At 40.6% G+C, this 144,179-nt stretch overlaps 6 protein-coding genes across 11 annotated transcripts in view; 2 read left to right on the forward strand and 4 right to left on the reverse strand.

The window, feature by feature from the left end:
* Positions 1-9,186, forward strand: part of slc25a20 (solute carrier family 25 member 20) — a 15,018-nt gene extending 5,832 nt beyond the window's left edge. For both annotated transcript variants that reach the window (XM_062053107.1, XM_062053114.1), the window contains exons 5-10: positions 2,428-2,518; positions 2,584-2,701; positions 3,874-3,946; positions 4,016-4,125; positions 8,802-8,926; positions 9,038-9,186. In XM_062053107.1, the coding sequence (XP_061909091.1) occupies positions 2,428-2,518; positions 2,584-2,701; positions 3,874-3,946; positions 4,016-4,125; positions 8,802-8,926; positions 9,038-9,100 (580 nt within the window). In that variant the 3' untranslated portion in view covers positions 9,101-9,186. The remainder of the gene's footprint in view (positions 1-2,427; positions 2,519-2,583; positions 2,702-3,873; positions 3,947-4,015; positions 4,126-8,801; positions 8,927-9,037) is intronic.
* Positions 9,187-15,052: 5,866 nt separating this feature from the next.
* On the forward strand, positions 15,053-31,614 carry prkar2ab (protein kinase, cAMP-dependent, regulatory, type II, alpha, B). Of its 4 annotated transcripts, XM_062053084.1 has the most exons (11): positions 15,053-15,190; positions 15,542-15,813; positions 15,881-15,910; positions 15,972-16,111; positions 26,154-26,260; positions 26,340-26,493; positions 26,567-26,668; positions 26,775-26,849; positions 26,915-26,980; positions 29,075-29,213; positions 31,216-31,608. In XM_062053084.1, the coding sequence occupies exons 2-11, from the start codon at positions 15,573-15,575 to the stop codon at positions 31,338-31,340; spliced, it is 1,179 nt and encodes a 392-aa protein (XP_061909068.1). In that variant the 5' UTR covers positions 15,053-15,190; positions 15,542-15,572; the 3' UTR covers positions 31,341-31,608. The 4 variants fall into 4 exon arrangements, with proteins under 4 accessions (XP_061909068.1, XP_061909058.1, XP_061909049.1 ...); XM_062053074.1 differs by having other exon boundaries at positions 26,160-26,260; positions 26,340-26,668; positions 26,775-26,980; positions 31,216-31,613; XM_062053065.1 differs by having other exon boundaries at positions 26,340-26,668; positions 26,775-26,980; positions 31,216-31,611.
* On the reverse strand, positions 31,596-69,408 carry si:ch1073-335m2.2 (msx2-interacting protein). Of its 2 annotated transcripts, none has more exons than XM_062053050.1 (15): positions 69,118-69,408; positions 67,281-67,595; positions 53,874-54,347; positions 53,583-53,737; positions 52,136-52,336; positions 42,694-42,845; positions 42,490-42,615; positions 42,284-42,397; positions 42,086-42,199; positions 41,908-42,008; positions 34,565-41,783; positions 34,271-34,339; positions 34,001-34,195; positions 33,772-33,930; positions 31,596-32,376 (listed from the first exon to the last, which is right to left on the reverse strand). In XM_062053050.1, exons 1-15 carry the CDS (start codon positions 69,198-69,200, stop codon positions 32,245-32,247), a joined length of 9,609 nt encoding a protein of 3,202 aa, XP_061909034.1. In that variant the 5' UTR covers positions 69,201-69,408; the 3' UTR covers positions 31,596-32,244. The 2 variants fall into 2 exon arrangements, with proteins under 2 accessions (XP_061909034.1, XP_061909024.1); XM_062053040.1 differs by having other exon boundaries at positions 53,874-54,350.
* Positions 69,409-72,885: 3,477 nt separating this feature from the next.
* On the reverse strand, positions 72,886-80,990 carry LOC133631711 (zinc finger BED domain-containing protein 4-like). The gene is made up of 4 exons (XM_062024251.1): positions 78,785-80,990; positions 78,328-78,627; positions 73,500-73,636; positions 72,886-73,062 (listed from the first exon to the last, which is right to left on the reverse strand). The coding sequence occupies exons 1-4, from the start codon at positions 79,482-79,484 to the stop codon at positions 72,886-72,888; spliced, it is 1,314 nt and encodes a 437-aa protein (XP_061880235.1). The 5' UTR covers positions 79,485-80,990.
* A 15,914-nt stretch (positions 80,991-96,904) lies between these two features.
* Positions 96,905-108,467, reverse strand: fblim1 (filamin binding LIM protein 1). The gene is made up of 7 exons (XM_062025429.1): positions 108,212-108,467; positions 102,768-102,952; positions 100,066-100,150; positions 99,820-99,989; positions 98,680-98,852; positions 97,259-97,376; positions 96,905-97,179 (listed from the first exon to the last, which is right to left on the reverse strand). The coding sequence occupies exons 1-7, from the start codon at positions 108,465-108,467 to the stop codon at positions 97,078-97,080; spliced, it is 1,089 nt and encodes a 362-aa protein (XP_061881413.1). The 3' UTR covers positions 96,905-97,077.
* An 8,820-nt stretch (positions 108,468-117,287) lies between these two features.
* Positions 117,288-134,629, reverse strand: LOC133630201 (transmembrane protein 82-like). The gene is made up of 6 exons (XM_062021668.1): positions 134,004-134,629; positions 132,015-132,087; positions 121,866-122,043; positions 121,391-121,808; positions 119,194-119,378; positions 117,288-117,424 (listed from the first exon to the last, which is right to left on the reverse strand). Exons 1-6 carry the CDS (start codon positions 134,269-134,271, stop codon positions 117,365-117,367), a joined length of 1,182 nt encoding a protein of 393 aa, XP_061877652.1. The 5' UTR covers positions 134,272-134,629; the 3' UTR covers positions 117,288-117,364.
* Positions 134,630-144,179: the final 9,550 nt, after the last annotated feature.

Consider the following 144,179-nt stretch of genomic DNA (forward strand, 5'->3'; position numbering starts at 1 on the left):
TGAATTAAAAGTATTTTTTTAGCTTTAGAACAATTAGGATAGAAATAGAGAAAAGAAGACAAAAAAAACAATACCAAAAAAGAAGGAAAACCAAGTAAGTATAAAATTAACAGTATCAATAATAATAATAATATAATAATCTAAAAACATATATTTTTTAAATACACTTATTATTTTTTTAATTCTCAAATTAGGGAGCAATTTAGAATCAGAATAAATAATAATCGTAATTTGCATGTGAATCTTTTTTTAGCAGCTCTGGTCATAAGTCTTTCTTTTTTGTTTTAAGCCCCGCTGCACATTGGTCAGACAAAGGCGTACATTGATTGTCAATATATTGGCCAACTTTAATGGGGAACTGTACAGTTTTTCGTTCACAAACATTATAAAAGACATGACGACGGATGTATTTGTGTTTTAAATGCATTCTAAATAGTAAATAAATGCGATCAAAGGTCCGCTCTATTTTGCCTATAAAGACCTTAAAAAAACATCCAAACACCTCCATTAAAGCAGCACTTAGCAACTTTTCAACCTTCATAAAATATTTTGATAACTTTTTGGATGATACATCGACTTAGTTGAATGACACCTCTGTCATGGCCTGAGGGGGTCTGTATCGCTTTCACTGGCACTTAGCAACTTTGAGGAGGGTGGCAGGAACACTGGCACACAAAAAACTATAAATGTGCTGACTTGCTTTACGGCATACGTCACTCTCCCTTTCGTTAAAGAAATGGAAGTTGATACGAACGCCTGCGGGCCGCAAGAAAACTAAAAGAATAAGAAGAACGCCTGTGTGCAATTACCGGTACTCCTATTCATTGCCGAAGCTCCAAAACAACCCAAGGAACAAACATTTTTGTCTAAGGAGACTAAAAAAGGACAACTGCCTTGGCTCTGTTCCTGCTAAACTAGTAGGTACCTTTTAATGTTCAAATCAAAAATGATTACACACTACTTCTTCGAAAGTACTCTCCCGCCGGTCTTTCTTTGCTTTAGACCCGCATCCGCCCTGATACATTGTTGGCATTAGCGTCATGTTTGTAGCTCAATTCAAGATTATTTCTGGATAGTGTCTGCTATTTAACATCAGAATAGCCATTAGAAACGTAATATTTCTGCCAATATTACAGCAGATATCATGTCAGTTTGATGCTATAATCGCTAGTCCTCATGGGAAATGTGGCCCACCTTCTGCCAAACACTACCACTTTGGTCCACTGTAACCGCCAAAATAAACCAAAACTGAAAGTTCTTAAGTAGGCTTAAAAGTTTTGTATACATAATGTAAGGATATATGTAATGTAGTAACGGGCACATTTATAATTACATTTAATTCTTACGTATTTTGCTCACTCGGCGCATTAATTTAAAAAACGCATCACGTTTGCTTTTTTTTTTCCTACAACTTCACTGATTACTCCTCATTGCATGGAGACTTTATGAGAGCCAATGAAACATAAAACATCACTGACTGTGATCTGCTGTCATTAGGATGCAGACTACTAGGATGTTCATATATTTCCATTTAGATGAAGATTGACTCATAATCCTTCTGAAGAAAAGAGGGGTGGACCCAAACGTCTTGTCGCGTCGTTCTCGCCACTTACGGGTCTAAATTGGCTGTCAAAGTGTACCACCATGTCTGAATACATTGTTGTCCTTCTACTATCCAGGTACAAGGCATGATGTATGATGTAGAATAAAGTTTGATAAGCAAGGAAACAAGGAAGTATCTTGTCAATATTGGCACACAAGTTTGTGATCACGGCGCTGCTATAAATAGTTTGTCTGCGTTAACACTTAAAACGATATCACTAATGCTTGGTTAAGATTCAAGTCACTAAATGTAAATGGAGTATTGTTGGTGGTTTTTGGATGGTTATTTGTTTGGTTTTATGGGCATCCCATTGGTTCCGCTGTAAGCAGACTTTTATTTACGTTTATTTACGAGTTAGAATGCAAAAAAATACATCCGTTGTCATGTTTTTTATAATGATTGTGAACGAAAATTCCAAAAAAGTGCAATTCCCCTTTAAGGCCTTATTTATGAGTATTATTTTTTAAACCTGTGATTCCCTTCATTGACTCACATTGTAACCACATATTTTTCACACTAACAAAATATGGCTAGTAAATCTTAGTCAGCCTTTACCTTTTTAAAATACTCGGAAACAGGTTTTCAATGTGTTTTCTTAATGACACAACGAATAAAAAGATCATGATAAATACAAATATTAGGTTAGGTGGTTCAGATGTGTTTGACATGATTTAATGGTGGCGCATGTCTGAACACATATTTATTGGACTTTGAGCCATTTAAGGAGCTAGGGACAATAAGTGTAGTTTTTTATTTTTTTTTAACCAAACACTGTGAGTAATGTATAATATTAAGAGTAATACTTCTATATGTGCTAACTCCAGGTATCCACAACTGTTTGCTGCTGGCATGTTGTCTGGCATCTTCACCACAGCCATCATGACTCCTGGAGAGCGCATTAAATGCCTCCTACAGGTTAGGGGATCTTAACCCACCTCCTCCTTCAGCTCTTTAAGATGATGTGTTTTTTGTGCTGGCAGATCCAGGCATCATCAGGAGAGGTGAAGTATGCCGGGCCAATGGACTGTGTCAAACAGCTGTACAGAGAGTCTGGCATTAGAGGAATCTACAAAGGCACTGCACTCACTCTCATGAGAGGTGCCTCTTTTGACCCCATCCCTCAAATAACATCGCCGCAATGACAAATTACATTAGTGCTGCTTAAAAAGATGTGATAAAAGAAACCGTATACTTGCTAGACACACAGTATTGGGAATGTTTTTTTATTGGTTTCAAACAAACTGAAATCACACATTCACACCTACACAATTAAACATGTCCGAAAAATAGTAAGTTCATTTACGGTGTTTGACAGGTTACAGTTTTGATAATGAGGGGTACTAGAATGTAAAAATAAAGAATGTAACAATAATAAAATAATGCCAGCGAAGGCCATTTATTTATGCTAATGCTAAAATTAACCCAGTGTCAGCCAATTTAAACTAAGCTGTCTGAAAAAATATCCACCTGTTAACTTTGTGTCGTATGTAACAAAGCAAATTAGTGTGCTGTTAATTGGTTCCTGGCCTGAGCATACTAAATGAATTTCCATATATAATTTCATTATAAATAAAATATTTTCATAGCTAGAGCATAGAAAAACTGTTTACGGCCCCATAAATACAGTTTTTAACATTATGAGAGCTCTCTAGACATGTAATAACACCCACATAGGCACCTCTACACTTTTCGAATCCAATGTAGTAATGCCGCCTGAGCCAATCAGTGGCCACAAGACTAAAAATTGCACTTTGATTGGTTTGGTCTCATCTGGTGGCCAATACTACTTTAATGTTGATATTTTAGTCCATTTAGCCATGTATGCTTGGAAATTCTTAATTTATGCCCAAAATACATAGAATATGCTTAATAAAAATACATATGCGTGATGTGGCAAGGGACAACTGTACTATTTATTAATATAACAATGAATAACAAATTATTTTTTGTTTACAAATGTGCAGAGAACCAATAATAATTGAGCCGTGGGCCAAAATTGTCTTCCGGGCTACAATTCCGACACCTGGCTTTTGTTTTGATAAAACATAGGGGGGAAATATTTGTAATAAAAAAGTGTTAAGAATTTTTTTTTATAAATACATATAAATATAATACAATTGGTATTATAAAAAATATGAACAAATCTATGAATTATTTAATTTACACAATTTAAATACAAAATAATTATATATTAATACTTCATAAATATTAAACAAATTGTGCCTTTCCAAAGATGATAATGAGCAGTTGGGTGTTTGTGTGCTGTGCAGATGTTCCAGCAAGCGGCATGTACTTCACGTCATACGAGTGGCTCAAGAACCTTCTCACCCCTGCAGGAAAAAGGTTAGGAACACAAATGTCCCTGTTTGAAATCTATAGAAGCTAAAGAAAAAGCTTTTGTCTCTCTCACAGTCACAATGAACTCAGCGTTCCCAGCGTGCTTTTCGCCGGAGGAATGGCCGGAATCTTCAACTGGGCTGTGGCCATTCCAGCCGACGTGCTTAAGTCTCGCTTTCAAACAGGTATTTAGTTTGTCCATCAATTTAAAAAAAAAATTCTTCAAATCTATCAAGGCGGGTGTTGCTTGGATTTCAATAACGTCACGTCCGGCTCATTGAATATGCGCGGTGGTCAAGCAGCGTCTGTTCCAGGGCTGTAGCACAGAACAATTTTAGTAGCAATACTAAATGTCTCAAATATCACCATTTCATTATCAACACTGAACATATACATGTGCACTCATACATATAACCATATGCCATCATAAGGCCTACTGTCATGCTCAATTAAACACAGAGAACATCCCTAAACTGTGCTCTCATTGTCGCTAACACGAGAGTAAGGCTGGGCGATATGGATCTAAACTCATATTCCAACATAGTTTGGCCCATAAACTAACCCATACATGGAAATATCCGTCGACGTAACTAAATATATCCACCATGCCTTGATTTTAAATTTTCAGGACTGATGGGGATCCCAAATACATAAAAACAGGTACCAACAAGTAAGAAAAGTAGGTTTTGCATAATAGGATCCCAAGGTGTTTTCAGATAATAAAAAAGTAAAAGGCTTGAAAATAATATAAGAAAAGTCTAATATAATCTCCAATCTTCTTTAAAAAAACATGGCTATGCTCAATTCTTCAGCTAACAAAAACACAAAAGTACAAAATGTCAAAAAGTGCTCTGGTTTAGGAGGATATGTTAAACGTCAGCAGCAACATGAAAATAATTTATCTTTAACAACGGTGTTTTTATAGGTAAACATTATTATAGGACATACACACACAGATTTGAGCCAGGAACACCAAACTGCCAACTGTTTCATGATGCTTTGTGACTGTCTGTGTTCTGAAAATTACTTTTAAAATGTCATTAATTATAGTCTCTACAACATCAAGGTCGAGCCGAGGTCAATGGTCAAATCAACACTACTTTTCCCAGCTTTTCAAGGATAGTCATTCTGGGGAAATACTGAATTATAGTGTAGCGGCAAGAACCGTAATAGTTTTAAACATTACTGGGGTAAAATGACAAATGAGTACTTTCCCTCCCAACTCCCTACTGGTCACAGTTTTAACAAAGTTCCAATTGTCTGGCAATATTGCAAAAACCTTTTCGGTTTAAAATGTTCCACACAAAAAAAATACAATTTAACTAAATACAACTTTTTAAAAAATGTCTCCACAACACAGTCAAGTTATTTTTCTTTTCATCTCTGCTGTAACATCTTTTTTTTTCCTGAAAAAATCTTTGTGAAGGTTTGCTGGGAACATCTGGCAGAGTGTCCTGTCAGAGAGAGTTTCAATTCCCACCTCCGGAAGAACTTTGAACATGTCACGAGGGAGGTGCTGGACATTGAGTCCGAATGGACCATGTTCCGCGCCTCTATTGTCCAGGCGGCTGATTGGAGCTGTGGCCGCAAGGTAGTTAGTGCCTGTCGTGGCGGTAATCCTAGAACCCGTTGGTGGACACCGGCGGTGAGGGATGCCGTCGAGCTGAAGAAGGAGTCCTACCGGGTTCTTTTGGCTCATAGGACTCCTGAGGCAGCGGACAGGTACCGACAGGCCAAGCGGTGTGCGGCTTCAGCGGTCGCGGAGGCAAAAACTTGGACATGGGAGGAGTTCGGGGAGGCCATGGAAACCGACTTCCGGACGGCTTCGAAGCGATTCTGGACCACCATCCGCCGCCTCAGGAAGGGGAAGCAGTGCACTATCAACACCGTGTATGGTGAGGATGGTGTTCTGCTGACCTCGACTGCGGATGTTGTGGATCGGTGGAGGGAATACTTCGAAGACCTCCTCAATCCCACCAACACGTCTTCCTATGAGGAAGCAGTGCCTGGGGAATCTGTGGTGGGCTCTCCTATTTCTGGGGCTGAGGTTGCTGAGGTAGTTAAAAAGCTCCTCGGTGGCAAGGCCCCGGGGGTAGATGAGATCCGCCCGGAGTTCCTTAAGGCTCTGGATGCTGTGGGGCTGTCATGGTTGACAAGACTCTGCAGCATCGCGTGGACATCGGGGGCGGTACCTCTGGATTGGCACACCGGGGTGGTGGTTCCTCTCCTTAAGAAGGGGAACCGGAGGGTGTGTACTAACTATCGTGGGATCACACTCCTCAGCCTTCCCGGTAAGGTCTATTCGGGTGTACTGGAGAGGAGGCTACGCCGGATAGTCGAACCTCGGATTCAGGAGGAACAGCGTGGTTTTCGTCCTGGTCGTGGAACTGTGGACCAGCTCTATACTCTCGGCAGGGTCCTTGAGGGTGCATGGGAGTTTGCCCAACCAGTCTACATGTGTTTTGTGGACTTGGAGAAGGCATTTGACCGTGTCCCTCGGGAAGTCCTGTGGGGAGTGCTCAGAGAGTATGGGGTATCGGACTGTCTGATTGTGGCGGTCCGCTCCCTGTATGATCAGTGCCAGAGCTTGGTCCGCATTGCCGGCAGTAAGTCGGACACGTTTCCAGTGAGGGTTGGACTCCGCTGGCTGCCCTTTGTCACCGATTCTGTTTATAACTTTTATGGACAGAATTTCTCGGCGCAGTCAGGGCGTTGAGGGGATCTGGTTTGGTGGCTGCAGGATTAGGTCTCTGCTTTTTGCGGATGATGTGGTCCTGATGGCTTCATCTGGCCAGGATCTTCAGCTCTCACTGGATCGGTTCGCAGCTGAGTGTGAAGCGATTGGCATGAGAATCAGCACCTCCAAGTCCGAGTCCATGGTTCTCGCCCGGAAAAGGGTGGAGTGCCATCTCCAGGTTGCGGAGGAGACCCTGCCCCAGGTGGAGGAGTTCAAGTATCTCGGAGTCTTGTTCACGAGTGAGGGAAGAGTGGATCGTGAGATCGACAGGCGGATCGGTGCGGCGTCTTCAGTAATGCGGACGCTGTATCGATCCGTTGTGGTGAAGAAGGAGCTGAGCCGGAAGGCAAAGCTCTCAATTTACCGGTCGATCTACGTTCCCATCCTCACCTATGGTCATGAGCTTTGAGTTATGACCGAAAGGACAAGATCACGGGTACAAGCGGCCGAAATGAGTTTCCTCCGCCGGGTGGCGGGGCTCTCCCTTAGAGATAGGGTGAGAAGCTCTGTCATCCGGGGAGAGCTCAAAGTAAAGCCGCTGCTCCTCCACATGGAGAGGAGCCAGATGAGGTGGTTCGGGCATCTGGTCAGGATGCCACCCGAACGCCTCCCTAGGGAGGTGTTTAGGGCACGTCCGACCGGTAGGAGGCCACGGGGAAGACCCAGGACACGTTGGGAAGACTATGTCTCCCGCCTGGCCTGGGAACGCCTCGGGATCCCCCGGGAAGAGCTGGACGAAGTGGCTGGGGAGAGGGAAGTCTGGGCTTCCCTGCTTAGGCTGCTGCCCCCGCGACCCGACCTCGGATAAGCGGAAGAAGATGGATGGATGCAATCTTTGGGAAATATATAAAACACTATTGTTTTTTAATGACATCATAGTATCATTATTAATCAATTACCATTCATATAATGACTGATGTAATCCTTACTTGCGGATTTTAAATTATAATTCATAAACAAATGAGTCAGACTCAAACTGGTCCAAAACTCAAACCTACGGCACGCTAGCTCACTATCATACACACTCATGTGTAATAATTTTTTCATGTGACTGTTGGTATCACAAGTAATTAATGACAGCCGCTGCCTTCCATAATAAAAGTAATCAGAACCACACAAAATAGAAAGATTAGAAATATTCCAACAAGAAAAGTAGCACGCACTCAGTCCAAGGGAGCAGAGTCGAAAAATGTATGAATTTGCAGTGATTACTTCGTCAAATGTTTGACATACTTTAAATGTTTATTTCCCATTTAAGTATTATCTTGATATTATTTGTATTTCCTAAAATGCATTTTTGCTACGAGTGTTTCGTAAAGCACCAACTCAGCGAGTCTAAATAAAAGAAAGCAAATGTGAGCAAAACCTAAAAGAGTTAAGCTTTTATCAAAGTTAGCAATCAGAAATGAAGCTTTCAGCACACACAAAATGTTGACATTTATATTTATATTTTGATAAAGACGGGAAAAACATGCATACTCCTAAACGGCCCGTGCAACAAACATGGCTGTAGATGCGAAGTTAAATCACGAAATGCAACTTACCCGAGGAAAAATTACGCATATTTATCTGGGAGAGTCTTGATACCAATTTCCTTGATCCAGTCACACACAATGAAGTTGTAGACGTCCATGTTTCTCCGTGTTTTCATCAGTTTTGTCGTGTAAAATGGTGTCTGCTGTGCCAGATAGTTCCACATGTCTGGGAACTCGACCGACAGATAATCCTTGATATCACTAGACAAATCTTTTTTTGATAAAGTACAGGGCTCTATTCCTTTGCATAGTTAGATTTTTTGCTTGTAATTGCTTTTTGCAGGAAGATCTAGCTCGGCCTCTTGTGTACTCAGATAGTTTGCGCGATGCTTGCTGTACAACAGCCGTCTCGACTTGGTTGACCACCATTGGTTTTCACTTCCGGGAAGAAGTTACGTGTCGGAATACAAGCAATTATCACGTTCATGGACCTAGAGTACGCCCTTAAGTAAAGTCCTCTGCAACATACTGTAGCTGAGGTGTGTCAAAGGTGAACATGTTTCCTTTTCACAAGGCAACAATGAAGTTGCAGTCCAAGATGCAACATTGTAAAAAATGAATCTAATGTCAACTGTTTGTTTGTACACAGCTGCAGAGGGAAAGTATCCTAACGGTTTTCGTGATGTTCTGCGTGAGCTGATCAGAGAGGAGGGCGTGGGCTCTTTGTACAAAGGCTTCACTGCCGTCATGCTCAGAGCTTTTCCTGCAAACGCAGTGAGTGCTACCCTACCCCTCACGCATTTTCATATTTACAACTTCACCCTTTTTTCTTGTTGCGGGTTGTTTTTAAAGCACACAAACCTTTGTGTGTCCACTTGTCTTCAGGCCTGCTTCTTGGGATTCGAACTAGCGATGAAATTCCTCAACTGGCTGGCGCCCAACATGTGATGAAAACTTGATGAAAGAGCATTATTTACAAGATATGTCATTTAAAACATTTCCTCATATACTTGATTGTGTCTTTTGGAGGAAAGATGATTACCGGTACTCGCAAATACTGAATTTCCTCAAATAGTGGCCTTGGTTAATCACTGAATGTGTCGTCTAGGTCAGAGGTTCTTAACGTTTTGACCTTGGGGCCCAAATCTTCCACTCAAATATTACCCTCTGAATCAGTTGTCTTATTTTTGATTAGAATTGAATTCAATATTTATATTCAACCTACTTACAGTTTAACAGGATAAACATTTTCAAATGATATGAAATCAATCACAAAGATTATTATCAAGCCTTAGGTCAGGCTGATTACAAAATCAATACCAATACTAAAGAATGGACTCATGGAAAAAAAACATTATGCAGTGCTAAAATAAATAAATTCTAACTAAATTAATAAAAAATAATAATATATGTTTTTATATAAACTATCCATAAAATTAAAGTGCAAATGAAAATACAGCTTCACCACTTAAATCATATTTTTGGTGCTTAAGAAACTTCTTTATGATTTTAGCTCCAGACTTCTTCTGTTTTTTTTCCGATTGTCATTACTGCTAAGTGGTGGAAAAGAGTTTTACAAATTAGTTTTAAGATGGGACTTTAGAGTTCACATCTTGACAGTAAGGTTTAATTGCTGTTGCTAACCAAAACAGCAGCACTGAACAAACTGTTCAATTTATTTTATACTCTCTATTTACATTACGTCTGAATGCTGTTGTGTGCGTCTGTTTTTTACGTTTTCAGGAAACAATGCGTGTTCATTTTTCGTTCTGCCCAGTCTGCCTCTGCCCAGCTTCTTAGCTCGATTCGATTCACAATCGATTTTTAATTCAACACAATTTTCAATTCAAACCGATTCTGATTCTCGCAACATAGTATTTGGTATTAAAATGATGAAACCTTTTCAAAACATGTTAATTTAAAAAAAAATGTACAACATTTTTTCATTGATTTTTGAAAATTATATATCGGGTTTTTTCACACCTTGTCCCCACCCTCCGCCAATCAAACATCTTTATGGTGTTCAGGGTTGATTAATCATCTCTTACGGCAATTGAGGTGCAATACTTGACTGCAGCCACCAGGGTTGTGAATCATACAACAATTCAATTTGATTCCAATTCTCAGGGGGATGATTTGATTCAGAATGAGTATGTAAATTATAATAAAACTTTTTCAAAACAGGTTAGAAAAGCTTCTCTTGGCTGCTGACAAGTATGCAAGTATGCGCTTAGATGTTCCAAAACACGTTTTTAAAAAAAAAATTGATTCTTGCAAATTTTGAATCGTTTGATAAATAAATGATAAATGGGTTATACTTGTATAGCGCTTTTCTACCTTCAAGGTACTCAAAGCGCTTTGACAGTATTTCCACATTCACCCATTCACACACACATTCACACACTGATGGAGGGAGCTGCCATGCAAGGTGCTACCAGCACCCATCAGGAGCAAGGGTGAAGTGTCTTGCCCAAGGACACAACGGACGTGACTAGGATGGTAGAAGGTGGGGATTGAACCCCAGTAACCAGCAACCCTCCGATTGCTGGAACGGCCACTCTACCAACTTCGCCACGCCGTTTGAGAACTGTAATAAAAAAGAATCGTGGTTCTAATGTGAATCGATTATTTTCCAGTTGCCTTTACAGCCAGCACAGGACACTGTTGTAATCAAAGCTATGTACACACAACTCACATATTTTAACAAGGCCTTTATGGCCTTTTTTCCACATGCTAATGCAGCTTTTTAAAACCAAATAACTTGAACTTAAAAGCTTTTCTCTCGAGACTCAAAGTGCTTAAAGTGAAACCCATTATCTACATCTTTAAGCTACATTTAAGCAAGTGTGGGTGGCACTGGGAGGAGCAGGTGGGTAAAGTGTCTTGCTCAAGGACACAACAGCAGTGACTAGGATGGCGGAAGCGGGGATCGAACCTGCAATCCTAAGGTTGCTGGCACGGCCACTCTACCAACCGAGCCACACCGTGCAAAATTAGAAAATGTTTTCAAACTGGTGACACCATAACACTTATACTGTAGGTCAGAGGTCTTCAACAGGGGGGCCGCCATGTACTGCAGGGTGGCCGTGAAATTTTTAGATTTTTTTTTAATTTTATTTTTTAAATACAAAACCCAAAACCAGTGAAGTTGGGACGTTGTTTAAATCGTAAATAAAAACAGAATACAATGATTTGCAAATCCTTTTCAACTTATATTCAATTGAAAAGACTGCAAAGAAAATATATTTAATGTTTAAACTGAGGAACGTAATTTTTTTTCGTGCAAATAATCATTAACTTAAAATTTAATGGCAGCAACACATTGCAAAAAATTTGTCACAGGGGCATTTTTACCACTGTGTTACATGGCCTTTCCTTTTAACAACACTGTAAACGTTTTGGGAACTGAGAAGACCAATTTTTGAAGCTTTTTAGGTGGAATTATTTCCCATTCTTGTTTGATGTACAGTTTAAGTTCTTCAACAGTCTCAGTTGTCGTATTTATAATATATATTATATATATATATATTTTATATATATATATATAATGCGCCACACATTTTCAATGGGAGACAGGTCTGGACTACAGGCAGGCCAGTCTAGTACCTGCACTCTTTTACTACAAAGCCACGCTATTGTAACACATGCAGAATGTGGCTTGGCATTGTCTTGCTGAAATAAGCAGGAAAAATTCAAAATACCTTGCTTGGATGGCAACATATGTTGCTCCAAAACCTATATGTACCTGTCAGCATTAATGGTGCTTTCACAGATGTGTAAGTTACCCATGCCTTGGACACTACTACACCCCCATACCATCACAGATGCTGGCTTTTGAACTTTGCGCCTATAACGGTCCGGATGGTTCTTTTCCTCTTTGGTCCGGAGGACACGACGTCCACAGTTTGCAAAAACAATTTGAAATGTGAACTCGTCAGACCACAGAACACTTTTGTACTTTGCATCAGTCCATCTTAGATGAGCTCGGGCCCCGCAAAGCCAGCAGCGTTTCTGGGTGGTGTTGATGAATGGCTTTCGCTTTGCATAGTAGAGTTTTAACTTGCACTTACAGATGTAGCGACCAACTGTAGTTACTGACAGTGGTTTTCTGAAGTGTTCCTGAGCCCATGTGGTGATATCCTTTACACCAGGGGTGGGCAATTAATTTTTACCGGGAGCCGCATGAGCAACCCGAGCACTGCTGGAGGGCCACATCGACAATATTTCAATTAAATTTTGCTCAATATTATTTTTGATATACCGTAAGATAAATAAGAATAATAAATAATTAATAATAATAATTTCATTTAACCTAACTTAACTTTATACAAAAGCAGATTGCTTTTGATGGATTTATGTTACACTACACTTCCTGATGTATAATACAATGTAAAAATGTCAATTTCTGCACAGGGTTATTTTAAAGTTTATCCTGCATCCTCTTCAAAAGTCCAACATTTTTCCCCGTCAGATTTGGACAACCATCTGTTGTCACACCTGCCAGCTTGTCCCATTTCAGTCCTAACATGTCCAAACACGCATTTACCTATGTGAACAAGTCATTACCTCTGGTTGTCTCTTTAATTGACTGCATGGCTGCCAGCTCCTCCGTGATTTGAAAGTCTGCAGTTATCCCACGTAAGAAGATGAGTAGCTGGGCGGTGTTACGTACATCGCAGCTCTCATCCAAAGCCAGCAAAAAACAGTCAAAGTCGGCCGTTCTGTTCTTCAGCTGAAGCTCCAAGTTTCCGAGCATATCAGCGCAACAGAGTCCAATAAGCACTCCTTAATAAACCCTCCGTCAGAAAACGCCTTACTTTTTCTGGCGATTTTGTGAGAAATGATGAAACTTGTCCTGACGGCTGCATCTCTGGAGGTGTGAAATATGGCAAAAAGTCCTTGTTGGGTTTGCAGTTTTATCATCAACGCATCAGCCTCCCTTGCGTGCTCTTCATCGGACAGATTCCGGTATTTTTCCTCGTGCTTCGTCGTGTAGTGGCGATTCAAATTATATTCTTTAAAAACAGCAAGCTGTGTACCACAAATTAAGCACACGGCTTTACCTTTAATTTCTGTAAAGAAATGCTTGGCAGTCCATGTCTTGTTGGAAACACGGCATTCGTCATCAACTTTTCTTTTTTAGCGTGAGCTGACATCTCGGTGGTAACTGGGCATCACTTGTCGCTGTGCACCTTCACTCACAGGTTACACACGGACATACGCGCATAAATAACAATTTTCAAAATAAAAGCAGCACAGTTGTATTGCACGCACCACATAGATGTTTTTTAAAATGTATTTTGTAATTTGTGAATGCCGCTGTTCACATTCACTCACAATCACACACGCGCATACGTCCACACGAAAGTAATACAAAAAATGTTTTTAAAAACAAAAGCAGCACCGTTGTATTGCACACATTTGACATAGATACTTTTTAAAATGTATTTTGTAATTTATGATTGGCCCTCACGCGGGCCGGACAGGGACGCAAAAAGGGCCGCAGAATGCCCAGGTCTGCTTTACACACTGATGATTCGACCCCTCGCCTGAGGGGTCGAAGGTCACAGGCTTTCAATGTTGCTTTTCAGCACTGCCGCTTACGTGCAGTGATTTCTCCAGATTCTCTGAACCTTTTGATAATACGGACCATAGATGGTGAAATCCCTAAATTTCTTGTGATAGCTTGGTTAGAAATGTTGTTCTTAAACTGTTCGACAATTTGCTCACGCATTTGTTCACGAAGTGGTGACCCTCGCCCCATCCTTGTTTGTGAATGACTGAGCATTTCATGGAAGCTGCTTTTATACCCAATCATGGCACCCACCTGTTCCCAATTAGCCTGTTCACCTGTGGGATGTTCCAAATAAGTATTTGATGAGCATTCCTCAACTTTCTCAGTCTTTTTTGCCACTTGTGCCAGCTTTTCTGAAAGATGTTGCAGTCATCAAATTCCAAATGAGCTAATATTTGCAAAAAATAGCCAAGTTTACCAGTTCGGACATTAAATATCTTGTCTTTGCAGTGTATTGAATATAGGTTGAAAAGGACAATTTACACAACGTGCCAACTTCACTGGTGTTGGGTTTTGTATTTCCCCCTGCAATTTTTCCCACAAATGTACATTTCTTAAAATACATATGAACATTGATCCAACACACTGTCATGTAGTTGAAAAATATCGCATGAATACATTAGTCTGCTATTATATTCATGTTATCATCTAAGAAAGCTAGCAATTAGCGCTCTAATAGTCAGCAAGCAATTGCTAAGCTTGCTGAAAGCTAGCGATTAGCACACAAGTTGTCAGATTAACACGTTTGTCAGCTGGCGATTTGCCCATTAGTTTCCAGCTATTGATAAGCACTCTAGTTGCTAGTTAACTATTAGCACTGTAGTTGCCAGTTAGGGAGTAGTGCTCTAGTTGTCAGCTAGCGATACGCGCGCCAGTTTTTAGCTAGCGATAGGCGCACTAGTTGTCAGCTAGCGATTTGTGCGGCCGTTTTCAGCTAGCAATTGCCTCGCTTGTTGACAGCTAGCGATTGGCACGCTAGTTGACAGCGAGCGATTTGGGGCGCTAGTTGTCAGCTAGTGATTTGGGGCGCTAGTTGTCAGCTAGTGATTAGCACACTAATTGCCACCTAGAAATTAGTGTGCTAGTTGCCAGCTGGCTATTAGCAGCACAATACTATAATAATATGAATATTATTAATATTGCTCAATAACAAGGTACCAGTTTAATTTAAATTACAATCATAATATATGTAAGTATGGGGCTCCATGGCCTGGAAAATGTTGAAGACCCCTGCTCTACGCAATGCTAGTACATTATACGATTTTAAACACTTTACTATAACCTCTCTGCAGTTGAGGTGTGGCCACTATATGAGGAAAAAAAACAGTAAACTATGTTGACTACTTTTTGGTTTGTAGTTGTTCTGCAGTGTTTTATTTGTTTAGAAGCAGTGAGGGAATTGAACATTTGGTGCCTTACTGTACCTCTACCTTCTTTGAGAAGCTGAACATATCAGGGACAAGGTATATTTCTTTTTATAGTGTGTGTGTGTGTTTTGTGTCCGCAATACAACACTACACACATTGACCACATACACACGCTTCACAACTGTTGACATTGATTCAGCACTCTATGAATGTTAGCGTGTAGGAAAAAAAAGAAGAAAATCTACTAAGACTTTTTAAGGATGTGTAGCCGTCCAATGGCGGTGCATAAAGTGTGAAAACACGTTTTTTTCCAGTGTCCTTCCTTTGCCATTAGGCAGTCATGGGGGTAAAGAGTGGGTCAATACTTTCCAACAGGCTGTGCCAGATAACGCAATCAATGAAGCGGCTGTAAAGTATGCAAAGAGGGGACTCTTAATGTGTTTTTAGCACCGAGTTGGATGAGCTCTGACGGCAAGCAATGAGTACCACCGACATCCCGGCCGGCCTGAGGGAGCTGCTGCAGAAATACACGGTGGAGGTGCTTCGCCACAGGCCCGCAAACTTGGTGGAATTCGCCGTGCAGCATTTCACGCAGATCCTGCAGGGCCAGAGCAACCACAAGCGAGGCAGCAAAACGGCCCGCAAAGGCGTCACTTTTGCAACCTATGACAGCGGTCCAGAGAACAAAGAAGAGGAAAAGAAGGAGGAGGAGCCTGTCAGTGAGTATCATCATCCAAAATTAATATCCTGCACTTTGTACGAGATTATAAGTGAATGTCTTTGCAGACTCCACCAAATACAACCGCAGGGTTTCAGGTGTGTGACCACCATCATCATCAACATTCGTCAAAACTTTGCATTAAATAGCATGATGCAGTTTGTGCAGAGGCCTACGACCCTGACGACGACGAGGAAGGCGACAGCGAGTCTCGGGTGGTGCATCCCAAAACAGACGAACAGCGTCGGCGGCTTCAGGAGGCCTGCAGAGACATTTTACTCTTCAAAACTCTGGAGCAGGTGTGTGGAAGTAGGAGCACAGTAACACTCGCAGGGCACTACAGTACATTATAGTAAAATCGCCATTACCCTGAAAAATAAATGAGGGACACTTTGTTGGCGAGGACGACCTGATTGTCTTCGCTTTAGTTTGTTTCCTCTTTTTTTTTTAATATATATATATATAAAATTATTTTTATAAAATTTAACTCCAATTGAATCAGATTCATGTTTTGCAGTACAGTCATATATATACATCAGTACTACAGTAGTATTGGCTAGGGGTATCCTGATACAACTTTTTCACTTATGATACGATACTGATATTGGAGCCTTATGTATTCATATAGATTCGATACAATATCAGCAGGAATCATACATACTTGATTTTGTAGTGTGGAACGTTAGAAAATGTTTGATCAAGTGAAATAAGCCAAACAGAGAACAATGGTAGGTATGAAAAACAATAACTTATTTATTATTAACCGCCTGAAATTAATGTATGCTGTCTTAAAGGGGAACTGCACTGTTTTTGGAATTTGTTTCAAAAACATGAAAGACATGACGACGGATGTATTATTTTTAATGCATTCTAACTCGAAAATAAAGGTTTGCTTACATTGCAGCCACTTAGAAGTCCTCTATTCCGCCCATAAAACCCAATAAATAACCTTTCAAAAACCAACAACAATACTCCATTTATATTTTGTGACTTGAATATTAACCAAGTATAACTGATACTGTTAAATTAAGCGCTAACGCAGGCAAACAAGCTTTTGTGCCAATGTTTACATCGACTGAGGAGCTGCTTCCTTGTTTCCTTGCTCGTCGAATTTTATTGTAGATCATAATATCGGAATGAAATTGTGATCCGAACGTCTGTGATCGGGTCAGAATATTACGAATGGCGCGTTTACATTAAACATTTTTGTTACGGTAAGGTTTTTAATCCGATTAAATTTGTTCATGTGCACAGAGCTGCTGATTACTACTCACTGCAGACTTCATGAGAGCCAACAATCATAATAAAACATGACTTACTGTACAATGTCGATCACTAGGAGGCTGACTGTTAGGATGTTCATATAATACCGTTTAGATGAAAAAGGACTTATAATCCTCGCGAACAAATAAGAACCAAGCTCAGACAAAGCGTCATTTCGAATCTTTCTCGCCATTTCTGGGTCTTAATTGAATGCCAAAGTTGACCGACTCATCAGATTATGTCGTAATCCTTCTATTATCAAATTGAGAGGCTTTATTTACAGTGTTGGGACTAACTTGTTACAAAGTAACGCGTTACTGTAACGGCGTTAGTTTCGGCGGTAACGAGTAGTCTTAACGCGTTATTTTTTATATTCAGTAACTCAGTTACCGTTACTACATGATGCATTACTGCATTATTTTACGTTATTTTTTATATAGTATCTGCTAGAAACTGAGAAGATCTGAGTGTGTTTTATTGGAGAGTTGCAGTGTCGTCCTTCTGAATGTTCCTGTGTCACAAGAGAAGAGGCACACTGTGTGTGTGTGTGTGGGGGGGGGGGGGGCGTGTCTGTGTTTACTAACAAGACATCATGGCGGGGCTGAAGCCGAGTTTCTTAACATGGAGATATTCTCACTACTTTTCTTTTGTCGAGCACAAAGAAAATAACATTTTAGTTAAATGTAAGTTGTGTCTAGGATCAAAGATCCCATCTACTGCCCAAAACAGCAATTCAAATCTGCTGAAACAGCTACAAAAGCAACATGCTTCGACAAAGCCAGTAAAGAGAGACACACTCCACCTAAGGATTTTAATGGAGGCACTGCTAGCCAGGACAACATTGATAGAGCCATTGCAGTGTATGTGCTAGAAGACATGCAGGCTATTTCTACAGTGGAGTCACCCGCTTTCAGGTAGCTAATTAGCATGATAGCGGGCGTCAAACGGCAAATGGCACGAAAACATTTTCCAAGTTCCTGGACACAGTGGACAGTGAGCACATAAACATGAAAAGCGAGCTAAAGAAAACACTCCAAACTCTGCCTCTGCTCATCATTCAGCACTGAAGGTATACACTCTGTCAATTCTCTTATTCTCTTTCATTCTAGACTTCTAGAGTGTTTGATTATCACATCCCTCTAAATGTATGGACTAGAGATGTCCGATAATGGCTTTTTTGCCGATATTCCGATATTGTCCAACTCTTAATTACCGATTCCGATATCAACCGATATATACAGTCGTGGAATTAACACATTATTATGCCTAATTTTGTTGTGATGCCTCGCTGGATGCATAAAATAAATCAACTCAAGTTATGGAAAAAAAAAATGCCAACATAGCACTGCCATATTTATTATTGAAGTCACAAAGTGCTTTTTTTTTTTTTAACATGCCTCAAAACAGCAGCTTGGAAATTGGGACATGCTCTCCCTGAGAGAGCATGAGGAGGTTGAGGGGGGAGGGGTTGAAGTGGGGGGTTGGGGGGTTAGCGGAGGTGTATATTGAGCGTCCCGGAAGAGTTAGTGCTGCAAAGGGTTCTGGGTATTTGTTCTGTTGTGTTTATGTTGTGTTACGGTGCGGATGTTCTCCCGAAATGTGTTTGTCATTCTTGTTTGGTGTGGGTTCACAGTGTGGCGCATACTTGTAACAGTGTTAAAGTTGTTTGTACGGTACCCTCAGTGTGACCTGTATGGCTGTTGACCAAGTATGCTTGCATTCACTTGTGTGTGTGAAAAGCCGTAGCTATTTTGTGACTGGGCCGGCACGCAAAGGCAGTGCCTTCAAGGTTTATTGGCGCTCTGTACTTCTCCTTACGTCCGTGTACCACTACGTACAGCGGCTTTACTTTTTGAAACGGATACCGATAATTTCCGAACCGATACCGATAATTTCCGATATTACATTTTAAAGCATTTATCGGCCGATAATATCGCCAGCCCGATATTATCGGACATCTCTAGTATAGACTATAAAGTTCACAAACATAAACAGGGATCCTAGTGGGCCAGGCCAATCTTTCCTTTTCTCTAAACTAAAACTGGGGAAATGCGAAGAGTGTTCTGGGCTTCACTGAAGACATGATTTTATTTCACAATTCGTTGAGAGAGAAAAAGGCCTGGTTAGGCGTGTGCTGTATATAGTAGTGACATGACATATAATCATGTCATGTGTGCCTTCCTTGGGTGAAGCCAGGTTTACAGCTATGTTGTGACATGTTGTTATTATGCTGTTTGTTACTTATGTATGTTATGTTGCAGCTATTTAAAATAGTTTTGTCAATTTGTTCTGGCCCAAAATAAATTAGGCCAGAACAAATTATATATATATGTATATATATATATATGTATATATATATATATATATATATATATATATATATATATATATATATATATATATATATATATATATATAATGTGTGTATTAGGGGTGTGAGAAAAAATCTATTCGAATTCGAATCGCGATTCTCACGTTGTGTGATTCAGAATCGATTCTCATTTTTTTTAAATCGATTTTTATTAATTTTTTTAAATTTTTTGTTTTTATTTTATTTTATTTTTTAATTAATCAATCCAACAAAACAATACACAGCAATACCATAACAATACAATACAATTCCAAAACCAAACCCGACCCAGCAACACTCAGAACTGCAATAAACAGAGCAATTGAGAGGAGACACAAACACGACACAGAACAAACCAAAAGTAGTGAAACAAAAATGAATATTATCAACAACAGTATCAATATTAGTTACAATTTCAACATAGCAGTGATTAAAAATCCCTCATTGACATTATCATTAGACATTTATAAAAAATTTCAAAAAAAGAACAATAGTGTCACAGTGGCTTACACTTGCATCGCATCTCATAAGCTTGACAACACAGTGTCCAATATTTTCACAAAGATAAAATAAGTCATATTTTTGGTTCATTTAATAGTTAAAACAAATTTACATTATTGCAATCAGTTGATAAAACATTGCCCTTTACAATTATAAAAGCTTTTTACAAAAATCGACTACTCTGCTTGCATGTCAGCAGACTGGGGTCGATCCTGCTGAAATCTATGTATTGAATGAATAGAGAATCGTTTTGAATCTGGAAATAATTGTTTTTGAATCGAGAATCGTGTTGAATTGAAAAAAAAAATCGATTTTTAATCGAATCGTGACCCCAAGAATCGATATTGAATCGAATCGTGGGACACCCAAAGATTCACAGCCCTATATATATACAAATAGACGTTCACCTAAGTTAATATCCTATATGATTTGTGGCTTTATTATTTTGTAGAAAAAGGACCAAACTTGCCACAAGACCGTTTTACCTTCAATCGCTGTGAGATGACATCATTGGAGTGACCGCTGAGCGCACTTTGCTGCTCGAAGTGAGGAAAAGCTTCACGTCCGTGTTTGGATTACAGTTCAGTGCTTTGAAAACATAACATGTAGATGGATGGAATACAAGATCTGCAGAAACAAAGACGGAGTCTAAAGTCACTTTTATCGAAGATTTTCGTCAATTATTTTTTCATATCAATCACACACGTCCGGTTGGCAGCTTCACAATAATAGTCCTACGCTTCACATCCGGTTTAACCAACAGAACAACAACAAAAATCGTCTTACAATACGATCATGCTATTCTGTTACTCTGTTATTCTATGATATTTCTACCTAAATAAAGGTTTTCTGGAAAATTAAATTAAAGGCTTACTGAAACCCACTACTACCGACCACGCAGTCGGATAGTTTATATATCAATGATGAAATCTTAACATTGCAACACATGCCAATACGGCCGGGTTAACTTATAAAGTGTAATTTTAAATTTCCCGGCAAACTTCCGGCTGAAAACGTTTCGAATATGATGTTTGTGCGTGACGTCAACGGTTGAAGCGGAAGTATTCGGAGCCAATTGAATCCAATACAAAAAGCTCTGTTTTCATCTCAAAATTCCACAGTATTCTGGACATCTGTGTTGGTAAATCTTTTGCAATTTGTTTAATGAACAATGGAGACTGCAAAGAAGAGAGTTGTAGGTGGGATCAGTGTATTAGCGGCGGACTACAGCAACACAACCAGGAGGACTTTGAGATGGATAGCAGACGCGCTAGCCGTCGACCTCATCTTGACTTCCTCCATCTACGGGCCGCCGACCGCATCGGTGATCGGGTGAAGTCCTTCGTCGTACCGTCGATCGCTGGAACGCAGGTAAGCACGGGTCGTGATGAGCAGATGAGAGCTGGCGTAGGTGCAGAGCTAATGTTTTTAGCATAGCTCTGTCGAGGTTCCGTAGCTAAGTAAGCTTCAATGGCGTCGTTAGCAACAGCATTGCTAAGCTTCGCCAAGCTGGAAAGCATTAACCGTGTAGTTACATGTCCAGAGTTTGTTAGTATTGTTGATCTTCTGTCTATCCTTCCAGTCAGGGGCTTATTTGTTTTGTTTCTATATGCAGTTAAGCCCGATGATATCACGTTAGCTCAGTAGCTAAAGTGCTTCACCGATGTATTGTCGTGGAGATAAAAGTCACTGTGAATGTCCATTTCGCGTTCTCGACTCTCATTTTCAAGAGGATATAGTATCCGAGGTGGTTTAAAATACAAATCCGTGATCCACAATAGAAAAAGGAGAGAGTGTGGAATCCAATGAACCCTTGTACCTAAGTTACGGTCAGAGCGAAAAAAGATACGTCCTGCACTGCACGCTAGTCCTTCACTTTCACGTTCCTCATCCACGAATCTTTCATCCTCGCTCAAATTAATGGGGTAATCGTCGCTTTCTCGGTCCGAATCTCTCTCGCTGCATTGAAAACAATAGGAAAATGTGAGCAGCCCTTCCTCCGGTGACGTCACGCTACTTCCGGTAGGGGCAAGGCTTTTTTTTATCAGAGACCAAAAGTTGCGAACTTTATCATCGTTGTTCTATACTAAATCCTTTCAGCAAAAATATGGCAATATCGCGAAATGATCAAGTATGACACATAGAATGGATCTGCTATCCCCGTTTAAATAAAAACATTTCATTTCAGTAGGCCTTTAAGTTTATTGTAATGGAAGCGGCAATATAAACAAGCTCATCTTCTTCTTCGCTCCCCATGAGACTGGGTTTAATACTGCAGGCATGCCTGTCACTGCCCTCTGCAGCCCAAATCGGGTAATTACAGTTTACTACACAATATTACCTAGGGGTGTGGGAACAAATTGATTCGAATTCGAATCGCGATTCTCACGTTGTGCGATTCAGAATCGATTCTCATTTTTAAAAAATCAATTTAAAAAAAAAAAAAAAAAAAAAAAAATGTTTTTAAATTAATCAATCCAACAAAACAATACACAGCAATACCATAACAATACAATCCAATTCCAAAACCAAACCCGACCCAGCAACACTCAGAACTGCAATAAACAGAGCAATTAATAATAATAATAATAATAATACCTGGGATTTATATAGCGCTTTTCTAAGTACCCAAAGTCGCTTTACATGTTAAAAACCCATCATTCATTCACACCTGGTGGTGGTAAGCTACTTTCATAGCCACAGCTGCCCTGGGGTAGACTGACGGAAGATTGAGAGGAGACACAAACACGACACGGAACAAACCAAAAGTAGTGAAACAAAAATGAATATTATTAACAACATTATTAATATTAGTAACAATTTCAACATAGCAGTGATTAAAAATCCCTCATTGACATTATCATTAGACATTTATAAAAAAATTAAAAAAAAAGAACAATAGTGTCACAGTGGCTTACACTTGCATCACATCTCATAAGCTTGACAACACACTGTGTCCAATATTTTCACAAAGATAAAATAAGTCATATTTTTGGTTCATTTAATAGTTAAAGCAAATGTACATTTTTGCAATCAGTTGATAAAACATTGTCCTTTACAATTATAAAAGCTTTTTACAAAAATCTACTACTCTGCTTGCATGTCAGCAGACTGGGGTAGATCCTGCTGAAATCCTATGTATTGAATGGATAGAGAATCGTTTTGAATCGGGAAAATATCGTTTTTGAATGGAGAATCGCGTTGAATAAAAAAAAAAATCTATTTTGAATCGAATCGTGACCCCAAGAATCGATATTGAATCGAATCGTGGGACACCCAACGATTTGCAGCCCTAATATTACCATTACTATGGCAGTGTTTTTCAACCTTTTGTGAGCCGAGGCACATGTTTTTAATTGAAAAGATTCTGAGGCACACCACCAGCAGAAAACATAAAAAAATGAAACTCAGCAGCCGATATTGACAGTAAAAAGTTGTTCTCGCAATTGTTTGATATGAATTTAAACTATAACCAAGCATGCACCACTATAGCTCTTGTCTCAAAGTAGGTGTACTGTTACGACCTGTCACATCACGCTGTGACTTATTTTGAGTTTTTTGCTGTTTTCCTGTGTGTATTGTTTTAGTTCTTGTCTTGCGCTCCTATTTTGGTGTTGATTGTCATGTCATTTATGGATGTTGTAGACGCCGTCTGCTCCACACGCTGTAAGTCTTTGCTGTCGTTCAGCATTCTGTTTTTGTTTACTTTGCAGCGAGTTCCGTTTTAGTTTTGCATAGCCATCCCTAAGCTTCATTGTCTTTTCTTAGCGGCACTCGCCTTTTGTTTAATTTTGGTTTAAGCATTAGATACCTTTTTACCTGCAAATCATCCTCGTCATTCCCCGATATCTACAAAGCAATTATCCTACTGATATGGAAGAGTATTACACGGTTACTATGCTGAGCTCTAGACAGCACAGACACTCAACAACGGCACATTTGCGAAAAATATTTTTAAATTGAAATTACATAAACTCCCACGGCACACCAGACAATATCTCATGGTACACGAGTGTGCCGCGACACAGTGGTTGAGAAACACTGTACTATGGAATATTATTTTATAACCTGTTCTGTTTGGTAGTCCGCAATTGCAAAATGTTTAACAGGCTGAGTATGACATTGCATTACAATATTACATATTAATAAGTAGGTAGAGAAGATTAAAACATTGTCATGCAGATATATGAATTCCATTAACTTGCACTATTGTGCAGAAGTTTGGGCAATGATTACATAAACACACTATATCCACTCATCACCCTGCATAACAAAGCAATAGGGGTCATTTATAAGGCAGGATATAGTGATCACACAAATCAAAACTATTGAAATTTAAAGATCTTTTGGAACTACAAACAGTACAAATTACATACAAAACAAAAAACTATTCCATCCATCCATCCATTTTCTACCGCTTGTCCCTTTTGGGGTCGTGGGGGGTGCTGGAGCCTATCCCATCTGCATTTGGGCGAAAGGCGGTGTACACCCTGGACAAGTCGCCACCTCATCACAGGACCAACACAGATAGACAGACAACATTCACACTCACATTCACACACTAGGGCCCATTTAGTGTTGCCAATCACTGCCTGGAAATGTGCAAAAGTTTTTCACTGAAAGGCAAGGGAGTTATAATTTAAGGGGTAATTTAAATCTTAACATTTACAATGTATGCACAACAGGAAAAAAGTGTTTGTGTTTCAATGTGTGGAGTTAAACTATGGAACAGTTTGAATGCGGAATTAATATAATGCCCAACCTCAATTTTGTTTAAAAAACGGATCAGCCTAGATCAGAGTCTCTTGGTTGCTTTGTGGAGTATGTTTCTGTTGTAGTGGATTGTCCGAAGCTTAAGCAGGCAACAAAAGTAGTTGTTTTGCTTTTCCTATCTGTTCCATAACAACTCGAATCCTTTAGACAGTCAACACATTCTATAGACAGGTTGGCACGACTTAATATTCACTTTTGTCCCACAACTGGTCCATTCAATGGCACAAAAATACAAGAGTATTGAAAATGAGCGGACATTCTTAAAAGACAAGAAATATAGGTCAAACGGTCAGAAATTCTACTACACTGTCTCAGGCTCTTTAATGTTTTCCTCTTCTTTTTACCTTAACTTTTGTGGACTTTTTGTATCTGCACTGCAACCACAACATTTTGACCATTGTGGGATAAATAAAGTCTATCCGAACCGATCCCAAAGACATGATTTTCAATATGCACAAGAATGAGGGTTTCTAAGAATCGCAAAGTGTTTACATTATTATTATTATTCTAATTATTTAGGTAGTTATTTACTTGTTATTGGTTGGTGTACTTGTAGTCATGTGACTATATGCAGTATGTGTATATTGTCCGTATGTACTGTATTTTTGTGCCAAAGAAAAGTGAGTAAAGTGGGTAAAAGATTGATAATATAAAGTTAAAGTACCAATGATAGTCACATAGATAGATAGAAATTACCCTCTGCATTTGACCCATCACCCTTAATCACCCCCTGGGAGGTGAGGGGAGCAGTGAGCAGCAGCAGTGGCCACGCCCGGGAATCATTTTTGGTGATTTAACCCCCAATTCCAACCCTTGATGCTGAGTGCCAAGCAGGGAGGTAATGGGTCCCATTTTTATAGTCTTTGGTATGACTCGGCCGGGGTTTGAACTCACAACCTACCGATCTCAGGGCGGACACTCTAACCACAAGGTCACTAAGTAGTATACTGTAATAAGATCGGTAAATTTATCATTGTACATAATGATAACAATAATAATGATGATAATAAGAAAGCTAGTTATTTGATTAATAAAATAAGGGGTGGGAGTAAATAAGTTTCACTCCTTCCCACTCCTTTTTGGATATGAATAACTTAACCATTATGTATTGTTTTCATTTTTTATGTGTTTTCATTGTGAAATATTTGTTTCTATTTCTGTACCTAATGTTATCAAGACAATTTCCTTTTTTATTATATTTTTTTATGATTGATTATTTTGCTTTTTTTAACATGTCCAATATAAACTACTATTACTGCTTACTTTGTACAACATGTGAAGTACAGAATACCAGAAACATTTATTCACGGAGAAAGAATATCACTCATTATCTTTGACAATCAAAGCATGATCGTAACATGTTGTGGTGTTATTGCGTGAACATACTAATAATCGCACACCTTTTGGAAGTGTTTGTATTCTGTGGGTGTACCTAATGTTTTGTCCTGTGACAGGAGCAGTTCTCTGAGGTTTTGGACGCCATGTTTGAGGTGCAGGTCAAAGCTCAGGAGCACATCATCGACCAAGGAGACGACGGAGACAATTTCTACGTCATCGAGAAGTGAGTCTTTTTTTGTATTTCATAACTTTCCACAAAAAAAAAAAAAGACTAAAAGGCTGTTTGTGTGAATGTTGTGCAGAGGTGAGTATGACATATTGGTGGAGAAGGAGGGCGTGAGCGTGCGTGTGGGAAAGTACGACAACAAGGGCAGTTTTGGAGAGCTGGCACTCATGTACAATACGCCGCGAGCCGCTACCATCGTGGCCACGCAGGCGGGCGCCTTGTGGGGTCTGGTGGGTGATGACCTGCACGTGTGCACAGGCGCCCCTGCAGGAGACGTGAACTACTTCCTGTGTGCTCTTCCAGGACAGAGCCACCTTCCACCGGCTGATGGTGAAGAACAACGCCAAGAAGAGGAGGACGTACGAGGCCTTCGTGGAATGTGTTCCTCTGCTCAAGTCTTTGGAGGTTTGAACGCTATTTCTCCCCTACAACTGAATGGGAAGGCAAATAATCTGTTCCAGGGTCAAACCGTGTCTCTTGTGGGAAATAGCTTTTGGTGTTTTTCCCGCAGCTCTCGGAGAGAATGAAGATCGTGGACGTGTTGGGAGCACAAAGCTTCAAAGATGGCGAGCGCATCATCGCGCAGGTAACACTTCTGTCAGCTCGGAATGGACGCCGTGTGGTCATGTGACGTCTTTGTGGCATTCGCAGGGAGACATGGCGGACTGTTTCTATATTGTGGAGACGGGACAAGTTAGGATAATGATCAAAAGCAAAGTAAGTTTATGTTGACGATTTTCAGCTGTGTGTGTGTGTGTTTTCTTGTATTTCTACCCTTCTTGACAGGCATGTGATTTGACCACAATGAAAAAGACTGAAAACATTTCCGGGGGTCTGGGGGACGAAGGCCCTGGTGGGGGGGAAAAGGGGGGCAACGCCCCCCGAAGCTCCTGGTTTTTCACCAATTTAACATGCTAAAATTAACAAAGACAGCACCATTTGAAGAAAATATTTGTGTTTAAAGACATGAAAACATCATTAATAGAACATGCATAACCCAATTATCCTAATGAATCACTGTATATGGTTCAGTCCCAACAGTATTTAGTCACTATTATTTACATCTTGTGTTCATTTCACATCCACAGGTGTCACATTGATCAGTGTTATTATCTACAGTTTATTTACAGTATTACCACATTACTTCAGTTCATGTAATGTAATGTAAACATTTCATTCTTTTCGCCAAAATAGGATATACATTTATGAAAATAATTAAACATGTTTAGTATTGTTTACTCATATTTGAAAATAGGAAATAATAATAATGTGAGGACACTGACATATTGCATGAAACAAGTGCGACAATATTTACCTTCAAGATTGTTACACCACTGACAATAGTTTCAACAGACTACATAAGAACTTAATATTACAAAATAGTATTATATGCAAATTTATTTCAAATAAATTGTTAACTAGAATCAATAATGCGACTCTTTGAATTTCTGTAATTTCATAATATATTTTCACGTGGCTTTTTATTTTTACAAAAAACCCATTTATATTTCGCAAAGCAATAATTGGTTAATATTTAAAACAAACATGCGTATTTCGCAAGCAAATATTTTTTAGCTTACCTCATTAACAACCCTGTCTGCAACTGAAGTGGGTGGATCTTTCCTCTCGATGTCTACGGCAGTTGTAGATGTAAACAAGATGAAGTCCGTAAGGTTTGCTCACTTTCGGTTGACATCCAAAAGTACCAGCTAGTGAAAAGTTGGTTTTCCTTGCTTCAAGTTGTTTCATGTTTTTGGCGTTTCACATGTACTTCCAAAGCCTTGAGACCTCGTGATCCATAGTCAATATTATCATGACACCGCGTGCACAAAACCTTTCCTGGACGATCGATTTTCCGAATAAAATCACCGAACAAAGTCGTAACTTCCTTCTTCCCAACAGTATCAGTGATTTCCCTTTCCATCCAGTCCCATCGAAACTTATTTTTGACATGTTTATCAATTTCTTTTACTCGTAAAGCGTCCTTTCTCTCGAGAACCGACAATGTTTACATATGGAAAATGGCGCTAATAACCATTATGAATGATGACGTTATTAACGTCATCATTCATAACAGATGTCCTGATTGGTCACAAGGAACATATCGACCAATCAACTACGGCGTAATATAAACTAAATCTCGAATTTTGATTTAGGGTCGGAAAAAAAACCGGAAAAACGGGAGATATTTTTTTTTTTTTCCCGAGATTAAAAAAGACGGAATTCCGATTTTAGACGGAAAAATCACATGCCTGTCTTGAGACATCAACAAGGAAACGTACCTTCCATATGAGGACCGGTGAACAAGTTAGGACTGACATCATGGTCCCAATACGGAAAACCATTGCATCCAATAGAGAATGTCTCATATGCACCCCTGGTGGTGTAATCTATCAAAATGAGGGTGATCCCAAAAAAGAGGGATTTTTCACATTGAATGTGTGTCGGTTTTAAAAGTGCTCCCCCTCTGGTCAACATATGAAATAACAAGTGTGTGTAAGAAATTGAAATGTGCACCCTTTGGCCAAAATTAACTAAAAAAAATGAAAATAAATATTTATAAAGCGACATACTGTCATAACTTGAAGTAAATAATGAAGATTAAAAACCAATTACAAAGAAAAAAATCAAAAAGATAATTAACCAACAGCTTCCATTTTTTACATGTGCATAGTATGTATATATTATTAATGTTGTAAATACAAATCTTTATATATCTAGAAAGGGTGGTCCTAAAGAGGGACGCATTTTTCGGAGGTCTCAAGAACGTAACAAATACAACATTGTGTGTGTGTGTTTTTTTTATAACAGACGAACGCGGGCCAGCAGGACCAAGCGGAGGTGGAGGTGGCTCGTTGCTCTCAAGGACAATATTTTGGAGAGCTGGCTCTGGTGACCAACAAACCTCGTGCAGCTTCTGTCTATGCTGTTGGACACACCAAATGTTTGGGTAGTTTAACAAACACTTTTTAACACAGCTACAAACCAAGGTTACCGTAGGAAGTAACTTAAAGGAAATGTATCTGTTCCAGTGTCAAACTGTCACCATCTTTAAACCATTAAATATTACTTCAAACATGGTGCCAGTACAGTTAACTACAATTCTAACATAAAACAGAAGCAGTGTGACGACACAAGTCAAAGATCATACGTGCACAGGAGCATTCTGTTTTTAAGGACTTTGGCCTATTGCAAAATTACTAGTCAAAGATCCTCTGTGAAAAGAGTGCCCTGGTGTTTTTTTAAACTACTGCAAAAACACTAGTCAAAGATTGTTTATATGACCAGGGTGCTCTGCTCATTTTAAAGGGCCTTTATATACTGGGAGCTCTCTGACTAGCATTTGTTTCACTCATGATCTTTTATGACAGTAGTGCTGCTTTTTAAGGACTTAAGGCAAATTTGTTAGTCAAATATCCTCTTATGTAAGAAGCACTTTTTAATGAGCTAGTCAAATATCCTCTCCTAGACAGGAGTGATCTGCTGTTTTTAAGGGGCTGCTCCAAAAACACAAGTAAAAGATTCTGTACTTGACAAGAGTGATCTGATGTTTTAGGGAGCTACTGAAAAATTACTAGTCAAAGATCTTCTATATGACCAGAGTGCTCTGTTTCTTAAGGACATCATGCAAAATTGCTCGTCAAAAAATAATTTTACTATATTTTAGGAGCTACTGCAAAAACACTAGTTTAAGCTATATGACAAGTGTGATCTGCTCATTTTAAAGCAACTGCAAAAAATATGAGTCTTCTGCAAATATATACCAGGGGCCGTACTTATCAAGCTTCTTAGAGTGCCATTTTACACTTAAGTCCTGAGAATTTGCGAAATGTAGTCCTACTCTCAAACTTAAGAATAAAAGCTTTTTATCAACGTTCTTAAGTCTAAGAATCACTCCTACTCTCCACGATATTTAAGAGACCTTCAGAGGTGTCTTAAGTGGTTAGGAGTTGCCAGCAGGGGATGGCACTGAGGCGAGAGAGACGTGCGCGAACATTCAGGGAGCGGAACAATGTTTTTTTTTTTTTTGATGACGAGCAGCTGATCAAACGGTATCGTTTAGACAGAGCGGATATTATTTTTGTCACAGATTTAATACTTTTCGATTCCTTGTTGATTTCTGCATGTGTCTGCAGTGGGCTAGTATATATAGAGCCACCCACACCACTTTCAAATTAGTTGCCTAATTAATGAATTGGAAAGAAAATGTTATGACAGTAGCGTATGTGTGTGGCCGTGAGGTGAGTGACGTCAGTGAGTGTGTGGGCGATAGAAGAGAGGGAGCGGTAGCGTGAGTGCCGGCGGGGACTAGTTTGTTTTGTATTATTTTGTAGTTTATTGTCAAAATATACACTCCCATTGTCCACTTAAATATTTCCAAGATATTTCTTTATTCTTAGACAACGGATTCCCTTCCGTGATTGGTCATTTCTATGGACACAGAAATGACGTCACCTAAAATTCCGTTTACGGCACATAGTAATGTCGTAATTCAGCACTGAGTGTGACACTAAAGATTCAGTCCTACACTTCGCTGAAAGTGTGAGTAAGACGCTTGATAACTAACTTTTAAGTGCAGCTTTCAGCGAAGAATTTATTTACTCTTAAGTCAACTCTTAGCAGACTTCTTAGGAGTAATTCTAGCGATTGTTCAGTAGTTTAAAAACAGCAAAGATCTTCTGTTCAGTTTTTTTTTATATGGACACAATGCAAAATTGTTAAGTCAAAGTTCCTTTTTTGTAAAAAGCACTTTTTGTTGAGTGACTGCATAAACGCTAGGCAAAGATCTTCTATATGACAAGACTGCTGTTTTTCAGGACATACTGCAAAATTGCCTGTCACAGAAGGACTTTGCTATTTTAAAGGAGCTACTGCAAAAGCACTAGTCAAAGATCCTTTGTGTGTGACTGGGGAAGCATCACGCCAATGATGACATCATCGTTGTGTTGCAGTGATCGACATCCAGGCTTTCGAGCGTCTGCTAGGTCCGTGCAAGGAGATCTTGAAGAGGAACATCTCTCAGTACGAAGAGCAGCTTGTGGCGTTGTTTGGTTCCAGCGTGGATTTGAAACACTAGCACAACTACTACTACATGTAAAATACTAGCTTTGTAGTGTATGTATATATATATATATCTATATAGATATCTATATATATATATATCGATATATATATCTATATCTATATATATAAATATATCTATATCTATATATAGATATAGATATATCTATACATATATATGGATATATATATCTATCTATCTATATCTATCTATATATATATCCCCAATGGAAGATTTAGGCTTGTGTGCCACATCCAGTATTAAAAGCATTCTAGCTAAATATGCCAAGTTTGTTGTAGTTTTTTTAATTTGAGTTACAAAATATGAAGTGCCATCAGCAGACTCCCCAGAGGGGTTTGCTAACCTTCTTGTGTTACAAGTATTTACACCCAGGAACAAAAAAACAAAACTGAAGAACAGCCGTCTGTTTCCACACTTTGTTCTGGCAGAATCTCAGAGTTCAAGTCTCCGGTGAGTGTCACTATTTAAAATATTTACAAAGTCCTGTGTTCCAAAAGTGAAGCATGATGGATGACTGAGTGAGTTCCAGATGTGAGGGGATGAACTAAGCTGGTGGAATTAAAAAGGTGTGGTCCTCTGCAGGGTCTCTGGTTTATTTACATTTTAAAATGGTCTTCTTCCTACCATCCTCTTGTGAAAACAATCAGTAAGACCATTCAGTCAGTCACTCAGACTTGTTTATCAGCAAGCCTGATGTCTTTTTCTTCCAATAAATAGAAATACAGCAGAAATGGTAAAAAAAAAAAAAAGATTGATTCTGGTGTGATCCATCCCAGAGTTCTTTAGAGAAAGGACCAAAACACCAGACAGGAGTGACAAAAGGGAGGCAAAGAAGAAAAAGTGATATTCCTCTGGTTTCCTGAGGCTGGTGTGAGAAGGTGTGTCTCCTGGCAGTGGCTTACACAGACGTGATGACGATCATGAGGTGAGGAGAAATACTGGAGATCCTGTTGAGAAGGTCGGGGGCCAGCTGAGATAAGTGGCTCTCGGAAAATTCACATGGGGGGAAGATCTGGAGCACGTATGCCGGCTAGGAAACCAAAATAAATCAGTCAGTAGATATAAACACCTTATACATTCTGCACAAATATTGATAATGCAACACAATAAACAGAGCTAACAGTATATTTTTACTAGGAATAAACATTTATCTACCTAAACTGCAAAGTGGATGGGATTGGACAAATACTTTTATTTGGGCGTAAAAAAACCAAACAGTTATGGCCGAATTTTGATGAAACATTCAGGAAATGTCAGAAATCTTGGGGGTGATCCAGATCATTTATGTTACAAGTCTGAACTATTGTGTGTGTAAAGACTTTCAGTTGTGTGGTTTAATTAAAATGACAGCGACCCGCCACACCCACAGAGACAAAGAAAGTGGATAACTGACGAGAGGGTTCACTCTATTTAATTCTGCTATAGTACAAATATGCCTAGCTGCTAAACCTGATTAAAAGAATGAACCCAACAAACAAAGATTTTGATGAAACTTTAAGGAAATGGTATAGAATAAGTAGTTGAATTTGGGGGTGATCACCCTCTGAAGTCAGGATTTTTTTTTTGGGGTTGGAGGCGTTCTTTAGAATAGGGAGAAAAGGTCTGGCTGACGTCTGCGCTCTGAGTGTTTTTCTAGTTTTGTGAGATTTGTTCTTCGACCAAAATTTCGGCCCGATTCTCCTACGCTGTATCAGTTATCAAACATTGTGCGTAACAAACTAGTCCATTCCACAGATTCAAGTGCCCAAACAAAGATTACCACACTTTGGTGACTCAATCTGTGTACTTTTTAGTACAACTGCAAATTGCAATTTCCAACACTTTGATAAAAAAGGTGAGAAACATTTGAATTGAAGAAACAACTCCAAGTAAATTATGACGGTGACGTATGTGTGGCTCTCCATAAAAGGTCAAATGTTTTTATCCATTTAACCATTTAAATGTTTTCTGCATGAAAACTTGTATTCTCTATAAAATGTGTTTGTGTGAATACATTTAGTTTTCTTCATCAGACCGTTTGTAACGAATTACTGAACAAAAGAAAAAAGTTACCAGTGTTTAAACATTGCACAATAAAGAAACAACAGAAGCCATGACATAACAGCGGTAAGGTGCAAACAATATCTGTGATGAGTGGCATGTCAACATCACAAGGGTAAGAGAGTAGCAACATTCCAATGTGTAGATAAAGTGATTGGATGCTGGACCACTCATGAAACTTCAAATGCAGCTACCATCATTTCGTGGCGCTAATAAAAGAAAAATATCCAGAGGTTGCCTACAGCCACAGCTATCAATACAAATGTTTTTTGACCTGACGCTAGTAGTTATTTAACTTTGTGGATGACACACACCTGGTGACTACAGAAGAGTCTGCAGCTAACATAATGGAGCATTCAGGGCAATAAATCAAAAGGGGCTTCACCTGATTGGAACCTGGATTGGGGACATTAATAATACCAGCAGCCAACTTTGCCTGCAGGTAGTTGATGAAGGCGGACTTAAGAGCTTGAGTCTGGCTCAGAACATCCTCTTGATCCCGCCCACAAGGCAGTGCGAGCAGAAGGCAAAAGTCACACTCCCCCTGTAGCGACAAAGCCATTGGAAGAATGAGACAAGCGAACAGCAGAGTCAGGTGTGCCACACATACATACCGTCATTCTTCTGGCAACGCTCTCCAGTTGAGAAGCCTCCAGCCTCATTCTTTGGACTATTCTGAGCAAGCCGCCGCCTTCCTGGTGAGGCAGTGACCGATGAGCCAAGGATTTGTTGCCGCACACAAAGTGCAACTGGACTGCTGCGGTGTCATTTTTCAGTGCGAGCAGACCTTGCCACACGATGGGGTATTTCTGCAAGGACAAGCATGCGTTTGTGAAATGTGTAATACCACCACTTGTTCAAAGAGACATTTTGTCATGTCTTACCGTGAGCAACTGCACCATGTTGACAGGCTGTGCAATCTTGCCGTCTGGTTTGGCCTGGAGTTCAGCACCCTGAGGATGCGTGGAAAGCCACACGTTAATTCACAAGAGCACAGAGCTAACATTAGCATCAACAGTTCTAGAACACCAGAGCCACAAAATTAGTAAACTCTCATCTTACAAATAAAATTGAAGGAAAAATGTTAAGGATACAGAAATATACAATTCATAAACATTTTTTTAGCTAGTCCCACTACTATTTGGAAGCAACAAAAAGTGAAACAGCAGCAAACTCACCATGGTTGGAGTGACATTCAGCGGGGGTTGACCATGACCGACATGCGTTGTTTCTGGCATCTGAGAATGGATGCTTCTTGAGTACATCCCAGAATAATCTGGGAAGGTGCCACTTGGTCCTGGTGGCAAAAGAGGAGCTCTCTGAGGAGATGCCATTGCAGGTCCAGGGTGCCGGATGGTCATTAATCCATCTTTAGAAAGAGGGGAGTGGGGCCTTTTTGCCTCCAATGGCTTTGCTAGATCCTTCTCAGACACAACTTTGGGTAAGACATGTGGCCTTGGAGACAAAGACATGGGCAAGCTGGAAGGCGCAGAGGTGGGGGGATGAGTCTCCTGAAGGTGTGCAGAATGAGGGTCTGTGGACCCTTGTTGGTGCAAGAGTACGCACATCTCCCTCTGTGCTATATATGCTTCCATTGACACATTGCTCCGAAAACCTCCTCGAGCATCTGACTGCATGGTCTCTGGTTTTAACTGTGTGGCAGCTTGTCGTCCCTGCTGATGGAAGCGTCTTGATTCTTCCTGATCTACATCATGAGGCCTCAAAGAACCCGGGTTGACCTTGAGGACCTTCTCTCTGCCAACAGTTTGGGGTGATGGTGGGCGTTGCTGCATGGAACCCGACCAGGGAGATGCGAGAGAATCACTATGCATCCCATAGCTCACCACAGAGAGTGGCGGAGTATTGACTCTTACATCTCCCTGGACAAGATGTCCCACTGGTATGGACTGTGTAGCACGGTGAGGAGACATACGGCCTAAGCCTCCAGGCACACTGTGAGGTGGCATGATGACAGATTGCTCTGAATGGTGCACACCCGTGATAAACTGTTGCATGGCGGGATGGCCAGTGGGTAACATTACTGAAATGCCCTTAGGCGATGACGAGCCAATAGGTGAGGACACCTTGGTAAATGGAGAGTGTGGATGACCTGACTTGCGCGGGGACCGTGGTTCCTGTTTAATCCCACTAAGATGCGAAGATCTGTCACCAGCAGTGGTAACAAAGCCTACATGGTTTCCAGGGGGAGAGGGTAAATGGGGGCTTATTGCTGGACTTATGGCAGAGGTCCACGGTGCCTTCGAGCTGTCTGCACTATGTGGCTCTCCACAGTCCATTTTCTTCTGATGTTTTGTAGACAGGTATTCTTGATGGTACATTGGGCTGATGACTTGATTACCCACCCCCTGTGTAAGACGCTTCACTACTCCCTGAGGTCCAGAGTGATAGGTAGATTCCATTTTGTCCAAACTAATGCCCTCTTGTTTAAGAGCAGACTGTGGTTTACCAGGATGCCCGTGATCCGTCTGCATTGACGACTTCTGAAGCCCCGACTGAGCATGACCATACATGTCCTGTTTAATTTGCGGCATAGATACCAGCTGCTGAGATTCCATGTCACCTGGTGTTGCTTGTGGAATCTGACTTATTTTGGCACTTATTCGTTGCGGTCCCTCAGTTTTTTGTCCTGAGTGGGTCAGTACCACTACTCCTTCAGACGTATTTACCCGAAGGCCTGGGCAAGATCCTGTACCATGAGTGGTGCTCTCAATAAAGCGTGTTGTACTTCCCCCTTCATCACTAATAATAGGCCCATGGTATGAACCAATATCATCTTTGCCAGTCCTATAATTGGGTTTGGGTAGACCGATGTCTGCACCTTGATTCACAATGTTGAGATTCACTTTGTCTTCATGATCAGGAGTGTTGCATACACGACTAATGACAGAGGTTGCAGTGGAAGCAATGACTGAGATCACAGACTTGGTCTCAGGGGATGGCAGTAAAGCTGGTGGTCGAACAGACTGGGACATTCTTCCATCGGGTAAGGGTGACTTAATATGCACTACTGCTACAGGAACATTACGTTCAGAAAGGTTTTGATCTTGAACCATGGGCAGATTTGTGAGAAGGCTACTTCCTGGCAGAGGAATATTTTTATGTTTCAAAAGGATTTGCCTTAGATCACTTGTGCCACGATCGATATCTAAGTTTTCAGAGTCAGTTGAAGGTTGATGATCTTTGGGTGCTGAAGGCAAAACTGGTGAAGTGAGAACCCCCGCATCTTTAGATTGGTGGAACCAATCTGGTGGGGAAACAGGTGGTTTACTGTTTTGAATGGGTCTTATATTTGGTCTGTTCGCCAATGGTGACTGAGAGGGGGCTTGACAGTCGGGTGGCATCTGTTGAGGCTTTGCACATGCTGAACTCTCAGACTGGGGGTGAATAGATTTGAGATTTTGAACTTTCTCTTCAGTTGATGATTTGGACTCAATTTTGGCATCAGCTGACTTGAAATCTAAAAGGTCTTGTTCAGGCTTCCATGTAGTGGTGGTAATAACAGCAGCAGCTGATGATGATGGAATAACCTCAGGGACAATCTTTACAACAGACATACTTTGAGCTGTAACAGTTGGCATCTCTTCACATATTGGAGGACTTTCTTTGGAATCTTTCCGCACTTGCTTTTGGCCTTTAGGACGTTTGGGTGTTTTCGGTCTTCCTTTGTTGCCCTTTTTAGGTGTGGCGTGTAAGAGAGGCTTCTCCTGGATGGTAACAGTATTAACTTCAGGTTCTTCTTTCTTGGCTGGCTGTACAGAGTCTTGTATCTCTGGTTCTGAACCTACAGCAACACCTATAGGTGTTGCTTGGGATAAGGTGACAGCTGCATCCTCGGGAGTGATTGAGTCAATATCAGCGATGGAGTCAATAGCAGCAATTAGTTCTGTCTCACTGGCCGAATTAGGTTTTTCTTCCTCTGAGAAACCTTTTAAATCTGTGAGTGGGCCAGTTGGCGTTGGAGGTTCTGTTGGAAAAGCTGGATCTGTGAGCTTGGCAATGTTCTCCACCGCCTGCTCCAACTCCATTTCTTGTGAAATCAAACTGTTTGATGTTACTAGCTGTTCCTTTTTTTCCAAAGAAGAATTGTCATTTTCATCATTGTTCCCTCCTCTGCTGGTGCACTTTGAAACATGATCTTTCACCTCTTTGACATTTAGCCTTATTTTAAGGTTTTTCAGAACAGGAGACTTTGGAGTCCTGGGTAACCTCCCTTTCCCTTTACCAATCGTATCTTTTTCTGAGGTGTTCTTTTCTTCAAACACAGGGGAATCTTCCTCTTTTCCATTTGATTTACCTTCAAATAGGTTTTCATTCATTTCTTTGTCTTTTACCGCTTCTTTAATATGTTTGTCTTTCTCCTCTTTCCTTTGATCAACTTTAAGTGATGGCTCTCCTTTAAATGTATCTGAGTCTAGCAAAGCCAAAGTATGATATTCTGTGCTATCCGTTTCCTGATCAATGCCCTCGGTCAACGTTGATTTTTCCCCTTTCTTTGTTGAACATACTTGCGCAGTAGACAGCTGACTTGATGGACCTTTTGTGGCACTGGGGGATGATTTCCCCTTGAATATTTTAGATATCTTCTCACAACTCTCAGATTCATTTAATTCTATGTCTTTGGTTTCCATTTTTAATTTTTCTGTTTTGACTTTTGACAAATCTTCACCCTGCTTTCGATTCTTGGGAGGTCGGCCCCGTTTAGCTGCAGGAGCTGGAGCAGGAGAGTCTTGTTCAATATTCTGTTGCTGTGTTTGCTCTTTGTCTGTGACACGTTTCCTTGCAGAGCGTGGGGACTCTTGGATATCTTTTACAGAGCGACACGGCACTTCTTCTTCAACTTGGGTTGCGTACTTAGATACCACATTCTGACGTCTTGCCCTGCCTGATGATATGCTTTGCTCTGAGACATCGGCATCTGATGCATGTACAGGAGATTTGCTTGTGGACTTAGATTCCGCTCTTGGAGAGGATCCACGTTTCAGCTTTTCTTTATCTATGCGTTCACTCTTACGTGTTGCTTGTTTTTCAGGAGCCGATGCACACACAACAACAGCTGAAGTTACTTCAGACGGAGATTGTTTGCACTTTTTATTTTTAATTTCCTTTGTTTTATACTCTTTGTGCGCAGATGGATCTGACTCACTGTTTGCCTCATCAGCAGGCGTTTTACAAACAGGAAGCGTTTTTTCTTCCTCAGGCTCTGAAACGGTATAATATATCTCTTTGTTGACAGAATCCAAGTCTACTTCTTGACTGGGTAGTGTTGAGGTTGTGGCTTGAGGCACTTCTGGCTTTATTGCTTCAGGTTTAAGCTCTGGTTCGGAACTACTGACAACCTCATGAGCATTGCTATTTCCTTTAGCTTCAGGGTTGATGTACTCCAGTTTAATTTCAGATGTAGAAAGTTCACAGCTATCCTTTAAATGACTGGATTCTTGTTTGACAGGTGGCTCTTCCAAATGAGGGATAACAGGTGATGCTTCTAAATGAGGGGTCTCTTTTGGTGGATAATGCACAGGTTCAAGTTTTATTTCTTTTTCCTGTTTAATATAATGTTGAATGGGAAGTAGCTCAGTGGGTAACTGACTTGTCTGTTCTGTAGGAGGAAAGTAATTCAACACAGCCTGGGAGATGGGGGATGTTACCCGGGCTTCAGTTACTATGTCTTCGGCTGGACTAATGGGCTTAATTTCTGGCTCTATGATAGATTCTTTCGCTTCAGGTGATTGCAATGCTTGTGGCTCTTTAGGAGGTCCTTTTTCAAATTTAATTTCAATTGCTGGCAAATTTTCTTTTGTTTGTTTGTTTGTCACCTGTGTTTTATGTTTTTGCTGTTGTAGTCTCATGAGTTCCAAAAACCGACTTTGGAAAAGAACCACGGGACCAGAGTCAATTTCACCACCTACAGTTGCTTGTTGGCTACTGTGTTGGTTTTGAACAGGCTCAGATTCTTCGTATTTTCGTTCCAGATGCTGAAGACGTCTAGAGTCCAACTCAAAAACCGGGCTGTGAAAAAAGCGGGACGCAAATAGCTCTCTTCGTTCTTGTTCTTCTGGTTTTGGCTCCTCTTTTCTATCATCAAGTTTGTCCTCAGACCCACTACGGATCTTTTTCTTTTTCATGTACCAGGATGGTGTCGGGCGTGGTGTTGATTCTATCTTCTCAGTATCTTTCCGGTTGCGAAAACTTGCAAAGTCTGAGTCATAATCTAAGAAAGACCAGTTATCTTCTCTGGAAGATGAAAGGGATTTTGCACGTTCAAGCAGAGCCTTAGTATCAGGTGTGATAGTATGGTCAAGCGCAAAGGAGTAAAATTTATTTCTTTCCAGATGCGCTGTTTTCGGGTCTGAAAATCTCTCACCCCTTGGCCTCTCTGTTAAAGAATTTGATGTTGATGCCACTGGAGAACGGGGTTTGGCTTCTCGATCCTCTTCAGAGTCTGATCTTACCTCTCCTGGCTCTATATCGTGCCAAAGGCCGTACTCCAAACGTTTGCGATTGTGGACGTTTTTATTTAGACTTCTTGAGAAGTTTAGGTCAGGTGGAAAATCTTGCTTCACTCTGTTGTCCCATCGCTTCTGTTGCTCCTCTTCTGTACTAAGTAAATTAGTGTTGGATTTGTCTGTGTGAGTACTTTGTGTCCTTTTGATAAGCAAGTCCAACTCTGGGTTATGTTTTTCATTTCTGGCTGGATCTTTCTGAGAATGACCAAATCCAGCCTCTGTGTGGTGAGATAACTGGTGTACTGGAGAGGAAATGTTGTTCCATTCCGGATCTTCACTTTTTTGTCTAAAGCTCCTATAAACACGCTCCCTCTTAATTCCTGAATCTGTTTCAAATGGGTCTAGTTTCTTAAGTTTATGTGATGGAAAGTTATCTGTGACATCCTCAGGTGGTTTGCCAACCTCATGTACAAGACTACGGTGTTCCAAATCCTCACTTTCAATTTCTTGTGGACTGCCTGGTTTGTCAGGTTTACCTGGTTTGTCAGACTCTCGATGCTGCTGCTGGTGCAACCGTCTATTTTGCTCCATTTGTTTGCGGTAACTCTGTGACAGATCAATATCAACAGGCTCTTCTTTAATTTTAGCACTTTTAGTGGTTTCAGCAGCCTGGCTACTGAATTTGAAAACTGCACTGTGTTCGCGTTCTCTCGTAGCACCTTGTTCTGCATTTCCGTCATGGGAAATCCTACGGGATGAAGTGGGACCTGGAAACCGCTTTAGCACTAAAGGGTCCAACAATCCCTCTGATTTCTCTCTGGGTCCTCTAATGTCCTCTTGAACATCTTGCGGAGTTCCACTTTTATCCATTTTGAATCTTGAATCTCTGCGTTGGGCGTCTTTAGGTTTATCAGAGTCTATTTCTTTATCATATGCTGCAACAGCACTAAGGTCTTGGGATTGAATACATTCCTCCTCTTCAAGTTTAATTCGCTTTTGATGAATAGCCCTTCCACTTGAATCAGCGAAGCGCCTTTTTCTTGCAGCTAGGCGATCTGAATCGACTGGCTCTTTCCCGTCATTCCCAGGCTCCGACTTGATATGTTTCTTTAGTCGACTTTTTCCATCTATATCAAGATTATCAACTTTGGCTGTTTCAGATCTTTCAGTTTTTATTGAGTCATGATGAGCAGTTGAAAACTGAGAGTCATTATCTCCCTGATATTTCTGCCGCTCGTGGGAATCCGGTTCAGATCCCTTTCCTCTTCCAGTGCCTTCGCCTAGGGCGGGATCAAGCTCTGTGTCTGGTAATGGATTTGAAGGAGATTGCCCCTTTGCTTTCCTTGATTTGACCTTTTCGGCTTTGTCTTTCTCACCTTTCTCTTTTCGTTTTGTCCGTTTGGTTTTCTCTGTGCCCACTGCTCTTTCAAGTTGACTAATCTTTTCACCCTTGTCACTCTTTGAGGGATGTTCTAGCAAGTTAGATTTTTCAGACTTTTCAAAGTGTGGTGGTGAGAGTGAGCTTACACTACCACTTCTCTCAGATGACTGGCTATAAACCCTTCGCTCTGATTCTCTGGGAGCACGTTCAGACGACGGTGATGGGGATACTGCAGGGGTAATAGGCCGCCGTGGATGAGAGGGGCTCCATCTGTTACGGTCAGCTTCAAAACGTTCTCGCTCTCTTTGAATATATGTATATTTTCGAATGTCTTGCTCAAAAGGATCTCTGTAGTCCCTGTAATCCCGTGGGTCCTCATGGTAACGTGGGTCAAAATGATCCCCCTGAAAATGGTCCAATTCAGGGAAACGTTCCCTACTGCGGGCAGCATACTCTCTTCGGGCATCGTCTGTATATAGGGCTGGTGTGCGTAAATTTTCAAAATAAGCCCTCTCTGCTGTAAATTCATGATACGGGGGCCTTCGATCCTCCCTGTTGCATGGATATGGAATAAAAAGAAAAGTAGTTCACACCCTTAACGAAGTACTTTTGAAGCCATTAAAAGGAGACAATATTAGTTTAACTTATTAAAGTATGAAAAATTTTGGAAATTTACCGTCGTTCAGGGGGAATTTCATAAAAGTCTCTGATGTCTTGACCAGATGCCTGCATAGATCTGTAAAATGCCACCTGACTCTCTTGACTTGCAAAGTCCACCTATTAAAAAAAACAAAAGCAGGTTATGTATTTTACATAAACATTGTTATTTGTCAAGGCCAAAAAAAAAAATTCACCTTAATTTTACTGCCTCCTATCTTCCAGCCTTTGGTTTCTCTCACAGCTGTCTGAGCAAAATCGGTATTGTTGTAAAAAACGAGGGCCATTCCTTTCATTCGGTCGAATAAAACCTATAACAAAAATAATCATAACAGCTTCAGCTCATTTGTTAAGAACAACATTTTACCGGATAAAACAATTTAGTAATGGCTTACCTTAACAACATGCCCATAGCGACAGAAATGGCGCGTAAGGTATTGTTCTGTTATATTGGCTGCCAATCCATCAAGCCAAACGCAAGTTGTGGGCATACTTTTTCCGAAACCAAGCTTTGAAGAAAATAAGATTGGAAATTACTAAGAGAAGAAGGCATTTAACTAAAAAACACAAACTATACAACTACTTTGTTGCTACGCATTACCTTTAGTCTGTTACTGCCAAGATACTCGCCGTCCATCTTCTTAATGGCCTTGCACACACTGGCAATATCAGAATACTGCACAAAGGCATACTGAGGAACTCCATTTACTTTTTTGATGTCAATGTCCTTTTTTAGAATAGAGAAAACATTCACACACCAGACACAAATTTAAAAGTGAATAAATGCTCAGTCAGATGTTCTCACCACAATTTCGCCGAAGCGCTGAAAGATGTCAAGAAGTTGCTGATAACTGGTCGTCTTCTCGAGGTTGCCTATAAACAACGTTCTAGTGGCTTTTGGGTGGAATTCATCTATTCTGCCATCCAAGGGCCTGAACTCGTTTTCACTCTCCGTTTCTAAGAGCAGAATTATAGTTAGTAAGCAAGAAAATCTCTAGCTTGTATTCTTCACTATCAGCACAGAAAATGAATGTTATTGCTGACTTATGAGAACTTTAACTACTTTTACATTTAGAGTTTTTAAAACCGTTGTACATCAAATAGGCAATATTAATAATTCATATTAAAAATGCATTTGTTTTGGTATTGTCATATTGTGTCTTCCTTTTGGGTGGAAGTTGAAAAAAATGTGTTTAAAGATTGGTTTGTTTATGAAGCTTGATGTGGTTTCTGTTATTTTAGGAGAGTTCATTGACAGTCATGATTTAGTCAATTTAATTATAGTACTCAGTAAAAGGTTTATCTTTTAGGCCAAAAACAGATATTCACTTAGTATTACTTTCTTTAAAACATTTATTCAGTATTTTTTAACTTTAGAAAGTTATATGGTTGAAAACGATAATGATGCCAAAAAACATAAAAAAAGATGGGAAGTCCTCAAAGGCTTATTTTGAAAATGTAATTTTGTTTATATATGATATGCAATCTGTTGTTATGTTCCCTAATTTGAGCGTACATACATGAAGGTGTGTGTTGCTGAGTCCGACTTGGACGTGATCTGAACTGTACATGGGTGCTTATTTTGAAAATGTAATTTTGTTTGTGTTCCCTGGTTTTCAGTGTACATGGGTGAAGGTGTGTGTTGCTGAGCCCGACCTGGACATCATCTGGACTTGACCTGGTTTTAAGAACCCTTTAAACAATCTCATTTTATTGACAACCTGGTCTGGTGAAGATAAGGTCCTTTTTAAAAAATAAATAAATAAAGATAAATAAATAAATAAAAACTTTTTCTTGAATAAAAAAGAAAGTAAAACAATATAAAAACAATTACATAAAAAACAGTAATTAATGAAAATGTTAGTGGACCAGCAGCACATACAATCAAGTGTGCTTCAAGGACTGTATTGTTCTATATTGTAGGAACAAGAAGTTTAATAACGGAAAGAGACAGCCCCTTTTGTGTGAATGAGTGTGGATGGGGGAGGGAGGTTTTTTGGTTTGTTGCACTGGTTGTAAGTGTATCTTGTGTTTTTTTATGTTGAATTAATTAAAAAATTTAAAAAAAATTTAAAAAAATGCATTGCCACTCTTGAAGGTGCAATTTGCAACGGATAGTTGGCCACCTTGTGGACGCTGGTGTCCGAACGAGCTGCAATCATTATAACCCAGCCTCTTCCTGGTTCAACAATACACACTAATACACACTCACAGAGCAACATGACTATGCCTTGTTACAGTCTGGAAGTAAACTACATCTCCCTAAATTCCCTGCATAGTGCAAGTGTGCGAGGTTCGTGTGTGGACAGTGGGGAGGTCATAAAGAGGAGAGAAAGGATTGTTTTTTATAAACATTTCTTGAAGTTTTCATCAAAATCTATTTATAACTTTGAGTTACGTTGCGAACAGAGACAAACAAACCCTGGCAAAAACACAGTCTCTTTGACCTGTGTACTGCAAGGCAAAGCCACTAACTTCGTCTGGAGCGTTTTCAGGACGACACAAAGCCGGTCAGGGCTTATGTTTTAACCCACATTTTATTTTCAACAACATAGAATCAACTCATGGTTTAAATTGATTTGTTATCCATGTTTTAGGTAGGAAATGTACCAGGCGGCAAGTTATTTACATTAACAAACATTAAAATGCCGGTTAACTTTTCTGAGAATCTGCATTTTCCAAAGTGATATAAAATTTCCACTACAGAGGACACTTTTTCTCTGAAGTTAAAAGTTGAAAGACATTAACGTGAACACATTTTACATTTGTTACACTGGATGTTTATATTGTCAGTTTAAAGACACTTAACTGAAAATATATATGTTTGTAACAATGAATATGATTACAACATTTGAGCAATATGTTTGTGTTCAATTACAGAAAGTGTGATTATCCTAAACAATCTTGCCACCTCATTTTACACACTAACATTTGTAAGTATTTTTTTTTGTGACATATACCACAATAATATCGTACCGTGGCCTTAATACCTTGATAATCTCATATTGTGAGATTTTGATACGGTTGCATTCCTATAGAAAATGCTCGCAAAATGCGTCTAACGGTAGTCATCATTATAACCTTCAGCCCTCTTAAGACAGGGGTATCCTGTATCCTGCCAGCGTATGTGGGCTCTGTACCGAGGATGTCGTTGTGGCTTGTGCAGCCCTTTGAGACACTTGTGATTTAGGGCTATATAAATAAACATTGATTGATTGATTGATAAACTTTGGTCGAGGGCCTGAAAGCCAACTGGATGTAAAGTAGCATATGTGTATATATATATATATATATATATATATATATATATATATATATATATATATATATATATATATATATATATATATATATATATATATATACACACATATACATATATATACATATATATACATATACATATATATATATATACTGTGTATATATATATATATATATATATATATATATATATACACATACATATATATATACTGTGTATATATATATATATATATATATATACACATACATACGTATATATATATATATACATATATATACATATACATATATATACATATACATATACATATATATATACACACACACACATACATACATACATATAAATATATATACACTACCGTTCAAAAGTTTGGGGTCACATTGAAATGTCCTTATTTTTGAAGGAAAAGCACTGTACTTTTCAATGAAGATAACTTTAAACTAGTCTTAACTTTAAAGAAATACACTCTATACATTGCTAATGTGGTAAACGACTATTCTAGCTGCAAATGTCTGGTTTTTGGTGCAATATCTACATAGGTGTATAGAGGCCCATTTCCAGCAACTATCACTCCAGTGTTCTAATGGTACAATGTGTTTGCTCATTGGCTCAGAAGGCTAATTGATGATTAGAAAACCCTTGTGCAATCATGTTCACACATCTGAAAACAGTTTAGCTTGTTACAGAAACTACAAAACTGACCTTCCTTTGAGCAGATTGAGTTTCTGGAGCATCACATTTGTGGGGTCAATTAAACGCTCAAAATGGCCAGAAAAAGAGAACTTTCATCTCAAACGCGACAGTCTATTCTTGTTCTTAGAAATGAAGGCTATTCCACAAAATTGTTTGGGTGACCCCAAACTTTTGAACGGTAGTGTATGTATTAGGGCTGCAACAACTAATCGATTACCAAAATAGTTGGCGATTAATTTAGTCATCGATTCGTTGGAACTATGCTATGCGCGGAGGCTTTTTTTTTGTGGTTATTTTTTTGTTTTTTTTGTTTTATAAACCTTTATTTATAAACTGCAACATTTACAAACAGCTGAGAAACAATAATCAAAATAAGTACAAAAACAGTACAAAACAGCGCCAGGGCGGCGCTGAGGCTACGTCTCATGAGGTGGCGTAAGCTAGCCAATGATGTGTCATGTGCAGCTCACGTGCTGGAAAAATTCAAAAAATGGCGCAGGAAAACACTACCGATAGTTTAGCGGAGAAACATCTTGAGGTTATTGCTTCAATGGAGAAAAGTGTACGACCTAAGTCGTCAAAAGTGTGGGGACACTTCACTTTAAAGACTTCAAAGAAGACCGTTTCCTGCAAAATGGCACGGAAGTACAACATTGCTTCAGGAGCACCTGAAGAAGAAATATGTTGGCGCCATGGATGAAGGGAAGAACTCACAGTACGTAACTTTCTAAGTCCATAGTGGCAACAAGCATTCATGAGTTCAGCTTTTTTGTGAGTAACGTTAAAGTTATGCCTTTGTTGTAACGCAGGGCTGATAATGTGTCTCCGGCACATTTGACTCCGTTTTGAGAGAGAAAACGCATGGTTACCAATTTCGAAATAAACGTAACGGACAGAAATATCTCAGGTTGGTTTCATGATGGATCAATGTAGCCGGGCTGATAAAGCTATATAAATATATTTAGATTTGAGTGACGCTTTAGTATAACTAAACGTTATGAAGGTGCTGGAATATTTCATGCTATTATTCAGAGGCAGCCTAAAATGAATCCTTTATTATTCACAACAGAAACGTGTACAATATCTGATTCAGTTCTGATGAGTTACATTTCTGTGTTATTGTTGGTGTATGCTGCACCCCCAATGTCCAGAACATGGTGCCAGTATGCTGGGTTTTTTCAATAAAATACTGGAAAGGATAGAAATGTAGTTTGTCTCTTTTATCCGATTATTAATCGATTAATCAAAGTAATAATCGACAGATTAATCGATTATCAAATTAATCGTTAGTTGCAGCCCTAGTATGTATGTATATATATACACATACATACATATATATATACACACACACACACATATATATATGTATGTATATATATAAATATATATATATATATACACACACACAAACCCCGTTTCCATATGAGTTGAGAAATTGTGTTAGATGTAAATATAAACGGAATACAATGATTTGCAAATCCTTTTCAACCCATATTGAGTTGAATATGCTACAAAGACAACATACTTGATGTTCAAACTGATAAACTTTTTTTTTTTTGCAAATAATAATTAACTTTAGAATTTGATGCCAGCAACACGTGACAAAGAAGTTGGGAAAGGTGGCAATAAATACTGATAAAGTTGAGGAATGCTCATCAAACGCTTAATTGGAACATCCCACAGGTGAACAAGCAAATTGGGAACAGGTGGGTGCCATGATTGGGTATAAAAGTAGATTCCATGAAATGCTCAGTCATTCATAAACAAGGATGGGGCGAGGGTCACCACTTTGTCAACAAATGCGTGAGCAAATTGTTGAACAGTTTAAGAAAAACCTTTCTCAACCAGCTATTGCAAGGAATTTAGGGATTTCACCATCTACGGTCCGTAATATCATCAAAGGGTTCAGAGAATCTGGAGAAATCACTGCACGTAAGCAGCTAAACCCGTGACCTTTGATCCCTCAGGCTGTACTGCATCAACAAGCGACATCAGTGTGTAAAGGATATCACCACATGGGCTCAGGAACACTTCAGAAACCCACTGTCAGTAACTACAGTTGGTCGCTACAAAAACTCTCCTATGCAAGGCAAAAACCGTTTATCAACAACACCCAGAAACACCGTCGGCTTCGCTGGGCTTGAGCTCATCTAAGATGGACTGATACAAAGTGGAAAAATGTTCTGTGGTCTGACGAGTCCACATTTCAAATTGACTGGCCTGCCTGTAGTCCAGACCTGTCTCCCATTGAAAATGTGTGGCGCATTATGAAGCCTAAAATACCACAACGGAGACCCCTGGACTGCTGAACAACTTAAGCTGTACATCTAGCAAGAATGGGAAAGAATTCCACCTGAGAAGCTTAAAAAATGTGTCTCCTCAGTTCCCAAACGTTTACTGAGTGTTGTTAAAAGGAAAGGCCATGTAACACAGTGGTGAACATGCCCTTTCCCAACTACTTTGGCAAGTGTTGCAGCCATGAAATTCTAAGTTAATTATTATTTGCAAAAAAAATAACGTTTTTGAGTTTGAACATCAAATATCTTGTCTTTGTAGTGCATTCAATTGAATATGGGTTGAAAAGGATTTGCAAATCATTGTATTCCGTTTATATTTACATCTAACACAATTCCCCAACTCATATGGAAACGGGGTTTGTAGTAATCTAACGCTTTATTTTTTATATTCAGTAACTCAGTTACCGTTACTACATGATGCGTTACTGCGTTATTTTACATTATTTTTTATGTAGTATCGGCTAGAAACAGAAGATCTGAGTGTGTTTTATTGGAACGCTGCGGTGTCGTCCTTCTGTGTCACAAGGAAAAGAAGAGGCGTGCTTTGTGTGGATGGGGGCAGGGGAGGGGCTCCCAGACTTTAGTCGAGGTCACGTAGGGGAGACGTTCCTCCAGAGCCTATGTACTTCGGGGCTAACAACCTTCACTTTACCCGGCAGTGGGTCTTTACAGCTCCGGACTCGAGGGTGAATGACGAGGCCGGCGGTTTGTTGCAACTTTGTGACTTTATTGGTGTATTGCACACAGCCATCCACCAAGCTAGAGCCTCTGCACGCACTCACTGTTGCCACCCCCTCACCTCTCTCGCCCACTCACTCATTGACGTCACTCACCTCACATGCTGTCATATCTTAAAGGGCCACACACACACACACACACACACACACACACACACACACACATACGCTACTCTCATAACAACGAACAAGACATCATGGCGAAGCCAGAAGTCGAGTTTCTTAACATTCTCACTACTTTTCTATTGTCGAGCACAAAGAAAAGAACATTTTAGTTAAATGTAAGTTGTGTCTAGGATCAAAGATCCCATCTACTTAAATTAAAGTGCCAATGATTGTCACACACACACTAGGTGTGGCGAAATTATTCTCTGCATTTGACCCATCACCCTTGATCACCCCCTGGGAGGTGAGGGGAGCAGTGAGCACCAGCAGTGACCGCGCCCAGGAATACTGCCCAAAAAAGCTATTCAAATCTGCCGAAACAGCTACAAAAGCAACATGCTTGGACGAAGCTAGCAAAGAAAGACACAGACTCCGATGCCACTTCCGCTCCACTTAAGGATTTTAACGGAGGGACTGCTAGCCAGGACAACATTGATAGAGCCATTGCAGCGTATGTGCTAGAAGACATGCAGGCTATTTCTACAGTGGAGTCACCCGCTTTCAGGCAGCTAATTAGCATGATACCGGCGTCAAACAGGAAATGGCACGGAAAACATGTTCCAAGTACTTGGACAGTGAGTACATAAACATGGAAAGCGAGCTAAAGAAAACACTCCAAACTCTGCCTCTGCTCATCATTCAACATTGAAGGTACACACTCTGTCAATTCTCTTATATACTCTTTCATTCTAGACTTGTAGAGTGTTTGATTATCACATCACTCTAAATGTATAGACTATAAAATTCACAAACATAAAAAGGGATCCTAGTGGGCCAGGGCAATCTTTCCTTATCTCTAAACTAAAACTGGGGAAATGTGTAGAGTGTTCTCGGCTTCAGTACAGTGTTGATCTCCTGAATACATGATTTTATTTCCGAATTCCTTGAGAGAGAAAAAATGCCTGGTTAGGCTTTGTGTATGTCATGTGTGCCTTCCTTGGGTGACGCCAGGTTTACAGCTATGTTGTGACATGTTGTTATTATGCTGTTTGTTACTTATGTATGTTATGTTGCAGCTATTTAAAATAGTGTTGTCAATTTGTTCTGGCCTGAAATACATTGGCCCTTTGACACATATCTTTGTGTGTTGTATGTAGACCACATTGCTTTCTGAGTTCAGTGATGCAAATGCATGTTAAGTTGATCAACAGATTGTATTATTCTCCAGTGCAATAACAGTACTGAAATGAAGGCTAAAAGGGCATTAATGGGAGCTTTAAAAAAAAAGAAAAAACAAGTAGAAGTAACTAAATAGTTACTTTTCACAGTAACGCATTACTTTTTGGTGTAAGTAACTGAGTTAGTAACTGAGTTACTTTTGAAATAAAGTAACTAATAACTGTAACTAGTTACTGGTTTTCAGTAACTAACCCAACACTGGTTATTACACAGGTTACGGAACTTAAATGAAGAATTGTTGGTGAATTTTGGATGCATTTTCAAAGTGTTTTCAAGGCAGAATGGATTGATCCCATTAGCTGTATTGCTAGCCACCTGGAAGAAACCCATTATTACAAACTAGAATGCAAAAAAAAATTTGTGTCTTCTTGTCTCTCATAAGGATTGTGAACGATAGGCAAAATTCCCCCCAAAAAGTGCAGTTCCTCTTTGTTTGGTAAAAATTAAATAACAGAGTTAACTAAATAACAAAGCCACTTTGACACCACATGTGTGTATGATTGAGGCCCCACCTGCCCCAAACATACAAAGATGGATTAGATTAGATTTATTGGTCCCTGTGGGGAAATTAATTTTCACTGAGTTCTTAACCTTTTTGACCTCAGGGCCCAACTTTTCCAGTACAGATAGGGCCCACTCAAAGATTAACATTGAATTAGTAATCTTACTCTTGATTTTAATCACATTTGATAATTATATCTAACCTACTTGTAGTTTAACAGGATAAATCTTGTCAAATGATATGAAACCATGTGTTAATCAAATATTTTTATCAAGGTTTAGGTCAGGCTAATTACAAAAGGTAAATACTAATCAAATATACTGCAAAAGAAGGGACTCATAAAAACTGATGAAAAATCATTTTACAATTTACAATTATGCAGTGCTAAAAAATACATGCTAAACAAAATAAATAATATACGTTTTTTAAACTGTCAATAAAATTTAAATGCAAATGAAAATACTGCTTCGCCACTGAAGTCATAATTTTTGCGCTTTAGAAATGTATTTGACTTCAGCGCCAGATTTTTTTTTGATGATGACATTACTGCTACAAGTGATGGAAAAGTGTATTACAACGGAGTACCGCTCTGGCCCATATGTACCACAGTTGACGAACAAATATTTTTTGGCCCAATGGTTAAGAAACACTGTAGTAAATGAAAAGAGTGCTCACTTCATTCATTTTATTCCCACTATGGCACAAACGTGGCAAGGTGCTAAACCTGACACACAGAGTGAACTATCTTGCTTTCTGTGTGTAGGTGAGACATGGAAAAAAAAGGATGAGGCCGAAAGTTTGTGTAGTGAGTTGTGCTGGTTGAGACAATAACAGGCCATTTTCGGTCTTTGTCGTTTGGACTACAAATACTCGAATGATAAATAAAATGGCGTATTCACACAATTACCTTGTGGGTAATCCTTTACTATATATAGAGATATCCGCAGATGTGATGTGGCAAAACATCACAAAATGAGCAAATTCCAAATAGGTCATTTGGCAGAAGTTAGGAAGGAAGGTTAGATTGTTTTATAAATATCTCTGCGATGCCTTAACGGTTTGATTTCAAATTTTCAGGACTAAATCCCAAATACACAAAAACTGGTACCAATAGATAAGAAAAGTTGGTTTTGCATGATAGTTTCCCTTTAAACTACTATTAGTAACATATGCCAGCCATTTATGGTGTTCTATTTTTTATTTAAAAATGTTTATTTGGAACCCACTGCAGACTGCACCTCTTAGGTTCCTATTGGTAATAAAACAACACCACTAGTATATTCATTAAAACAGTAATAACTGTGAAAAGTAAGTTAATTGCTCCTGTTGTCTTTGGAGAGTGATAATATGCATTGAAGCAATGCGGTAAGTTACTACAAGGTTTGCCTAAACTTATCACTTACCAGGACCATTCCACGCTGTGACTTCAATCATCATGCCAAAGAACAGTTTTCCTTTAGAGACGGTAAGAGCTTTCTCTTGATCCTCTTGTTGTCTGAAGAACACTAAACCATAGCGGTCTTCTGACGCTCCATGGATCTGGACTGAGGTCACTTTCCCATGTTTCTTAAATTCATGGAAGAGTCCATCTTTTAAGCTTGTGTCTAAAAAGAAAGAGGCAGTTTAGTTTCATAACACCAAAAACTAGTCTCTTTCTAATCATACCAGTAAGATATAGGGCTGGACGATTATAGCAAAAATAATAATCACGATTAATTACATGATTATTCATTATTTTAAAACATTAAATATAGTTTTAAAAAAGCGGATAGAAATTAGTAACGAATAAACCACACCAAGTAAAATACTAATAGTACCGGTAATACCAGTACATTTAAATAATAGCAATATAAAAAATAATAATCAGTTCATCCAGGTTTTTTTGTTTTTAATTCCATTTTTTTTTACCTTTTACGCTTGTTTTACCACCATAGAATGTGCTTTTTGTTTCAAATACTAAATGTGTGTTAATTAAATGCAAAAACCCTAACATTTATTGGTGATATACATCTTTGAACAATTTTAGGTCAAAGCATTATAAATCTGAAAATGTATCAGTAAGTGCTTTAAGTACATTATGCTTGTGTAAGGTACTTTTTCGAAACCTTTATTTTGTTAGCGCAGTCAGACCGCATGTGGCGCACCGCGCTATCATTGTGAAGGGAGGAAGTGTGCTTTGCTGTTGTTCTCAACTTGACGAGTAGAGACAACTCGAGCGCTAATAAAGCCTCTCAAGCTACATTGTTGTTACATCCATGAATGATGTTCACAACAAAACATGCAGATGAGATGGGTTGTAGGTGTATGGATTGTTCTTGCTAGCTTTAGCTTCGTAGTTTAGTCGCTGTTTTAAGTGCCACGTTATTTAGTTCAGGACGGGGCGGTTGAGTGTGTCGGGGATTAATGAGTGGTATCGGACACAAACAAATGTTTCTTCTCACAATGACAGCATTTCACTATATTTATGTCAAGTTCCCTGATATTCTATGATCAACAGCGGATTCCGTTTTATTGGCCAATTGTCTGAACGCGGAAATCATATGCTTTACTTCTTTTATTGAGTTTAGTGATTATTGACTAGGTATACTTTCGCTGTGTCAAATAAAAAGTAGCAACCATGGTGACATCCCAAATTTTCGAGTAGACGTGCTTTTTTTTCCCCCACTCATTCGCTCCACATCCGTTTCACCGTTACAAGCTCCGGAGTTTGCATGCATGTAAGTTGCGCGGCCCAATAATCGTTTTTTCTTCTATTAATATATTTACATGATTGCGGGATGCCCTAATCGAAATCCGATTAATTGTCCAGCCTTAGTATGATAACTACATTATTTTCAGATAAAGACTTACCTGTCGACCGCACTGGTAAATTTTGCACTTTAATTCCGAAGCTTCTACGTGGTTCATCTGAGTCAAGCACCATTGAAGACTGAGGTGGTGCATGCGCAGCTGACGACTGAACAGAACGTGCTCGCGACCCATCACTGGAACTGCTGTTGGAATCACTGCGGTCAAGAGTAAATGATCACACATTTGTAAGCAAAAAAAAAGACAATTATTTTACAAACGTGTTAATGGGCTCATCAGAGACAGCAATGTAATGAGGAAAACCAAAATATAAGCACAAACAAAATGTCTCACCTGCCGCTGCCTGTACTGCTAGCACTGCTCACGGAATCAGAGCTTGACGACCTGCTTCGGGATTGAGATCGTGGGCCTCCCCCAGGGGACATGAGAGTTCTTTTGGGGGAATGAGCATTTTTAGAAGTCTGTCCTGCTGACCGTTGGGGAGAAGGGTGTCGTGACTGAGAGGAATGGGATGATCGGCTCCGGCGATGATGGTACGTCCTGTCAACACGCCGTCCTCTGTCATCTCTGTAGATGTCTCGGCGTGTAGCACTCACGAGAGAGAAGGGGTCTCGAATTCTAGAGTCAAAATGGGGGTCCGCCGCCTCAAAGCTTCCTGCAATGGCACTGGTCCCTGGACCGGCAGCAGTAAACAAAGAGCGCTCCCTGTAATAGTCTGCGTTGTAGTGGCGTTGCCTGTCGAAAGTGCCACTGCGCTCATGATGTCCAAATGGGCTGTGGTCGTATGCACGCTCACGGCTTTCTGAGCTACTGTGAAATGAAAAGGGGATACAGAAGGGGTCGCACATTAGCTGGATTTATGTGCAGTATTGCTTTGTACAAAGTCGATCTTCAGTGAAAATGAGAGTCGCAAATGTATTTATTTTTTAATCTGCATAAAGGAAATAGAGTTCCCTTTGTTTCAGATGGGAATACTTTTTTGGACAATTATATTACATAATTAAACAAGAACATGACTGGTAGTGTCTAGACTACACATGGCATTTGCCAACTATTACAGTTAATAATTTCTTATGTTTATGTTATGAGTCAGTTCCAACGGAACAGGCTGTGGCTGACACATTTGTGACATGGCACACTTCAAACAGAAAGGTTGGTGTAAAGGTTTGTTTTATTCAGTATCCTTATTTCTTTCTTTGGAAAAAATATAAATATTTGGTCAGCCCAGATATTGCATGCAGATATCAATGTAGTCTATACAAAACCTACTTTAAATGAAATGTAAAAAAAAACTTAAATCAAATTATTTTAGTATCTATAATATACAAGGTGTCCATACAATCCCTTACAATTTAACAAATGCATTACAAAAGAAAACAAATCTCTGGGAATCATTCAAAAATTAAGTGGTATTAAAGTTTTTTTGTTGCTTCATTTAATATAACTATCTGGGTACCATTAGTTGCACAAAGCTCACCAATGGTGGCATCAGTGATGTTTTCCTTCAGGTCCTTGTTCGATGCACAATATCTTTAAAGTACCGTATTTTCCGCACTATAAGGCGCACCTAAAACCCTCCAATTTTGTCAAAAGCTGACAGTGCGCCTTATAATCCGGTGCGCCTTATATGTGGACCAATATTGAGCCACAACAAACCTAAACTTCATTTTCATAAAGTTTAGGTCTCGCAACTACGGTAAGCAGCCGCCAACATCATTTCCCCCGTAGAAGAAGAACTTCTTCTATGGTATGCAGCCGCCCCCGTAGAAGAAGAAGCACGCGGTGTATGCTGGGATATATGACGTTTCATTTCCATTTGTGTGTTTATGTAAAGACCCCAAAATGGCTCCTATTAAGAGACACACTTACGACGCAGAGTTTAAACTCAAAGCGATCAGTCACGCAGTAGAACACGGATGACAGAAGGCGAACACGGTTTTGGCTGTTCACCAAGACAGGGAGACCGCACCGGACGACATACGCCACTATCTGCCAGTGGATCGTAAATGCCTGGGCTGATATATCAGTCTCCACTGTGGCCCGAGCTTTCAGGAAGGCAGGAATTGTCACTGAACTGCTGGACAACAGCAGCTACTCGGACTCGATTAATAACGACTTCGACAAGACGGACCCGGGCATTTTGGATGCCGTATTCGCCAAACTGTTTAATTCGGACACTGAAGAAGAAGAATTTGAGCGATTCGTGGATGAGGAATAACTTCATAAAGTGAGCTTTACATGTTTATTTTGTGTGTTGTGTTGTGTGACATTAACGTTTGAGCAACGTTGAGTTATTGATATATTGTTATTGCTCTGCACTATTTCGAGTGTTACTATATTGTGATTGCACTAACGTTTGATTTACCGTAACAACAAATCAGCTGTATCTGGCTGTTTTGTTGACATCACCTTTAGCGCCGCTCCATCTAATGGATGCATAGGTGCGCCTTATATATGAACAAAGTTTTGAAATATGCCATTCATTGAAGGTGCGCCTTATAATCCGGTGCGCCTTATAGTGTGGAAAATGCGGTACAGGGGAGTGAAAGTGGGGACCAAATTTGGGCCATCTCTTCCAATCCATTGGTCTTTAAAATGTAATGTAGTTAGTAACGTTGGTAGCCACTGAGTACATAGAACACGTCCGATTACCATATAGTGGCAAGACAAAAATATGCAAACCTTTAGGAGTTCCATGGTTTTCTAAATACATTTTGTATAAAATGTGATCCGAGCCCCATCTAAGTCAAAAGTATTGACAAATATGTGCCGAAAATGACAATGTATTGCTTTGAGCTTTAATATCTTCATTAGGAAAAAACTATTATTGTTAAGCTTGTGGACAATTGCTTGTAAAAAAAATAAAAAGTATGTGAACCCTTGGAATTGATGACTGGTCAAACCCCTATTGACTGCAATAGCCTCATCAAGGCACCTCATTCAGGTTGTGGATCAGACCTACACAACCGTAATTTTATGACACCCTTCATGACTACGCTCCAGACAACAGTGCGTGTCTTGTTTAAATCCGGTTTTGGCAGCGCTGTTTCGGTGGTCAAAAACTTTTTCCGGTGGCCGAGTTATCGATGCATCACTAATCAATAGTGCAGACACAATAGGCTATATATATCCATTAATACTGTAACGATCTGCTGGTGATAATGTTTTATGTTTGTGTGGTTTTGATTTGATCAAATACACTGTACATGCCTGAAAGCGGATTGGCGAAGAATGAGGATATGTTGTTGTGGGTCCGGGGAAGCACGGAGACCAATTCCAACACGGGAGGTAAAAACTTTTGGAATTGGGTCGGTTGTAATCATACAATTGGCAATAAAAGTCAAAAAATAGTGTCAGACTTTGTGTGACTTTTTCTTGGGTCTACAATACATTATATTACTTTAATTTATTTTCACGTAAAAAACTCAATTTACTGTGGTGGTGCACCACATTCAGTTACATTAAAGGGAAACCTTGCAAAGTCAATAAAGCTTTCTATTTTATTCTAACCTAATACTAGATTATGGCAGGCTTTATGTAATATGTAAAATTATAAATTGTTTTTTAAATGCAATATGAAAAGGTCAGTTGTTTAATGTCTTTTCATTTCAATTTCAATCTTCTAAAATGGTTCTTTAAGTGCAATAAGAAACATGTTTATTGTAGCATAAGTTTTTCTGTAATAAAACAAACTGACATTTTTTTGTGGTCCCCTTTATTTTGAATAGTATTTTTTGGTATCGGTATGACCAAAAGTTGGTATCGGGACAACACTATCCTCCCGCATAGCTCAGACCTACTTCCTATACTCGTTTATGTCGCTAAGCCCTCTGGATAATGAAGCATATAAACATTTAGCAACACACCGGCATCCTAACTTCCTAGTTTACATGTATTTAAAACTTGTGTATAACAGAGCAGACAGCAGACGTTTCTTTCTATATTTATTACTACTATTTAGAACTTGCGTATGACAGAGCAGACAGCAGACATTTCTTTATATATTTATAATTATTACTACTATCAATCATAATTAATTGAAACCGTACAGTCATTTGACAGTGGCAGTGGGGGCGTGGTCAATATGACATACATATACATACATACATATACGACATACATATATATATGACATACATACCGTATTTTTCGGATTATAAAATTCAGTTTTTTTTCATAGTTTGGCCGGGGGTGCGACATATACTCCGGAGCGATTTGTGTGAAATTATTAACACATTACCGTAAAATATCAAATAATATTATTTATCTAATTCGCGTAAGAGACTAAGCAAATGTCAGCAATCGTCACACACACGTCAGCAATCGTCACACACACGTCAACCAATAAGAATTTGGCAGGGGCGGGTCATGGCAGAAGTGCATTGTGGGTCATGTGATGCTAACTGCTAGTATGTCCGTAGCTATTATGGATCATTTCAACATTGGCGGTAACTTATAAAAACTGAGAAGAGCTAAACAAAAATGGCACCGAAAAGGAAATCATATACTGCAGATTAAAAACTGGACGTAGTGAAATATGCAGCAGAAAACAGCGATCGAGCAGCAGAAAGAAAGCGGCGCATACCAGGAGCGACAACGAGGAAGAAGATTTCATCGGATTTAGCGATCAGGAGTGACAGATTGTTTGGTAAACGTATAGCATGTTCTATATGTTATAGTTATTTGAATGACTCTTACCATAATATGTTACGTTAACATACCAGGCACGTTCTCAGTTGGTTATTTATGAGTCATATAACGTACACTTATTCAGCCTGTTGTCCACTATTCTTTATTTATTTTAAATTGCCTTTCAAATGTTTATTATTGGTGTTGGATTTTATCAAATAAATTTCCCCCAAAAATGCGACTAATTCTAGAGTGCGACGTATATGTTTTTTTTCATCTTTATTATGCATTTTCGGCCGGTGCAACGTATTCTCCGGAGCGATTTATAATCCGAAAAATAGGGTACATACATACATACATACAACATGCTAATTTTGATATGTGATGCATATATTTTCTTTAAAAGGGCTAAACAAATGTTTTATATATATTCAAAATCATTAGTGTTATTAGTTAATAATACCATTAATAATATTAAAATTATTTTCTTATATCAGAATCAAAATCACAATCAGCTTAAACACAAAGTTTGAATTGTTAGACTGTGCTCTCTTTGTTCAATGTTGCTGCTTATTGTAAAAGGTTACTTACTACACAGGCTACACTTTAATGTTGCAATTTAGTTTGCCAAATACAAATTTCCCCTAAATTGCCAAAATATCTGTGGCGGTGGGGAGGTGGTTAGGGGGCATGGTCAACATGACATGATTTGCTGTGATGCATATATTCTTTAAAAAGGCAAATAAATGTTTGTATACATTCAAAACAAATATGTTATTAAGTATAGTATTAACATACATATCTTGTAACATAATATTGTTTTGTTCTATTTCAAAATTGTTACTGCTTATTGCTTTGAGAATTTTTTGGGGAAATTTCTCCAATCCTTTTCGTCACTCTTTCTTTAATAACAACTGGCAACAAATCTAGCATTTATTTTTGGTGTTATTGAAGACTGTACTTGTGTTTAGAGACCCTTTACTTCTGTTGCTCCAATAAACTAAATATAGCCATTCATACTGTAACTACCTGCTGGTGTTAATGTGCGTGTTATGATGGTCATTTTTCCTATGGTCTGTGAAACACTGTCGGCGGAGAATGAAGAAGTGTTGTGTGTCTAGGAGTGAAGGTGTGCACAGAGGAAATACTTGTTGGAATCGGGCCCTTTGTTAGAATAAAATTGACCTGCTCAGTGGCCTTGTGGTTAGAGTGTCCGCCCTGAGATCGGTAGGTCGTAAGTTCAAACCCTTGCCGAGTCATACCAAAGACTATAAAAATGGGACCCATTACCTCCCTGCTTGGCACACAGCATCAAGGGTTGGAATTTGCTTTCTGAGCGCAGCCACCACAGCTGCTCACTGCTCCCCTCACCTCCCAGGGGGTTAATAAGGGAATGGGTCAAACGCAGAGGACAAATTTCACCACACCTAGTGTGTGTGACAATCATTGGTACTTTTACTTTAAATTGGCAATAAAACTTTTTTTAAAAAGTGTCATATTTTGTTTTCTTCTTTACGCTACAATACATTACATTACTTTTATTTTTTTAGGTGTGGCGGCTAATATGAAGCTGTGGTGCACCGCCACAATCAAACACATTAATGGGAAACCCTGAATGAGCTAGTATCTGCTTTCACCGTCATCTAGTATCTACTTTTAAGGCAGTATGGTATAAAAGGAGAAAATATAGGCTCCAACCCCTCTGCGACCCCAAAAGGGACAAGCAGTAGAAAATGTAATTTGAAATTAATACAGTACATGGTTCCCCAGCTTGACAACATACTTGAGCTATTGAAATTATTAAAGTGAACTAAAATGTAACTATTTTTTTCAATTATTATGTTTATCTTAAAACAAAACGTGCATAGTGCTTAAGGTTGCCTAAGTGTTTTATGGCTAGATAATTAGTGTTGAGAGTACTCAGATTACTTTTTGTTGTAAGTAGTAACAAAAGTTGTTGCCTATTCTTATAAAGTAATTAGTTAGCCAGCACTGTGACAAAGCAGTTTTGCTCAATTTTGTTAATTAAAACTACGTTTAGCCTCATGCTTCTGCGCGAGGATAGGTGGAGCTTCTACTCGTTCGCTGCAGTGAAGGCCGCTGGCTGTTCAGTTTGAAACTACTCTTCAGCCACCCAGCCGCTGAGCTAAGTCAGTCCACACGGGCTATGGGGAGAGGCACTTTCAAGCCGGGGAGTACCTAAACATTTTTTGACACACCGAGCAGCAAAGAAGAGCTATCGCTAACTACTGCGCTAAGTCACTAACATAACTAAACAACATAAACCGATGAGATTAGTGATAAAGTTGCTCCAAGGAGAAATATAAATTCTTAAGCAAATTGGTGTATGTGTAAATAAAACTGGAGTCACTCACCAATAACTCAATGTAGTCGGTGACATAAGCATTGCACCACTCGGCGCCGTAGCCGCCTTATTCTTTTGAAAAATGTGTTGTGTTGCGTCATCGAACAACAGAGAAGCCGACACGTGTCAATAGACTTTCAGCTTCAACACTGTTCAATGCACCGTGACGCCACTAGGGTTGTCCCGATACCAATATTTTGGTACCAGTACCGAAATGTATTTCGATATTTTGATATTATTCAAAATAAAAGGGACCACAAAAAATAGCATTATTGGCTTTATTTTAACAAAAAATCTTACGGTGCATTAAATATATGTTTCTTATTGCAATCGAAGAACCATTTTCGCCTTAAATAAAATAGTGAACATACTAGACAACTTGTCTTTTAGTAGTAAGCAAGCAAGCAAACAAAGGCCCCTAATTTTTCTGCTGACGTATACAGTAACGTATTGTGTCATTTCTCATTCTATTATTTTGTCAAAATTATGAGGGACATGCTGTAAAAATGGGTTATTAATCTACCTGTTCATTTACTGTTAATATCTGGTTATTTTCTGTTTTAACATGTTCTATCTACACTAATAATCCCTTATTCTTCTGTTGTTTGATACTTTACATAAGTTTTAGATGATACCACAAATTTAGGTATGGATCCGATACCAAGTAGTTACAGGATCTTAAATTGGTCATATTCAAAGTCCTCATGTGTCCAGGGACATATTTCCTGACTTTAAAAACATAATATGAATTATAAAAAAAGATTTTGTGACAATAAAAAATATTGATGTAATCATAGTAGTATCGACTAGATACACTTTTGTACTTGGTAGCATTACAGTGGATGTCAGGTGTAGATCCACCTATGGCATTTGTTTACATTCAGGACCGCTATCTTTTGTCAGCGGTGAGGCCGGTGAGCTATTGTATCCTCTTACGGTGTGTAGTGAAACATGTTTAGCTATTTCTCATCCTGCAGGGATGATACTTGTCAGAAACGAATTGTATATGTCGCCATGGAGGCGATGATTAGTGATTTAGAAGTAGCTAAAACCCTGCCGACGGCGGATGGACGTTAGCTGCTTGCTAGCTCGCCATGTCTTAAAGCACCCCTTCCTGAGGGCGTTTCAGTGTTATAGCTTCACCTTTATCTTTACTTTTTAGGCCAAAATGCGTCCGTTCTCCCTTTTCTGTCTACACACTGTCTGCTTGTAAGTACGCCGTGATTGTGCGCTGCCGAACATGCTCATCTGCTCGTAAAACCAGCAATGTTATGACGCGAGGTCATGCCCATTGAAAAAGAATGGGGAACCGGTACTTTTCAAATGGAGTATAGTACCGTTTTTGATGCATTAGTACCGCGATACTATACTAGTACAGGTATACCGTACAACCCTCGACGCTACCAGAAGAAAGTTGTGTCAACTATCACGAAACTAGTGGATTCTGAACAAAATTTGAACGCCTTGTAAAGCATATTTAGTCAATGAAATGTCAACACAAAAGTACACATTTACCGTAATTTCCGGACTATAAGCCGCACCTGACTATAAGCCGCACCAGCTTAATTTAGGGGAAAATACAGATTGCTCCATATATAAGCCGCACCCGACTATAAGCCGCAGGCGTTTTGATGTGTAATTACCGTAGTATATAGGGGTTCCTGCTACCACGGAGGGGATTGTCGGGACAGAGATGACTGTTTGGGAACGCAAAGCGTCCCATTTATTAACAATAAATCTTTCAATCATTCAATCAAACTTTCACATCTTTGACATGGCGAACAGCATTCGTGCAGAGTACAAATAATACAACGGTAGTCAGTCTTTAATCATTGTGTCATCGTCTTCCTCCTGCTGGACCTACTCTATATTTTATGCTGCTGCTGTCATATATACTGTATATACTGTAATATTGTACATGGTCATTGGTTTATATTGTATATATATATGTTAGACATTATATAATATATCTGTATATAAATTATTCTGTACACATATGTATATATTCGTATATATGTTAGATTTTTTTTATAGCTTTTTTAGTCTATTTATACCTGCATTGTCCTTTCCATCCTTACACTTTCCATCATTGTAACTGAGCTACTGTGTTGAAAAATTTCCCTTGTGGATCATTAAAGTTTGTCTAAGTCTAAGTACTAAAACCACCGAAATCCTCTTCGTCGGTGTCGGAGAAGAACAGGTCCATAATGGCGTCGTCAGCCACTCTCTCTCCTTTGTTCTCGCTCTCAAAACCTTCCTCTTCGTCAGTGGAATCAACGGCTTCGGCTATCTGCTTTTATTACCTCTGAAGGATTTTTTTGTCTTTTTGCATTGAATCAGTTCTTCATGCTGCTGTCTCCAACGTCTCACCATTGATGTCAAGGGTACGTGCAGCAGCTCTATTTCCTTCTTTCACAGCCAGATCGATTGCCTTTAACTTAATGGCAGCATCATATGCACTTCTCTGTTTGTTTTCCATATTGAGGGTGTTTGCATGAACACTTCCTTCGCGCAAACTGTCGCTGACGCTCTCCTACTCTTTGTTTTGCTCTCGTTACCTGGCGCCAGATGTCTGCCTCGGTCTCGCGCATCCTCGGTAGTGCGCGCCCCTGATTACCGTAAGCCGTAAAAAAAGCCGCACTGTCGCAAAAGCCGCAAGGACCAAAACGAGGGGAAAAAGTAGCGGCTTATAGTCCGGAAATTACGGTAATATTTTAGGAGAAGCTGAGCTTCCCTTTGCAGTCTTAATGCAATACCCACTTCCGTATAATGTACTTATATCCCCAGCAGGTCTTCAAAGTTAACAGCTTCTGGCATGTTAGAACAAAGCAGGTAAGGGAAGTCGGCAAGCCCGATCTGTAACAAGGGTTGGCTTTAAGGGCAGGGTCGGTCCGGCAGGTCCAGCAGGGCTGTGCGCATGTCGCAGCTGGACGAGCCCCCGCCCTAGTGCCGAAGCCAAGGTGCAGGTGACGTGGCCGGCTCCCCACACAATTTCTCTCCTTGAAAGAGCGCCACTGTTCTTATATTTGCACATACCAGGGCTGAGCAATATGGCAAAAAAAAAGATCACAATTAATTTTTTCATATCAGTCAATCTTGAATAATATCACAATATTTTATTTTTTAATTAAAGTCAGATTGGCCCGTGCAAGATTATACTAAGTGTACTGTTGCGACCCTACTCTCTATTACTGCTGTATCTTGTAACAGCCATTTCCACCATGTTTGATCGAAGTAATATATGCCAACAACTTTAATTTTGTTCATATCTATGTTTGTGTTTACTAGAGTTGTAAAGGTACATACAGGTAACCCACGCTACGGTCCGTACCTCGGTTTTAGATACACGGTTCTCTTCTATTATGGTATGTTTTGGGGAGTAAAGAAAACTTTTACTCTCAAAAGTTATTTTCTTATTTTGCTTGTCAGTAAACCAGTGGTGTACAGCACATACAAAATGTTTAATGATTATTTCAGGAATACAATTTTTTTATCCACTAACTCAAAAACTAATTGAACAAAGTGTCTGCAGTTTTTCCAAAATGTTCAGTACATTATTTCTGATGAGTTGAATCAGAGCGAACACAAACGAGTCTGATTAAAAAATTTTTTAGATGTTAAATGTCTTATTTTCCTCAATAAATTTGTAGGTCTGTTTATTCTCCCAGTCAGGACCAATAGACAAAATTCTGTGCCTGCCTGCTAGTCCACATTCAGGGCAGGATTACCGAACAAACCACAAAGTGAGCTCATCGTATGTCACTGAAGTTTCTGCTCCTTCTAAATGTTGTGTTTCAACTTCTATGTTAGTATTAGCCGTATTTCTTTATTTTGTTCTTCTGAGCTGCACAAGGGGGAAGCGATACAACACTGTTTGAACTTTAATTACATCGTGACAAGCCCGACTTTCGCGACGGTGGAAGGGGATTGTCACGCACACACACTGACACAACACATGATTCACACAAATACACATACACAAAAACACACACGCACAGGACAACGGTCAATAAAGGCGGAATGTCCTGTGCAGGATTATACCTAGCACCAATGCTTCCCTACAGTTTACTACTGCGGTATCTTCTAACAGACATTTTCACCATGTTTGATTGAGGTAATTATGGTAACAGCTGATCACCGTGATCGACCTGAAGTTAATCGCGATCATCAATCACAATCATATAATCGCCCAGCCCTAGTGTAAATCGGTGTCTGCGGGTATATCTCGGATACGTTAAAGTACATCCACATCGCCAATGTTACTGAAAAAAAGCCTCAAAACATCACATTTCCAGCAACTTTCTGAAAAAGCTGTTGCGAATTCAGGGATTTTAGGCCAGAAAAAAGCCTGCAAAATCATGGAGGGTCGGACCTTCCTGAGCGTTTTTGGTTGTTCTCTATATAGACATTAAAAGATCAAAACAATACAATGTTGTTTTCCAACCAATATTTGCCAATACCCTTGCCTTAGATAAAGCTCAGATCACATTTTGTACCAAGTTTATTTAGAAAAACATGAAATTCCAAAAAAGTTCATAATTTTTCTTTCCACTGAATCTCATCAGTTGCATTTTAATACATATTTTAAATGAATGATTCTGAATATTTTTTTCAAGCCGATACAGATAACTTCCTGCTTCTTAAGATAAAACTTATATTTTTTTTTAAATTAAATGTATCTATTTTTTGCACACCTTTTCTTGTGGCTGGGTTTGGGGAAGCTTCTTGAGCAGCGCAGGTGTCTTAGCAATCCTTGCATTTAAGGTGGCTGATAATGTTTGATGTGCTCAATTGCAATGTTTCTTTCCCTCCTCGCGGAATGTTTGCAGAACATTTGGTGCAAATAGCACGCAAAATATATTCCTCTTGAACTTTAATAAGTCCCACGCACCATGGTTGTTTACAGTGAGCTCAGGGAAAGTTTACAACAGGCTGTTGACACTTAGAAGAAAAGGTGGGCTTGATTTGCTCACTAACACATCTACAGCACGGTACAGGTAATCTTGCCTCATTGGAGTGTTTTTTGTTTTAGCAGAGTTATTTTTTAATGTTAGTGGATTTATCGGTAAAATGTCATTGTTCCTCAATCCCACACGATAATTCCGCCCAAAACATATTGTGCACGCCATTTTAAATTGAAGAGACTTTGTGGACACCCTGTATTCAGAATATACATACATACTTATTAGGTGTAACACTAATGTTTATCTAAAAATGCTGCAATGTAAGAAACACTAGGGAATATAAATATGCAGACAGGGGACAGAGTAATACTAACCTTTTTGAAAGAAGTTACTGAAACTAATCCAAATAAAATCTAGGTGGTCGGAATGAGAGAGTCAGAATGAAAAAGCACTCAGGAAAAATCTGTTATTCTAAATGTGCAAAAAAAAAAAAAAAAAACTTTTCTCTTCCATCATCTACTCTTCGATTATTGAGAAGTACCAGGCCATCAGATAATCCACTGTTAGGCTACTGAATTCTCTTCATTGGGTGAGGAGCGGGGGAAGAAAACAATTACAGAAATGAACTGCTTAATGGATTTCTGGAGATGTAGAGCAGAAAAACAAAAGAAACAAACTAAAAAAAAAAAAAGGATGATGAACCTTAGGATGATTCGGTCTAGTCCTGGGCAGCTAAATACTAACAGATTGCGAAAAAATATACATATCCCAATGCAATCCAAGCAAAAGGCGTTTTTCAAAATATCCACTTTAAAAAGGCTTCAAAAATGTATTCCTAGGATCATGTCATAGTTTGGATATATAAACCACGTTGTAGAAAATTTACAATCCCAGTTCCTGGATTTGACATACATCCACGCTCCATTGATTGTATCCGATCTTGATTGTGTGTTATTACTTTGGAAAAGTTGTCTTTGGATCTCAGAAGATTATTTTAGGGGGGGCTCCAGCAACCTGACACAGCTACATCCGCACATAAGTAATCCAAATGAATGGCAGCTACACCTATCCATATTCGGATTCAAATGAGTACATCCAACATACATCCAGAAGGGTATCTCCCAATGATGCACGTCTTGTTCGGTCTTCATGGCATTCACTCCAAAACAGGAATCGCTCCATAAACTTTCCAGCCAGGTTGTTGGGATCCTTTGTGCTCCTGTCAAGTCTTCTTTGTAGAGCTTCCAGATTATTTTATTACGCTACGTGACCTCAATTTAAAAAAAGGCACTACATATGATGGTGTCGACTTGTGTAACAATTAAGTTCCAGATCCAGAACAGCCTGTATCCAAGGTTGCAAAAATGGCAGGAAAAATGTAATCCTGCTATCAACAGATGCCAAGTTGGACAAAAGGATAACCAGACGTTGGTAGTCCTGAAAAGATTACAATAGAATACCCAATACCTGTGAATCCGTAACGGTGGAGATTTACTTCCAGTTTTGAAAGTCAAAATAAAAAAGGTTAGATTCCATGTTCTGGAGAAAAAATGTTTTTGAGATCCAATAGCTTCCAAGTGGTAATTTCCAACAAAATAAATCCAAAACGTACCAGGATATTCCTCTCTCGGGTGTAATATCCGTATAAAGACCTTGAATTAATGTAACGTTAAGAAATCATAATGTGTGGTTAATTTGTTTAATCCCATGGCCATGATAAGTCAATTATGATGACAAGTGGAACGATCCCTAATTTACCTTTATGTGACCCATATGATGTATATGTACACCCCTCCGGAATAAACCCAACTATGTGATGAGTTGGAGACCATGTCCACTTACCCATCTATTCTCCGTTCATAACGTCCCTCTCTGGTGTGAAGGGACACAGGTGGGCCAAACACAGTTCCAACCGTTCCCCGAGAGAATCCTGCAACTTCTCGACTGCTCGAGGGAGAGCTGTCGTCAAGTGCCCGAACAGCACTTGGGACTGACCCGGGTTCATTGTAGTCAGTCCGAAGGTCCCTGTCACCCATCTTATTGACGGCATTGTGAGCCTTCTGAGCACTTTTGATATCCACAAAATCCACAAAGGCTGCCACGCCACCCTCGGACCCCCGTTTCCGCAGGACTTTAACGCTTTCCACACGTCCATACCTTCGAATGGAAGAAATCAAACATTATAATAAATATAACACTTATATTTTCATCATGCAAGAAAAACAGTACAGTAGATAATGTATTGATTAGAATATAAATGGGTATTTTTTCGCCCAGAGAAAACTGTCTAAAAAACGTAACCCTCTGAGTCTAGAGGTGTACACCAACAAACCTATGGGTGCTTACGTTTTCTCCTATACATTTGTAATTTATACATTCTGTTTACTGTAATTTTACTGCTGGTTCTATGTTTTAATCCCTTTTAGCGTTAACATCTCTTCAATGATGTGCTTTAAACATACATTTTAGTATGCATTTGATCAAATCTGAACTGGAAAATAACAGCAGGATATTTAAATAAAAGTATTGAACCCAGATGACATTTTATTTTGGAATATTTGAATGTCACGTAGTAAGCACAACATTTCCTTAAATATTTTACTGCCTTTGGTCCAATATGTGTGAACGATTTGCAAATAGCATCAAAATGTGCAACAAATATATACTTTTTTTTTGTGTCCGGACCAACCATTGGGTTAAATTTTATGGATGACACAGTCATCAAAAATATGATTACTTGACATACAATTTCATATAACGAGTACTATTGTCATCGAACGCATCTTGGAAAAGGGGGTTGTCATATTTTACGTTTGTCTTATTTTCCTACTATAGTGCCTATTAAAATTTTATGTAAAATAATCTTGCATGTTACATCAACTATTTATAGATTTAGAGGGAACACATGGCCTGTGAATAGAGCTTATACATGCTGTAATACTACCACTAGTCATGTAAAACAACTATGAAAAGTCGCATTTTGCAGAGTCTTCTACGACATGCTGATCATGTTTGTTACAGACGATGTTTATTGAGTTCCTCAAGTGGCCACTGACTTCCCCGAGACATAAAACATGTCCAGTAATACAACAATATTGTTTAAACTCTCCCCATTTAGTGCATACAGACTTAGGCTAAGCAGAGGCAAGATGGAGAACTTTGATAAAAGCGGGGTTAAACACGAGCTAATATTTGACGACGGGCCCAGTTTGCTCGCTATTCTGACCAAGATAAGAACGTTTCTCGCACTAGACGGCAATAATTGTCGACTAACGCGACGACTTAGTGAATTACTTTGTACTGCAACATCGAGTTATATTAATTGTTGTGTGTTCAAGGCGTGCTGAGGTTTGTGTTGGCGGTGACGATTAAAACGTTCCGACTTCCACAAAATGGTTGGTCAGGTGCTAGCTTCGGCGTCTCTTGGCATTAGCAAAAAAAAAAAAGTTGTCCAATTCGGTAAATATCGTTAACAGTCGCGTTGGGTGAGACTTTTTATGTGCGACGCCGTGATTAAACGGCGATGTTGTGCAGTCGAACAAAGACACGCTTGGGGAAAATCTCCACTCCCTCGCTCGGTTGAAACTTTACACATGCTAACGTTAGCAGCTGGCATGCTAACCGTGTTATATATGGCGGGCTGCTCCGCCAACACGGGAGCCCCTCTTGCGTAACCTACCGTTTAAAATGCTCCACAATTTTATCCTCTCGGACGTGTTCGGGTAAATTCCCCACCCAAAGGTGTCTGGTTTCCCGAACCATCTTGCGCTAGTCTTTCCCCCTTCACATACATATGCCCCGGCACGTTGTCTAATCCCAGCCGGTCGGAGGTCCGTCGGAACAAAATGAACGACGATACACTCTGAGGAGAAGCGGGCCTGCTCGCCTGATGCTAGCCGAGCTAAAGTGTAGCTAGCGTGCTGCTGTAGTGTAGCTTTATTAGCCGCAGCGTCCTCCACACAGCAACGGGAGCGCGCGTCGGGGAGGCGGGGGAGCAAGTTGCGTGTTCACGAAGTGCGCGCGCCTCTTGGGGGCGGGAGTACGCGGTTCTATAGAAGTAGAATTGTCTCACATCAATTTATATATATCAATATGATATTAATAAATATGCATATATTAATAAATATACAAATACAATTGTGATATACAAATAAATAAATCATTTGTATAAATAAACGCGTATTTGTAAATATATTTTTGAGATTTGAAAATGTGAGTGTGAATGTTGTCTGTCTATCTGTGTTGGCCCTGCGATGAGGTGGCGACTTGTCCAGGGTGTACCCCGCCTTCCGCTCGAAGGCAGCTGAGATAGGCTCCAGCACCCCCCGCGACCCCAAAAAGGGACAAGCGGTAGAAAATGGATGGATGGATGAAAATATACACAAATAAAATTAAGTTAAAGTTAAAGTACCAATGATTGTCACACACACACTAGGTGTGGTGAAATTTGTCCTCTGCATTTGACCCATCCCCTTGTTCACCCCCTGGGAGGTGAGGGGAGCAGTGGGCAGCAGCGGTGCCGCGCCCGGGAATCATTTTGGTGATTTAACCCCCAATTCCAACCCTTGATGCTGAGTGCCAAGCAGGGAGGTAATGGGTCCCATTTTTTTATAGTCTTTGGTATGACTCGGCCGGGGTTTGAACTCACAACCTACCGATCTCAGGGCGGACACTCTATCCACTAGGCCACTGAGTAGGACTCATCCATCCATCCATTTTCTACCGCTTGTCCCTTTCGGGGTGGCGGGGGGTTCTGGAGCCTATCTCAGCTGCATTCGGGCGGTAGGCGGGGTACACCCTGGACAAGTCGCCACCTCATCGCAGGGCCAATTCATTTCTGTCAATTTCATGGCTGGCTCAAAGCGTGAACACTCTGTGATCACATACGACCGACAGACAATTCTGGATGTGGATGGATCGGGTCGTTATAGACTGAAAGATGCATGTACGGTGGACCTCCTCGCTAGCATGGGAATACTTTGCGGGCTACATCGAGCGGCCTTTGTAGCAGCGGAGTCAAGTGCTAGCGGTGACCGCCAATGGAGACGACGTAAGCGGTGCGAGCGGAAGCAGAAGCGGGGATGCCGAGCGGGGCTAACAACAAAGAGAAAAGCTAACCAAAGACGCGTGGAGTCTCCGGGTAAGAAGCCATTTAAACTAGAACTAGCCGGCATCAGGCTGGATAATCCCTGCACACATAGCAATTATTTTAGAATAAAACACAACTCACATAATGTTTTTTCTTTTGTGACCGTGTCAGAGGCAGACATACATTGTACTGAGGTAGCTAACTATGATGCGTTCAGTTTATCGCAACATCAAGTAAACAATCTGAATATCCCTGTCGTATCAATTCCAAGATATGGTCGAAACTATTTAAAGTGCACTACGCATAATAAACACAACATTATTAATATTGCTACTTCGGATCATTTCAACAAACAATCCTCAAAACAGCCCACTACCTATAATATGGGCTTTTTAAACATAAGATCATTATCTTCCAAAACGTTATTAGTTAATGAAGTCATTAGAGACAACAAACTTGACGTCGTTGGTCTCGCCGAGACCTGGCTCAAACCAGACGATTTTTTTGCGCTAAATGAGGCATCTCCTCCTAACTATACCAATACACATGTTGCCCGACCTCTTAAAAGGGGAGGGGGTGTCGCACTAATATACAATGAAAACTATAATCTTACACCTAACCTAAATAATAAATATAACTCGTTTGAGGTGCTCACTCTGAGGTTTGTCACACCACTGCCTCTCCACCTGGCTGTTATCTACCGCCCCCCTGGACCCTATTCGGACTTCATCAGTGAATTCTCAGAGTTTGTTGCTGATCTAGTGACGCACGCCGACAATATAATCATAATGGGGGACTTTAATATCCATATGAATACCCCATCGGACCCTCCGTGCGTGGCGCTCCAGACTATAATTGATAGCTATGGTCTTACACAAATAATACATGAACCCACGCATCGCAACGGTAATATGATAGATCTAGTGCTTGTCAGGGGTGTCACCACCTCCAAAGTTACGATACTCCCGTGTACTAAGGTAATGTCCGATCATTACCTTATAAAATTCGAAGTTCTGACTCATTGTCAACAAACTTATAATAATAATAACTACTATAGCAGCCGCAACATTAATGCTGCCACAACGACGACTCTTGCTGGCCTACTGCCTTCGGTAATGGCACCATTCCCAAATTATGTCGGCTCTATTGATAACCTCACTAACAACTTTAACGACGCCCTGCGCAACACCATTGATAGTGTAGCACCGCTAAAGCTAAAAAGGGCCCCTAAAAGGCGCACCCCATGGTTTACAGAATAAACTAGAGCTCATAAATTATCATGTAGAAAGCTGGAACATAAATGGCGCGCGACTAAACTTGGTTTTCCATCAAGCATGGAGTGATAGTTTAATAACTTATAAACGCATGCTTACCTTAGCTAAAGCTAAATATTACTCAAATCTCATCCACCTCAACAAAAACGATCCTAAATTTTTGTTTAGTACAGTAGCATCGCGAACCCAACAAGGGACTCCTCCCAGTAGCTCCACCCACTCGGCAGATGACTTTATGAATTTTTTTAATAAGAAAATTGAAGTCATTAGAAAGGAGATTAAAGACAACGCATCCCAGCTACAACTGTGTTCTATTAACACAAATACGACTGTATATACGACGGATACCGCCCTCCAAAATAGTTTCTCTCTCTTTGATGAAATAACATTAGAGGAATTGTTAAGATGTGTAAATGGGACAAAACAAACAACATGTTTACTTGACCCATTTCCTGGGAAACTTATCAAGGAGCTTTTTGTATTATTAGGTCCATCAGTGCTAAATATTATAAAGTTATCACTTTCCTCTGGCACTGTTCCCCTCGCATTCAAAAAAGCGGTTATTCATCCTCTACTCAAAAGACCTAACCTCGATCCTGACCTCATGGTAAACTACCGACCGGTGTCCCACCTTCCGTTTATCTCGAAAATCCTCGAAAAAATTGTTGCACAGCAGCTAAATGAACACTTAGCGTCTAACAATCTCTGTGAACCTTTTCAATCCGGTTTCAGGGCAGATCACTCTACGGAGACAGCCCTCGCAAAAATGACTAATGATCTATTGCTAACGATGGATTCTGATGCGTCATCTATGTTGCTGCTTCTTGATCTTAGCGCTGCTTTCGATACCGTCTGTTATGGTTGGACTAAGGGGAGGTGACGGCTCAGACACCAGGGGGCAGTATATACAAAGATTTATTATATATCAAGTATATATATAATAATAAGACAATAATAATATTAACCAAAAGGAAATGGAGTGTGACAAAATCCAAGAGTGTGTATGGTGTAAGACTATGTGTAGTATTTATCTGGAACGTTTTACCGTAAATGTTGGAGGTGCGTGTTGGGAGGAGCGGTGCTGTCAAACAAGGGGCAAGGCAGGCAGGGATGTCCAAGGGCGGAAGCGTGGTCGAGAGGCAGGAGCGAGTCGTCGTAGTCCGGGGGCGAGCGAGGAGTCGAGAACCAGGAAGCGTGGGGGAAGCAGGGAAGATCCGGGAGCACAAGACGCACAGCTTGACTCGGGGATGCACACAGGGAACTGTGGGGATGAGGGAGGACACAACAATCAACGCAGGGAAAGCACAGAGAGGACAGATAGAGCAGAAAACGAGAGTTGCGTCAAGCATCAGATCCGCATTCCAATGCGCCCAGGCCGTGACAGTATCCCCCTCCTTATGGACAGCTCCCAGATGTCCTATAGCTGGAACCAACAGAAACACGGAAACAAAAGTCAAGGGAGGGCAGAGGGGCGAATTGGAGGTGGGTCGCCGGCCCAAGTGTCCCCGAATCCACCGGGGATGAGTCTGGTGGCGGCGGCGAGAAGAACGCCGCTGAGGCGGACGACCAAGGAACGGCCACACTCTTGGCCGTCGGGAAGGCGGATGCAAGTGGTGCCATGATGCGTCTCGCCGGAGACGAGGAGGTGACATCGGAGGCAAAGAGGATGACGTCATCGGCATCTTGGAAGCGACAGACATCGGCGGCGAGGAAGCGGCAGATGTCATTGGTGACGTGGAAGCGGCAGATGTCATTGGTGACGTGGAAGCGGCAGACGTCATCAGCAATGCAGGCGTGGATGCAGCAGGCGTTGTCGGCGCCGGAGACGAGGATGGCTGAGGATCAGGCCGAGGTGCTGAGGTCGACGCTGCAGGCCGAGGGGCAGAGGTCGAGGCCAGCCTGGAAGCTGGCGGAGACGCAGGAGTCAGCCTGGAAGCTGGTGCTAGCTCGGAGGCTAGTTCGGGGACAGGTGCTAGCTCGGAGGCTAGTTCGGGGACAGGTGCTAGCTCGGAGGCTAGTTCGGGGACAGGTGCTAGCTCGGAGGCTAGCTCGGGGTCAGGTGCTAGCTCGGACGCTAGCTCGGGGTCAGGTGCTAGCTCGGACGCTAGCTCGGGGTCAGGTGCCAGCTCGGACGCCAGCTCGGGGCCAGGTGCTAGCTCGGACGCCAGCTCGGGGTCAGGTGCTAGCTCAGACGCTAGCTCGGGGTCAGGTGCTAGCTCGGACGCTAGCTCGGGGTCAGGTGCTAGCTCGGACGCTAGCTCTGGGTCAGGTGCTAGCTCGGACGCTAGCTCGGAGATGAGTGCCAGCTCGGACGCTAGCTCGGGGCCAGGTGCTAGCTCGGACGCCAGCTCGGGGTCAGGTGCTAGCTCGGACGCTAGCTCGGGGTCAGGTGCTAGCTCGGACGCTAGCTCGGGGTCAGGTGCTAGCTCGGACGCTAGCTCTGGGTCAGGTGCTAGCTCGGACGCTAGCTCGGGGATGAGTGCTAGCTCGGACACTAGCTCAGGGACGAGTGCTAACTCGGATGCTAGCCAGGGGACCGGTGGCTGCGGCTGGGAAAAGCAGAAAACTGGTGGTATTTCTCTGGCAGGGGGTAGAATGTCTGGGTGCAGCTGTGCTACCACATCAGCACAGCCACCAGTGCTAAAATGAAAGAGTGATGGTATTGGTCTGGTAGGGGGTAGCCTGGCTGGATGCAGCACCACATCAGCACAGCCACCAGTACTATCCCCCCCTCTGAACACGGATGCCAGACGCTTCCAGCTGACTGAGGAACAGTCACTAAGGGTGGGAGGTGGGTGGCCAGGCGGCGGGTAAATTCCTCCATCCCCATATTGGAGTTAAACAGTCCCTTGAAGGAGTGTTGAGGAGGGCTAGAAAAATTTTCCTGGGTGGAGGTAAAAGAAAAAGACATCCTGAGAGGGGCAGCAAAAAAAAAAAAATGGAGAGAAAGAAAAAAAAAAATGTCACTGGGGGAGGGGTTAAAGTCACTGGGGACGGGGCTAAGGAACTGTGCCGTCAGGTCCCTAATCAATTGGCCGGAATATACTGTTATGGTTGGACTAAGGCAGCGTTTCTCAAAGTGTGGGGCGCGCCCCACTGGTGGGGAATAGAGACATGACAGGTGGGGCGCGAGGAACGGGAGGAAATTTCACTTTTATTTTTTTAATTTTTTTATTATTATATTCTTTGATTTTTTTTTTACTATGCTTTCATTTTCTATACACACTGGAAATCACTTTGTGATTCTGTCTGTGAAATCCGCTATATAGATAAATGTAAATTACTTATTTTTCCTGTATGCTTTACATTTCTAGGTAGGAGCGAAAGTTTGACAGACAGCAACAGTAACTAATGGGGGCGGGGCTAAGCGTAAGCTTTGTGAATGGTGAGTCACTGTGCGAGGATTTGCTGTTTTGCAAATACATAAAAAATAGAGCCACTGCTGATGAGCTGTTCAAGATAATGGACAGTTTCCTCAAAGAACACGACCTTAAATGGGAAAACTGTGTGGGCTTTTGCTCTGATGGCGCGCATGGCAAAGTCAAGAAACGGGCTGCAGGCTCTAATAAAGAGGGTTGCGCCAAATGCGCATTGGACACAATGTGTCATTCACCGGGAAACACTCGCGTCAAGGCAGCTCAGCCCCGAATTCAATGAGGTTTTAGCAGTGGCAGTGTCAAGCCTGCAACCCCGATTTGAAAAGCTGTGCAGTGCAAAACAGGCTCATTGCAGCCACTAATGCTGGAGTACTGTAAAACTCATGTTCACTTGCCCTGTCCTCCTTTTTTTGGCAAAGATTGCAAAGTGGCACTTTTATTTTCATTTATTATTGAACTTGATGCAAGTTATTTGATTTATTATTGAACTTGATGCAAGTTATAAAACTTTTATTTGATTTATTATTGAACTTGATGCAAGTTATAACACTTTTTTTGATTTATTATTGAACTTGATGCAAGTTATAACACTTTTGTTTTATTTATTATTGAACTTGATGCAAGTTATAACACTTTTATTTGATTTATTATTGAACTTGATGCAAGTTATAACACTTTTGTTTTATTTATTATTGAACTTGATGCAAGTTATAACACTTTTGTTTTATTTATTATTGAACTTGATGCAAGTTATTTGATTTATTATTGAACTTGATGCAAGTTATAACACTTTTATTTGATTTATTATTGAACTTGATGCAAGTTATAACACTTTTTTTGATTTATTATTGAACTTGATGCAAGTTATAACACTTTTTTTGATTTATTATTGAACTTGATGCAAGTTATAACACTTTTGTTTGATTTATTATTGAATTGATGCAAGTTATTTTATTTGATATTGAACTTGATGCAAGTTATACCACAGCTGCACAGTTATTTTATTTATTATTGAACTTGATTTTATTTTATGTTATTGAGTTTGAATGTATAAAACTTGATGTTACTTGATGTTCGATAAATTTGAAAATGTTCAGCTTGGCATTAGCGTTCTGTTGGGGCGATGGGGGCAGGTGGGGCTTGAAAACTCCCCCTTGTCCAAAGTGGGGGATGACAAAAAAAGTTTGAGAACCACTGGACTAAGGGGAGGTGACGGCTCAGACACCAGGGGGCAGTATATACAAAGATTTATTATATATCAAGTATATATATAATAATAAGACAATAATAATATTAACCAAAAGGAAATGGAGTGTGACAAAATCCAAGAGTGTGTATGGTGTAAGACTATGTGTAGTATTTATCTGGAACGTTTTACCGTAAATGTTGGAGGTGCGTGTTGGGAGGAGCGGTGCTGTCAAACAAGGGGCAAGGCAGGCAGGGATGTCCAAGGGCGGAAGCGTGGTCGAGAGGCAGGAGCGAGTCGTCGTAGTCCGGGGGCGAGCGAGGAGTCGAGAACCAGGAAGCGCGGGGGAAGCAGGGAAGATCCGGGAGCACAAGACGCACAGCTTGACTCGGGGATGCACACAGGGAACTGTGGGGATGAGGGAGGACACGACAATCAACGCAGGGAAAGCACAGAGAGGACAGATAGAGCAGAAAACGAGAGTTGCGTCAAGCATCAGATCATAGCTTACTGAACACCAACAGGAGATTATATTCCGGCGCCGGCATGCCAAATTGTCCAGGCTTAAGTAGACAGCTTCTTCATTACAGGCAGGTGTGCCGATTGCCGGTAATTGATTGCAGCTGGCGGAAGCTGCAGGGCGGAGACGCGCGCACCGCATCCCTGGATGTGCGCCGTGGCCGTGGGCGTGTCCCGAGGTGCTTGCAGTGCGCAAGGATGAGGGCGCATTCCAATGCGCCCAGGCCGTGACACCGTCGATCATAATATTTTATTAGAGCGTATCAAAACACGTATTGGTATGTCAGACTTAGCCTTGTCTTGGTTTAACTCTTATCTTACTGACAGGATGCAGTGTGTCTCCCATAACAATGTGACATCGGACTATGTTAAGGTAACGTGCGGAGTTCCCCAGGGTTCGGTTCTTGGCCCTGCACTCTTTAGTATTTACATGCTGCCGCTAGGTGACATCATACGCAAATACGGTGTTAGCTTTCACTGTTATGCTGATGACACCCAACTTACATGCCCCTAAAGCTGACCAACACGCCGGATTGTAGTCAGCTGGAGGCGTGTCTTAATGACATTAAACAATGGATGTCCGCTAACTTTTTGCAACTCAACGCTAAGAAAACGGAAATGCGGATTATCGGTCCTGCTAGACACCGACATCTATTTAATAATACCACCTTAACATTTGACAACCAAACAATTACACAAGGCGACTCGGTAAAGAATCTGGGTATTATCTTCGACCCAACTCTCTCGTTTGAGTCACACATTAAGAGTGTTACTAAAACGGCCTTCTTTCATCTCCGTAATATCGCAAAAATTTGTTCCATTTTGTCCACTAGCGACGCTGAGATCATTATTCATGCGTTCGTTACGTCTCGTCTCGATTACTGTAACGCAGAGGTGGGACCAAGTCATTGTTTTGCAAGTCACAAGTAAGTCTCAAGTCTTTGCCCTCAAGTCCGAGTCAAGTCTCGAGTCAAGACAGGCAAGTCCCGAGTCAAGTCCAAAGTCAAGACTGGAAAGTCTCAAGTCAAGTCCCAAGTCCTGCATTTTGAGTTTCGAGTCCTTTCAAGTCCTTTTAACCACAGACTAATATATTAACACAGATTGTGTATGCTTTTCAAACGCTGTATTTATTTATTAAAACAAGTGCATTTTAAATTGCAGGAAAGAAAATTGTGCTGACATTGCACTTTATAATAGCACTATTAACCAGTCATTTTAAACATTTGACTCATTCCTTTACAGAATAAACACATTTGAAAAATAAAGTGCAACTGTACTTATTTGTACAAAAGTGTTAACATTGAAAAAACATGGCATATAACATAACAAAAAGGTTGTACTTTTTATATGTCAGGGCCATATGCTGCATTGCATTTGCAAAAGACCAAATTGGCCAAGAGTCTGTCAGTCATTTGTGCACGATGGGGGCGTAGTATGATGCCACCATGGCTGAAAACTCGCTCCACTGGAGCACTGGAGGCAGGCACTGCCAAGACTCTCATGGCCACTCGGAACAGTGAAGGAAGAGTCTTCATGTTCAATGCCCAGAACAAAAGGGCATTCTTTCCTTCAGCTATGTCAAGGTAGTGACTTAGCTGTAGTGCTGGAGTAGTCCCAACATCCTTCTTCTGTCTCTTGTGGTAAGCAGCAAACAGCCCTTCTCCTTCTCCAAGGTCCCCTTGCTCTTTTTCATCAACAAGAGGCGCAGGTTGCTCAGTCTCTGCAGCATCTTGCAGGATCAATTCTGGTAAACATGTAAAAACAATAGCAGAAACAAGAGACCTTATCATTACCATTTGTGTTGGTGATGCAGTGTGCTAGACTGAAATACTTAGTTATTGCTGCAGTCAGTTAGATCAGATTATGAGGGAAAAAGTTACATTAGACTCAGTTACATTTACCTTTAACCTGTTGTGCCACCTCTGCCTTGACATCACGACTGACCAGCACATGGGGCTCCACCCACAACAGAGAAAAGGCTGGATCCAAGACAGCTGCTTTGAGGTAGACTGGATCTGAAAAGGGAGCAGTGATCCCATCTTGTGTCCTGGCCATTTTCACATTGATGAAGATTCCAAGAAATCTTTTGTTCAGGGATGTCTGGAGACTTCTGACCAGGCCGCTCAGAAAACAGACCTGAGGCTTCAGTTTCTCAAGGTGGTGATTGAGGGACAAGATGGATGGAACAACAGCACTGATTGTGATGACCTTCTCCCCCTGTGTCAAATCAGTTGCTTCTCCAAATGGCTTCAAGATGTCCACCAAATCTTTCAACAGATTCCACTCCCGTGCTGTGAATGACAACTCCCTGTGCCTAGCCTTTTCTAGAACAGCACAGAGCCTTACATGATTGCACTGGAGAACAGCCTTCGCTTGCCTCAGTGTTGAGTTCCATCTTGTGTTGACTGCAGCAGGGATGCCTTTCTGTTCCCCAAATTCAGCATCAAACACATCTTTGAATGTTGTGCTTGTGTGCAGCAGTGAGCTGAGTTTAGATAACTTCGAAAGAGAAGGAGATACCACTTTTGTTTCTTTCAAACCATCTCCCACCACCAGCTCAAGAGTGTGTGCAAAACACTGCAAGCGCTTTTTCTTTGCCATAGCAACATCTACCGTTTGCTGATCTTCCACGGTTAAATCACACCAGAGCTCAGGGTCATCCAGATGATCTCCATCATCGTCATCCTCTTGTTCACTGGGGAAGCACACAGTGAATGCTTTTCACATGTTAGCAGCATTGTCACTAATAATGTAGTCCAGTTTAGCTTTAATGTTGTATTCATCACATATAGCCTCAAATTTGTCACAGATTCGTTCAGCTGTATGTGAGCCTTTGAAGCGCTCACAAGCCAAGAGATTGGACTTGAGCTGTATCCTCTCTGCCTCTTTGTCCATCCAGTGCACAGTGACACAGAGGAATCCCCTCATCTTTCGGTCAGACCAAATGTCGACAGTCACTGAAACATGGTCAGTGTGGCTCAATTGAGTTTTTAATTTTGATCGTCTTTCTTCAGTGAGGTTCTCTGTTTTTGATGTCAGTGTTCTGCGACACACTGGGGTGTACTTGCTGTCAAGTACTGTCAGAAAGTGGTGAAAACTCTTGTTTTCCACAATAGACAGGGGCAAGTTGCAATCAATAATCAAGTCAGACAGTATTGCATTGGTGATAGCTTTCTGCTGTGGATGAGTCATACTGTAATGCCCGACACGATTGTCCAGGAACTGCGAGATTGAAGGCTGTTGTGGTCCATTTGTGATGCTTTTGTTCATCAGGTATTCTTGAAATCTGTAAGCATATTAAACAGATGTCAGAAAATCCCTTATAGCCACATATGAAAAGTACTGAAACTACTCTTCATTACTCATATTATTAATATCAATCTTAACAGTGTGTGTGTGTGGTAAACATTAGGTTACAGTTGCTGCACTAGTCATGTATTTTAAAACTTATTTCGAGTTGAAGGGATAGTTCGGGATTTGTGAAGTGGGGTTGTATGAGGGACTACACGGAAAATGGCGGGCAACCCACTCACAATAGAGAGAAGTAGACAGGCTACCAGCACACGACTTAGGCTTTACATTGCTGTGGATGGGGTCAGCAGCTATTGATTGATTGAAACTTTTATTAGTAGATTGCACAGTACAGTACATATTCCGTACAATTGACCACTAAATGGTAACACCCGAATACGTTTTTCAACTGGTTAAGTCGGGGTCCACGTTAATCAATTCATGGTACAAATATATACTATCAGCATAATACAGTCATCACACAAGTTAATAATTGGAGTATATACATTGAATTATTTACATTATGTAAATTTGTATTTTATTTTTATTTTTTTGTCATTAAAAAATACAATCATGTGTGCTTACGGACTGTATCCCTGCAGACTGTATTGATCTATATTGATGTAAAATGTAGGAACCAGAAATATTAAAAACAGAAATAAACAACCCTTTTGTGCGAATGAGTGTGAATGATTGTGCCAATTAGTGTAAATGGGGGAGGGAGGTTTTTTGGGTTGGTGCACTAATTGTAAGTGTATCTTGTGTTTTTTTATGTTGATTTGATTTTTTTTTTTTTTTTAACTTTTTTTTTTCTTTTTTTTTTTCTTGTGCGGCCCGGTACCAATCGATCCACGGACCGGTACCGGGCCGCGGCCCGGTGGTTGGGGACCACTGAGGTAAACAACCAGCAGTATGTCGGAAAGCTAGCTAAAACGGTACACATATTCATAATATAGTATACATTTTAACTGACCTTTATTTGACTATTTTTGACTTTTTTTAGGTGGCTAAAATACGCGGTGCTGCTGACCGCCGTCTAACGTTACGTTACTTTGTGTGATATATTGACTAACGTAACCCTGCTTAAAAAAATCACTGAACAAAAAGTATGAATAAGGTAGTGAACTACAACAGATTCCCGTGTTTGCAATAACGTTATAACGTTAGCAGTGAGTTTACAGCCTCACTGATTTAACTACACAGCAAATAAAAGTCACGTTACTTAGCCAATGAACGTTAGCTTACATTCAAAACTTACCGTTCTTTGTGCAACTTCAAATGTCGGACGAAGTTGGAAGTTGTTGCCTCTCCATCAGTAATTTTCGAACCGCATGTGTTGCATACTGCACACCGTTTTGTGTTGACCACCTCGTAATTTTTATACCCAAACGAAATTATTTTAGGTATCATTTTTTGTTCACTGGCGTGTGGTTTGGACATTTCTTCTTCATCGGTTTTCCTGCAATTTGATTGGATGAATGCTGTGGGACGAAAACAACGTAGATCAAATTTGATTGGCTATTGTACTGAGAGCACACACGCTTGACACGCAGCACACACGCTGACACACGCAACGCTGATAGACAAGTACACAATGAAAAATACGAAGCGCTCCCGAATAACTTTTTAATCTTTGGGTTTTGGGGAAAGTAGCAAGTCATGTCAAGTCATGTCTGTTGTGTGTCAATCTTACCACTGAATTGAATACACAAAGCTTAGTATCCTTTAGAATGTTTATTATTAACTACAGACCGACAGGAACATCACACTGCCGGCCGGCTCTGTCACATGTGTGTGGTGTTACATAACAACTGGTACCTTCAACAAATCCGTTTCCTGTTCCGGGTTATGTGACCGGATGGATAACCAATACATGACATCCCTCTTTTCCTTGGAAATAAACTTGTACCGTAAACAACCTCTGTACTGACCCTTAAAACCACAAAACGTTTTCTCCAAACAAACCTGTGAAACCATTGCACAGTAACATGTGAAACACTTTTTTTTCCAATGCACAATAACTCTCTTTTCTTTTTTTTTTCCAATGTAAGTCAACCTAGGTCAAGACAAAAATCACTGAACCTTCCAGGCGGTTTTGTAACCCTTTGGGGTCTGGCCTTTGGCACCTCTGACATCCGGGTGTGGTGTGGAGTGTGATTGTCATTAGTCTGTCCCTCTGTGTCCACTCCAAGTGCAATGTCCTCCGTCCACTGCGTCTCCTCTTGTGTGTCGTGTCTCTCTGTTGGTCGGTTTGTCACATATCTCTTTACATGTGTGGTGTTTCTCTGATATCTCGCTCCTGTTGGTGATTCAACCACAACCTGATTCCCTGTTTTGCTCACCACTTTATGTGGTGTCGCGTTGAAGGGTGTGGTGAACTTGTCCACCTTGTCCTGCTGTACGAGCACTGTGTCTCCAACGTTTACTTGTGAGTACTGAGCTCCCCGTCGTTCATCAGCATAGAGCTTTGCTTTTCCCTTTTGCTCTGCATCTCTATCACGTACTTCCAGCGACGCTGTGTGTGATCCACAGAGATCTGGCAATTTTCCCCTCATCCTCCGATTGAAGAGTAGCTCAGCAGGGCTCTTCCCAGTAGTAGCATGTTCTATGCTCCGGTACACAGTCACATACTTCCTTAGTTCACGTTTCCAGTCCAGTCCTTCTGCATGGGCGATCCTTATCCTTTTCATTAGTGATGAGTTCTGACGCTCAACTTCTCCATTTGCTTGAGCCCACTTTGGAGTCGTCTTCACGTGTGTGATTCCATTTGTCTCGCAATACTCCTTGAACACGTCAGACTTGAACTGTGGCCCCTGGTCTGACCTGCAGGTAACTGGCAGTCCGTGTCTGCTGAAAATAGACTCCAGACTGTCCACAACCTTCTCTGCAGTTGTGGAGGTCATAATGTCATACTCATAATAGCGACTGTAGTAGTCCACCACCACAAGTATGGAGTGGTTAGTTGGCAGCGGTCCTAGCAGATCTATGGCCACATCTTGCCAGGGCCCGTCCGGTAGACTTGTGGATCTCAGTGGTTCTGGTGGGTCATGTCTGGCTACAATCTGGCATCCATGGCAGGCCTTACAGTACTTCTCGGCTGCCTTCTCCATGCCAGGCCACCAAACCTTGGTTCTGAGGTGCTGTTTGGTCCCCACTATTCCCAAATGTCCCTCATGGGCTAGTGTAAGTGCTCGTGCTTGCAGTCTCTGAGGCAGCACTATGCGTGTCCCCCGTAACACAATGTATCCAATAGTACATAGCTCGTTAACAATTGGTGCATACTGTTTACAATTATCAAAACATCCACTTGTTATTGCATTGCGTACCTCAATTAATTCTGGGTCAGTAGCAGAGGCTTCCTCTATCTCTCGTGTAGTAAGTGCTTTGGGTGTGGCACTCATTGCTACAAATCTAACATACTCTTCTGAATCATGTTTGTGTACCTCTTTCTGTGCTGTGTTGCCCAGCAGCCGTGACAATGGGTCTGCTATGTTTTGTTTCCCAGGTACGTATACAACTCTGAAATCATATGGCTGTAATCTGAGGACCCATCTCTCAATGCGTGCGGATGGTTTGGATCTAGGGCCATATATAACCTCTAATGGCTTATGGTCTGTGACCAAATCAAATCTCTTGCCATACACATAAGGATGTAGTCTCTCACAAGCCCATACTAGAGCTAAAGCTTCGCGCTCTGTCTGAGAGTACCTACGCTCACAGTCTGTCAGGCTGCGACTCACGTAGCACACAGGTACCATCTCCCCCTGTTGTTTTTGCACTAGCACTGCACCTAACCCTACTGGACTAGCATCTGCTATCACCTTGGTTGGTGCGTCTTTGTCAAAGTAGGCTAGTATAACAGCTTTTGCTAATTCCTCCTTCAAAACCTGAAACGCTTTTTTCTGTTCTGGACCGAACTCAAATGGTACGTCTTTTCTGGTCAGGCGTCTTAAAGGTTCTGATATTGTTGCAAAACCTGAGATAAATCTCGAACTGAATCCTACGAGACCCAAGAAGCTCCTGACTTCCGAAGCATCCTCGGGTTCTCTGGCCTCTACTATAGCTCTGACCCTCTCTTCTGTAGGACCAATCCCTTTCTGTGTCAGAAGTATCCCCATGAAAACCAACTTGTCCATGTTGAATTGACATTTATCTGGATTTAGTGTTAAACCACACTGTGAAAGCCTCTTCATCACAGCATGTAACCTCTTGTCGTGTGTTTCCTGATCTTGTGCATGCACTATCACATCATCTGATATGTTCTCGACACCCTCGATGCCGGCTAGTGCATTGGCTATCTCATGCTGGTATTGCTCACTGGCTGATGAGACACCAAAAATCAGCCTTTTGTACCTGTACACTCCATTGTGTACTGCAAAAGTGGTTATATCTCTTGACTCTGGGGTCAGTTCTAACTGATGGTAGCCCCATTTAAGATCTAGCTTGCTAAATATAGCAGAGCCATTCAGGCCTTGTAAAACGTCATCCACGGTTGGAATAGGGTACCGTTCTCTTATGATCGCTTCGTTGGCCCTCCTCATATCTAGACACAACCTGATATCATTGTCAGGTTTTGGGGATATCACCACGGGGTTTAACCAAGGGGTGGGACCTTTGACACACTCTATTATGTCTAGCTCAGTCAGCTCCTTTATTTTATTCTCTACATCCTCTCTGAGGTTGTATGGTATGCGCCTGAGAGGCTGTGCCACTGGCCTGACTTTTGGGTCTATGTATAGGCTGAGCTGTTTGGTTTTTAATTTTCCTACACCCTTAAAAACCTTTGGGTATTGTTGCCTGAGGGTGCCTTTGATGTCTGTAACTACAGATACATTCTCACCTATTTTCAGCACCCCTAGTTTCATGGCTGTCTTTCTCCCCAGTAGTGGTTCACCATTACCCTTGATTACAATGAACTCTGCCTGTTCAGATCTGTCACCGATGGTGATTTCACACTCAAACATCCCCTTAATTGGCAGTGGTTCACTGGATGAGTATGGGTACAAATTCCTCTGCTCTTTTGGCACATAAGAATTACATTTGATATTTTCTGCTTTTAGTTTTTCCCATACATTTGTTCCCATCACATTGCTCTTAGCACCAGAATCAACCAGCATTTCCACCTTAACTCCCCCCACACAAAATGTAAGTTTCTCTGACATGTCATCCTCTTTCACATTGAATGCAAACTCACTGTCATGTTCTACCTCCAGATTGTTCACATTTTGATTTCTTGATCCTCTTGAACGGCACATTTTGGCGTAGTGGTCCTTCCCGTTGCATTTGTGACATGTCTGTCCACGTGCAGGGCATTTGGGATCTTTTGCCATGTGATCAGCGCATCCACATCTGAAGCCATTCCTCTCCGAAGTGGCGCCTTCTTCTTTTTCCGCTGTTTTCCCTCTAGGTGTAGAGTATTTCCCTCCTTTTTGAGCAACGCGATGCACAGCCTCCGTGTCCCTCCCATAGACTGTAGGTTCCCTCTTTTCCTCAGTTAGAGACATGGCTGCCATCTGTTCCTCGATCCTCTCACATTGTGAGGCTAATTCCAATGTGCGGGCAAGAGTCAACGTGTCCCCTTCCTCCAGTAGCTTTCTGCGCACATATGATGATGTACATTTATTCAGGATAGCGTCCCTTATCTGGTTGTCTGTGTCAGCCTGAAAGCCGCAATTCCTCGCAGTCCGTCTCAAACGTGTAGAAAACTGTTGCACCGTCTCACCTGTTTCCTGGCACAACTTGTGAAACGTCTGGCGGGCATATGCTGAGTTGACTTTGGGCACGAAGTAGGTGTTCAGCGCCGTGACTGCCTTCGCATAGTCAGTCACCTCCCCGGTGTCTGGTAGAGTTTGGAACACATCCTGGACGTCTGGTCCCGCCAGGTGTAAAAGTAGAGCTCTTCTCCTCTGCTTCACCACAGCCGTGGCGTCAGCATCAATAATCAGTCCTTTCCCATCAGCATATAATTCAAACGAAGTCAGCCAACGGGTCCATCTCGGCCCGAGCGTGGCTGGGTCCGTGTAACATGCGAACGTTTGAATCCCCGACTTGTCCATGTTGCTTGTTTAACTCCTTTTAACGTCCAACTAAACAGTCTTCAAACGTCCACAATAATCCTCGTCGCCATTGTTGTGTGTCAATCTTACCACTGAATTGAATACACAAAGCTTAGTATCCTTTAGAATGTTTATTATTAACTACAGACCGACAGGAACATCACACTGCCGGCCGGCTCCGTCACATGTGTGTGGTGTTACATAACAACTGGTACCTTCAACAAATCCGTTTCCTGTTCCGGGTTATGTGACCGGATGGATAACCAATACATGACAATGTCAAGTCAAAAAGCTCAAGTCCAAGTGAAGTCACAAGTCAATGATGTTAAAGTCTAAGTCGAGTTGCAAGTCTTTTTACATTTTGTCAAGTCGAGTCTAAAGTCATCAAATTCATGACTCGAGTCTGACTCGAGTCCAAGTCATGTGACTCGAGTCCACACCTCTGCTGTAACGTATTATTTTCGGGTCTCCCTATGTCTAGCAATAAAAGATTACAGTTGGTACAAAATGCGGCTGCTAGACTTTTGACAAAAACAAGAAAGTTTGATCATATTACGCCTATACTGGCTCACCTGCACTGGCTTCCTGTGCACTTAAGATGTGACTTTAAAGTTTTACTACTTACGTATAAAATACTACACGGTCTCTCCAGCCTATCTTGCCGATTGTATTGTACTATATGTCCCAGCAAGAAATCTGCGTTCAAAGAACTCCGGCTTATTAGTGATTCCCAGAGCCCAAAAAAAGTCTGCGGGCTATAGAGCGTTTTCTATTCGGGCTCCAGTACTTTGGAATTACCGGGAGTACTTTCCCGGTAACAGTTAGAGATGCTACCTCAGTAGAAGCATTTAAGTCCCATCTTAAAACTCATTTGTATACTCTAGCCCAGGGGTCGGCAACCCGCGGCTCCGGAGCCGCATGCAGCTCTTTGACCACTCTGTTGCAGCTCAGCTGCATACTTGCCGACCCCCCGATTTTCCCAGGAGACTTGTGGATCTCAATGCCTCTCTAAGAAAACTCCAAGGGTAATTATAGTCCTATTTACACTCTAATTACTAAATAAAGGGCGTGCCCTTAATGCACTGCAGTAATTGTCCACTATGGCATTTACAAACAGCGTGCCAGCCCGGCCACATGTTGTATGTAGCTTTTACTTGCACACGTAGGAGACAGCAAAGCATACTTACTCATCAGCCACACAGTTTACACTGACGGTAGTGTAACACAACACAACCAATACCCAGAATCCCATGCAGCCCTAACTCTTCCGGTCTAGATTATACACCCCAGCTACCACCAACCCCCCCACACATCAACCCTCCCCCCTCCGTGCGTCGGTTGAGCGGAAGAGTTAGGGCTGCATGGGATTCTGGGTATTTGTTGTGTTGTGTTTATGTTGTGTTACAGTGCAGATGTTCTCCAGAAATGTGTTTGTCATTCTTTTTTGGTGTGGGTTCAAAGTGTGGCGCATATTTGTAACGTAACAGTGTTAAAGTTGTTTTTGTACGGCTACCGTCAGTGTAAGATGTGTGGCTGTTGAAGTAGTACGCCTTGCTGTCACTTACGTGATCAAGCTGAAGCTGCATTCTACATGTGGTTGAACAGGTACGCTGTTTGAGCATACTGCAGAGGGCGCCAAAAGCAGTACCATCACGCCTTGATATTCGGGAGTCTCCCAGAATTAGTGAGAGGATTGGCAAGTATGACGCTATCAAGCGCCATTCTTTCAAAACTCGCGGGCCGCACTAACATCAAATTTCCATATTAAAGTGCGTACTGGTGCGTGTGTCTGAGACCCCTGGTTAACATAGCACAAGGCAATTTAAGCTCTGCATGCGGTGTTTTTCATTTTAAATGTAAAAATTTGTTTTGTGGCTCCCATTATTTTCTTTAATTTGTGAAACTTGCCAAAATGGCTCTTTGAGTGGTAAAGGTTGCCGACCCCTGCTCTAGCCTTTAAATAGACCCCCTTTTTAGACCTTTTTTTCTCTCCTCTGCTCCCCTCTCCCTTGGGGAGGGGGAGTTACACAGGTCCGGTGGCCATGGATGAAGTGCTGGCTGTCCAGAGTCGGGACCTCGGGTGGACCGCTAGCCTGTGCATCGGTTGGGGACATCTCTGCGCTGCTGACCCGTCTCCGCTCGGGACGGTTTCCTGCTGGCCCCACTATGGACTGGACTCTCGCTGATGTGTTGGATCCACTGTGGACTGGACTTTCACAATATTATGTCAGACCCACTCGACATTCATTGCTTTCGGTCTCCCCTAGAGGGGGGGGGGGTGGGGGGGGTTACCCACATATGCGGTCCTCTCCAAGGTTTCTCATAGTCATTCTCATCGACGTCCCACTGGGGTGAGTTTTTCCTTGCCCGTATGTGGGCTCTGTACCGAGGATGTCGTTGTGGCTTGTGCAGCCCTTTGAGACACTTGTGATTTAGGGCTATATTAATAAACATTGATTGATTGATTGATTGATTGACAACTCCTCCAACACGAACATTATTGTTTTTGCACTTTTTGGCTTCTTATTAAATAACTTTTTTAAATAGATTCAATCTTGCACGTGGAAAGTTTAAGTGTGGGCTTTAGTTGATATAACACTCCCGTCAGGGGGTGCATTCTACGGCGGGGGTGCATTCTCTACCACCAGGAGGCGGGATTACTGCGAGCCTCAGCCAGTGCGTCTTCGCAGCAGTTTTATGATTGCTCAGCACAAGAAATACTTACACACATACAGTTGTTGACAAAATACACTGTACATCAGTGGTCCCCAACCACCGGGCCGCGGCCCGGTACCGGTCCGCACAAGAAATAAATAAAAATATATATATATATATATTTTTTTAAATTTATTGATATACACATTATATAGCAATATAGATCAATACCGTCTGCAGGGATACAGTCCGTAAGCACACATGATTGTATTTCTTTATGGAAAAAAAATAAATAAAATAAAAACGGTCCGTGGGACAAATTTTCAAGCATTGACCGGTCCGCAGCTACAAAAAGGTTGGGAACCACTGCTGTACATTATATACCAGGGGTGGGCAATTAATTTTTACCGGGGACCGCATGAGCAACCCGAGCACTGCTGGAGGGCCACATCGACAATATTTCAATTAAATTTTGCTCAATATTATTTTTGATATATACCGTAAGATAAATGATAATAATAATAATAATAATTAATAATAATAGTAATACTTCAACATAGTGTGTGTAACAGCATTCCATGACTAATATAAATAAATTAACATTAATAATAAATGACAGTAAAATAAGCACACGTATGACTGAGGAGTCATAGTGTAACTTTGTGTGGTGTTTGAGTTGTCCGACTTTTTGTGTGGCCATAAACGCACCAGTGGTTTAGTGGTATGCGTGTTGGTGACAGATGACAAGTTGGTTTTGGCCTGGTTTGTATGGCAGAAAATGACTAGTTTTTCTAGATAGAAGTGTTTTACTCATGTTTTTGGTGTGGTTATGTCTGAATATAAACAGTTTTGCTCAATAAAGTGATCGATATAATTCCTGTCCTCGAAGCATCTCGATAGACGTTACAATAATTGAACGGTGTTCAATTGAACGGTGTTGACCAACACCGTTAGGGTCGCTTGTTGTCACTGTCACTCAAAGTTGCATTGCAAAATTACATAGAATAAATATGTTTATTTTGTTTAGAATTCAGATGGGATTTGATTTGGTGCGCGGCATATATTTGCTGTGCGCAGCGGACGCTTGAGCAGTGCGCAATTGCGCAGGCACGCACCTTAGAGGGAATGTTGCTTGGCAGTCCATGTCTTGTTGAAAACACGCCATTCGTCATCAACTTTTCTCTTTTTAGCATCTCGGGTGTAAACCGTGCATCACTTGTCGCTGCATGTGCACCTTCACTCGCAGGTTACACACGGACACACGCCCATAAATAATACTTTTCAAAATAAAAGCAGCACAGTTGTATTGCGCACACGACGGTAATACAATAGATCTAGTGCTTGTCAGGGGTGTCACCACCTCCAAAGTTATGATACTTCCATATACTAACGTAATGTCCGATCATTACCTTATAAAATTTGAAGTTTTGACTCATTGTCAACAAGCTAATAATAATAATAACTGCTATAGCGGCCGCAACATTAATGCTGCCACAACGATGACTCTTGCTGACCTACTGCCTTCGGTAATGGCACCATTCCCAAATTATGTCGGCTCTATTGATAACCTCACTAACAACTTTGACGATGCCTTGCGCGAAATTATTGATAGTATAGCACCGCTAAAGCAAAAAAGGGCCCCTAAAAGGCGCACCCCATGGTTTACAGAAGAAATTAGAGCTCATAAATTATCATGTAGAAAACTGGAACGCAAATGGCGCGCGACTAAACTTGAGGTTTTCCATCAAGCATGGAGTGATAGTTTAATAACTTATAAACGCATGCTTACCTTAGCTAAAGCTAAATACTACTCAAATCTCATCCGCCTCAACAAAAACGATCCTAAATTTCTGTTTAGTACAGTAGCATCGCTAACCCAACAAGGGACTCCTCCCAGTAGCTCCACCCACTCGGCAGATGATTTTATGAATTTCTTTAATAAGAAAATTGAACTCATTAGAAAGGAGATTAAAGACAACGCATCCCAGCTACAACTGGGTTCTATTAACACAAATATGACTGTATATACGACGGACACTGCCCTCCAAAATAGTCTCTCTATTTTTGATGAAATAACATTAGAGGAATTATTACAGCGTGTAAGTGGGATAAAACAAACAACACGTTTACTTGACCCACTTCCTGGGAAACTTATCAAGGAACTGTTTGTATTATTAGGTCCATCAGTGTTAAATATTATAAACTTATCACTTTCCTCCGGCACTGTTCCCCTAGCATTCAAAAAAGCGGTTATTCATCCTCTGCTCAAAAGACCTAACCTCGATCCTGACCTCATGGTAAACTACCGACCGGTCTCCCACCTTCCGTTTATTTCCAAAATTCTCGAAAAAATTGTTGCACAGCAGCTAAATGAACACTTAGCGTCTAACAATCTCTGTGAACCTTTTCAATCCGGTTTCAGGGCAAATCACTCTACGGAGACAGCCCTCGCAAAAATGACTAATGATCTATTGCTAACGATGGATTCTGATGCGTCATCTTTGTTGCTGCTTCTTGATCTTAGCGCCGCTTTCGATACCGTCGATCATAATATTTTATTAGAGCGTATCAAAACACGTATTGGTATGTCAGACTTAGCCTTGTCTTGGTTTAACTCTTATCTTACTGACAGGATGCAGTGCGTCTCCCATAACAATGTGACCTCGGACTATGTCAAGGTAACGTGCGGAGTTCCCCAGGGTTCGGTTCTTGGCCCTGCACTCTTTAGTATTTACATGCTGCCGCTGGGTGACATCATACGCAAGTACGGTGTTAGCTTTCACTGTTATGCTGATGACACTCAACTCTACATGCCCCTAAAGCTGACCAACACGCCGGATTGTAGTCAGCTGGAGGCGTGTCTTAATGAAATTAAACAATGGATGTCCGCTAACTTTTTGCAACTCAACGCTAAGAAAACGGAAATGCTGATTATCGGTCCTGCTAGACACCAACATCTATTTAATAATACCACCTTAACATTTGACAACCAAACAATTACACAAGGCGACTCGGTAAAGAATCTGGGTATTATCTTCGACCCAACTCTCTCGTTTGAGTCACACATTAAGAGTGTTACTAAAACGGCCTTCTTTCATCTCCGTAATATCGCTAAAATTCGTTCCATCTTGTCCACTAGCGACGCTGAGATCATTATTCGTGCGTTCGTTACGTCTCGTCTCGATTACTGTAACGTATTATTTTCGGGTCTCCCTATGTCTAGCATTAAAAGATTACAGTTGGTACAAAATGCGGCTGCAAGGCTTTTGACAAAAACAAGAAAGTTTGATCATATTACGCCTATACTGGCTCACCTGCACTGGCTTCCTGTGCACTTAAGATGCGACTTTAAGGTTTTACTACTTACGTATAAAATACTACACGGTTTAGCTCCAGCCTATCTCGCCGATTGTATTGTACCATATGTCCCGACAAGAAATCTGCGTTCAAAGAACTCCGGCTTATTAGTGATTCCCAGAGCCAAAAAAAAGTCTGCGGGCTATAGAGCGTTTTCTATTCGGGCTCCAGTACTCTGGAATGCCCTCCCGGTAACAGTTAGAGATGCTACCTCAGTAGAAGCATTTAAGTCCCATCTTAAAACTCATTTGTATAATCTAGCCTTTAAATAGACCCCCCTTTTTTAGACCAGTTGATCTGCCGTTTCTTTTCTTCTCTCCTCTTCTCCCCTGTCCCCTGCGAGGGGGAGTTGCATAGGTCCGGTGGCCATGGATGAAGTGCTGGCTGTCCAGAGTCGGGACCCCGGGTGGACCACTAGCCTGTGCATCGGTTGGGGACATCTCTGCGCTGCTGACCCGTCTCCGCTCGGGATGGTTTCCTGTTGGCCCCGCTGTGGACTGGACTCCCGCTGATGTGTTGGATCCACTGTGGACTGGACTTTCACAATGTTATGTCAGACCCACTCGACATCCATTGCTTTCGGTCTCCCCTGGAGGGGGGGGGGGGGGGGGGTTACCCACATATGCGGTCCTCTCCAAGGTTTCTCATAGTCATTCACCGACGTCCCACTGGGGTGAGTTTTTCCTTGCCCGTATGTGGGCTCTGTACCGAGGATGTCGTTGTGGCTTGTACAGCCCTTTGAGACACTTGTGATTTAGGGCTATATAAATAAACATTGATTGATTGATTGATTGATGTTTTTTCAACTTTATTTTGTAATTTGTGATTGCAGCTGTTCACATTCACTCACAATCACGCACACGCATACGTCCACACGGAAGTAATACAAATAACGATTTTCAAAACAAAAGCAGCACCGTTGTATTGCACACTCGACATAGATACTTTTTAAAATGTATTTTGTAATTTATAATTGGCCTCACGCAGGCCGGACAGGGACGCACAAAGGGCCGGATGCGGCCCGCGGGCCGCAGAATGCCCAGGTCTGTTATATACTGTACCTCAGCTAACTAAACTATGGAAATGTATAATATAGTTCATATAGCAATACGGTCCCACTGCACAGCCGGCCAGCAGTTAGCCGAGTCCGCAATCCATGTTGAGGCACAACGCAGTGACGTATATATATATATATATATATATATATATATATATATATATATATATATATATATATATATATATATATATATATATATAAAATACTTGAATTTCAGTGAATTCTAGCTATAAATATACTCCTCCCCCCTTAACCCCCCCCCCCCCCCCCCCGGGACCCGCCCACCTCACCCCCCCTAAAAAAATCTCCCGAATTTGGAGGTCTCAAGGTTGGCAAGTATGCCCTCAAGTTACCGACCCACCACGTCTGTACTGTATATGATTGATTTTCATGATGTACAATTTTTTTTCAAAATATAGTTTTTAAGTTTGCTAAAGCCCTCCAAAAAGGGGTTTTAATATATAGATATTTTATACACTTGTGAATTAGGGCTATATAAATAAACATTGATTGATTGATTGATATAGAGAATATATTTTTGTTCATCTTTTTTACATGAAGATATTTTATGGATAATTTATTTTTGTAAACTTTTATTTTATTTAAATAGTGTTCACATTAACACATCACGCTAGCTATTTAGTAAAATCCAAGTAAACTGAACATAATCAAATTGTTTTGATATTCCTCAATTGATTATTGTTAGACTACCTTAAGAAAATCTATTCTTATGAAGAGCGCTACATAATTGAAGCATGTTGGTTTAACAAGTGGTAAGTCATTAAAAAGAAGGACGGTGTGTCAGTTTAAGACATTCTCATCATGTGGGACCGATGTACACAATAGATTGAAGTTTTTCCAAAAGATTTTTTCAGTGCACGTGTATGTGTGCTTATTGTGGCTCTCAAGTTTTTTGTCTGCATCCAGACTGGGCCACCTTTTACCCACCTTTTACGTAAGTGGTGACCAATCAGCGTTCCTGTTCTGTCACCCCGTACAATATATGTCTGCTCTTGAATGGATTTGAGCTGAAAATGACATTTTGTTGTACAAAACCCAAAACCAGTGAAGTTGGCACCTTGTATAAATGGCAAATAAAAACTGAATACAATGATTTGCAAATACTTTTCAACTTATATTCAATTGAATAGACTGCAAAGACAAGATATTTAATGTTCGAACTGAGAAACAGTATTTTTTTTGCATATAATCATTAACTTAGATTGGCAGCAAAACACTGCAAAAAAGTTGGCACAGGGGCATTTTACCACTGTGTTACATGGCCTTTCCTTTTAACAACACTCAGTAAACGTTTGGGAACTGAGGAGACCAATTTTTGTACAGCTTAAGTTGTTCAACAGTCCGAGGTCTCTGTTGTGGTATTTTAGGCTTCATAATGTGCCACACATTTTTAATGGGAGACAGGTCTGGAGTTTAGTACCCGCACTCTTTTACTACGAAGCCACGTGGCTTGGCATTGTCTTGCTGAAATAAGCAGGGGCGTCCATGAAAATAACCTTGCTTGGATGGCAACATATGTTGCTCCAAACCCTGTATGTACCTTTCAGCATTAATAGTGCCTTCACAGATGTGTAAGTTACCCATGCCTTGGGCACTAATACACCCCCATACATCACAGATGCTGGCTTTTGAACTTTGCGCCTAGAGCTTCTTTTCCTCGCCCTGCGATGAGGCGGCGACTTGTCCAGGGTGTACCCCGCCTTCCGCCCGATTGTAGCTGAGATAGGCTCCAGCACCCCCCGCGACCCCAAAGGGAATAAGCGGTAGGAAATGGATGGATGGATGGGGCTTCTTTTCCTCTTTGTTCCGGAGGACACGACGTCCACAGTTTTCCAAAAACAATTTGAAATGTGGACTCTTCAAACGACCGAACACTTTTCCACTTTGCATCAGTCCATCTCAGATGAGCTCGGGCCCAGCGAAGCCGGCAGTGTTTCTGGGTGTTGTTGATAAATGGCTTTGGCTTTGCACAGTAGAGATTTAACTTGCACTTACAGATGTAGCGACCAACTGTAGATACTGACAGTAGGTTTTCTGAAGTGTTCTTGAGCCCATGTGGTTATTTCCTCAAAAGTCACAGGCATTCAATGTTACGTGGAGTGAATTCTCCAGAATCTCTGAACCTTTTGATGATATTACGGACCGTAGATGGTGAAATACCTAAATTCCTTGCAATAGCTGGTTGAGAAATGTTGTTCTTAAACTGTTCGATTATTTGCTCACGCATTTGTTCACAAAGTGGTGACCCTCGCCCCATCCTTGTTTGTGAATGACTGAGCATTTCATGGAAGCTGCTTTTACACCCAATCATGGCACCCACCTGTTCCCAATTAGCCTGTTCACCTGTTGGATGTTCTAAATAAGTGTTTGATGAGCATTCCTCAACTTTCTCAGTCTTTTTTTGCCACTTGCGCCAGCTTTTTTGAAACATGTTGAAGGCATCAAATTCCAAATGAGCTAATATTTGAAAAGAAACATTTTTAGTTTCTCAGTTCCAACATTAAATATCTTGTCTTTGCAGTCTATTAAATTGAATATAGGTTAAAAATGATTTGCAAATCATTGTATTCTGTTTTTATTTACGATTTACACAACGTGCCAACTTCACTGGTTTTGGGTTTTGTACTTGTGCAATGACAATAAAATCCCTCCTACCTTACAAGCCCAGGGAGTTCACATACAGTATTTACTAGAGGTGGGAATCTTTGGGCACCAATTCTGATTTCTGGGGTGACGATTTGATTCAGAATCAACACAATAATCGTAATATATTATTTGGTATGTAAATTATAATAAAACCTTTTGAAAACTGGTCACAGGTTAGAAAATATAGTCCTGGCTGCTGACAAATGACTTATACACACATTGTTGGCCTAAAAAACTATTTTTCAAATTTTATTTACAAAAATCACAGAATATTAATCACTCTAATTAAAGAAAACAACCCCAACTCCAAACCAATCCCAGTTTAACAATACTTAAGATATAAATGTACACACAAGCAATTGAGAAGACATATAAATACTGTACAGTACTAAAAAAAAAGGGGAAAAAACAACAACAACAAAAAACAATATCAATAATAATAATAATAATATAATATTTATTCCCCCCAAAAAAATTCTAAAAAAAAATTATTACAAAAATCAGTTCTCGAAAATTATAAATCGATTTGGAAGCGGAATAGATTAAAAAAAAAATCACAAGTTTGATGTGAATTAATTTTTTTGTGCACCCCTACTATAGATAGCCCATCCCTCCCTGAAATACGTTTTTAAAACATGTTTTTACTCATTAAATATATTACTAAAAAAAAGGAAACCTAAAAATTATCAAAAGCAACAATAGAAAAAAATAACAATAATATTGATAATAGGCATAGTTTTGATACATAATACATAATGTCATTACAAATACAAACTTTATAGTGTAAATGATATCGGTATGATTAATTCATGTTGAAGCAAAAACAATCACGCTGCAACATTACACATGATTGTTTGTGAGAGACAAACATGATCACATTTACATGACTATAGCTTGAGTTTTGTGGCTGACAAAAAATTCGATTTTGTCACGTATTGGATTGTTTTCTGTCATGATAAAGCATTAATCTCACTATCTAATGACAACTTTTTAATGTGAAGTCAAATTGAGAGTTATCTCCTATGTGTATCTCAGCGACATACAAGTTCAGCAAAGTATGATTCTACATTAAGTGCACAAAACAAATTAATTCTCAATCCTTATTGCATTAATTTGAGCAGTTCTGGTTCCTTTTATTACAATTGAGGCAAAGTATTCGTCCATTCAAAGGATAGTAGCTGCTTTCAGGAGAGAACTGAAAGTCACAGTCCTGTAGTGAAAAGAAGAGATGAATAAGAAAGGAAGAAATTACTATTATTTGTATGATGTTCTGTAATGATATACTGTACCTCACATTTGTAGCATTCATTATGGAGGGCACGTCCAGAAAGTTGAACGTATGTTGGAATACTTCCATCACTGGATATGATTAGCTTGTGACAAGCACCGCACGTCTTGGCATGCATCCTTTGATAAATAACAATTTAGAGGACACGTTAGAAAGGGCATCATTATATCATGTTAATTATTATACAGTGCAACAACATTGACCCGAACATAAGACATTTTTTCAGCTAAAAAAAAAGTGTGTAGCAAAGAGATTTATACAAAGCACTACTTCCTCCACGCAAGCCGGAGCTTTTCTACATGTCACTCACCCATACCGGTGACCTGTCATGAGCCGCTTGGAAAAAAGTGTGAGGTAAGTTAACAAACAGATATGATGCTAATTAACCAAACAACAGCTCAGAAATATGAAAAACTATTTCTATATATTTTTTTCCCAAAACACTTTTTGATTCAGGGATGTCTTATACTTGGACCAGTACAGTAATATATTATTATCCCACTTATTTATTAAGCCCTCCGGGGACATTTGATTTTGAAATACCTTCGAAGCCAAACAGAACATGAAAGTCCTTACATTTTGCGACAATTAGGAGACATATAGTCTTGTACTTTTTTTGTGCTTAAATTTCTCAATAAACTTCAGTCTTAAACAAAGCTATCGATATGTTATTGTTTGTTTTTTTCAAATTTTGACCATTTTAAAGGCCTTTCGATCAGATAATGTCACAGGTTTAAATGAGTAAAATACCTCATGTAAACGTGTAGTAATTGACAAACATTACATAATTTGTTTAAAAAAGGCCTCCAAAGGGTTAAAAAAACAACAACCTTATGTGTTTGGGATTTTTGCTTAGGGCATAAGTTGATTGAGAGGAAAATATTTTTTTTACACCTGTTGAAAAATGAAGTACATTTATTTAACTGCCAGTGAATCGTGAAAGAAGTGGGCATTGACATTTTAAAAATTAACATGAATAATCTTGTATAATGGATTAACGCAACAAAAATTCGTAACACTTTAGTATGGGGAACATATTCACCATTAATTAGTTGCTTATTAAAGTAACAAATACTTAATTTAGAGTTACTTGGACACTAGGGGAACATATAAGGGTGAGGCTTAGGGTTACTAATAAGCAATAATTCTGAGGTTATTGAGGGAAGACTCTTAGTTAATGGCTTATTAGTTGTATAATAAGGCCATGCAGAATAAGGAATTAATAAGTCCTTATTAATGACTAATTAAGAGCCAATATGTTACTAATTTGCATGATAATAAGCAACTAATTAATGGTAAATATGTGTTCCCATACTAAAGTGTTACCCAAAAATGATGTCCAAAAATACAACAATGTATGAAAAGGACAAAAAAGTCAGACTTTGTCCCCTGAGGGTTAAGACAAAGAACATCTTGTTGTACCTGTTGTAGTCCAGGGGACAATACACTTTTCCATTATCATCCTGTATATATTCTTTCAGCGGCTGTTTACACGTCACGCAGATGAAACAAGAAACATGGTACGTTCGCTGGAGTGCACGAATTATTCGGGCTCGGATCCTGTGGCCACAAGAGAAGCAAACTTCAAGACTGGCCTGCAACAATGTGGAGACAAGATTTGACGTCAGTTCATTTGTAGATGAATTCAAACCACAGATCTTTACAATTTGGTTACAAACTAAAGTTGCACAGAGAGACATCACACTGCTTAGTGAGCATCTAAAGTGTCCCAGGTGTCCCAGAAGAACATTCCAAAAAAGGTGACACGTCCATGCTAATAACGCAAAGATGTCTCTACCGCTCAAAAGTTTGGAGATGCTTTCTCATACGGTAACACATTGACACCGCCCACCCCCCAATTGTTGTTTCCTTTAATGGTAATACAGTTAAAGTTAAAGTACCACTGAGAGTCACACGGGGCGGTATAGCTCGGTTGGTAGAGTGGCCGTGCCAGCAACTTCAGGGTTCCAGGTTCGATCTTTGTGTTCGGGCTCAAAAATCCAAGGTTCTGGATCATAATTGTTCAAAGTGATCGCTGTTGTCTTCTCACATAGTCTGCTTGATTAGCAGTGTTGTTGATGGGGAAGGGATCTGTGGCTTCCTTATTATCTCTCAAAATGTCTCGTGAATCTGCGTGAGATTGATACTATCTTTATCTTTATTCTGTTAAGTTAAGCAGGAACAATTTATATTTAAGACAAAACATATTTATTATATTTGGTTAATTTAGTTATGTAGCATTATTGAACAATTATTGTTTCCTATGTGCTAGTATTAATCCAAAACCTGCACATCTAATTAAATTCTGCCTGCGGTCAAATAGTATATGTGTGTAGAATGTCAGTTATAAGGTCATATAATCCCCAGAGGTTGAATGGATGCAAGACTGAAACATCTTCAACAAAGAAGAAGAGTCCTGTTGAGTCCTTCAACCTTAGTGGATATTATAAAACTCCTTTCACACAAATAAAAAAAGCCAAACAAAGTTAGGTCGACCAGCCCTGCAAGATGTCCTTAATTTCTTTTTCAGGCAGTTGGCAACCCGAGTCAAAGACGGCCTACCTCGTTGCACTTCTCACATTCAGGGATTTCCGCTTTCTGGTAGAAGGTTTTCCCCGCCAGAGGACACAGACAAGACCCGCACCTGAAGCAGCCTTTATGGTAACACCGATCTAAGGCGTTTAACCACACTTCAGAAAACAGTATAGGCTTCCGACAGAAAGCACACACGCCTGCATTTAGACACAAATAAAAAGCCTTGTTGAGATACACAAAGTACTTGAGAGATGTTAATAGAATTCAGGTTACCTCGAGACTTCTCACTGGAGTTATCTTTCTTGATCTCGTTTGATGTTTTTTTTGGAGTCGGTCCACGAGACGGTGCAGTTTTTCCCTTCAAAGTGGGGAACAGGACACAGCATGAAATACACTTGCACTGTTTATGTCATGTCTGTTTATCATGTTTTGTTTTGGCCATGTGTTTGTTCTTTTGGACTCTTTTTGGTTCCTGGTTGCACTTCCTGGTTTGTTTGTTTCCATAGCAACTCATTAGTTTTCACCTGTCCTGTCACGCACCTGTTTCACGTTTTGAGTCACACACCTGTTTTCACTGATCATGTCACTATTTAAATCTGTCTTTTTCTGTTGGTCTTCCTGGCGACATCACCTTCTCTGCACATTTATTCTCTGCCCTCTTTATGATCGCGTCTTCATGCCATGTTCTATGTCAAGTAAGTTTGTGTTTATTGTTCATAGTTTTTGTGCCCACGTGCATGTCTTTTGTTTCATAGCCAAGTTTGTTACCTCCTCTGTGAGCGCCTTTTGTTTATTCCTTTTTATTGTCCTTATATTAAATTATGTACTCACCTCCAAGCCGTGTCCAGTCAAGTTGCTTTGCACCTCGGAAAAACAATCCACGCCAAGGACAGTTTAATGCGCTGGTCTTTTAATTCCCACGCACTTTTATAGGAGTCAAAACAAGCAAGTTGTGTTTTCAAAAATAGCCTTTAAAAAACATGACATTTCACAGCCCGTCATGAAACTTTGTTATTTACAGCACCACATGTCGTTGTGTGACAGAACAAGCACACACAAATAATCCGTGTGATACACTTTGAACTCAAACATACATGTATGTATGCCCACTAGGGATGGGTACAGAATTCCCTACTTTTATAAGTACAGTACTACCGGGTACGGATTCACGGCAACATACTGTATGTCGATACCTTTGTTGCGTGTGACGTCACGTCCGGTTGCAGATTTGACACCAGCTCAAGCACTTAGAACAGGCTTGGGCAATTTTTTTGACTCGGGGGGCCAAATTTAGAGAAAAAAAATGTGTCTGGGGGCCTGTATATCTGATTTTTAGGAACACTAATACAAAACCTCACAATAATGTCCGATTGAATGCTAAAAACGGAATATAATTTAACATTTTTTTACTGAATGAGACACCCAGAATGTACATGAAAATAAAGAATGTGGGATTTACAATATTAACTATGAAGGATAAAAAACTGAAAATTGACAACATATGAACGTCACACCCCCTCTCCATCAACATATTTTACAATCTAGTGAGCAACAAAAAATGCAACAAACTCAGCGAAATATGAACGCGAAGGGTAAAAACTAAACCCACCTACAATCGGATATATCTGATATATCACTAAGCTTTAGAAATTTGCTGTAAAAATCTCCTTCCGCGTCTGTCCCTGACACCCGCATTTCAGGCTGGCCGCTCTGGAAACACTCTGTGGAAACGCTCCCCACCCACACTGCTTGGTGCCTCGTCTGAGCTGCTGTGACTTAGATTACCATAGTAACTAATTAGATTACCATAGTAACTAATTAGATGACCATAGTAACTAGAATATCATGCAAAAGCGCAGATTCCAACCATTGAAATACTTTGTATAGTTCAAGACTTACAGTCATTTGAATACATCACTGCACATCATAATGGCAGCTACAGTTTCCATCTTAAAGATCTAAAAAAATTATTTGGGAATGTCCGGCGGGCCAGATTGAAAAGCTTAACGGGCCTTAATTTGCCCAGGTGTGATTTAGAGGGCAAACAGGAGTACCGGTATACGTAGTGGATTGCCTCTAGGTAATGTTGCAAAGCAAGCGTGCCTGATAGAAAGACCTTTAAAAGTGAGACTCCACTTTTATGATATGATAATTTACTACATTGGATTTGCCATATTTATGCTCCTGATTAGCATCAGCGATTATACATGGCGATTTTAACACCTTCAAATTTGGTAATGAAAAACCACAACTAAGATGCACGTTACAATCAAACATCCATCCATTTTCTACCGCTTGTCCCTTTCGGGGTCGCGGGGGTGCTGGAGCCTATCAACCAGCTGATGTGTAATAAGTACATTACATTGGGCGCTTTTATGTTCAAGAGGTAGTCACCTGAAATGGTTTTCACTTCATAGGTGTGCTTGAAGCTCATCGAGAGAATGCCAAGAGTGTGCAAAGCAGTAATCAGAGCAAAGGGTGGCTATTTTGAAGAAACTAGAATACAAACATGTTTTCAGTCATTTCACCTTTTTGTGTTAAGTACATAACTCCACATGTGTTCATTCATAGTTTTGAAGCCTTCAGTGACAATCTAAAATGTATCCTGAAAATAAAATAAAACACATTGAATGAGGAGAAGGTGTGTCCAAACTTTTGACCTGTACTGTATGTGTTCGTGTCTTACGTAAGGAATGTGAATGATGGGCAAGGTTCCCCAAAAAAGTGCAGTTCCCCTTTAACTAAGCGCAAATGATTCATACCGACAATTAAAATAAGGTCACCGCAACTTTAGAAACGCCCCTCGTTATGACGCCAAGCATTCCCACTCGCCTGCAAACTAAGCGACTTGGCTGACTGCGCAAAAACTACAAAGAAAGATAACAAAGGACGTAAAACGGAAATAAAGAAGCATTACAAATTACAAAAATGGAATAGTTACAAGTTAGTGGCCTAAAACGGAAGGTTTTGCCTACCTCTTTGTTGGAATGTGGCAGCTGGTGAGAGGTCGGAGGTTGTGGCACACGTTTTTCTACAGGGGGAGGTGGCGGTGGTGGTGTTGTTGGATCTGCAGAGTATGACGGCATCTCAGCAGGAGGAGCAGGAGGAGGAAGAGGGGGAGAAGGAGAGGGAGAAACATTGGAGAAGACATCTGTTTGATCTGAAAAATAAACAAAATCAAGTTTTCAGGTTCGCAGAAAACTACGTTCATGCATTGTTTTTACTTGAGCACGAGTGACTAAAATAGCAGCGTCTTTGGAGGCGTTTTTGGGTTAATTAACCGTCCACCAAGGGAGGGGATCAATTAACCGCAGCTCTCCAGGGCAACACTCATGCAAAGCAAGACACAGTTATTTTGCTACTCATGTGTGTTGCCAGATATTTAGACAGGATTGGGAAGGGTGGATGGTAATATCTATACTGCCATACAAGCAGGAAATTAGGGATGGGTATTGTTTTATCGGCCCTCCCTAAACAAGCTATAGCGCTTTTTCTCACTGCTTTGTGCTCAGTCAAAATAAATACCGGTACTTAAAATAAATTATTATTATTTTTCTTTTAGAAAATTCAAGTTTGTTTGAAGAAAATGATAAAAATCGTTTCACGTGTGAAAAAAAAATGTAGTCAAAGGGGGCTCCAAATAAAATTCTGCTCAGGGCGCCAGTTTAGCTTGGATCTGATCTGTTGATACTAGTACCAAAATCGGTACTTTTAAAAACGGTGCCCGAACCGGTACTTAAAAAGTGTAAATCAGTTTAGTTACAGTTACAGTTGTTTTTATGTAATTTTGTGACATTCAATTATAACAGACTAGTAATTGATGTACTACTTTTCTTGCTTTTTTAAAAAATCACTTATCTTTTCCATAAACCACTAATTATGGTTCTTGGGCGCTTTTGTGTTTTTTCGTTACTTTGCTTTTTCTTTTCGGGCCGTTTTGTGTTTCAATCAATCAATCAATCAATGTTTATTTATATAGCCCTAAATCACAAGTGTCTCAAAGGGCTGTACAAGCCACAACGACATCCTCGGTGTCGAGTGGGTCTGACATAACATTGTGAAAGTCCAACACATCAGCGAAAGTCCAGTCCATGGTGGGGCCAGCGGGAACCATCCCGAGCGGAGACGGGTCAGCAGCGTAGAGATGTCCCCATCTGATGGACAGGCTAGCGGTCCACCCCGGAGCAGAGTAGAAAAGAAAAGAAAAGAAACGGCAGATCAACTGGTCTAAAAAGGGAGTCTATTTAAAGGCTAGAGTATACAAATGAGTTTTAAGATGAGACTTAAATGCTTCTACTGAGGTAGCATCTCTAACTTTTACCGGGAGGGCATTCCATAGTATTGGAGCCCGAATAGAAAACGCTCTATAGCCCGCAGACTTTTTTTGGGCTCTGGGAATCACTAATAAGCCGGAGTTCTTTGAACGCAGATTTCTTGCCGGGACATATGGTACAATACAATCGGCAAGATAGGCTGCAGCTTGACCGTGTAGTATTTTATACGTAAGTAGTAAAACCTTAAAGTCGCATCTTAAGTGCACAGGAAGCCAGTGCAGGTGAGCCAGTATAGGCGTAATATGATCAAACTTTCTTGTTTTTGTCAAAAGTCTAGCAGCCGCATTTTGTACCATCTGTAATCTTTTAATGCTAGACATAGGGAGGCCCGAAAATAAAACGTTACAGTAACCGAGACGAGATGTAACGAACGCATGAATAATGATCTCAGCATCGCTTGTGGACAAAATGGAACGAATTTTAGCGATATTACGGAGATGAAAGAAGGCCGTTTTAGTAACACTCTTAATGTGTGACTCAAACGAGAGAGTTGGGTCGAAGATAATACCCAGATTCTTTACCGAGTCTCCTTGTTTAATTGTTTGGTTGTCAAATGTTAAGGTGGTATTATTAAATAGATGCCGGTGTTGAGCAGGACCGATAATCAGCATTTCCGTTTTCTTAGCGTTGAGTTGCAAAAAGTTAGCGGACATCCATTGTTTAATGTCATTAAGACACGCCTCCAGCTGACTACAATCCGGCGTGTTGGTCAGCTTTAGGGGCATGTAGAGTTGAGTGTCATCAGCATAACAGTGAAAGCTAACACCGTATTTGCGTATAATGTCACCTAGCGGCAGCATGTAAATACTAAAGAGTGCAGGGCCAAGAACCGAACCCTGGGGAACTCCGCACGTTACCTTGACATAGTCCGAGGTCACATTGTTATGGGAGACACACTGCATCCTGTCAGTAAGATAAGAGTTAAACCAAGACAAGGCTAAGTCTGACATACCAATACGTGTTTTGATACGCTCTAATAAAATATTATGATCAACAGTATCGAAAGCGGCGCTAAGATCAAGAAGCAGCAACATTGATGACGCATCAGAATCCATCGTTAGCAATAGATCATTAGTCATTTTTGCGAGGGCTGTCTCCGTAGAGTGATTTGCCCTGAAACCGGATTGAAAAGGTTCACAGAGATTGTTAGACGCTAAGTGTTCATTTAGCTGCTGTGCGACAATTTTTTCGAGAATTTTCGAGATAAACGGTAGGTGGGACACCGGCCGGTAGTTCACCATGAGGTCAGGATCGAGGTTAGGTCTTTTGAGTAGAGGATGAATAACCGCTTTTTTGAATGCTAGAGGAACAGTACCAGAGGAAAGTGATAAGTTTATAATATTTAACACTGATGGACCTAATAAAACAAAAAGCTCCTTGATAAGTTTCCCAGGAATTGGGTCAAGTAGACATGTTGTTTGTTTTGTCCCATTTACACATTTTAACAATTCCTCCAATGTTATTTCATCAAAGAGAGAGAAACTATTTTGGAGGGCAATGTCCGTCGTATATACCGTCGTATTTGTGTTAATAGAACCCAGTTGTAGCTGAGATGCATTGTCTTTAATCTCTTTTCTAATGACTTCAATTTTCTTATTAAAGAAATTCATAAAGTCATCTGCTGAGTGGGTGGAGCTACTGGGAGGAGTCCCTTGTTGGGTTAGCGATGCTACTGTACTAAACAAAAATTTAGGATCATTTTTGTTGAGGTGGATGAGATTTGAGTAATATTTAGCTTTAGCTGAGGTAAGCATGCGTTTATAAGTTATTAAACTATCACTCCATGCTTGATGGAAAACCTCAAGTTTAGTCGCACGCCATTTGCGTTCCAGTTTTCTACATGATAATTTCTGGGCTTTAGTTTCTTCTGTAAACCATGGGGTACGCCTTTTAGGGGCCCTTTTTAGCTTTAGCGGTGCTACACTATCAATGGTGTCGCGCAGGGCGTCGTTAAAGCTGTTAGTGAGGTTATCAATAGAGCCCACATAATTTGGGAAAGGTGCCATTACTGAAGGCAGTAGGTCAGCAAGAGTCGTCGTTGTGGCAGTATTAATGTTGCGGCTGCTATAGTAGTTATTATTATTATTATTAGTTTGTTGACAATGAGTCAGAACTTCGAATTTTATAAGGTAATGATCGGACATTACTTTAGTGTACGGGAGTATCGTAACTTTAGAGGTGGTGACACCCCTGACAAGCACTAGATCTATCGTATTACCGTTGCGATGCGTGGGTTCATTTATTATTTGTGTAAGACCACAGCTATCAATTATAGTCTGGAGCGCCACGCATGGAGGGTCCGATGGGGTATTCATATGGATGTTAAAGTCTCCCATTATGATTATATTGTCGGCGTGCGTCACTAGATCAGCAACGAACTCTGAAAATTCATTGATAAAGTCCGAATAGGGCCCTGGGGGGCGGTAGATGACAGCCAGGTGCAGAGGCAGCGGTGTGACAAACCTCACAGTAAGCACCTCAAACGAGTTATATTTATTATTTAGGTCCGAGGTAAGGCTAAAGTTTTTGTTGTATATTAGTGCAACACCCCCACCCCTTTTAATGGGGCGGGCAATATGCGTTCCCGCATAGCCAGGAGGAGACGCCTCACCCAGCGCAAAAAAATCGTCTGGTTTGAGCCAGGTCTCGGCTAGACCAACGACATCAAGATTGTTGTCTCTGATGACTTCATTAACTAATAACGTTTTGGAAGACAATGACCTTATGTTTAAAAAGCCCATATTATAGGTAGTGGGCTGTTTTGAGGAGTTTTTGTTGAAAGTATCCGTAGTAGCAATATTAATAATGTTACGTTTATTATGCATAGTGCACTTTAAATAATTTCGACCATATCTAGGAATTGATATGACAGGAATTTTTAGATTGTTTGCCACCTCAGTAAAATGCATGTCCACCTCTGACGCAGAAAAAACATTATGTGAGTTGTATATTATTCTAGAAGAATTGCTATGTGTGCAGGGATTATCCAGCCTGGCGCTGGCTAGTTCTAGCTTAACAGACTCCTTATTAGCGCTTCTTTGTGGATTAGCATTTAGCTTTTTCGTTAGCCCCGCTAACAACAACGCATTTAGCTTTGTTGTTAGCCCCGCCCGACACCCCCGCTTCTGCTTCCGAGCGCATCGCTTACGTCTCTTTCGCTGACGGTCTCCGCTGGTAGTCGACGCCGCTGCTTCAAAGGCCACTGCTGGATGTAGCTCGCGAAGAATTCCCAAGCTAGCGAGTAGGTCCATCGTACACGCATCTTTCAGCCCAAAATGGCCCGATCTCTCCACATCCAGAATCGTAAGTCGGTCGTAAGTGATCACGGAGTGAACACGCTGTGAGCCAGCCATGAAATTGACTGAATTGAGGGGTATTTTTGCCAAATCGGTCTACACTTCCAGGAGCGCTCGCACGAAGCCGCTGCTCTGAAGCGCAGCCATCTTGGATTTGGCTTTGATCAGTTGATTGTTGATTGTTTACACACGCGAGGAGCTGTTTGCGCTCTCCTTGCCAGCAGGATGGGGACATTCCTGTGGAACTACAGAAAAAGCGCCGGGGATGCCGTGCCGGCACAAAGATGAAGGAGCGGAGAAGTAAATTTAAGCCTGCAATTCCCTCTGTCCTCATGTCTACTTTATACCTTTTGTTTTCGCTCCCCTTTTTTGTGCCCTTATGTGCATTATCCTTTCCATCCTTACCCTTTCCATCTTTTGTAACTGAGCTACAGTGTGGAGCAATTTCCCTTGTGGATCAATAAAGTTTGTCTAAGTCTAAGTCTGACTGAAATAACTAAGTAATACATTACCAAATAAGAAATAAAGTGTCATAAATATTGCATTAAAACCAGCAGCAATACAGAACGTAGAGAACATGCAATTAATTGTTTGTGTTGTAATGTTTGATGCTCATAAATCCGGGGGCTTGTAAATGCATCTCGCTCCCCGTAACCATCATTGGTGCATAACGAGGAAGTGCTGTGATCTTGTTGTGTCTACCATAGCTACTGGCTAGCACTGTGGTGCTAAGAAAACTGCTGTTGTCTTTGAATCTAAGAGAAAATGTTTAAAAATAGTCAAAAATACCTGCAGCATCTCTTCTGTTTTCTTGCACATTTACTGTGCTGTGTCCCCAATAGAGAGATGCGGGGACCTCCGACCCTGAAGTCCTGTGTGAGGGGCCAGCAGGTTGATGGTTCTCAGACCCTAAAGGCCTCGGGGACGGCCCCGCATGAACCCAACCTTTTTTGTTTTCACTCTGCTGCTTGACGTTGGTTTGGTTAGGACGTGACAGGTTGATGAAGATGGAGGAAACCTTCCTGTTTGATTCTTCCGAGGCCATGGCTGTGGGAAAGTCAGCACATATTTTCTACTGAGCACCTGGAGTTCAATGTGCTGCAGAAGACACCTTTCTAGATCGGTTTTCTGTTTGAAAAGGGAACTTGCTTGAACATGGAGTTAGTTAAAAAAGAGAGAATAATATTGGTTGAAAAATATGTAAACATCGAAACAAATATTGGTACTGACACATAAAACCTGCACATTAAAAATAATCCATCCATCCATTTTCTACCGCTTGTCCCTTTCGGGGTCGCGGGGGGGTGCTGGAGCCTATCTCAGCTGCATTCGGGCGGAAGGCAGGGTACATCCTGGACACGTCGCCACCTCATCACAGGGCCAACACAGATAGACAGACAACATTCACACTCACATTCACACACTAGGGCCAATTTTTTGTGTTGCCAATCAACCTATCCCCAGGTGCATGTCTTTGGAGGTGGGAGAAAGCCGGAGTACCCGGAGGGAACCCACGCAGTCACTGGGAGAACATGCAAACTCCACACAGAAAGACCCCGAACCAGAGGATCGAACCCAGGACCTTCGTATTGTAAGGCACATGCACTAACCCCTGTTCCACCGTGCTGCCCATTAAAAATAATGCAAAATGTAAAAAAATATATTAAAAAAGGAACATTTGATATGACTGTACCTCAATTTGCATCTGCCTTAAAACTCAAGAAACAAATGTTTAAAATAATAAAAAATATATATATATAATGCCCCCGCCACCCCGAAAGGGACAAGCGGTAGAAAATGGATGGATGCAATATATAATGCAATGTGTTGTTAGGATCTTTTTCTGTATTTTTTTAAAAGCCAGCCTTCAAATTTGCACTTTAAGTGAGAGCTCTTTTCTTTATTATAATGTCCTTGTTTTTCAATTTGAACTTTCTGATTTTTTTGCTTAAATTTTTCAATTACAATAACGGGAGAGGGGTTTTTTGGATGAAAATTATAATACAGGAACTTTACGGGAAACTATTGCGACGGGAAAAGAAGGCCATCCATCCATCCATCCATCCATCCATCCATCTTCTTCCGCTTATCCGAGGTCGGGTCGCGGGGGAAGCAGCCTAAGCAGGGAAGCCCAGACTTTCCTCTCCCCAGCCACTTCGTCCAGCTCTTCCTGGGGGATCCCGAGGCCTTCCCAGGCCAGCCGGGAGACATAGTCTTCCCAACGTGTCCTGGGTCTTCCCCGTGGCCTCCTACCGGTCGGACGTGCCCTAAACACCTCCCTAGGGAGGCGATCGGGTGGCATCCTGACCAGATGCCCGAACCACCTCATCTGGCTCCCCTCGATGTGGAGGAGCAGCTGCTTTACTTTGAGCTCCCCCCGGATGGCATGGCTTCTCACCCTATCTCTAAGGGAGAGCCCCGCCACCTGGCGGAGGAAACTAATTTCGGCCGCTTGTACCCGTGATCTTGTCCTTTCGGTCATAACCCAAAGCTCATGACCATAGGTGAGGATGGGAACGTAGATCGACCGGTAAATTGAGAGCTTTGCCTTCCGGCTCAGCTCCTTCTTCACCACAACGGATCGATACAGCGTCCACATTACTGAAGATGCCGCACCGATCCGCCTGTCGATCTCACGATCCAGTCTTCCCTCACTCGTGAACAAGACTCCGAGATACTTGAACTCCTCCACCTGGGGCAGGGTCTCCTCCCCAACCTGGAGATGGCACTCCACCCTTTTCCGGGCGAGAACCATGGACTCGGACTTGGAGGTGCTGATTCTCATCCCATTCGCTTCACACTCGGCTGCGAACCGATCCAGTGAGAGCTGAAGATCCTGGCCAGATGAAGCCATCAGGACCACATAATCTGCAAAAAGCAGAGACCTAATCCTGCAGCCACCAAACCGGATCCCCTCAACGCCCTGAATGCGCCTAGAAATTCTGTCCGTAAAAGTTACGAACAGAATCGGTGACAAGGGGCAGCCTTGGCGGATTACAACCCTCACTGGAAATGTGTCTGACTTACTGCCAGCAATGCGGACCAAGCTCTGACACTGATCGTACAGGGAGCGGACCGCCACAATCAGACAGTCCGGTACCCCATACTCTCTGAGCACTCCCCACAGGACTTCCCGAGGGACACGATCGAATGCCTTCTCCAAGTCTACAAAACACATGTAGACTGGTTGGGCAAACTCCCATGCACCCTCAAGGACCCTGCCGAGAGTATAGAGCTGGTCCACAGTTCCACAACCAGGACGAAAACCAAAAGTACCTACTGTACTGTTTAATTGTTGAAATACCCTTTTTAGAGCAAATATCTACCCAAATGGCCACTTTGTTGCTGCCAAAAATGTATTTCAAGTAATATTTTGATATTGACACATCTTGTCTCTGCATATTTTACTAGAATACCCTTATGGGCATTACATATATATATAAATCAAGTACTTACTGTACTGTTTACTTGTTGAAATATGCTTTACAAAGCTAAAAACTACCAAAACGACCACTGTGCTGCTGCCAAAAATGTATTTCAAGTAATATTTTGATATTGACACATCTCATCTCTGCATATTTTACCAGAATACCCTTATAAGCATTACATACATCAAAATCAAGTACCTACTGCATGGTTTACTTGTTGAAATACCCTTTTTCATTTTGAATAATAAATGAAAACAATAATTGTTTGACAGCACTAATCCAAATAAACTGTTTTTATTGTTTCTTTTATCAGTGTCGAAAAATATTTCACTACAATGCCAACATAACTTAATGGCAGTGTTTGTATACCACTGAGGTACAGTAAGCTACAACACAAGAAAACTACATTATACTCCCTTTTACTGTATGCAGTGCAGACTAAAGAACATATTTGTGCTTTTCTATAAACCCTAAAAGACATTTGACCTCTCTATCTAGCAGTTTAAAGACATAGAAGAATAACATTTCTATGTCATAGAAAGAAAGATAAACAGTGCTAACTATAATTGTTCAAGATGGCATTTGATCCCTCACATCTCAACAGTACTACCTGAGAAATGAAGCGGTTGTCTTCCTGCTCGTCTGCTTTCCTCGACTGTATGTTACTTTGCGATGTTTCTTCTGCCGGAGTGGACTTTACGCTGAATGTCCAGGAGGGGGGTTTTATCTGAAGACAGCCACTCCTTGTGCAACCCCAGCCTGAGCTCTCTGATTGGCGGCAACACCTCTGTTACAACCCATAAAAGGTAAACAGGTAGTACAGTATTACGGGAAAATCCAGCAGATATGACGTATTTGTTGATATCTTTTTTCCGGGCTCACATAGTGTTTATGCCAGCTGGTTTTAGACAGGAGAGGATGACCCCACCCCATGCAGTATCAGTATGTAGCAGTGCAGTATGAAAATAGTACCGTCATGGCTGGATTTAATGATACCAGCAAGGTGTGATAAACTACAATAAAAGTATACAACTTTCGGGAATCAACCCTGCAACTATTTGACTGAAACCAAGTTACCGCTGAAAAAGAAAGTAATGCAATATGTGTGCAATACACACATCCACTTTTATATGATAAGGTTTCCTTCCTGGAGACCTGATAGATTCACAGTCACCACCCAACAAACTATCTCTATGATATTGCAAAGGTGACATCATATCAGCACATGTATGTGTCTACACAACATGTTACAAAGGTAATTCATTACAATTAGATTTTTAGAAGTGTTTATCCCTAAAAACTGATACCTTAACTTACGACCTTAATTGGTTCTATGACGGAACTCTCAACTCAAATGAACGTCTCCCATTCTGAATTTGTGCTTGCCTCCCCAAAACAACACCATTTTAACATGCAACATGCCTTTTAAAAAGAAAAACTAACTTTTAGGCAGGGGTTCCCAAACTTTTTGACTGATATACGTAAACAACATGTCATCAGCATGCGACTGTGAATTGTTCCTGTTTGCGGATGACTCGGCCCTGCTGGTATCAGACAAGGACAAATCACAGGTGGAAAAAATCCTCAGTGCTGAACTCTGTAGAATTTGCACCTGGCTCGCTGACAATAAGCTATCCATACACTTAGGTAAAACGGAATCCATCCTATTTGGGTCCCAAATCAACCTTAAGAAAGTCAGTGACTTCACTATTAAGGTGGGTGACATTGTTATCACCAGGAAAGATGAGGTCACCTACCTAGGTTCCATTCTAGGGGCTAATCTTTCCTGTGATAAAATGGCAACCAAGGTAATCAAAAAGGTCAACCAACGAACGAGATTTCTCTACAGAATCTCTTCTCTGGTCAACAAAAGCATCATGAAGATTCTAGCGGGAACTCTCATTCAACCCTTTTTCGACTACGCATGCACCTCCTGGTACCCCAGCACCTCCAAAACCCTCAAATCAAGACTCCAAACATCCCAGACAAGTTAGTTAGGTTACTTCTAGACCTCCACCCCAGATCACACCTCACTCCTACCCACTTCTCCAAAGTGGGCTGGCTCAGGGTGGAGGACAGAGTAAAACAACTTGCACTGAGCCTTGTCTATAAAATTCGCTACACCTCCCTGATAACGAAGTACATGTCAAACTACTTCCAGAACGTAAATGACCGCAACACCAGGGGGAGCTCCACAAACCACATCAAACACAGGTTCCGATCTAACAAAGGTCTTAACTCATTTTCTAGGCCACATCAATATGGAATGCACTCCCAACAGGTGTAAAAGAAAGTGCATCTCTATGCTCCTTCAAATTCGCACTAAAAGAACACCTCCACGCAGCTACAACCCTAACCTAACCCCCTCCCCCCTCCACATCCCACCTCCCTGGATTGTAAATAATCAAATGTAAATAATCAAATATATATACTTGTTCTTATGCTTTCTGAGCTCACTATGTTCACCGCTCGCTGTACATATCCTACCAAGTCAGACCTACACTGTTACAATGTCCATTTCTCAGATGATATAATTGTTGATGACTGAAGTATGCTGATATCCCCCCCCTGTCCCAACCCCCTCCGCATCCCACCCCCCGGATTGTAAATAATGTAAATAATTCAATGTATATTGTCTGATGATTAACTTGTGTGATGACTGTTTTATGATGATAGTACATATTTGTACTAAGGCTGCAGCTAACGATTATTTTTCTATCGATTAATCTATCGATTATTTTTTCTTCGATTAATCGGTTAATCTATAGATTTTTTCGATTAATCTATAGATTTTTTTTCCTTTTACCGATTATTTTTTTATTCAAAATGAAGATGAAAAAATAAATGTAGGCCCGTTTTTTCAAAAGGCATGGCTTTTATTTACAAAAAAATTTAATGTGCAAATATAAAAGTAAACATCCAGTGCAAATCTTAATATTCTGCAATAGTATAAGCATTACAAAAGTAAAAGTATTGCTTATTTTGCTTTAAAATGTGCAAAAATAAAGATAAACATCCAATACAAAAAAGTGCAAAACGAAATATTCTGTAACAACAGTGTAAACATTTCAACAAAAGTGAAAGTATTGCTTATTTGCTAAAATGTGCAAAAATAAAGATAAACATCCAATACAAAAAAGTGCCAATCTAAATATTCTGGAGCACTGTAAACATTAAGTATTGCTTTTAAAATGTGCAAAATAAACATCCAGTCCAACACAGTACACAATAACCAATTCTACTCATTCCAGTGAGTGACTAACAGTTGTAATGAAGAAAGGTTAGCATGTGTACATGTTTGGTTCTTTTCTTGTTTACAATATTCCCAGCAGCTGAAAATAGGCGCTCAGAAGGGGTCGATGTGGCTGGAACTGAGAGGTAATTAGCCTTCACCTCAAGCCAGGACTGCGAGTGAGCTGAGCTGCAGTTTATATTTTTAGAAGGTCAACGGGCTCATAGTGATGTTACTAGTAGTTGACTGGGAGGTGTTTATTATCATTTGGGGAGAGTCCGCTGCCTGATGCTCACCTGCTAAACACCTATCTGCTCCACGCTGAAGCGCTGACTACATGCGCTCTGAATACACACTGCTGATTGGCTGATAATGCTTCGTGTGTACCAATCAGATGGTTGTGTGGGTGGGACAATGCTGCGTGTGTACCAATCAGATGGTTGTGTGGGTGGGACAATGCTGCGTGCTGAGACAGAGGCAGAGGAGAGAAGCAGCTTGTTAAGACTTTAGCAGCTAAAGTTAGCTTTAGCTTAGAAACTCGTTCGGTACACCCCCGTGCCGAACCGAAAGCCCCGTACCGAAACGGTTCAATACAAAACACGTACCGTTACACCCCTAGCAGATACAAATGACACATTCATGTTTTTGTGTAATGATGACAACGTATGCTCGCGCGGACGATTGACGAGTTGATGGTTTTCTTTTCAAATGTTCGTTCATAGCCGTTGTGCTGCTATGATAGGCCATTTCCGCTCGACACAGTGTGCATACAACAACATTATTAGGCCGTTTATTGAAATACTCCCACACTTTTGGCATGCTTTTCCCCCCTCGCTCGCACCGCTCGCATCGTCTGCTTTAATCGTCTGCTTTGCGGTCCGCCATGACGGTAGTGTGACGTAAATATGCGACGCGCCGACGCACAAAAACGGCGTCGACGTATTTACGTAACCGATGACGTCGACTACGTCGACGTGTCGTTTCAGCCTTAATTTGTACCATGAATTGATTAACGTGGACCCCGACCTAAACAAGTTGAAAAACTTATTCGTGTGTTACCATTTAGTGGTCAATTGTACAATATGTACTGTATCAATCAATCAATCAATCAATCAATCAATCAATGTTTATTTATATAGCCCTAAATAACAAGTGTCTCAAAGGGCTGCACAAGCCACAACGACATCCTCGGTACAGATACCACATACGAGCAAGGAAAAACTCACCCCACTGTGCAATCTACTAATAAAAGTTTCAATCAATCAAAAAAGCAGAAAACATTAAAAAATTAAACTCAGCAGCCGATATTGACAATAAAAAGTCGTTGTCACCATTGTTGGATATGACTTTAAACCATAACCAAGCATGAATCACTATAGCTCTTAATTGTCTCAACGTAGGTGTACTGTCACGACCTGTCACATCACGCCGTGACTTATTTTGAGTTTTTGGTGTTTTCCTGTGTGTAGTGTTTTAGTTCTTGTCTTGCTCTCCTATTTTGGTGGCTTTTCCTGTTTTGTTGGTATTTTCCTGTAGCAGTTTCATGTCTTCCTTGACCGCTATTCCCCACACCTGCTTTGTTTTTAGCAATCAAGACTATTTAAGTTGTTTTTATCCTTCTTTGTGTGGACATTGTTGATTGTCATGTCATGTAAGGATGTACTTTGTGGACGCCGTCTCTGTTCCACACGCTGTAAGTCTTTGCTGTCGTCCAGCATTCTGTTTTTGTTTACTTTGTAGCCAGTTCAGTTTTAGTTTCGTTCTGCATATGTGACACCCACAAAAAGTTGTTATTGTGTATTTTTATAATTGGTTTTGATAATATTCATGTGAATAATATTTAATGGTGACACTAGGATACCAACAGATTGCTAAACAACAGCTAACTACTGACAGTAGGGGGCAGTGTAGGTCTGTTTCACCGTGGGAGTCTCCTATACACTGACGTACTTCCGCCCAAACTTCACAATCCTGTGGAATTTGGGAAAGCGTTTCAATTTGTGATCCTTGTGTCCATACTGCAGGTTAGTAATGACCTTGAAGCAGCTATACTTGAAACACAAATAATTTTGTGATAAAGTGCAATCACTGAGCTTTAGTTTGATGTGAGGATGATGACGTTTGGTGTTAGTTTTGGGACATTGTAATGTAATGTAAAGTGGGCTGCTGCAGTTTATTTTTCTATTAATATTTTTCTATTCACTTCTGTAAAAGTGACAAGTGCAATGAGCCTAAATGGGTACAATATGAGTTCGTTTTTGTATTATAACTTTCTATATTGTTTATTGGTCCAGTTCTGCCAATGTTGTTAGCATTAGCCACTGTCTGCTTTCTGTGTGCACTGTAGTGGTGCAGCTACTCACACGTGGGCTTTGCCAAAGCTATGTAGTGATACTACAATGATGCTGACACTGTAGTAACAGTATTATGATGGAAATGAAAATGAGAGATATTGATGAAGAGAACAAATGATGTAAAAAGAGAATGGTGTTATGTGTTATGTAGTGTGAATTTGAATAATGACAGAATGATTGTTATGTTGATTATTATTGTGATAATACAAAAATATGAACATTGAAAAGACAATGGAGAAAAAACAAAAGAAAGAGACAGAATATATTTTGTGTGGTTCAATAAAAACACAATCCTGTGGAATTTGGGAAAGCGACAACACGTTTCAATTTGTGATCCTTGTGTCCATACTGCAGGATAACTATAAGCTGTAACCAGGTACCCAAGCCGGGACCTGTAACACATAGCCTTCCCTAAGCTTCAATGCCTTTTCTTAGGGGCACTCGCCTTCTGTTTATTTTTGGTTTAAGCATTCGATACCTTTTTACCTGTACACTGCCTCCAGCTGTCGTCTGCATATTGTGATCACGACAAACCATCATCATTGTTCCCGACATCTACAAAGCAATTAACTACCTGCTGCCACCTACTGATATGGAAGAAATTACATAATATCCCACGGCAAACCGGACTGTATCTCACGGTACACGAGTTGAAAAACACTGCTTTAGGGGACCGGCAAGCACGTGTTCAATTTGAGCTAGCAGAATGTCTTTGGCCATAAGTCATTAACCATTTGTCTTATCATTATAAACCTTAAAGTATATCTATTTTAGGTCTATGCAGCATATCTTCCAAAGCATTTTTACCACATTCAAATGTTGTTAGAAATCATTCACATTTTTCAAAAATGCCTATCAAAGTATATTTATTGACGTTTGAGGTAATTGTATTTGAGGTACACTTTATCAGCTGCTTTTTGACCGCATTTTACTTGTGTGCTCTCATTTTCTCTGATAATTTTCTCATGTTGGTGTCCTCTTCTTCTTCCTGTAAGTTGGAGACATGTCCATATTAGCACTAAACGTAGCGATTCATTAATTATTTAATTGCGGGGTTTTTTTTATACATATTTTTAAAGGCCTACTGAAACCCACTACTACCGACCACGCAGTCTGATAGTTTATATATCAATGATTAAATCTTAACATTGCAACACATGCCAATACGGCCGGGTTAACTTATAAAGTGCAATTTTAAATTTCCCGGGAAACTCCCGCTTGAAAACGTCTAGGTACGATGACGTTTGCGCGTGACGTCAACGGTTGAAGCGGAAGTATTCGGACACATTGTATCTCAATACAAACAGCTCTGTTTTCATCGCAAAATTTCACAGTATTCTGGACATCTGTGTCGGTGAATATTTTGCAATTTGTTTAATGCACAATGAAGACTGCAAAGAAGAAAGCTGTAGGTGGGATCGGTGTATTAGCGGCCGGCTGCAGCAACACAACCAGGAGGACTTTGGGTTGGATAGCAGACGCGCTATCCGATGCTAGCCCCCGACCGCATCGATGATCGGGTGAAGTCCTTCGTCGCACCATCGATCGCTGGAACGCAGGTGAGCACGGGTGTTGATGAGCAGATGAGGGCTGGTGTAGGTGGAGCCCTAATGTTTTTATCATAGCTCTGACGAGGTCCCGTAGCTAAGTTAGCTTCAATGGCGTCGTTAGCAACAACATTGCTAGGCTTCGACAGGCGGCACAGCATTAACCGTGTGGTTACAGGCCCAGTGTTTGGTTCGGTGTCTCCTGATAGTAGTATTGTTGATCTTCTGTCTATCCTTCCAGTCAGGGGTTTATTTCTTTTGTTTCTATCTGCATTTAAGCACGATGCTATCACGTTAGCTCCGTAGCTAAAGTGCTTCACCGATGTATTGTCGTGGAGATAAAAGTCACTGTGAATGTCCATTTCACGTTCTCGACTCTCATTTTCAAGAGGATATAGTATCCGAGGTGGTTTGAAATACAAATCCGTGATCCACAATAGAAAAAGGAGAAAGTGTGGAATCCAATGAACCCTTGTACCTAAGTTACGGTCAGAGTGAAAAAAGATACGTCCTGCACTGAACTCTAGTCCTTCACTCTCACGTTCCTCTTCCACGAATCTTTCATCCTCGCTCAAATTAGTGGGGTAATTGTCGCTTTCTCGGTCCGAATCGCTCTCGCTGCTGGTGTAAACAATGGGGAAATGTGAGGAACCCTTCAACCTGCGACGTCACGCTACTTCCGGTACAGGCAAAGCTTTTTTTATCAGCGACCAAAAGTTGCGAACTTTATCGTCGATGTTCTCTACTAAATCCTTTCAGCAAAAATATGGCAATATCGCGAAATGATCAAGTATGACACATAGAATGGATCTGCTATCCCCGTTTAAATTTTAAAAAATCATTTCAGTAGGCCTTTAAAGAGTTGGTTGAATCTGTTTCCATTTTAGTGTTGTAATGTGTGGCTTTAGTTAAAACTAGTTGAAACTCAGAGCCGTGTATTGAGAGAGTATGACCAACTTGGTTTCAAAGTTGGTAGCAAACATGGCGCCCTGTAGTCACGTGAGGGGCTTTTGATCAATCATTTATGAGATCTTCTGGCCATATTCTTTCCAATTAGTCAAAAGCCCCGTGCGTGACTACAGAGCACCAAGTTTGCTACCAACTTTGAAACCCATTTGGCTGTAGTCTCTCTATGCACAGCTATGTTCAAACTGAATCAACAGCACCCGCATTGCTTTAATAATAATAATTAAACTTTTTGCGCGCAGACCTTTAAGATGATCTGCAGCAGATCCTGCGAGAACAACAGGCAGACAGCTTCCCCAAAGAAAGTGACGAGGACGTGGAGGACATCAGACCAGTTTCCCACCGTCAGCATAAGAACCAGCAGGGCCCCCAGGCGCAGCACCACGGTGTGCACGAGGGCCTCAGTGCCCCCCTGACGTTGTTGATCCTCTGGATGAAACAAACGAAAAGTTTACACTGTCGGTGATTTTCTTGAACAAAATTTTAACAGTAATACGTGTCCATAGAGGCAGTTTGTGATTTTTTTAAAAAAAAAGCAGGTTTCACTACACATCTTAAAACACATTCTGTGTATACATACAGGCAACATTACAGTAGCTGACTGACTTGATGGATGGCAGAGCGACACGCTTTGTTTTAAGACAAGTGCAGAGTTACAATGTATATGTAAAAAGTGGATAAAGTACACTTTTAAAAAAGCAGGCTTTGCTACACATCTTAAAACGCCACCTTGAGCTCTCCCCATGTATACAACCACCACTTCACGGAGAACATCTTTGTTAAGTGTCTTCAAATCACTTCTGAACCTCAACAATGTAATTAAAAGTAACTTTAATCTTTTTTTTAAACAGGCTTCACTACACATCTTCAGTATAAACCTCCCACAAATTATCGGTCACTCAACTACGGACATCGTGCTGTTTTCCTTGATTGAACAGGCCAACTTAGCATGATGTTGCTGTTAAATCGTGTAATGTTAGCATGTGAGCTCACATAGCTATGCGAGAGTCGCTAATGCGTGTTTCCCCCTGTCCCTGCTGTGGTATGTGATATATGGCGTCTGTCACTTTGGACAGGCCCAGAGTTGCAATGTATGTCAAAAGTGGATGAAACAGACTTTGCAGAAACTTTGAGACACTTGTGATAGATTGATTGAGTGATTGATTGATTGATTGACTTTGTAAAAAAAAAAAGAGGCTTTGCTACACACCATAAAACGCAACCATGAACTTTCCCTGTGTACACCAATCACTTTTGTAAAAAAAAAGTTTTTTAAAAAGGCTTCACTGCACGTCTTAAAATAAATCTGCAAACTGTCACTCATCTTCAGACATGGAAGCTGTCAGTTTGATTGTGTTGAAACAGACTTTGCAGCCCTTTGAGACACTTGTGATTCGGGGCTATATCAATAAAATGGTAAATGGGTTGTACTTGTATAGCGCTTTTCTACCTTTTTTATGGAACTCAAAGCACTTTGACACTATTTCCAAATTCACCCATTCACACACACTTTCACACACTGATGGCGGGAGCTGCCATGCAAGGCGCTAACCAGGACCCATCAGGAGCAAGGGTGAAGTGTCTTGCTCAAGGACACAACGGACGTGACTAGGATGGTAGAAGGTGGGGAGTGAACCAGTAACCCTCAGATTGCTGGCACGGCCACAATAAACTTTGATAGATTGATTAATTGATTGATTGACTTTGTAAAAAAAAAAAAAAAAAAAAAAGAGGCTTTGCTACACATCATAAAACACAACCGTGAACTTTCCCTGTGTACACCAATCGCTTTTGTAAAAAAAAAAGAAGAAAAGGCTTCACTGCACGTCTTGAAATAAATCTCTGCAAACTGTCACTCATCTTCAGATATGGGAGCTGTCAGTTTGATTGTGTTGAAACAGACTTTGCAGCCCTTTGAGACACCTGTGATTAAGGGCTATATAAATAAACTTTGAATAATTGATTGATTTACTTTTTTTTTTAAACAAAGCTTCACTACACATCTTAAAGTACATTTTGCAAACTGTCACTAATCTTCAGACATGAAAGCTGTCAGTTGGATCGTGTTGTTTTTCTTCAGTGAATAGGCTAACCTAGCATGAAATTGCTGTTAAAATGTGCAATGTTAGCAGGTTAGCTCACATAGCTATGTTAGCATTGCTAACATGGAAAAAGTAAACTTTGTCAAAAAGAAGGCTTCTCTACACAGCTTAAAAAGCCACCCTGAGTCATTGCTGTGTATAATAGTGGAATAAAGTACACAATAGTGCTTCTTGAAGCAAACAAAGCTAATTAGCATCAACGCTAAAGACAAACAAGATGGCGTCTGCCCAGTGGAGCTCACCTGATACACTATTGTGGAACCTCTGACATATTTAAGGTTGCATAATAAATTATATTAATTGATTCATAAAGTCCTAAAAAGAGCAACACATCCCCACCTTGATTATATACCACCAGCATTGTGTAACAGAGCGTGAGCGGCGTCCAAAACTTCAGCGCCTGCTTCTGGGACAGAAAGTGGTCATAAACCGTGGCAAAGGCCGCCACGGCCGCCACGGCAAAGACCAGAAGGACCAGTCTCTGCAGCGAGGCCAGCAGGGAATGTCCGGAGGCCAGCAGGGTGATGCACTTCCCACAGTAGCGCTGTGTGCTGTGCAGGGGGTACAGTCGGGCCACGTGACCCCACAGAGACCTGCAGAAGCCCGCCAACGCCCAACTGAGAGTGGCCGCCAGGAAGACGCCGAGGGAGCTGTGTGACGCCCCCTGGTGGAGGAAGGAGAGAGTGCAGGTGATGCCGGATCCTAAGGAGAAGTGGCTCTGGATCAGGAGAAGTTGAAGACCTCTGCCATTAGCATCCTGGAACACCAGAAAGATGTTAACAGAATTATTATATTGATGTCTGTGTGAACTCACCAGTCGGGCGGAAACAAATGCGGAGATGGCTCGCAGGGAAAACTCCAGAACAATCAGAGAAGAAACACGCGAGCCCACTAAGGACAGGAGGACGGTCAAAGTCCAGAAGTGGACGAAAGATCTCCAGGTGGCTGTGAATAGTCCTGGTGAAGAGAACTTCTCCTTGCTCTCACTTTCACTGCTCAGAGAAATGGAAGAAAACATTTGCTGACCATCAGTGACGTGGTGAGGTTCTTAGGACAAATTAAAACGTTAAAGTACCCATGATTGTCTCACTCGCACTAGGTGTGGCGAAATTATTATCTGCATTTGACCCGTCACCCTTGATCACCCCCTGGGAGGTGAGGGGAGCAGTGAGCAGCAGCAGTGAGCAGCAGCAGTGAGCAGCAGCAGTGGCCGCGCCCGGGAATCATATTTGGTGATCTAACCCCCAATTCCAACCCTTGATGCTGAGTGCCAAGCAGGGAGGTAATGGGTCCCATTTTTATAGTCTTTGGTATGACTCAGTGAAATGTTTGAAAACCTTTTAAAGGCAAGTTGTCAGCAGGCAGGGTGTTAAAATTCTGCATTCACATTTTGTCCTCATTTTATTTATATTTTTCAAATAAATTCATATTATTATTATTTTATTTTTTTTCTATGTTCTTGTGTGCAAAATTGTTTTGCATGGAAATGTAGTACTTTTTATTGTGCCAAACACTTTTAGGTAAAGGTAAAGTTCAAAACAGTGTCTAATCCAGAACTGGACAAATTAAGGCCTTGGGGCCACATGCGGCCCGTTAAGCTTTTCAATCTGAAACGGCGGACATTCCCAAAAATGTTTTTTAGATCTTTAAGATGGAAACTGTAGCTGCCATTATGATGTGCAGTGATGTTTTCAAATGACCGTAAGTCTTGAACTATACAAAGTATTTCAATGGCTGGAATCTGCGCTTTTGCATGATATACTAGTTACTATGGTAATATAATTAGTTACTATGGTCATCTAACCAGTAACTATCGTCATCTAATTAGTTACAATGGTAGTCTAATTAGTTACTATGGTAATCTAAGTCACAGCAGCTCAGACGAGGCACCAAGCAGTGTGGGTGGGGAGCGTTTCCACAGAGTGTTTCCAGAGGGGCCAGCCTGAAATGCGGGTGTCAGGGACAGACGCGGAAGGAGATTTTGACAACAAAGTTCTAAAGCTTAGTGATATGTCAGATATATCCGATTGTAGGTGGGTTTATTATTTTACCCTTCGCGTTCATATTTCGCTGTTTGTTGCATTTTTGCTGGGTTTTGCTTGATTGTAAAATATGTCGATGGAGAGGGGGTGTGATGTTCATATGTTGTCAATATTCAGTGTTTTATCATGCATAGTTAATATTGTAAATCACACATTCTTTATTTTCATGTACATTCTGGGTGTCTCATTTAGTAAAAAAAAATTTAAATTCCATTCCGTTTTTTAAGGCGGTCTGTCACAACATTTTTAGCATTCAATCAGACATTATTGTGAGGTTTTGTATTAGTGTTCCTAAAAATAGGACCCAAGCACACATACTGTTACAGCAGATTGTCACATCTTACATATATAGGTGTGTGTGTGTGTGTGTGTGTGTGTGTGTGTGTGTGTGTGTGTGTGTGTGTGTGTGTGTGTGTGTATATATATATATATTTGTACACATACACTATATTGCCAAAAGTATATGGCCACCTGCCTTGACTCACATATGAACTTGAAGTGCCATCCCATTCCTAACCCATGGGGTTTAATATGATGTCGGTCCACCTTTTACAGCTATTACAGCTTCAACTCTTCTGGGAAGGCTGTCCACAAGGTTGCAGAGTGTGTTTATAGGAATTTTCCACCATTCTTCCAAAAGCTTATTGGTGAGGTCACACACTGATGTTGGTCGAGAAGCCCTGGCTCAGTCTCTGTTCTAATTCATCCCAAAAGTGCTCTATCAGGTTCAGGTCAGGACTCTGTGCAGGCCAGTCAAGTTCGTTCTCACCAGACTCTATCATCCATGTCTTTATGGACCTTGTCATCAACGTTCCCTCTAAGGTGCGCGCCTGTGCAATTGCACACTGCTCAAGTGTCCTCTGCGCACGGAAAATCTATGCCACGCACAAAATCAAATAAAAAAATAAGCGCATAACAATTGTCGACACACGGACACGACAGAGAAAACAGTTTTCGTCATCATTGTTCAAATATTGTAACGTCTGTCGAGACGCTTTGAGGACATGAATTCCATCCATCACTTTACTGAGCAAAACTCTTTATTGTCGGCCATAACCACATCACCAAAACATTAGTAAAAAAAATGATATCTACCGAAAGTGGTCATTTTCTGCAGTACAAACCAGACCAAAAGCAACTTTGTTATATCAACAGCAGCCGCTCGCTCTTTCTCACTTGCGCCAACACATGCACATATGGCACTTAGCCAGTGATGCGTTTACAGCCACACAAAACGTCGGACAACTCCAACACCACACATAAAGTGTCATTCCAGGTCGTTACACTATAATTTACCAATCAAATGTGTGCTTATTCTAGTGTCATTTATTAGGAATCTTAATTTATAAATATTAATCATGAAATGCTGTTAGTATATTAAATAAATACTAATAAAAATATATTTTTTACAAACAGGAAGTTGCAGGAATGTACAGATGATCCCCTGCTTACATCTCATTGTGCAACATGTGAATGTTTTAATGGGAACTAAATGCAATGTCTGAAAGGGGTACAAATTATTTCCAAAGCAGGACCTCCACCCAAACAAACAATACAAGTACACAGTTCATGAAAAACAATATTTTTTGTTATTGTCATTGTAAGTGGGCCTAAACACTTATATTAGAAATGGAAATGACTGCTGTCATTTGATTATAATAATAAGAGAATGTTGTCTGTCTATCTCTGTTGGCCCTGCGATGAGGTGGGGACTTTTCCAGTGTGTACCCCGCCTTCCGCCCGAATGCAGCTGAGATAGGCTCCAGCGACCCCGAAAGGGACAAGCGGTAGAAAATGGATGGATGGATGGAGATTGAAATTGTTATTTAGTCAGGTTTGGGACAGGTGTGCTGCTGGTGTAGCCACAGTGTGCACGTCTGATGTTGCTCACATGGGCTCCACTGAATGCTCAGGGAGTTTTTGCGTTTGCTCACACACATGAAAAATTAGAGGGAACATTACTTGTCATGTTGGAAGAGGAAGGGGCCCGCTCCAAGCTGTTACCACAACGTTGGGAGCTTAGAATTGTCCAAAATGTTTTGGTATCCTGGAGCATTCAAAGTTCCTTTCACTGTAACTAAGGGGCCAAGCCCAGCTCCTGAAAAACAACCCCACACCATAATTCTAATCATTTGGATGGGTGGCCAAATACTTTTGGCAATATAGTGTAGTTAGTGGAAGCATTTAAGTACCATCTTAAAACTCATTTGTATACACTAGCCTTTAAATAGACCCCCCTTTTAAACCAGTTGATCTGCCGTTTCTTTTCTGCTCTGCCCCCGTCTCCTGTGTGGAGAGGTTAGTAGGTGACCACAGCTGATGCGCTAGCTGTTCAAAGTCGGGACCCGGGGTGGACCACTCATCGGTGCATCAGTTGATGACGTCTCTTCTCTGCTGACTTGTCTCCACTCAAGATGATCCCCTGCTGGCCCCACTATGGACTGGACTCTCACAATATTATGCTAGATCCACTTGACGTCCATTGCACCGGTCGCCCAGGGGGGGTCCCCACATCTGCGGTCCCCTCCAAAGTTTCTCATCGTATCCCATTGAGTTGAGTTTTTTCTTGCCCTGATGTGGGATCTGAGCCGAGGATGTTGTTGTGGCTTGTGCAGCCCTTTGAGACACTTGTGATTTAGGGCTATATACACAAACTTTGATTGATTGATTGATTGATAGATGGATATACCACCCCGCAGACACATTTTTTCTCAAAATGTGGCCCCCGGAGTCAAAATAATTTCCCCGGCCTAGTCTAAACACTGTCAAAGCATGAAGATAAGGTGTTTTGCCACTTTGTTTTTATTGTTCAGGTGAAGTTCTCGCCCACTGTAGCTGTACTTCCTTGTAGAGCGAAGGCAGCGGCAAGCACCTGCCAGCTCACATTAGCCCTCGCTTCTTCACAGCAAGGAAGAGAAACTAACATGCTAACATGTTGACAGTTAGCATGCGAGCACCTAGCATGATGGCATAGAGTGCTAAATGTGCTGATGTAGTTGAGCATTTTGATGTTGGAATGTTTTGAATCGAAGGAGTAGTTCACGGACGAAAAGTGGCGGAATATTAACAATTAGGGATTTTTTTCCAACCCGATACATATACAAATATGTCCCACCCTCTAAAGACAAATATAAAAAACCTATCACTTATTTATATCTGGCCTAACATAACCAGACATCATGATCATAATTAAAGATAAAATTATTTTTTATTTACTTTCCCTAAATATCTAAAAGTATTCATAGTCTCTTCATGTCATATTATGCTCCTTCCAGTGCTGTTGTTTTTAGTTTTAGTTTGTATCCAATCAGAATTCAGCTAGTTTATGTTGCCATGCTGTACCAAATCTGCTCGAGGCCTTCAGAATCAACAATGTGGGCATCCATGCACTGTAAGTGAACGGGGACATACAGTTGATAGACAGTTGCGATAGCCAATCAGATCACAAGTGGTTGACAATAGTCTATCTAGGTAGCCTGATGTTAATGAGACTGTGATTGGATACTCACTTGTCATTCCAAAGTGAGTATCCAATCACAAGTTGCAATTTAGCAGGAAGCAGGAAGTGTTGCGCCGTAGCCATACCGAGATAGCGGAGAAGGAGAACAAAACGTTGATTAGGTGGCAGATATATATTTGCAAGGCCATTTTCAAGAAGGATATTTAAAGAGAAACTACATCTTGTGAGACGATGTTGGCCAACCCCGAAAGCTAGCTCAGCTGTTCTGGCGATGAAATGGGGAAATGCCCGCCATTTCCACTCAAATAAGCCAACGACAAGGGGTACCACTGGCTTATACGGCGTTGAATAGGTGCTACAAGTTGTGAGTTCAAATATTTAATTTTTTAACTTTTAATATGATTTTTGCTATTTTAATTTTGACAGTACCACAAAAGATATATTTTAATTGCTGATGTGTTTTAATTTACTTTTAAATGCGCCAGAAAATAACCCGTTTTGTACACTGTTGACATGTTTCAATGGCGTAAATGTGTTTCATGTGGTGACATAAATTATGGTATTTTGAGAGGTAATAATTGAATTCGGACATCACTGAAGGCCTAGGTGGGAAACGCACGGCCCGCCACTGGGTGGCTGATAAGGTTTGATGTGTTGAAGTGCAAATGTTTGTACAACATTTGGTGCAAATAGCACACGAAAAGTCTCCTTCGAAAACAGTGAAGAAGTCCCACACGATTGACGTTTACGACCTTCTACAAGGTATTAGAGAAGGAGCGCCTGATTTGCTCACCCAAATCCAGGGATTCTTAACCTTTTTGACCTCAGGGCCCAACTTTTCCACTACAGAGGGGCCCGGGGCCCACTCAAACATTAACACTGAATTAATAATCTTCCTCCTGATTTTAATCGTATTAAAAAATGATATCTAACCAACTTAGAGTTTTCCACATTGTCAAATGATATGAAACCATGTGTTAATCACAAAGAATATTTCTTATTTACCACATAAACCTTAGGCTTAGGTCAGGCTGATTAGAAAAATAAGTACTGAAGGGACTAGTGTTGTCCCGAAACCAATATTTTGGTACCGGTACCGGTACCAAAATGTATTTCGATACTTTTCTAAATAAAGGGGACCATAAAAAATTGCATTATTGTCTTTATTTTACAAAAAAATCTTACGGTGCATTAAACATATGTTAGTTATTGCAATTGTGTCCTTAAATAAAATAGTGAACATACAAGACAACGTGTCTTTTATTAGTAAGTAAGCAAACAAAGGCTCCTAATTTAGCTGCTGACATATGCAGTAACATATTGTGTCATTTCCATTCTATTATTTTGTCAACATTATTAAAGACAAGCTGTAAAAATGGATTATCAATCTACTTGTTCATTTACTGTTAATATCTGGTTATTTTCCGTTTCAACTTTACAACCGGTACTTTTTAGAGGCGGTATAGTACAGAATATGATTCATTAGTATCGCGGTACTATACTAGTACCGGTGTACCGTACAACCCTAGAAGGGACACATACATAACTGATGAAAAATACATGTACATACAATTATGTGGTGCTAAAATAAATAAACTAAATTAATAAAAAATGTGTTTCTTAAGTAAACGGTCAATAAAATTAAAGCGCAAATGAAAACACAGATTCACTAATTTGGTCATAATTTTTGCGGCACTCGCATCCCAACAACAACAAGAACCCAACAGCCCAATGGTTAAGAAACACTGCCTACAGCACAGGTACTCTCGCTTACATGGAGCATTTTTTTTTTTTTTTTTAGATCAGTGGCTTGGTTTTGTATACCATCATACAGCCAACCATTGCATGTGACAAACTAGTCCATTTACTGTTATTGTTACTAATGAGGTACAGTGGTACCAGTGTATTTTTAATCATCACATTTTTATCAATCATGTTTTTTGGCTTCTGGACAGTTCTTCGACAACTCTGCATATTTGATCAGGATGATCTTAAAACAGGGGTGCCCATTACTGCTGCGAGATCATTATTAAGAAAAAACGACCGACAGGAAGGCGAGAAACAATTTTTATTTCAACAGACTCTCACGCCGTACCTGCCGTCAAAACTCCAAAGACCGACTGCACAGTTCCTGTCTTCACAATAAAAGCCCTGCTTCATCCTGCCTGCGCTAACAAAATAAGAGTCTCAGAAAGCTAGCAAATTACAGAGTTTCCCGCCAATGTATTTCTTGTAAAGTGTATAAAAAGGAGTATGGAAGCTGGACAAATAAGATGCCAAAAACCAACCACTTTCATGTGGTTTTTGGGCAGAAAGGAGGACTTTTTTTTCTCCTCCATTTGAAAATGCGGACGTTATCAGCAATACTGTCTGATTCCAATCAATGCAAGTCATCAGAATCAAGTAATACACCAACTTATATTCTTGTCTTCATGAAAGAAAGGAATCTATATATATAATAATAATATAAATATATCTTAAACATGCTTGTATTATCGTTAAACACCTTTAACTTGTTAACAAAAAAAGTCTCTTCCATAAATAAATAAATATAAATTATATTATATAAATGAGGTAGATCCCCTCGACTTGGTCAATTGTAAAGTAGCTAGCCTGCTTAAATCTAGCATCATAAACAAACACTAAATATATTTGACCAAAAACCAATGAAGCATCATCACTGCCATATTACTCCAAAATATAACATGATGAGTTTTGATCATTTTATACATTTCTCATTTTTAAAAGCTATTTTCAAGTGTCTTAATGGATTAACCCCTGATGTGATGTGTCAAGAAATACAAAGGTACAGTCGCGATCAAACGTTTACATACACTTGTAAAGAACATAATGTCATGGCTGTCTTGAGTTTCCAATAATTTCTACAACTCTTATTTTTTTGTGATAGAGTGATTGGAGCACATACTTGTTGGTCACAAAAAAAAAAATCATGAAGTTTGGTTCTTTTATGAATTTATTATGGGTCTACTGAACATGTGAGTAAATCTGCTGGGTCAAAAGTATACATACAGCAATGTTAATATCTGGTTACATGTCCCTTGGCAAGTTTCACTGCATAAAGGTGCTTTTGATAGCCATCCACAAGCTTCTGGTTGAATTTTTGACCACTCCTCTTGACAAAATTAGTGCAGTTCAGCTAAATTTGTGGGTTTTCTGACATGGACTTGTTTCTTCAGCATTGTCCACACGTTTAAGTCAAGACTTTGGGAAGGTCATTCTAAAACCTTCATTCTAGCCTGATTTAGCCATTCCTTTACCACTTTTGACGTGTGTTTGGGGTCATTGTCCTGTTGGAACACCCAACTGCGCCCAAGACCCAACCTCCGGCCTGATGATTTTAGGTTGTCCTGAAAAATTTTTCATTGTCCCATTTAAAGCACCAGTTCCATTGGCAGCAAAACAGGCCCAGAGCATAATACCACCACCACCATGCTTGACGGTAGGACTTGTGGTCCTGGGATTAAAGGCCTCACCTTTTCTCCTCCAAACATATTGCTGGGTATTGTGGCCAAACAGCTCAATTTTTGTTTCATCTAACCACAGAACTTTCCTTCAGAAGGTCTTATCTTTGTCCATGTGATGTAAGAGATGTCAGAAATAAATTCATAAAAGAACCAAACTTCATGAATGTTTTTTGTGACCAACAATTATGTGCTCCAATCACTCTATGACAAAAAAATAAGAGTTGTAGAAATTATTGGAAACTCAAAACAGCCATGACATTATGTTCTTTACAAGTGTATGTAAACTTTTGACCACGACTGTACAATAGTGAAGGTGTGCACACTGGAGCTGCAGTCGGTGGGAGCTGTAGAGTGAAAAGATCACTCTGGGTCAGTCTGCGTTCTCAGTGAAGGCCTCACATCTGTGGAACTCTTTGCCACTGGAGTAAAAGTAACAGTCGGACATTAAACTTTTCTCCACAAAACTGAAAAAGCGGCTTGAGGAAAACCATAAGTGTGAGCACTAGAACTGGGTGTAGTACGGACACATGGGGCCAATTATTTTCAAGGTGTTTTTATTTTCGGACTTGTCTTAATACTTTTGTATGTGTTTTACACTTTTCTCTACTTTTCTTTAAAAGCCTCACAAGGGACAAGGGTTGCAAATTAGCCTGTGGCTATAAATCTAATGTACTTTGACATCGGTTATCTATGGGTAGCATTGAAACTTTTGAAACTTTTATTAGTAGATTGCAAAGGAAGAGAATACATTATATGAAACAGTACAGTTTACACTGTAAACTGTACTGTATGTACTGTACTGTGTAAACTTTACACAGTACAGTACATATTCTGTACAATTGACCACTAAATGGTAACACCCGAATAAGTATTTCAACTTGTTTAAGTCGGGGTCCACATTAAGCAATGTTTAATTGCACTGTACCTGTCAAATAAATAAATCAAATAAAACTAAAAAATCATAACCCCTCTTCTGTTGTTTGCTAACACACCAACTACCTTTGAGTCCCTTTATTTACTCCCTCCGGGTCACTAATGTGTGTAAGTGACAGGAAGAAAACCTCGGACCTGCTGGAGGAGAAGTTGTTTGGCGCCACTTATTGTTTATAGCAGTGTTTTTCAACCACTGTGCTGCGATACACTAGTGTACCGTGAGATATTGTCTGGTGTGCCGTGGGAGATTATGTAATTTCACCCAATTGGGTTAAAAATATTTTTTGCATGTGTGCCGTTGTTGAGTGTCTGTGCTGTCTAGAGCTCGGCAGAGTAACCGTGTAATACTCTTCCAAATCAGTAGGTGGCAGCAGGTAGAAAAGGTATCTAATGCTTAAACCAAAAATAAACAAAAGGCAAGTGCCGCTAACAGAAGGCATTGAAGCTTAGGGATGGCTATGCAAAACGAAGCTAAAACTGAACTGGCTGCAAAGTAAACAAAAACAGAATGCTGGACGACAGCAAAGACTTACAGCGTGTGGAGCAGCAGACGGCGTCCACAAAGTACATCCGTACATGACATGGCAATCAACATCAAAATAGGAGCGCAAGACAAGAAGTAAAACACTACACACAGGAAAACACCAAAAAACTCAAAATAAGTCACGGCGTGATGGGACAGGTCGTGACAGTACACCTACTTTGAGACAAGAGCTATTGTGATGCATGCTTGGTTATGGTTTGAATTCATATCCAACAATTGCGAGAACGACTTTTTATTGTCAATACCGGCTGCTGAGTTTCATTTTTTTATGTTTTCTGCTGGTGGTGTGCCTCAAGATTTTTTCAAGGAAAAAAATGTGCCTTGGCTCTGAAAAGGTTGAAACTGATTTATAGTGTATACATCGCTAGACTGTGGTATATCTTAATTATTTGACATTACAGCATGTTTTGTAACACAGACAGTGTTAGTATATTTCATGTACAAAATACTTGTGAAAAAGTTTCAACACCGATGGTTTATACAGTTTTAAAAATCTCACCTGCACGTTTGAGTGAAGTAGTAGACTCTCATCAGGCTGCATAACACTGATACTCCACAAGCACCAACAACCCCTTTAAAACATCAACAGAATGATAGAACAGCACTACTGGACTTCCCAATCCACATCAACTCACCTTGCAAAAAACAGTCAAATGGATTGGACTCAAAAGGATTTAGCGCAAAGATCCAAGAGAAAAACATTTCTGTGTGTGTGTTATTATTATTATTATTATTATTGCCACAAGCACTAAATGCCTATATATAATTTCTTTATATCATTTGTAAGCTTCTAGCCAAAGAGGAAGTTTCCTCGTTGCTGCTTGATCACAGTGAACACTCTCTGACAGAACGTCCAAAGGTCAGAAGAGCTTTCACTCGGATTGTCAATCCAATCAGTGCTTGATTAAAGAGAAAATTCCTTCAAATAAAAACAATCAAGTGTACCGCTTGGCCACCAGGATGAATCTCTTTGGTTAATTGCTGCATGTTTCATGCTTATTCATTGAAAAACTATGGTGAGAAGAGTTGAATTAGACTATTTGACACCCTATTAAAGCTTTAGAACTGTTCAATGGGTTTCAATTAACTCAAAGTATTGCAGTTAATTTGTGTCTTTATTATGAAAACATTTTTTTGATACCAGATCCGGCCCGCGAATGAATGATCTATGGCCCCCGGGATGATATTTGATTAGTTCTAGAACCGGCCCGCAGGCCACAGCCGCCTGCTGCTGTTTTGCACGCACCAATACTCCATCAGTGTTGGCGCTAGGAATTTTCAATTTTATGACCCCATCAAGTCATTAAAATGGGGTCCCACAGTACATTTTTGGGGTCCCACTTTTTTTGTAAGCGTTTTGAAAACAAATGATAAATGTATGCGTTATCCTGTTATATCTCACATTCTATATTGTGTTTTGGAATAAAAAGGTTGTCATAAACGTTACCTCATTCATTAAAAAGAAATAATACAAAAGAAAACACATTTTTATGCATATGTAAATGTATTCAGTTATAAACATTCATTCATTTTCTTCTTTCCTTCATGGATCTAAACTTTACCGCTGCCGGTGTTTTTTTCTATATTTTTATTGTAAGATTTTCAGAATGTGTTTGTTCTATTTTTGCCCAAAGTAAGACAAAGAAAACAATCTGAAGTTGTCTTTATTTTTTTAGTTTTAATGCCATGATTTTAATAGTCCGGCCCGCGTGTGCACAGATTTTCCTCCACGCGGCACCTGAGCTAAAATTAGTTTGACACCCCTGCATTAGAGGCAACCAGGGGCGTAGCACCAAATCCTCAGGCCCCCAATCCCACCCTAAACTCAACATGTATGTTTACATGCATTAGAAAAAAATGTTTTTTAAAAAAAACATGTAAAGGTTTAATGAAGTTGTTGGAGCCAAAATTCCTTATTTGTTTGTATTGTTTTTATTTTTATTTTCTCTAATTGATTGTTGGGTTCAGCATGTTTAATTTCCTTTTCGGCAGATTGCTCCGCCCACTTCCTGTTAGGAACCAGGAAGGGTTGACAGGGAGGTGACTGTTGCTATGGTGCGGTTACTATGGTAGCCTCTTTAAATTGGGTTCAGGTGTGAGCATGGGCACGGCGATTGGAGGACAAACCGTTTTCGACCGTGTTCGTGTCGTGTCATCGTGCCGTGACAATGCTGTGATAATGTGCCATTCAAGGTCAGCATACTTTGTTATTTAAGCTACATTTGATTTAATTTAGATAGCTGGAATAAACGGATTGTCATATCCAAACACAGTTCTACAGTACTGGACATTCTATCATTTACACGCGTCAAACTGGTCAACACAGTCGCCCTCGGTACCAGCCCAAAGGTAAGGGCTGTACATTAAGTCGAAAACTATAGTCTTCGTTTTTGAAAAAGACTAAGTTTGAATGTCAGTAAGACACACAGTGGACACTTCATTAGGAACAGGAAGTAATTAGACTGCAAGCAGCGCGCAGTGTGTGCACCTGGAGCGCACACTGGGACGGTGTTCAGCCACAGGCCGGGCTGTTTCGCCTCCTTTGGACCAGGAGAAGAGCGGACGGGATCGTCGTTTGGAGCCAGGAGCAACGCAGCGACAGGCAGACGGAGGACGTCGCGCTGATCGAACAATAGCCACGGCAGCCGCAGCCCTCGCCGTTTGGAGTGACAGCTGAGCAGCGCTGGGACACGTCTTCTTCTTCTTCTTCTTCTTGTGATTTTATGGCGGTTGGCAAGCAACCTTGTGGTGAGCATTACCGCCACCTACTGTAATGGAGTGTGGATCGAGGTGGATTCCTACTCTAAATTATTTTATTTAACCCAGTGTTTTTAAAAAATGTGTGTATTGCTTTATAACCTGTGTGTTCTGAGTGCAATCCTAATATATCTTCCACTGCTAACCTAATATTCTCTTTCGCTAACTTATTTCCCAGTATTTCCCTTTCTCTATTATATTTTCTACAATGTATTAAAACATGTCTTACATTTTCTATCTGTTGGCAAGAATCACACAGTCCTGTAGCATGTTTCCCCATCAATTTCAATGAACTATTTAGATATGTATGTCCTAATCTCATTCTAGTAATAATGTCTTCTTCCTTCCTATTTCTATTGCCTCCTCATTACACATACTCTCCTCTGGACTTTGTAATACTCTCTACCTTTTATTTCCTTATTCCAATTATCCTGCCACTTTTTATTGTGTTCTATCTTAATGATGTTCTTCACTTCTTCTTTACTGTGCTTAATCTCCATGTTTACTTCTGTTTTAGTGGTTGCTTGTTTTGCGTACTTATCAGCTAATTCGTTCCCCTCAACTCCTACATGAGCAGGAGCCCAAAGAAATGTTACCACACCTCCCGCTTTATTTATTCTGTAGACTGCCTGAACTATTTCATAAACTAAATCTTGTCTTGTTTCTGACGCTATGTTTTTTATGCTAGTCAATGCACTGCTGGAGTCCGAGCACACGACTGCTTTTCTTGCTTTATTTTCTTCTATCCAATTAATTGCCACATAAATTGCTACCAATTCTCCCGTAAAAACAGATAATTTATCACTAATTCTCTTATTTAATACTATGTTTCCTTGTGGAATAACAGCTGCTGCTCCTACCTTATTATTTATAGTTTTTGATGCATCTGTGTACACCATGATGTTGTCTAAAAACGTTTCCTCAATCCATTGTTCTATCTGGTAACTATTTAAATTTCTATTCTTTAGTAATTGCATGTTTACATTTGGGTTTTCATACATCCACGGTGGTATTGCGGGGATTGGTACTGTAGGGCTAACTTTAATATTATCAATTTGAACTTTATTACATCTGTCTCCTATTATCCACCCAAAACTATTCATTTTTTTCTTCTCTTTTTCTTGGCAGTTTAATAGTACTTGATGGGTTGGATGTCCTTGCTTGGACCCTTTTAAGTTTGCCCAATAAACTACTGACAGTTGATCTCTCCTCATATCTAAAGGTTTTTCATTCATCTCTACTTGTAATGCTGCAACTGGGGTTGATTTAGTAGCTCCACAACATAATCTTAAAGCCTGTGATTGGATCCTGTCTATTTTCCCAAGTAATGTTTTTGCAGCAGATTGATAAATAATGCATCCATAATCAATAACAGATCGTATTAAACTGATGTATATTGCTTTCAATGTCTGCCTATCAGCCCCCCAGTCTTTACCCCTCAAAGCCCTCATTACATTTAACACCTTTTTACTTTTCTCCACTATTTTGCTGATGTGGGTTGACCAGTTAATATTTTTATCAAACCATATACCCAAATATTTAAATACTTGTACCTCTTCTATATTTTCTCAATAGAGTTTAATTTGGATCTTGTTTTGTACTTTCCTCTTTGTAAAATTTATGACTTTTGTCTTTCCAACAGAGAATCTTAAACCCCACGCCGTTCCCCATTCTTGAACTTTATTTACCGCTTTTTGAATATTCTTTTCTATATGATTAGTATTTCTACCTCTCTTCGACATCACTCCATCGTCAGCAAACAGTGCCACATCCACTAATCCTTTCACTTCACTAAAAACTTCATTTATCATTATTGAAAATAATACAGGACTTATTATACTCCCTTGCGGGGTCCCATTTTCCACTTCATATACTCTGCTGTATTCATTCTCTATTTTTACTAATATTTTTCTACTTGTTAAGAAGTCTTTTATCTATCTATACATTTTCCCTCTAATCCCAATTATATTTAGTTTTATCAGCAACCCCTGTTTCCACAACATATCATAAGCTTTCTCTATATCAAAAAATACTGCAATTATACTTTCTTTATTTATTTGTCCCTTTCTAATTTCCTCTTCCAGCTGCACTGCTGGGTCGTTTGTGTTTCTTGCTTTGCGAAATCCACTTTGGTAGTTTTTTATTATTTCTTTTGACTCTAAATAATACACTAGTCTTTCATTAATCATTTTTTCCATTACTTTACCCAAATTTGAGGTCAATGCTATCGGCCTATAATTACCTGCCTCTTCCGGGTCTTTCCCTGGTTTGCATATCGGAATTATTACAGCTTCTTTCCACTCTGCTGGTAATTTCCCTTCTTCATATATCCTATTATATAATTTCAAGACCACTTCTTTGCCAATGCTGCTTAAGTTTTTGATCATCTGATAACTCACCTGGTCTTTTCCTGGTGTTGTATTTTTAACCTTTTTCAATATTCGAACCATTTCATTCAAAGAAAATTTCATATCTATAGTGTTGGTTAAACTATTATCATTGTCTTCCACCATTTCCCCAATATTTAAACTAATTGTTTCTTCTCTCTTTTGTTTTTCTACATTTCTCAAATTATCATTACTGTGCACTTTAACAAATGTCTTTGCTAAAAGTTCTGCTTTTTCTTTATTTTCTACCACACACCGTGTCCCATCTTTCATCACATGATTTTTATGTTCACTTCTGATCCCTGACATTTTCTTGATCATTCCCCACACTTGGCCTAAAGGAGTAGTTCTATTTAATGATTCACAAAACGTTCTCCAATAGTGTTTTTTTGTCTTTAATAACGTACCTTACTTTAGCTTGGTGCCTTTTATATTGGATCATATCTTGGAAATTATGTGTTCTTCTCAATATTCTAAATGCTCTATTCCGTTCTTTTATTGCGTCTGTGCACGCTTGTGTCCACCACGGCACTATCTTCCTTCTTTTCCCTATACTACTCCTTGGTATGCTTTTTTTGGCTGCTTCTATTATGCACTTTGTAATATCTGTATTTAGTTGTTCAATATCTTGATTTATATCCACTTCCTTTAATGTCATGTCGGTACTTTCCCTAAATTGTCCCCAATCACCGTGATTATACTTCAATCTTCCTTCTTTTTTAGTGCTTTCTGTCCTTTGGTTTGTTTATGTGAATGAAGATTGGGTAGTGATCACTTTCTATAGTGCTGTCTTTATTTACTTCCCACTCTACCTTTCCTGCTAACCCTTGTGACACCAGTGTTAAATCTATTGCTGTTTCTTTACCCGTAACTACATCTAATCTTGTTCCCGACCCATCATTCACACACACCAGTTCTTTTTCCTCCAAAAATGCTTCCACTGTTTCCCCATTCCAGTCATCCCTTTCACCCCACATTGTGCTATGTGCATTAAAGTCACCACACCAAATGATATTGCCACTCCAGTGCTCGACTATTTTTTCTAGTTGATGAATTTGTAATTTCTTGCACGGATTATAGAAGTTTAGCACTTTGTATCTTTCTTTATTATTCCATACTTCTACCCCTACTATTTCTAGTTCTTGTTTTTCTTTTAATATTGTATAATGCATGTCTTCTTTAATAAATATGGCACATCCTCCTCCTTGCCCATCATTCCTATCTTTACGTATTGTTACATATCCTTTTATTATAAAGCTCAATTTTGGCTTCAGCCAGGTTTCTTGAATACATATTATATGTGGTTTATTTTTCATATTATTAATATATCCCTTTAGTTCCTGTCCGTTTGCTACTAAACTTCTGGCATTCCACTGAATAATTAACATGGCGTTGGATTGTGGTAACATGACTCTGTCTTGTCTACTCTCTGTAGTTCACCTTGTACCTGTTCCCAAGATAGTTCTTTTAAATTTAAGAACTTTGCTGCTGCTTTCACAATTATTTTGATCTTCTCAGTTTTATTTCTTGCCTGTTCTGTACAGTTTATGACATATGCCAGGAACACAACTAGCTTGTCCATAGAAAGTCCTGTATTTGTTGCCTCTTGTTTTTTATTACTTGAACTATTGCCACTTCTGTCTCGTTCTGAACTATTCTCACTTCTATCTTGTTCTGCACTTTCTTGATTTCTTACTTTAACTGCCTCTGCGTATGTAATATTTCTTTCTACTCTGATTTGCTGTACTTCTGTTGCCTGTTTCCTAATGACACATCCCCCATACGCTGCTGTGTGATTCCCGCCACAGTTACAACAGTTGACCAGATCATTATCTCCACACTGTCCATATTCATGCTCCCCTCCACACCTTCCACATCTCAACTTAGCATGACACACACTGGCTATGTGCCCATAGCGTTGGCACTTGAAGCAGCGTACTGGGGGTGGAACGTAAGCTCTAACATAAAAGCTTAAAAACCCAATCATGATTCTCTGCGGGAGGACTTCCTCGACAAACTGTACTAATATTGATTCGCTCTCCATCTTTTCTCCATTTCTATATGCCATCATTCTTGTCAACATCTTGACAGTTCCCCCTTTTATTTGTCTTTTCAATTCTTCTAAATTTCCACCTCTTGGAATTCTTGTCACTACTCCTCTTGCCCCCTTTCGTTCTCCCACTTCGATTTTTTCCTTTATTATCTTATTGCACAGTTTTTGCAACCGCATTGCTTTACTTTTTTGCTCTCCATTTTTGCATTTAATCAAAAGTCGCCCGTCCCTAAGCACCTTCGCTATCTCCACCTCTCCGATGTCCTTCTTTAACCCCTTAACCAGTGTCCTTAAACTTATGTCATTCATGTCTTGACTTGATTTAAATGTATATATAATCCTATAATTATCTTCCATAGTCTTTTTCCTTTTTTCTACTTCTTCATCTTCTTCATGGGCTCTTTTAGCACTCGACTTTCCCTCATGCCCTCCGCTCCCCTTCTTTCCTTTCTCCCCTCTAGTCCTATCCACGTCCATACCTTCCTCATACATCCCGTCACTATCCCCTTCCATCTCGATCCAGTCACAAAACAGTTTATGCACAACCGCCCCGCTGGGACACGCAACGCTGTTTGAAGTTTTGTACTCTTTTCGAAGATATTGAACTCTTTTCGAAGAAACTCTTTTGAAGACAAGAACAAAGTAAAGGTATGTAGCGCGCTACACGGGTTAATATATGGCCATATAATAGTGTGTGCACACAAAGACAGAAACAAAAAATCCAATGCATTGGTGGTTAATATTCAATGTTATTTAACCCGTTAGTGGGTATTTTCTATGATGTTTTGTGCATGATTGCAACCCGTTCGTGGGTACATTTCAATTACAAGGTGGTGTTTTATGATTCCTTGTGCAAACCCATTCGTGGGTGAGGTTTGATTTGAACAAATGCAAATTAATAATTACGGGTTTTGATTTTTGGTGTTTTGACTGACATTAACAAGGTTTCCATATATTTGATTTGATTTTGAATTTGTGGGTTGTGTATAATCATGGATCCTGGAAAAGGCAAACATGATGCTTTGGAAATGCATGATCATGCGTTAATGGAGGAGTTAAAGTTAACGCATTCAATTGGTGACACAATTAAAGGTCAAATGGAACCCTCACAGGCTGAATTGTCAGAAATGACTGAAAATCAGTCACAGCCTGCAGACATGGAAAACCAGGTGGACACAAATCAAACATCTGCTGTAAAAAACGCACAGTGAAAATGACACCAAAAGCTCTACTGATGAGAATTGAAACACTTCAGAAGGAGAGAAGATCCAAATTAAACAAGGCAAGCAACATGCAGAAACATATCATGGAGAGGATGGAAATTGGAGAGGACAAAATGGAAGTGCAATCGTCTTTCACCAAATATCTCAATGTTGTAAAGGAAGCTGCAAGTGCACACCAATCCCTCCTACCAATTCTACCTACAGAGGACCAAATCAAAAACGACATATGGTACAAAGCCAAATTGATCAATGTACATGAATTTATTGAGCATGTTAACACTTGGATGAGAACGCCAACCCTGGAAAATATTGAGGATTTGGAAAACGAAATTAATCCAACTGACAGCATTTCTAATGTTATAAGTCACAAATCACATGGGAGTCACACATACTCTTGTTCTAGTCGGTCAAGCACCTCCTCAGCTCGCAGACAGGCAGAGGCCGAAAGGGCTGCCCTCGCTGTCCGCTCTGCAGCTCTAAAGGAAAAACATGCATTGGAAGAGGAGGAAGAACAGATCAAAAGGGAGGAGGAAAAGATCATTAAGAAATTGGAAGAGGAGAGGGAAAGAATCAGAAAGAAAAAGGAAAAGATGGATCTGGATGCTCAATTGGCAGCTGCTGATGCGAAATTAGCAGTTTTAAAAGCTCCCAGCCTTCATGCTTCCTCCCTTACAGCATCTGATGGCATGAGCTCCTACTTACAGAGAACCAAGGAACCACCAGTCACTCTCAACCCCCAGGCTACAGCACCAGTCACTCTCAACCCCCAGGCTAAGGACTATCAACCCCTCACACAGCAGCAGTCAAGCCAAGCTTCACCACCACCACCTCCACCACAGTCTATTCACCATCCATCTGAGCAACAACAAATAACAGCATGGCAACTACAATATAGGACACCACTTCTCATTCAACCACCCATCTTTTGGCAAGAGCAACAGTCCATGCTTTCACACCCTAAACCCATACAGGTACAACTGCAACCACCACCTTCTTTACCAAAACATCAGCAAGTCTCTTGGAATACAGTGCAGGACCATAGCCCTACAACCCACATGGACCCCCCTGTACAGCAAACTAACATTTCCCCTCCAACCAATGGCACCCCTACTGTAATTGATTTATTGCACAGGCAAAATGAGATTGCAACATTGCAAATGTCGTTGCAAACTTCTCAACTACTCCCACCAAGGGAGATTCCCTATTTTGACGGTGATCCATTACTGTACAGAACCTTTGTCAGAGCATTTGTGCAATGTGTTGAGAAAAACACAAGCAACAAAGGAGACTGTTTGTACTATCTGGAAATGTACACTAGGGGTCAACCTAAAGAACTGGTACGTAGCTGTCAACACATGCCCCCAGAAAGAGGCTATGAGATGGCAAAGTTTTTGTTGGAAAAACACTTTGGTGACCAGTACCAGATAACAGCAGCTTACATGGAAAAAGTGTTCAACTGGCCTGTGGTGAAGTCTGAAGATGTACGAGCTCTGCAAGCCTACTCACTGTACCTTTGAGAATGTTGCACTGCCATGGAAAACTTGCAGTACATGCAGGAACTTAATATACCAGCTAACATGAAAACTGTAATCTTCAAGCTGCCGTACAAGCTGCGAGAAAGCTGGAGAGTCTCTGCATGCAACATCATGGAAAACCACCATCGCAGACCTCAGTTCACAGACATTGTTGCATTCATTGAGCGACAGGTGAAAATTGTCTCAGACCCAGTCTTTGGAGACATCCAGAATGCACCACAAAGTACAGGAAGTAACCCTGTAAAAGGAATGAAATCACAAGGTAAACCTAAATTCCAAGGTAGCAGTTTTGCCACAACCATTAAAATCGAAACCCCTGATGCGGAAAATAAAACCAGATTCAAACCTGCTCCAAAGCAAAGTGCACCTGCTCATACCACAAACGCCTGTGTTTGCTGCTTTAAAAATCATGCTCTTGACCAGTGTCCTCAGTTGGAGGAGAAGACCCACAGAGAGAAGATAACTTTCATAAGACAGAAAGGAATCTGTTTTGGGTGTCTTCATGTTGGACATCTTAGCAGGCATTGTGATAAGTGCTTGACCTGCAAGATATGCAAGCAAAATCATCCAAGTCTGCTTCATATTGGTCAGAAGGAAAGAGCAAGCAACATAATTCCAAACCAAAATAAGGCAAGAGGACCATCTGTGAGTAATGCACAAATATCGCTGCAAACATGTGAACAAACGGGGGCTGGAAATAGAATTCTGTCAATTCTGCCTGTACAGATAAAGTCCAACAAAGTACACCCAGTCATAAAAACCTATGCATTCTTGGATCCGGGCAGCACAGATACATTTTGTTCTGAAAATTTGATGACCAAGCTCAACTTGAAAGGAAGAAAAACTCAAATCAATCTCCTAACCATGGGCCCAAAAACATAAATTTCCAGTTACATGCTGACAGACTTAAAGATTTCAAGCCTTACTGGGCAACAGTTCTACGACCTTCCCAAGGTCTACACCCAAAAAAGGATGCCCATAACTACAAACAACCTCATCAATAAAGAGGAGTTGGCTAAATGGTCATACTTGGATGGTGTCACTCTTCCTCGCATTCAAGCCGATGTAGAGCTAGTGATTGGGACCAATGCGTCTAAACTGCTTGAACCCTGGGAAGTGGTCAACTGTCATGGAAATGGACCATATGCCGTTAAGACCCTATTGGGGTGGGTCATCAATGGCCTTCCTGATTACAGTAAGAAGAGGAGTAAGATTGGCTGCTCCACTACTACTGTCAACAGGATCTCCATAACGAAGCAAGAGGAGCTGCTGCAAAATCAATACAACCATGATATACATGACAGGTCATCAGAAGACATTTCTAGAGATGACATGAAGTTCATGAAGGTCATGACTAAACCGTGCAAGCTTCAAAATGGACACAACACTTTGGAACTTCCCTTTCAAAAAGATGATGTGTCTCTGCCCAACAAAAAGTACGCTGCTAGGCAACGCATACTTGGTCGGAAAAGGAGGGAAAGATGCAAGATTTCTGATGTCACACAATGGCGGTACATTAATACCACTCAAATTCCTGCAGACAAAGCCTCAAGAGGAGTTGAAGTGGATCAGGAAATGTTTCTGAAGAAACAGAGGAAGAATGGCCAGCTGATATGTTGGAGTATGGGATCGCAGCGGAGGACCCTGAGAGGTCAGTCGCCTGGATCCTGAAAATGACTCTATTGGAGATGAGTCAAACGAGGAAATCACTAAGTGACAAAGTGGATCAGGAAATTATGCGCATTAAAGCTGCACTAAAAAAGAAGACAAGTCCAATACATCTCTGACCTATGCTGGAAACGCTGGTTAAGAGAGTATTTACCTTTGCTACAGGAGCGGCAGAGGTGGAGCAAACAGAGAAGAAGTCTCATCCCAAATGACATTTTGTACTGATCGCAGACAACGCCGCTCCACGTGGCTCTTGGTTACTTGGAAGAGTCATGGAGACTTATCCAGATAAAAAAGCATTGGTGTGTTCTGCTAAAATCAAAACTGAAAAACTCTAACTCAAAGATGGTTATTATTTGTTTATATTTATGGCTCCATTGTTTTTTATTTTGAATTGTTCATGGCATCCTGCCCTTCTCAATTGGGGGCCGGAGTGTTGGAGCCAAAATTCCTTATTTGTTTATATTGTTTTTATTTTTATTTTCTCTAATTGATTGTTGGGTTCAGCATGTTTAATTTCCTTTTCGGCAGATTGCTCCGCCCACTTCCTGTTAGGAACCAGGAAGGGTTGACAGGGAGGTGACTGTTGCTATGGTGCGGTTACTATGGTAGCCTCTTTAAATTGGGTTCAGGTGTGAGCATGGGCACGGCGATTGGAGGACAAACAGTTTTCGACCGTGTTCGTGTTTGTGTCGTGACGTGTCATGTGGTATCGTGTTGTATCGTGCCGTGACAATGCTGTGATAATGTGCCATTCAAGGTCAGCATACTTTGTTATTTAAGCTACATTTTATTTAATTTAGATAGCTGGAATAAACGGATTGTCATATCCAAACACAGTTCTACAGTACTGGACATTCTATCATTTACACGCGTCAAACTGGTCAACACAGTCGCCCTCTGTACCAGCCCAAAGGTAAGGGCTGTACAGAAGTAAAAAAAAATAAAAATGGGATTAACATATTTAGATGAGAACATACAATATCTCCTCTTAGATCCTAGGGGCTATGTTGTCCGGGGCTTCTATATGCCCTTGGTATG

Source organism: Entelurus aequoreus, linkage group LG01 (genome assembly GCF_033978785.1).
Source record: "Entelurus aequoreus isolate RoL-2023_Sb linkage group LG01, RoL_Eaeq_v1.1, whole genome shotgun sequence".
Classification (NCBI taxonomy): Eukaryota; Metazoa; Chordata; class Actinopteri; order Syngnathiformes; family Syngnathidae; genus Entelurus; species Entelurus aequoreus.

Bases quoted from the DNA above. Each gene is read 5' to 3' on its own strand.
- si:ch1073-335m2.2 (XM_062053040.1), bottom strand. From the start codon at position 69,200: ATGGTTCGGGAAACCAGACACCTTTGGGTGGGGAATTTACCCGAACAC. The intron at 42,616-42,693 runs GTGAGAACATCT...ATTCTAAAAAAG, and splicing joins AGCGCTTCGGCGAAATTGTG to GACATTGACATCAAAAAAGT. The intron at 42,200-42,283 runs GTAAGCCATTAC...TTTTTGTTATAG, and splicing joins GCTATGGGCATGTTGTTAAG to GTTTTATTCGACCGAATGAA.
- LOC133630201 (XM_062021668.1), bottom strand. From the start codon at position 134,271: ATGCTCACCACAAGGTTGCTTGCCAACCGCCATAAAATCACAAGAAGA. The intron at 132,088-134,003 runs GTGCACACACTG...GATGTTTTAAAG, and splicing joins CGTCCCAGTGTGCGCTCCAG to GGGTTGTTGGTGCTTGTGGA. The intron at 117,425-119,193 runs GTCTGCGCGCAA...TCCAACTTACAG, and splicing joins TGCTGCAGATCATCTTAAAG to GAAGAAGAAGAGGACACCAA.
- fblim1 (XM_062025429.1), bottom strand. From the start codon at position 108,467: ATGGCCTCGGAAGAATCAAACAGGAAGGTTTCCTCCATCTTCATCAAC. The intron at 99,990-100,065 runs GTAACCTGAATT...GTCTAAATGCAG, and splicing joins CTCCAGTGAGAAGTCTCGAG to GCGTGTGTGCTTTCTGTCGG. The intron at 97,377-98,679 runs GTACAACAAGAT...TATTTATCAAAG, and splicing joins TGTCCCCTGGACTACAACAG to GATGCATGCCAAGACGTGCG.
- prkar2ab (XM_062053065.1), top strand. From the start codon at position 15,573: ATGAGTACCACCGACATCCCGGCCGGCCTGAGGGAGCTGCTGCAGAAA. The intron at 15,814-15,880 runs GTGAGTATCATC...ATGTCTTTGCAG, and splicing joins GAAGGAGGAGGAGCCTGTCA to ACTCCACCAAATACAACCGC. The intron at 26,669-26,774 runs GTTTGAACGCTA...TTTTTCCCGCAG, and splicing joins CTCTGCTCAAGTCTTTGGAG to CTCTCGGAGAGAATGAAGAT.
- LOC133631711 (XM_062024251.1), bottom strand. From the start codon at position 79,484: ATGGCAAAGAAAAAGCGCTTGCAGTGTTTTGCACACACTCTTGAGCTG. The intron at 78,628-78,784 runs GTAAATGTAACT...CATGTTTACCAG, and splicing joins GGTGGCACAACAGGTTAAAG to AATTGATCCTGCAAGATGCT. The intron at 73,063-73,499 runs GTCTGTCGCTTC...TCATCCCCACAG, and splicing joins GCCGCTTCCTCGCCGCCGAT to TTCCCTGTGTGCATCCCCGA.